The sequence below is a fragment of the Xiphophorus maculatus genome, chromosome 1 (assembly GCF_002775205.1).
Source record: "Xiphophorus maculatus strain JP 163 A chromosome 1, X_maculatus-5.0-male, whole genome shotgun sequence".
Lineage (NCBI taxonomy): Eukaryota > Metazoa > Chordata > Actinopteri > Cyprinodontiformes > Poeciliidae > Xiphophorus > Xiphophorus maculatus.
The window spans coordinates 28,191,478-28,333,535 of NC_036443.1; the positions used below are offsets into that span (position 1 = coordinate 28,191,478).

The window sequence follows — 142,058 nt, forward strand, 5'->3', positions numbered from 1 at the left end:
TGTTGTTATATTAATTTCAATGACTGAAAGTGAGAAATGTGCAAAAAGATCCAGAAGATTGCCAGAATTTGGCGGTCTAGAGTTGCAGAACAGGGATAATGTTATGTTTCGGATACTGGAAGAGATATTAATGCACAAAATGTCCTCCCAAGGCAAATATAATGATGGCAAATGCTCTAGTCTGAATTTGAGTTCATCATGTCAGGATTTATATGCACAGGAAGTCAGGAGATTTTTTAAAGTATTGTAGCTTGGAGACTTAACAAACCGGCAACCTGGTGGGATTTCAAAGTTTTATGGAGAATCCAGGCTTAGAATTTATCTCAGAGAGAAATATCCAATTGAGACAAAAACTTTTATTTGAAACTGAAAAATTATGAGTGTGTTTAGGCAGATTGGTCCATTTCTGGTTCTGTTCTGAACAACACTGCAGTTTTGTTGCTTTCCAAGTTCTGATTCTGATTGTGCAAGCTTCACTTTTCTTCATGTTATCAGTTTTTTAAATAGAGTCTCTAAATGTGCTACAACATTGTAGCAATCAAGATATTATTCCTAATACAATGTCTGTCACACCACTCAGTGTATAAATCTTCTCACACCATTAAAAAAAATAAAAACATTTTAAGCTAATGCAATTCATAAGATGAATGGAAGTGGAGAGAAAATACTTAGTGTCGAAGAGAAAATAAGGTGTCTACTACTAATAGTTATCAAAAGAAAACATTTACTAGTTGATTTATGCTCACAAACAACATTGCAGTTGCCTTCTTGGTCCAGCAGTTGACTATGCTTGAGCTTTGGTTGTAGCATTGCCATGAGGTTTATTGTATCCTCGTCCCTCAGGTTTTAAATTATTCCTTCACTTTAATCCAAGATTTCAGTTGTTTTATAGTCTCGGATTAAAAGTGTTTCCAGCAGAAATATAATTTTTGGAAATTAGGAGAAATTCCTCTTCATTTTTTCGACTGCGCTCCGACATGTTTCCAGTATTGATGATTGCTGCAGTAAATCATTCCATGTATTTTTTTGTGTATCAACAATGTGATTTTGTGTATCCATTGGAATTTCTTTTTGTTGTTTGTTAAGAAAATAATGTATGACATGATTAATGTAAAAGATTTCCAGAAAGTGAGGCTTCAAACAACATTTCGTCATACAGGCTTTTCCTTTTAGTGGGCATGACACAAAAGGCCAGGCTAGATTACTAATTTGTATTTTTCAAGATTTTTATGCTTTTATATCTAAAATATGAGAATATTTGTCTTTTAAGATCCTTTGTGGTGCTGAAACCAAGTGTATAACAGAAAGAAAGATAGAAAAGAACAGCCATTAGTGCTAACATAGTTCATTACTGAAAAACATTATCTCCCAAGAAGCAAAGAGCAACCCACAGCAGTGGACCACAGACTTGTGGAGAAGATTATAACCCCAAAGCTTGCACTCCTTCCGGGGTTTTCTGTTTGCATTAATACCACCCACTTCCAACTATTCCTACAGGAATTACTGTAAAAAAAAGGGTCTCTGGTTCAGATCTGCCTCTGGCGTGCCTGACTGTTTCGGTGTTTAACCAGATTTTAGAAGGAGACAAAGGAAAAATGAGACGGCCAGGTTTTGGCAGCTTTTGTGGTCCATTTCTGGAAACACCAGGCTTTTACGGTCCATTAGAGAACAGTGAGCTATTAAAGGAATAGGGAGAGAATTGGTTGTTGTAAAAATGGGCATTGTGCAAGCAAAATGGTCTTGAAGAACATGATAGATCTCAATTATCAGGTGATATCTGTCATTCTGAAGAACACCTCACAGTACCTTATGGTTTCAAGCAAGCAAAATGGAAGAAAATAACACAACACTTTTCAGTCTGAACAGCTCAGGCTGGTGTGAGTTTTGTGCGTCCAGAAACACTGACAAAAATCTGTTACTCATGAATTTACCATGTGTCTGTAATTCACAGAATGAGTCAAGCTGAATTGCAAATCCCTGATTCAGAGACAGATTGATCAAATCTGTTTTACATAATGCTTCCTTCAATACTGTATGCAGACAAGAACTACAAATAGACGCAAGTAATAAAGTAATAAAGGTCTCTCAGGAGAACATGTTGCCACTCAACATATGTTTGTTCTATAAACACACGTCTGATACAATCTCAACCATTTCTTAGCTTCTAGATTCACAGTTTTTCTTTTAATTTAACAGCGGCGGTTAACATTATCTCGCCCCTCAGCTCATATGGATGCTCTTCAAATTCTCCTGTGGATGGAATTGTGGGAAAAGCGGTTCAGTCATGAAGCAGAGACTCACAGGCCGGTGACTCACCAGGCAATCTGGAGAACATGCCCTGTGGCTTAGCTGTGATAACGCTGGCACCGAAAGAGGCCAGACCTCAGCCGATCTGGTGGGGAGAACAGCCTTCATCTCTCCTTCAGTGAGAGAGAGAAAAAGAGACTCCGTCGCCCCCTCCTGAGGATGCATCAGAGCCGCGGCGGAGCAGAGAAAAGAGTTTAGAAATCGTTTCTGCGTCTGTGAAGAGACAAAAGCACAATCACTTTAAAGACAAAGTGAGAGATCAAGCTGGCCTCAGGGGGTTAAGTGTGATTTAATCCGGTTGGGGGGGAAGGCTGAAATAAACTCCATCACATCCACTCTATAGCGGTGGGTTGTAGGTGTATGAATGACCTCTGCCACACAAAAGCAGGGAGTGTGAGAAGTGTGAAAAATGAAAGAATTTACATAGTTTTATTTCTGGAGTTTATATTTTTCCAACTGCAAACATTGGCTGATATCATAATCTGTATTTGCAAAGAAAATAATAACAACATGGTGATAATCCCATGGATTGCATGCACTGATAAAATAAGCTGGTTTGTGAAAACACATGGAAATTTAGAAAAGTTTGGATTTTATGTGATAGATTAATACAAAGCAAAAAGGACAGAATTAAACATAAAATCAAAAAAGTGGTGCATGCATTTGTATTCAACAAGGAACACTGTTCAACCTAAAAGTGTTTTCTCAATCAAACGATCAAGTTTATTTGTGCAGCACATTTTATCAACAAGGAAGTTCAAAGTCCGTTCCATCATAAAAACCCAAAAATAAAAAGTCACAAAAACAGAGTTACCAACTGAGAAATCTGTAACAAACATTACATTTTGTTAAGTGCCATCATCAAAATCATCAATACACATCAAATATGTTGGTAAATCTTTCAAGTACTACAGTTCAGTGTACTCAAAGTACTCAAACATTTAAGTTGAGGAGGCATTTTTCTATTATTATTGTGGGAAATTGATTTTTAGAAATAATTAGCCAACTCACTAAAACGTGTTCCTGTAGAGAACTTAATTTTTTTTATGTTAAGTTCTACCAACAAACACCAGAAACATTTTTGTTTGTGTTTGGTGAAGACGTTGTCTGAAGCTGGTGAGGAACAATCCTCATCCACGTTAGAAGACAAAACCTCAAACCTCATGAGCTGAGGAAGAAGCCAGTCCTCAAAATCACATCGTAATTTGTACAGTTTGACACAAAAACTCATGTGAAGTTGACTCATGGTACCACAACTTAAGTGTTTGGTCGTAATGAACATCAAAGATTTTTGGGGAAAAGGGAAAGTTGTAACACCGACCATCACAATTGTTAATTATGGGTTTGAGACAATCATAATGGGCATTTTATTGATGAATAGACTGGTACAATAGTTAAAAACTACATTTGATAAGAAAACAACATTACTTGGAAATGCTGAAGCAACATCTCAAGCGGTCAGGAAGTTAAAATTAGTCCACAAATACATCTTTCAAATGAAAAACGTGATAAGCATACTGCCGGAATAAATCCGATTCAAAACTGTGGGTGGAGCTGAAAACGAGCACTAAAAAAATTAAACAGGTGAACTAACTATTTGTTACAAGTAATCAAATTAAATTCACCCAAGTAAATATATTAAGTCTAATAAGTTGTCATGTTAAACAAACTTACATTATTTCATTATATGTAATAAATCAGGGTTTTTTTATTATTATTATTGTTAGTTCCATCCTGTTTTTTCAGTGTGTGTGTGAGAGAGAAAGAAAGATGGCCTGGAAAAAACAAAATCAGTTACACATGTTTTACCAGGAGGACGTGCCAAACCTCCAGAAAACTATTATAAGAAATTTCTAGAATGATACTCAAAACATTTTGCCTTCTCCTTTACTATTATGCACTACTTTGTGTTGGTCTAGCACAAGAATCTTTATTACAAAATATTCATATTTGTGGTTTTAATGTTAGAAAATATGAAAAAGTTGTGCTGGTATTTGTTCCCATCAGGTTTTTCCACATTGAACAATTTATAGATGAACAGATGGTAGTTTTATGTCTTTCTGTCTTCTTCAGATTCACATTTAGCAGCAAGAATTCGCTCTCAGTAAAAAAATTCAAATGAAGCAGAGAAGAGCTCAGTGAACAACATCTGGCTTCATGGGTGGAAGCTCCTGCTGGCTGTAATCAGTATGGCAAACAAAAGCTGACAGTGCAGGTGCCTAATAACCACTCAGTCGACACACCCACTCCCCCATTTTAGAAGCTAAGACCTTCCTCCTAAACCCAAACTGGCATTGCAGCATTGACAGTCTAACCTGCCTCCCCCTAAATTACTGTAATTGATTCAATTAGTGTGTACATTGGGCCAGGAGTTTCTTCTTAAAACGATCATGCACAGTATAAATGCTCTCTTCCTTCTGTATTTTCTCTTACCTCTAAAGAAGAAAAAGCGTTAAAATATTGAGTTACTTTTTCTCAGCTCAACACCTAAAAAATTAAACAGGCTACTCAGGGGGTATGGTAAATATAGTTTCCTTGTAGCATACAGAAAATAGTTACATCAGTGAATTATCTAACACTCCGAGGAACATCATTATTTATAATTCCCAGGCTGCAGCGGGTAACAGATGTTTATGCACACTGCAGGGGGATGAAACCGTTAACTCTCTATGCCTACTGTATCTGTCAGTGACCGTGTTTAATGATTCATAAATGTCATATTTCCTGCTTCAGATGGTGAGAAAGACTTGAAAGGATGTTTTCAGTGCCACTTGTTAGCCTGTTTGGAGAATCTGCCGACATTCAGAGAGCGCTGCAAAAAGTATTTTAAGATCTTGATCATGTTATATCCTGCAATGACTTGAAGGAAAAATCCATATTTTTAAATTAGCTGCTCATAACTATTGAATAATCTTTGTCACTGTAGACATGAATTGCTTTTAAATGTACAAATATTTTCAGACTAATAACACACTTTTAGATTTCTTTGATTGAGTATACTTTTTTGTTTTTTGTTTCATTTGTATTATTAGTTTTCACCATAAAGAAATGATAGCTTGTCCTGTTGTTCTTTCTAATATGAGAAGTTTTTATGTGAAGTTTTTATGTGGTGCCTAAATCAGGAACACAGTTTCTCAAACTCATTCTCAACTCAACCTATTTGCACATCATCAAGTCACAGTCCTTGCATTTACCGGTACATGCACTATTTTATTTTTTTCTGATTGCATCCATAAACAGAAGCAATTTGAATAATTTTGCTGCCTGCAAAAGGTCAGGAATCTTAATATTTCCGTGTAGTTTAACTTCTTACCCTCAACTTCCAGTCTTCAGTAAAAATAATAACTCCTGCATGTAAATCTGCCAATAACTTTAAATAAATTAACAAAGTCCATAAAATTCTATCTATCTATCTATCTATCTATCTATCTATCTATCTATCTATCTATCTATCTATCTATCTATCTATCTATCTATCTATCTATCTATCTATCTATCTATCTATCTATCTATCTATCTATCTATCTATCTATCTATCTATCTATCTATCTATCTATCTATCTATCTATCTATCTATCTATCTATCTATCTATCTATCTATCTATCTATCTATCTATCTATCTATCTATCTATCTATCTATCCATCCATCCATCCATCCATCCATCCATCCATCCATCCATCAATCATAGATTAATTTACTACATTGGTGGTGAAAACTGGTTTTGAGTGGGAAGTATTCTTTTTAATTTTCTTTTTAATTTATGAAAAGGTTGGATAGGAAAAGACTAAAAGTGTAATAGTTTAAAAGCATTGTTATATATTTCTTGTATACATAAATGAGTGAACTCTGTGCACTCTTTACCAGTGCACCCTGGTAAAGAGAACACGCCAGTGTGTGTTCTGGTAAAGAGGAAGCTGAGCCACAATGGCGAGTTCTCGACTTACCAGATCATCTTCATTCTGACCCTCAGCTGTGAGCTGAAATTTGCTTTTTTGCATGGCTTGTTTGGGTCAAGTTGAGAACGTTGTAATCTCAGGCGTTTGACATCCTGGTGTCCTCCCTTTGTAAGTTTACCAGTTGCATCCAAATGTGAGGAGAAACCAGGAAAAACCAAAACACATTGGAGGGAAATCCAGTTGAATTTCCAAAAGATAGTTTACAGTGTCACTGGGGAGAGGTGGGTCTGAGTTTCTTACCTAGATTGGTTACCCCAGCAACCTGATCTAATCTGGTTGCACTATGTTAAATAACTGAGCTTTGAGTTGGCCTTGGTGAGAAAGTTTCTAGCATTTTTTCTCAGTGAGGCTTGGCCTTTGTGCTGACCTGTTGATGCATTCATTCATCATCCATTTGACTGAAAAAGCAAACAGTCTGATGGTTTCTGGCAATAAACACAAAATCTGCATCAGCTGATATGGACTCAAAGATTTATTGTTATTTTAAGTGTTAATTTTCAATAAACAGTATCTGAGCAAGTTTCACAGATCAAAACTTTTACAAAAATCAGTTTTTTAAAATATTTGTTAAAACTCTTACCATGTCTTGACAGTAAGAGACAGATAATCCTTGGTAAGACAAATCTCCTCCACCTTCGTCTAGTGCTACTTTTGCTATATGAAGAAATGCAGCTGCTAGTTAAAAAGAACCAATCAGAGCCAGGAGGAGTGTCTTAGCGCTGTCAGTCATACTTGTGTACATGCTGCTTGATGTGGTAGTGGCTGAGAAACAACTTACTGTTACAGGAAGCTACTAGTGAGGGTACATAGGCTTCTTTAACAGTTGTAAGACCCTCCTCCTGGCTGTGATTGGTTGTTTCTAGAAAGCACTGGGAGTACTGGGAAAGGGCAGAAGAGCTTGATTTATTCACAGATTGTCTGTCTCATGCTTTACTGCCACAACATAGTGACAGTTTCAACAAATAAGTAAAAAAAAAAAAAACATTTTATGAAAGATACATACCTCAGCTATAATTATTTATTGGTATTTGAATACCAATGAATAATATTCAGCTATACTGATTCATTGATTCATCAAGGAATCAATGCCATTCATTGACGATGAACTTAAAGTATTCATCATCAATAAATGAGGAGTCTGAGCAAACTCCACAATAGGTGTACTTTGAGAAGAATTGTCAGAGTAACCAATTCTATTCTCTCTTTAGGTCTGTGAGCTTGAGATTGCGCTGATGGGAGGTTGAGCACAGGGATGTGACAGTAAAGATGACCCTGCTGGCGGGTGATGGTTCTGACTACGACTACAGTGCCCTAAGCTGTGCCTCTGATACTTCCCTCAATCAACCTCCACAACAAGAAGCAGAGGCACGGAAGGGAGCCTTCTACAAAAGGGCCCAGCTTGCCCTGGAGCGCACCACCGTCCCTGACAACACCGCTTTGTCTGGCGCCCGGAAGATCCACGCCATCATTAATGTGGGTGGCCTGCGCTACCAGATGCCTTGGACCACTTTAGAGGATTTCCCTCTGTCCCGCCTGGGCCAGCTGCACCTCTGCAGCAGCTTTGACGAGATTATGCGCATCTGTGATGACTACGACGTTGCACACAATGAGTTCTTCTTTGACCGCAGCCCCTGTGCCTTCAGGACCATCCTGACTTTCTTGAGGGCGGGTAAGCTGCGCTCCCTCAGGGAGATGTGCGCTCTCTCGTTCAGAGAGGAGCTCCTCTACTGGGGCGTCCCAGAGGAGAGCCTGGAGTGGTGCTGTCGCCGCCGCATGCTGCAGCGTGTGGAGGAGTTTGAAGCCATGGAGAGAGCAGAAGAAGAGGATGAACTTTTGGAGGACCTGTTGGATTCGGAGAACGGACACAGGGAGCGCACGGCTGAGACCAGAATCAACTGGTGCATGAACAAACTGAGAGACATGGTGGAGAGGCCTCACTCCGGCCTGCCAGGGAAGATCTTTGCTTGTTTGTCAGTGTTGTTTGTTACCATCACAGCCATCAACCTCTCCATCAGTACCATGCCAGCTATGAGAGAAGAGGAAGAGGCGGTGAGTAAAAGAGCATTTCACATATGAAAGCAGTTTTATTTAAACAAATACAACAAAGATGCAGGAACAAAACAACATGTCGCCTGCTTTATGGGCATGAATGTCATTTTATTTTTGGGCTTTTATGAATGCATGTGAGCAATTCTGGTTACAGAATAATTGTAATTTGCAGAGTAAACATAAGTGGAAATGCTATGTAAACAGTCTTAACCCACTTCAAAATAAAAGGACAATCATAAACAGTTCTTCACAGTCAATAACCAAAATTTCAACACAGATGTCAAACTTACTTCAACTGAAAGTTTACAAAACAGCACTATAGAATTTATCCAGAAAATATATATATATTTAGGGGAGGCTAAATATTTTTAACGTGCAAAACAAAAAATTAGCTTAACTATAGGCCTTAGTGGAAGTGTGTCCACCACTGAAAACAGGTTTTGCTACAATCATTAATAATGGTATTCCAGCAGCTTTTCCTGGATTATTACTGATCATTATTGGCAATTTTTTTTTATCTTTTGTGAGCAACAGTTTTATTGCTTACAAGAAAAATCTAATTTGAACTCAGCCAATTCTGATAGTAAGAGTGGTCTGGTATCCAGCCCTAGTTATTAAAAAAGTCCTCAGTAAGTATTCATGGTGAAGAATATTTAGATAAAACAACAAACAATTTTAACAGTAAGGAATGTGAAAAAAATAAAGATATTCTTAATGCTTTTCTCTTCATATTGCTTAACATTTATCTTTATGAGGAGAAACGTTGTATCTAATCTATCCAAATAAAACTTATATTTCCAAGCGGCCTTGTCATTCCCTTTAAATAAAAAACACAGAAAAACCCAGCAATGAAACTTTTCTGGTGGTTTACCTGTTATTCCTACAAACATGTAGCAAGTTGCAGGAATAACATCAGTGCTTTTCACATGTCAACATTTTCCCCGCCTTCGTCTCCTGAGAAAACTTCACAAGCTCCTCTTCCTCAGCCTTAACTTTTAGAAAATAAAAAGATGTTTCTGGAAAGAATGTGATCCCAAAGGCAGCAAGTGTTGCTCTCGTGTGTTTTTCTGCATTAATGCTACTACCATGGAAGTGTAAATAAACTTTGCTGGAGGCATTGTCAGTCCCAGATGTTTAGGCCAGGAATCTCTGGAAACATTTGTGATTTTAACTCTGCATTATAGAGACTCACAATGTTTCCCAAAACTTAGTCTGGATGGTTCTGTTGGGTTTTTGATGCAGTGCTGGTGTATGGATTACAGATCAGTAGATCAAACCAGAGATCTCAGAGGATTGCTCCAAAACCCGTTTCTGAAATTCTTCATCATTCCTCAAAGGTTTAGTGAGGTTTTTCACAAAATGTTAAAAGTTTTTATTTAAGGAATTTTTTTAAGAACATTTTGATGATTTAAAAATACGTTCTCAGGAAGTTATCCAGATATTTTACCTTCCGCTTTTAAAAATCTTTACCTTTCCTCAATCCTGTTTTGTGCTAAATTATTGAAAAATCAATTGCAGGTCTAAAGTGCAATTTTCCTTTATTTTTTTTATGTGCATATAAAAAAAGTATTAAATTGGCATTAAGTTAATTTTCTAAAATTAAATCAGTAAAACAAAAATGTATTAAATTAGTATTAAGTTTCAAAAATAAAAGAAGTTTTAAAATGGACAAGTTTTTCTTTTTTATTATTTTTAATTCTGTCTCCATTTATTTTAAGTAATAACTATTTATTCTACAGTAGGCATGCAAATATGTTGCTTTATGGGATATTCAATAGATTCAACCTAATCACAGCTAGTTATGGCATGTTTCACTGCCGTCAAATAAAAAAAAGAAGAAACAGAAAAGAGAGACTGCTGGAAGAGCAGCGGCACCTAAGAGTTGTTGTTTTCCACAAGACATCACAGGCTGTATTATTATTATTACGTTATACTTCACTCACAGCTTTAATTAAAAACCTTAGCCTTCACTTTCACATAAAAGGAAAGTTGATTTTTAGCTATTCACACACAGAAAATGACAGAAGTTTTATAAATAAATTCTAAATTTGAGTTTTTACCACAACATCTCGGTGACTGTAGATTATATTTCCATCTGCTAACAGGAATATTTAAAAATGATGCAAAAGAAGTTTCTTTTAGGCTCAAAATGTTGAACTTTTTAGCAGAAAATGATGAAATGTTATGATGTTAAAATCTTCTATATTACACATTTCTAAACCAAGCCAAATCCCTGTTGATGAAAATTAATAAAAAGAGTTCTTGGGATGTAATTGAGTTCAAACATTTAGTTTGAGCCAACAGGCCTCCCTTGTACTCGCACCTCATTTTTCTTAATATGTCTCTGCGAGACTGCTTAATTAAAAGTGGCAACAATCTGATTGTAACAGACTGCTTCTGGTTCCTGTCTGCCAGAGAAAGTTTTCAGTGAGTTTACTCAACATTTCCTGCAATTCTGCAGTATTTCCATTATGATATCATGATATAAGCATTCCAAGTCTGTGGTATATTTACAACTTTAACCTTTCTGTTCCCTTCAAATGTCTCAAAACAGTTTCAACTCAGCATGGACAAACCCCTGTATTGTGTTTACCTAGTTAATTTGGAAGTTTAGGCAAATTATGAAGTATTTCATGTCTAAAACACAATTATAAAAATCCAGCTATTGGAAATAAGATCTCTTTTAGTCCTTCATTAAGGTCCCAGTGGAACCAAGGGGTATTTCAAGGACTGGACTCATTTCTGTAAATGTTTCTCTTGGCAAAGCAGTTGAAATGAAGCCATATTGGAAGGGGAAGGTTACTGCACAAACATTTATTTTTGGGTCATAGACATTTTTAAAGGTGTTCCACTGATGTCACTTCCCACACTTGATTGGGTCATTCTCAAGATTTCTTTAAGTGAAGTCTTAGGCTACATTCAGACTGCAGACTGAAGCGACCCAAATCCGGTTTCTTGTGAAATCTGGTGGGGGTTAGGGTTTCTTGCGCGGTCGTCACACTTATACTACTTGTATGTGATCTCTTGTGTGAACGGCAAACGACCTGAAAGTGTCCCGCATAGCAGTAGTGGGCGCGATAACATAACCCATCTATGTTTTTTACCAAGGGTTTTGCCAACCGCCATAAAAAGAAGACGTGTGCAGTGTTTGCGGAAGTAAATGTGGATGCTAATGGTGAAGCTTATCTTACAATTTGTAAGTTGTTGTCGGACCCGTGTTTTTCTTCACGGTCGCGGGTGTCAGGGCGCAGAATAGTGACGTTTATCGAGTATCAATGACGTTCAGGTCGGCTGAATGCGACCTGGCAGTACAGACTCAGGTCACATCTGAAAAGATCAGATACGTATCGGATATCAAAGTTGCCTGGGTCGTATTCGAAAAAATCAGATCTGTGTTTTTCAGACTGTCATGAAAAATCAAATACTGTTCGCTTAGGGGGAGGAACATCGGAATTGGGTCACTTTTGGCTACAGTGCGAACTGAGCCTTACTTGCATTTTTGAAACGATAATGGTGCGTCCAATTTACACTAGGAAGTTGGATTTTCTGGTTCCGAATCAGAGAAGTTGACTAGAACTGGAATGATGCCTGAAGTCAGATTACTAACTCGGAAAGTCAGCAATCTGACAGAAATCTGTTCTGTAGTGCGAACAGGTTTGTATTAAAGAGCAGCACAGCAACAGCAATGACTTGTATAAAGAGTCTGTTGTGACACAATCATGAAGAAGGGGATATACATATTTTAAGGAAAGGCTATAAGTTAATACAAAATATATGAAAATAGGGGAAAAACATACCAAACTAAATAAATCAACAAGAAAAGCAATACAGCTGCATCCTGTTCTGGTTAGTTTCATGCTGATGTGGCTCCCTCTAGTGACTGTAACATGCTGATGGCCACAGTGAGATTTATTTTGTCTTTTTTTTACAGGGCACATGTTCCAAGATGTGCTACAACATCTTCATAGTGGAGACCGTATGTGTGGCCTGGTTCTCCTTGGAGTTCACCCTGCGCTTCATTCAGGACCGCAGCAAGCTGACCTTCTTCAGAAAGCCTCTGAACCTGATTGACGTGGTGGCCATCCTGCCCTACTACATCACGCTGCTGGTGGACGGTTCGTCCAACGGGGAGAAGCGCCTCGGCTCCGGCAGCAGCTACTTGGACAAAGTGGGCTTGGTGCTACGCGTCCTCAGAGCGCTGCGCATCCTCTACGTGATGCGGCTGGCTCGCCATTCGCTGGGCCTGCAGACTCTTGGCCTGACGGCGAGGCGCTGCACACGGGAGTTTGGACTGCTCCTCCTTTTCCTGTGTGTGGCGATTGCTTTGTATTCACCCCTTCTGTACCTGATTGAGAATGAAATGGCTGCCACACAGGAGTTCACAAGCATCCCCGCGACCTATTGGTGGGCTGTGATCACTATGACAACTGTTGGTTATGGGGACATGGTGCCAAGGAGCATCCCTGGCCAGGTGGTAGCTCTCAGCAGCATTCTGAGTGGCATTCTCCTGATGGCGTTCCCCGTCACCTCCATCTTTCATACCTTCTCCAGATCATATGTGGAGCTGAAGCAGGAGCAGCAGAGGATCCTGCAGAGGAGGACACACTTCCTACTGCGTAGCCGCATGGCCGGCCTGGGCAGCAATCTTTCCTTAGAAAGTGACCTCCTCTTTCCCATAGGGCCACCTGAAACCACAGAAATGAACAACTGAGACTGCAGTAGATGAGGACAACATGTGGTTGTCTAATTACAAGAGCAGGGCAGAGTGGAAAGAAGATTAATATCATGCATTGGACTTTTTTGCTTTTATCACATTGCAACAACAAACTTAAATAGCAGCATGTAACTTTTATAAAGAATATGTTTTTTTTACATATTTTTTAAAACTGTCACCATGTCGTGACAGTGTAATATGAAAAAGATAATCTGTGAAAAGATTGATCTTATCCATCTCCATGAGCTAGCACTGCTGTCTAAACAAATGCACTGCTCCCAACCAAAAACAACCAATGAGAGCCAAGAGGAGGGTCTTAGCCTGTCAATCATACTCATGTACTCGCTTCTCACTGAAAAACAACTTACCGTTTATCTGCCGTCATCGGTGGCCATGCCTGAGCATCCTAAACAGGCTATGCTAGCTGCAGTAGGGAAAGGAACGGGAGGGAGGATGAGCATCACCGCACCAGATTGTGATTGACAGCACTAAGTCCCACCTCCTGGCTTTGATTGGTTGTTTCTAGTTAGCACTGAGAGCACAGGACGAAGGCAAAGGAGCTCGATTTTCTTTCACATATTTTCTGTCTCATGAGACAACATAATGACAGTTTCAATAAATATGTAAGAAAAAGAAAAGAGAAAGTTACATATTTCTGCGTGAAGTGTATTAAAAGTTGGATTTTCAGTGGTAGACCAACAAAATGTAGTGCATATTTCTGATATGGAAGAAAAATATCCATATTTTATTTCATTTCTCTACCTAAAAACATGTGAAAGGTGTGGCATTAATTTGTATTTAGCCTTGTTTGTTCTGATACCCCTAAATGAACTCCAATGCAACTAAATATTTTCAGTTTAAATAACTCCACTTCACAACAAATGATTGACACTCCAGAAATCCATACATATATTGTAATTTAATCAATTTTAATAGCAAAAATTAATCATGTGAGTCAGTTAAGGGACAAACTATGAACAAAAATGCAAAATCATTTAACAGAGGGAAAAGTTGATACATTCTAGTCTATAATTTCACACCTTTTGATAGAAACAGCTGAGTCATTCACAGCATCTCAATGAGATCAGGTTGCAGGTTTATGTTTGGCCCAGGAAATTTGTACAAGCTTTAATTTTTATAACAGTGCCTGTTTTTTTTTAGACTTCTTTAAATCTTAACCTTAAGGTAATGCAGTCTTCTTTCTAACACTTTTAGTTTCACTTCAGCAGTCGGGAGGAGTCCAAACTAAATGTCTGAACCACAACAAACCTCCTTCAAAATGCTGAGTTATGAATTTCCAATCATGTGTGCATGATGTGACAGTTTTTCCAATCTAAGTGTATAAATGTGGTAGACATATCTGGACATATGTCAGAAAAGCAGGCAGTCAAACCAGTCCTAATTTTTCTTTTTACAACTGCACAATTCAAACTTAAATCAATTTCTCACAATATAATTATTGAGACAGACTAAGATTTAAATACAAATATTCCAAACTGATTCGAGTTATATAGGAAATGCAATTTCAGTTTGTAACAACAATTGGTAAAAAGTTAGACTCTAAAATTGTGTAATTTAATCTCAGCTTAAACACATTTATTCTGCCTCAGACATTTTGGGATATCAGAGTAAAAGGCCTTCAATTCAAAAGAGTGCCACAATTATCAGATTTGTACTTGCAAAAGGTGTTGAAAATATTTTATTGTGTGTGTTCCACTTCACAATTACATGCTACTTTGTGTTGGTCTATCTTGCAAAATTTCAATAAAATACACAGAAGTTTGTAGCTGTAAATTTAGAAAGGCGCTGTTGGTGGATTATGTGGAGACAAAGCAAAACTCAAAAGCAACTAATGCTTTTCCTTTAGGAAAATCAGGTTATTGTGTAGCATGAAGCGCCTGGCAAGAAGTAAAAACATCAAACTATCTGACACATTTCAGTTTAACAGCTGAAGCTTTTGCAAAGCATTGAAAATAAGTCAAAGCCATTGTATTCATTTAAAAAAAATAGATACAAAGACTTTGCTCAAGATCAAGCCGAATAACAAACAATTAGCTGCATGTGTCTAATTATGCAACTAATTCTGCTGTTAGTCACATTTTTCATCTAGTTTACTAAAAGCAATAGGAGGTTTTTGAATGAATGGTCCATCCATCTCTCCCCACACACACAACCAAATACACACCAACTCTCCTGATAATGTGTATTCTTCTGATTTGATTAGATATATTTTTGAGAAAACTAAGAATTAATTTTTAAAAAAGAAAAAAAAAAAAAATTCAAAACGTCTTTTTTGTTTGTTTTGATCCATCACACCCTACAGGTCATGTCAAATCTTAAAATTAGAAAAATGAAAAAAATATATATTCACATTTTGCATTGCAGAATGTTAACTAGGTTGTAATTAAAAAGACACAAGAGCAAAAGACAGAAAAATATAGATGCCCATGTCGTGTAATTAACACACAAACAGGCTGCTTCTCAACTCATTAAAAGTTTATCAATATAGATATCATTCTCTAAAAATAAAAAAACTATAAAAAATTATGAAATGTCATAAAAGTACTCAGTAAAGTTCTGTTGGAAATGTTTCTCCATGTGGTGTGGACGGCGTCTTGAAGGTTTTTTACAAAATCTGAATCTGCAGCTTGTTTTCATCCAGGGGTGTCCAAAGTGTGGTCTGGGGTCCATTTGTGGCCCTTGGACTGATTTTATTTGACCCCCCAACTCCAGTTCAAAAAAGATATAATTTTGTTTATTAAACTTTTATTTATAAAATTATTATTGACATTGTTTTCTTGAAATGGAAAATATTAAGTCTACAAAACATTCATCTTTTTACAACCAAACCTTTCTAAAAAGCAGAACCACGTTTATCCACAGATTTGACTGAAAGCCGAGTTTCCTGCATCCGGTTCATTTACTAAACTCAGCTTAAAATGGTGAGTGTTTTGAAAGAAAATGGTCAAAATTTTGTTTTTATAGCTGAGAACAAATTTGCTCAAATGAGCACAAAAGAAATTGGAAAAGGATTTAAAATTTTTGTAAATTGAAAGTTTTTGCAAACAAGCAATCCTTTTCAAGTTTTGTATCTACAAACAGAAACAAAAAAATATTTTTCTTCTTCTTTCTTTCTTGACCTTTGAGAACTTTTGACTTAATGATTTTGACCCACATGACAAAATGTTTGGAGACCCCTGCTTTAGTCAAATCTGTTTTTTTCCCTTCCAAGGAATATCACAACGGAATATGTGGCTAGTCCAGGATTGGTTGTGCACATAAAAAATAATTATGAAGGACACAAAAAGTGGGTAAGAACAAAAGCTCTTTCAAAAACGCAATGCATTTCAGTAAAATGAATTATGCTACAGCAATATGAAGTCCATGTAAAGGGTAAGAGTTCAAGCCAGACTCTTAGTTATCAGTGTTAAAATCTTAAAATACACTATGGTGTAACATAAAGAGCATTGGTAATGTTTTTTTAGGCAACCAATTATTTTTTCTGATTTTAAAATCTAATGGATTTGAGAATTCATGGCGCAGATTGTCTCAGTGTAACTCAGCAGAAGCTGCTGTGTGTTTATCATAAATCCTAAAGCTGTGACAGATTTACTGTCCAAGCTAAAACAGTTAAACACTTAATCCGCTGAGTGTTTCCTGAGTGACTGTGAAAACTCTCAAAGTTTATTATACTCTGCTCTCCAGCACAGTCAGCATCTACATATTAATTATGGTGTGGTAATTGTCCTTCGTCCTCTCAGCGATGCTTCGTATCCAACGTCTGAAGATGATTGTCTCTAAAATTACTGCTGTGGCTGTGAATAGCTGTTTGTAAATGAGTTCCCCCATGGATGTGGATTATGCAGGGGTTTTGTCTTTTTGTGTATAATGCTGTCTGATTGCTTCTCATTCTGACACATTTGCAGATCTGAGCTGGAATCCAAAGTCTGGGTGTCCAGGATGTGCCTGTGTTTGGATATAAAACAAGTAGTCAGGAAAAGTGTAATGTCTGCTCAATTTTTAAAACTCATTAAAGAATAACAAACAACAAGTGATAAGGGGATTTTTGATGGCTGATATTTCTTCACCTAAGAGAATCATGCATGAAAAACATGGAAACATCACATCTAGGAAAACCGAAACATTGCTGCAGCAGTTTATAGAATTTTATTTCTTTTTAAATAGATTTTCAAGAAATCAGTTAACTCTAAGTTATAAATGTCAAACTCAGAGTTTGACAATAGCTGTGATACAGGATAGGCAAAGTAGAATAAACAATGTGTGAAGTCACAAAGCTTAGTATCAGTTCCAATACACATTTGTTCAAAATTTACTGAAAATTACTTCTTTTAAAGAAGAAAACAGGACAAACAATACAATCACTCCCAAATCCTGACATTATGAAAGCATACAGAATATATGATCAAATGGATTTTATTTTGTTTGTTTAAAACGTACACACTTTGGAGTAATAAGAATATTGATACATAGCAGTTTTAAAAATCCACAAAAATGTTTTATACATTTTGACAAATTTACGTCTATTACTATCCACATAAATATTTGGCGCTAACAATCTGTGATTGTTTAAAGGTTTTATCCGTTTATTCCATTCAGATGATGCGTTCTCCCATTTGAACAGTAGAGGGCAGTCTTGTTCTAAATAATTCCTTTTGAACAAAGCAAAGATAATAAATGTCATTTTTCGGTAATTGTGAGACTTTTTAGTCCATACCAGTCTTTATTTTTTGCTTTCCGGTAGATGACACGGAATTGAAGAATGGCTTTAGAATTTCTTTTATAAATAATTCAATGGTAATTGTTGTGTTTAGTCTTGAAAATGCAGACACTGGGTGAATCACGGTCTGACATCAGGCGCAGGTTGGGACCTGCAGCCTCAGGTTAGGAGGCGCTCATCAGAGACACCATTCAGCCAAATCACAGAAAACCTGCGCGTAATTCCTCTCTGACCAATCAGAGCCTGAGAATCCACACCAGGCCCCGCCCCTAGCCCCGCCCCTGCACATCCCAGTGTTTTGATCCCGGTTTGTTTCTGTGTTGTTGCTGCAGAGGATCACAGCGTTGCTCGGCTTTTTCCACGGATCTCTGTGGGCCACGCTTGTCCACCCTCTTGTTTTCTGTCTGTTTAAGTTAGAAATAAAAAATCAAAATAAAAAAAAAATGTCTCCTCAGCTCCGGAGGGTTTCCCCATCATGACCTCACCGGGCCGCCGCCGCTCCTCTTCACCGGGATTCCTCATCGCTCCTCAGTGAGCCTGGCTTCATTTTGGCACCTCCTCGCTCCGCTTCAGTCCGCTGATTTTTTTATTATAATTATTTGTTATTTCTGGATCTGTGAGCTCGAAGTGTCGCTGAACAGATCATTGATGTTTTGACGACACAAATTTGTACCTCCAGAAGAGAGAAGAGACTAAATCTCCAGGGTGAGTAGCAAAAACTTGTTTTTCTTTTTTCACAGACTTCAGACAGAAGTTCATGAAAAATGAATGAGATCTCAGATGCATCAGTACCAGCTTTGTGTCATGAATCTTATCTTATCTGCACACTGTTGCGGTGTTTTCCTTGTTCTAACAGTCAGTTGTTGAAGCAATGCCAGCTGCTCCATCATTTCTGGTCCTTAGGAAATACGTTGCATACTTTTCATACCTCCATGCTGCACATTATGAGGCAATCACACCACACCTTACTGGATTCCAGCAGCGGCGACAATTAATTAACTTTAATAAAACTTCATTCACAGACTAGAACAGTATTCCAATATGAAAACTATAAGAGAATAATATGGAGAACTTAATTAATTTGGCAATTTCAGAGGCGGATTTAGTTGGACCTAAATTAGAGGACAGGTGTGGAATCCATTCTTAGTTTCATTTTTCACTGGTCTTATTTAACCTTGACTTGTACTTGTTGTTGCTATTTCACAGGTTTGTTTAACAAATACACTCTTTTCAAAATGTTTTTTTTTCTAGCCATGTGTTTCATAAACAGTTTTTACATTTCATCTGAAGCTGTGAATAAAAGTAGTTTCTGGAAATATATGAAACATGACAACAGCTGTTGTCATTTCCTTGGAAGTAACAGCATTTCACTATTCCAACTAGAGTTTATTCCTATAGTTTACCATCTGAATTTCATATGTTGTGTGCATTATTTTTTTAAGGCATCAACTATTATTTTTCTTGAAGTTTATGTAAGTAAAGTTTTGGTTTACCAGAATGGAAAAACTTACCTAAATTAAATTTTCTATGAAGAAACCTCACATTTCAGACCCCCCAAAGCTAAAATTGTACAGTTCTTAATTTCACTTCATTTGTTTATGTGATATGTGAAATTCAGTAGTTGTTAATTTTTGAAATAGCAGGTCTTACAAATATGTTTTGGACCTTACAGTGCATTAAATAAATTGGAGTCAATTTCCAGTTTGAGCTTCTAAACAGAAACATGTCTGTTGTAATTGTGAAATTAAATAAGAGACGCACCAAGAAGTAATTCTGCTATATTCCTTTTAAAACGACTTTGATAAGTAACCTGCCAATCAAACTAAAAACTAAACTAAAAAAAGCGATTTTTTTTTTATTTTATTGATCTGTTATTGTATCATGTGAAGGGTTATTAAATCAAACTAACAAAACTGTGTTGATGCTGTGACTGAGGAAAGAAGACTCAAAGCTAGCTATTTTCAGTTTCAGGTGTTTTAACATGAAGTCAGCAGGATCTATTTAAAAGGAAACTGTAATTTTCTGTGACGGGTGTGTCTGCTGTTCATTTAGGCTGTAAGAGAGAGAGAGAGACAGAGAGAGCTGTTCAGCAGATAACAGGAAGGCTGAATGGAGGAAAGCATAGAGGCTTTGTGTTTTTCCTTTAAGCTTGTAGCTTTTGTCTTCCTTGTCAACTGTGCTTCGTTTAGTCATTCACTGAAAATTGATCAATCAGATTTTTTCATCTCAAGCAGAATTTTTCTAGAATTATTGGTCATTATAAAAATATAACTGTATTTTCAAACCCATAATACGCACTGCTGGGGCTCCTTAAATATGATTAAAAAGTGTATTTCAAAAAGAAGTGATATGTATTAGTCAGATTTCTCCCTAACATGCATGTATTTAAATGCTAGAATGGCCTAAATCTCACATTTTTGCTGTTTTAAAACCTGAATTTCAGCAACGCCTGAAAATTCACTGGTCATTTTTCATCAAACATTTTGTTTAACAGAAGAACTTTGATCAGAATCAGTTTTCTATATTTGTAAGCAGTCACTAAATTATTTTTTATAAACTGTAAAAAAAATAAGGTATGAAAATGTTCAGGGTTGAGATCGTAATGGGGTTGAATAAAGACAATTCTATGCTGTTGTGTAAGTTTAGTTTTGTTTTATATCATATATTTTTAGATCTTATTAATCTAATTCTTAAGGAGCAAACAGAATAAGATAAAATTTAAAAAATGACATATAGGGAGATTTCTAAAATATGTGTTTCTTCTGCTGACATATATTCACTAGTCCTTTTTTAAAACAGGAGTATCAAACAAATTTTCATTTTGAGCCATATAAAGATAATGAATGTTATCAAGGGCCAGTTTTGCTGGAATGTATTGATAAAACCCATTAAGAAACTGTTGAAATATTAATGAATAGCTGCCTCTGCATTCAGCAAATTCATAACATTAAATATTGAACATCTTTTGACATTTATCACACCCTCCAGGATTTTGTGATTGTTTGTGCGATTGTTTTTTGTGATTTCTTTTTTCAATCAAAATTCTGCTCCTGCTTTAGAAATATTTAAAAATGTTTTTTACTAATTTTGCAGAAAATTTGTAATGAACTCACAATTATGCATTAGCGAGAAAAAAAAAAGCAAAAAGACTGGAGGCACTGATGTAATTCTGCAGTATACAGACAAAAATGCTTTGAATTGATTGATAATATTATATTTTATGACAACTTTTAACTTGAAGGTTCTATTTATGCGTCCTTCTAGAGTTTATAGAGTTTAGAGGGCCACATAAAAAGCTATGGTGGGCTGGATTTGGCCCCCAGGCCTCAAGTTTGACAGAGCTCGTGCGATCGAGTGTGACTGTAGTTTAGATTAACTCGATCTGACGTATTTTCAGGGGCCCGTGCGGCGGCCCACCTTTACCTCAAGGTTAGGACGGCCTCTGGAGATGCTGACTGTTCAAGCCATGGTTTCCGTTCCCACAACCCCACACACTTTAACCGACACGCTTCAGGATTAGCGTCTCCCACTCAGCATGGCTCAAATGTCCAAATATTGACTGTCTGTGGTGAAACTAATAATAGAAAAGACTGAATGTGCCAGAGAGAGCCTCAAACCAACCGGACCACAGCATTTTTGCCTGATCTTGAATAATAATTCAGTCAATTCCTCCTCCTGCTTACAGTATACACATCAGGCCTGAATCGATGCCAGACCACTGATCCAGGATCTGCCTTCATTACTGAAGATAATTCAAACGGGTTCAGCGTCTAGACAAGTTGTTCCTCTCAGACTCTTAAGTAGTGGCCTCCCTGTTCATGGACGACGTCAAACTGTCTGCATTTTTGCCATCCTGACATTGAAATATAACGCCTGGCATACACACATACACACACACACTCAAAGCCTGCTGTGCCACTATATCAGCGTGTTGCCACAGCTTTTTGATCTGCCTTAAACCTAAATATTGCACATAAACCCCCAGCTTGTTTTTTTCCCTCGCACTGTAATCCGTTCTGAAATCTGAAACCGTTTTTCCAGAGACTTGTGATGAAGCGCCATTAGATGACTCTTCATGGAAATAAAAATGCTAATACTCATGATCATCAGGAGTGCATATGACTAATCCTCCAGATTCTGCCAGAAGGGATTTTTGCTCTATTTTGTTTTCGTTTTTTAGATATTTTCCTCAAAGAATTAAAATGTTATGCAAGCAATAAAAAAAATGACACAAAAAAACACTGATTTCCCTTGTTTTTAGCATTACAGAAACGGATGCTTCTGCAAACACTGACTCAACAGACCATCCCTAATTATTTCTCACTGCTGCTATGTTGTTTTTTTTTCTAAATTGCTAATTGATGCCAGTTTAAGGACCTTCCTGCAGTGTTAGTGGTGCAGCCAGCTGATGCTGAGCGAGAAGCAGCTTGAAAAGGTCCGTTGCATTTCCTCAACTGTCAGACTTCGACTCCGCAGAGGGGACCTAATGCTCCCTGGAATCCCATGAATGCGTCCCAGAGAAAGCCAAAGATGTTTGTGTCAGCTCCAATGAGATTGCTGGAAAGTGCCTCTTGAGGTTCAAATTCCTGCTAATTGGCAGCATGGCCAGGCACAGGCGCCTTTGTTCGCTAATACAGGAGGTTTCTGTGTGTGTCAAGCTGATACACTGAGCCTGGCATCAATGAACTGTTTGTTTTTTTTTTTTGGGGGGGGGGGGGCTTCTGAGCTTGCTGCTCCAGGAGCATCGATATCGGCTTTAGGACAGGTCACTTCCACTTTTTTAAAACTACCTTTGAACGGCTTTTCTCAGGGATTGCAAAGGAAGGATTCAGGGTGCTCCACAACTCTAGATTGCATGGATAAAGGGAATCTTTTGAGTCAAATTCAATAAGCTGCTTTTAACCGCAATGAAGCAAAAGTGTGCAGGGAAGTCAAAGAGACTGCAGTCAAGCTTGCAGCTTGATGACTTCATTTAATTTTGCGGGTGTCCCATTTCCCTTTAGGACCAGTGCAGATGCACTGACACTGAGCTGTGAAGATGTAATTTAAATTTTTATGATATCATAAAGAATACACTCATGGTAAAAAGATATTGCACGCTCTTCAATTGCAGGGTTTTAGAAATGATTTAGTCTTCTACAGTTATTTCAATTTAACATGAAGTGTGGAAAAATACAGATTTATCATCATTATATATTAAATGAGGACAAAAAGGATGGCCTTTCTGCACCCAGTAGATTTAGGAGAATAAGTAGCAGCTAATTAAATAAAATAGAATAATATACTTTATCTTCCCTAGTGGGGAAATTCAAATCTCACAGTAGCAAGTTGAGGTAAGTGAGAGCATGCATATTAACGGAAAAGTAAAAAAAATCTAAAAATAAAAACAGCAAATTTACACAGTAAGATATGACTGTGCAGGTATTATAAAATATGTGTTTGTCCGGATCCAATATGGACAAATCGGTCCAATATAAGTATTGAATTGTATCTAAAGTCTCAGATAAAAGGACACTGATAGACTCACTCCACATCAGCATTTCATTGGTTGATAATAAATGACTCAATTGTTCTCACATCTATTGTTAATGTTTTCTGAGTAATATCACTTCATCAAGCCACATCCAACACTTCACACTACAAAATAAGTAATAAAAGTATCGACAATATCGCACCACTAATTGTTGTCCTGCCAGGTCCTTTCACATGAGCAATCAATCTTTGCAGCTCCTCCAGAGTTAACATGGAGCTGACAGTAGTTTTTGGCTACTTCTCTGCTTAATGTTGTCTTTGCCTAGTCTGCCTACCAACAGACATCTCAGATTTCAGTTTTATGAAATAAAAAAATGCTTATTTTTGTTCCATTTTACAGTTATGTAGAACGATGTGTTGATTCATCCCAGAAAGCTCCAGTAAAACACACTGAGTTTCTAATTTAACACAACTACCCTGCAAAAACACAAAATCTTACCAGTTATTTTTAGTCCAGTTTCCAGTACAAATATTTTAATACACGTTAAATAAAACAGAAATAGCTTACAATGAACATTTCATCAATATATTTATTGTTTTATGTCAATAATTCCTTAATGATGATGGAAAAAAGTTCTATTTCCAATGATAGATTACTTCCCTAGTAAGATATCTTTCTCGTGTTACTTGTAAGATAGTTTTGTCTTATTTTAAATGTGCTAAGATATTTACACTAGAAACTAAATAAGAATACTTGGTCCAATTTTGTGTGTTTTTGCAGTCTAAACTTGTTTAGTTTCATCCTTTTGTAAAAACTAGAACGGGTTTCCACACGATGTTCTGGCAAAGTCAGCTATTTCGGGTTTAGTGTGATGAATGCTTTGGCAAGGCACTGTAAAGTTTGGCCTGAATTGGGTCATCTATGCAGTGAAGGCGGGTTTTAAAATGAGTCGACGAGTTTTCAACAATAATATGAGACTGGAAAAGTCAAACAGAAAACTTGTACATCTGGTTATTGTTGCTAACGGCGATTCAACAGGCCACTGTAGTTAGCCTGTCACGCTTGGTCTTCAGTTTTGTCTTTGTCTTTGCTTAGTAAATAAGGGCTGTTTGGATTCTGTTGTATTTTTGAATGCTTGTTTGTCTGTGGTGGACACCAGATTATTACGCCCTAATAAAAAAGACGTTAGGAATCTAAATATGCGGGCTCTTTCTTTTTACGATAACTGTAAATATAATCCACTGGAACAGAAACAAAAACAGCAGCTTACAAATTACAGGAAATGTGAATGGGTCTTTACTGTAGCAGCAGCTGTAGAAATTGGAGCTTGCCTTTTGTTTTACTAAAAATACATGATCCTGGTTTGGTTTCAGAGCTCAAAAGAAAGCCGCGGTGTGATTCCAGCACCGATCTCCTTCATTTCCCTGCTGACTCGGTGTAAAGGCACTCTGAACGGGGGAATGTCAGTAACGGATCATGTATCCAAAAATGGGACATGAGATTTGCGATTGCGCCCTGCTGACTCAGGCTTTTGAATTTTTTATGTTGCAGACACGAAACGTCTGTCGCTCTGGCCCAGATTTGGTGCTAATTAGTGTCCGGCTTGGTACGCGGGCATATGGTTGAGCATGGGAATGCTGCTGCCACCTGTTCTCACATCGCTCCCGTCCTGTTGCTCTGTTTCTCTGTTTGAAATTGAAGCCCCAGTCGCCTAGTTAGGCTCTTTTTTACTTCTTTGTTGCTTCGTGAGCTCTTTGCTCTACTTTTCAGTAGTGATGCTCCAATCTGATATTAATATCTGTATTGGCTTTGATATTGAAAAAAGCTTCTAGATCAGGTATTGGTCACAATGTGCCCGATCCAGATCAATGCACATTTAATTATATATTTAACAATATATTTAGAATTCTTAATTGCACTTTCTGAACCATTTGAAAAGAAGGTTTTTCGCAATATATTTTTACTAGGTGTGCACCAATTTCAGTTTTCTGGCCAATCTTTAAAGATCCCAGATCGTGACGATTCCAATTTTGGCTAATGCTGATTTTTTTTTTTTTTTTTTGTCTGAAATGTTGCTAAATATAGCAAGAAGGTTGCTGAGTTGGCAACAGTAAGATGGCTATTGTTAACTGCAAACAAGCAGACATGACCGTGGGTCAGTCTGTCAGTCAAACCTCTCTCACTGCAGAGCCTAAGAGGACAGTTGTTGATTTTTAGAGTTTTGCAGAACCAGATAAGATCTACTTCACATGTATCAGTTGATCTCCTAAAATTAAAGAAATTGAGACTGATTTATCGGTGCACCCCTAAGTTTTACATGTTTGGCTGAGGTAGTCAACCTATTGCTTTTGTCAGTTTCAGTTTCTTTATTATTTATTTGAAATTGGCTGACTGAACAAATTAAAGGTGTGTTCTTTTTACACGTTTGGCCAGGTTTGTGAAGCTGTTGGTGCATTTAAGTGTGCTGTACTTGTGCAGAGTTATCAAATATTTTATTTTGTAACCAGGTTGCTGTGTATTGCAGACTTCTGCCCAAGTCCCTCTTGAAAATGAGATCTAGATCTCAACAGGGTTTACCTGGTTAAATAAAGGAAATAAAAAGTAATAATAATAAATACATTGTTTGTGTTTAAAAAAAGAAACGCTTTACGTAAAGTCATCACTGTTTTTTCTGTATTGAACCGGTATCGGCTGATACTAAACCTCAGATATCTGTATCTGTATTCTAAAGTTAAAAAAGTAAATCAGTGCATCCCTACTTCTCAGCGGCCTTGTTAACAGAGAGTTTCTGAATTTCACTCTGTTTGACAAAGATTTAGAGACGGTTTCCGCCCCAAAGATGACCGCTGCATAATAAAGGCGGCTGAATAGTCTGGATGCATAGTCCATTCACTCTGAAATATTCCTCCAAGCTCTCAATCTCTTGACCATTTGAATGGAGCACCAGATAGTGTAGATGCAGACAAACAGAGGATGGCTTGTATCCTCCCAGGATCCCCTGGCCACTTCCTGTCCCTCTGCTCTGGGAACGGGCCAGGGTGACACAGGCCACCCATCTCCCGCTCAATCCACCCACTGTTGCCTCAGTGGAAAAGCGATCCCTCTCGCCCCCTTATTCCCGTCGCTCCGCGCGCATCTTCTTGTGACAGGAAAAGAGTCTTTGGCTTTTAGAAAAGATGCCTCTGTGTGTGCAGCTTTGTGTAGGCGCAGCTGTGCGTTTAAAACGTGCCGGTCTCCATCCTCTGAGAATCACCGCAGTGTACATGGGATGGAGAGAAGGTTTTAGTGGAAATTGGGGATTCTTTTAGACTGAGCCTCCGGTCCAAATAAATCTATTTATTCCATCAATATCAGATGGGACAGAAGATGTGTCATTCCCTCTGACAGTACAGTGTAAAAATACTAAATCTTACCACATATTTTTTGTCCAGTTTCTAGTGCAAATATCTTTGTATACTAGAAATAAGACAAAATAAACTTACAAGTAACTTTTCAGCAAGAAGTATGAGCTTGTTTTCAGTCAATAATTCATTAATATTCATGGGAAAATTACTAGTTTCAGTGACAGAATATTTCACTTAGAACATATCTAGTACTTTTTCATCACTGTTAAAGAATTATTTAATTAAAAACAGCTCCTATATTCTTCTGAAAAGTTACTTGTAAGTTAGTTTTGTCTTTCAAGTGTACTATGACATTTGCGCTAAAAACTAAACCAAAAAGATTATGTATTTTTGCACTGTGGGCCCAAATCTTTTAATTTTTCCAGATTTTTTTGTTTTATGTTACCAAAAACTTTAGTTTGTGTTGCTTTTTTGAAATCAAATGTCTTCTCTTCTTTTTGCATTAGAGTGGCTTTGTGCAACGTAAAGTTTGACATCAGCAAACCACAGCATGTCTGTGTGTCAGTCCTTTTCTGGCAGCTGAAACGTTTTCAGGAAGTGGCGGCTCTGTCCTCTCTTCAGGCCGTGACCCCTGGTATCTCATCCATCCGTGCTGATGTCAGACTCCGATGAGATACAGAGCAGAGGCGTGGCCACCAACTCTCAGCTCTGCACTGATTGCCTCGCAGTCGGCGTCTGGTTCAGTGCTCCGCTGCCCCACCGACCTGCATTTGAATATTGAAATCAGGGCGCCCTGTGAACAAAGGGGTGGTTTAAATGAGATGGAGGAAATTACTGCAGTGTCGGGGGGCCTCGCCCTCCAATCTGCTATGGAAATGTCACGACAGGAAGCAGTTATGTTTTGATGATGAAGCGTGACATGGACATATTTCGTGTCTGCTTGGTTTATTTGTCTATCTCCAAGGAAGGAGGGTTTTTTGTGATCTTTTGTTTCACTTTCAGTTTAGAAACATAATATTGATCTCTAATTGCCATTAATCTTCCTTTCCCTTTGTGATGCAGTTGGAAGCACTAATGCTTTATAGAAATAAGGTGGAGGGGTTTTTAATTCTGCACTATGTTTGCATGTTCTCCCTGTACATGCATAGGTTTTCGCTGGGTACTCCGGTTTTCTCCCACAGTCCAAAAACATGACTGGTGTCTTATTGGTTTCTTTAAATTCTTCTTAGGTAAGAGTGTGTGTTGTGTATGGTTGTTTGTCCTGTGTGCCTCTATGTGTTTTCACACCTAAAACTAGACCAAAAATACTTAGTAAGACTTTGTGCTTTTGCACTGTAGGCCCAAATATTTTCATTTATCCAGTTTTTCTTATGTTTTCATTATTGGCATGGTCATTTAAAAAAGGTTAAACATTTCATTGTTGAGCAAATTGTGAAAAATAGTCATTTATCCAGAGTTTCAGTCCATTAGACTTGGTTTGATTGGGGACCAAAATTGCAACATTTGTTACATTTTCAGCTGGTGTGGTTCGCTTCACAAACCAAACTATTTGAGAAACTTGTTCCCTTCCTTGCCTGTGGTGGTGCTACACCAAGAACCACCAAAGGAAACAAAACAAAAACAAAAGATGTAGAATGCAACTTTCTTCTTCACAAAATGTAAGCAAGAATGGAATGGCATCAGATGTTAGCGTTTATAGGATTTCTCTTTATTCTTTGTTAAATTAACACCACAAACCATTTCTCTGCTTTGTTACTTAAATATGCCATGAAAATCAACTTGACCTGACTTGACTAACACTCCAGTACTTTATCTAGACCAGAGGTATGCAACGGCAGTCCTTAAGAGCTACTGTTCTGCAACTTTTAGACGCATCCCTTCAACAAACTTGAATGAAAAGGCTACATTCCATTCTTGGCAGGTCAGCATGTTCTGTAAAAACCTGGTGATTAACCCTTAATGTGATTCAGGTGTATTGGAGCAGGGATGCACCTAAAAGTTGCAGAATAGTGGAACTTGCCAGAACTGTATGATGGAAACTTTCTTTCTTGTTTTAAACCAAAAGAAGCCCAACTGAAGACGGGGCTCCTCATTACTTGAGGTGTTTTCGAAGACACAGAATGGGAGTAAGAACTGATGAGCAGGCACAATGCGACACCCTCCACACACCCTTTAATTCAATATTGACAATAAACAACGTGAGCTAGAATGTTTTCACAGCAGTTTGAACAACCACAGAGCGTGTGCCACGGCAGCGCCCGAGCAGGATGCCAACCTGGACGGACGGTTGTCTATACCTGCTTCCCCAAACGCATTTCTGCTCCGGGCTGTGGGAGCAGGAGTGAGGTTTAAACTCGCCTCATTCTCAGCCCTGCATTCCAGAGCCGTGACTGGGCCCAGCAACACCAGCGAGCCTCGGACTGCCTCAAGAACACCTGGTTCATTTTACATGCAGATGAAGTTATGTTTAGCGTATCTATATATGTATAGGTCTGTCTGCGTATTTTATGTAAAGTCCCTGGGGACGGAGGGTGTTGTATTTCAGCGCTGTCGGGATTCCTCATCCTGCATGGCAGTGCCAATGAGAAGCTAAACGGTACAAGTGCTGGAAAAGCTTTAACTCACTGAAGTGTGAGGCATATTCCAGTCTCCGTGGAATCGAGCGAATCAAATGCAGCCTCTTTGAAATGTGAAGAGAAGGGGTGAATTTAAGGCTTTGCTTGTACAGCACTCCAGTTCACTGCGAGGAAGCAACAACACACAGCCCTGTGCGATGCTGGAAGAGATCTAAAGTGCCTTTTTGATCTAGCCTGTGCCAGTTTTTTGGACCTTTTCATTTCCCTGATGCTTGAGCGTCTTTTCCCCCAGCTCATGTGATATACTGCTGACACTTGAACGGATGAAAGCCTGTTTCTTTTCCATTTTGTCTGAAAAAAAGGGATTGGAGGAAAAAAATAAGGGAAAGAGTGTAAGGATGGAGATAGACTATGAGGGACTAATCTAAGGGGTGAGGGGTCGTGGAAGGAATGGACTCAAAGCTCTTGAGGATTATCTTCTACTTCTTCTCCCTCCCCCATTTCGGAGGCTCATAACTGGAGCTGATGATTTCACGTGCTCCTAATGATCACAGATCAGGATTCGGGGAAGAAGGGATAAAAAGGTTAGGCAGGGACTCCATGCCAAAAGTAACACAACTTCAATGCTTGTCTGCAGGAATACTCACATAGTACTGCTGAGATCCCAATGCAGTACTAGGATTAGTACATGCTTCATATGTTTCTTGTCCTGAATCCAAAGTTCAGAAGATTTCATGAGTGACAGGAAAATTACACACACAATCTTACCAAGTAATTTTGCCCTAGTTTCTAGTGAAAATGTCTTAGTACACTAGAAATAAGACAAAACTAACTCACAAGTATATTTTAGCAAGATATTTTAACTAGGTTTAAGTCAGTAATTCCTTAATATTGATGAAAACGTAACTGTTCCATTGGCACATTATTTCACTTGTAATATGAGAAAAATATCTTGCTATAAGCGAAATAACATGCCAATGGAATAAATTACTTTTTTGTGCTTTAAAAGCAGGGTAACACTTCAGAAAACATCAGAGAGTGGAAATTCTTAAATGCAAAGGAAATCTGAGTACAAATCTCCTTCTGTTGTCTGTCACAAGAATAAACCAAAGTCTGTTCTGGATGGAAGGAGAGATGGGGCTTCAAACTATATTTTTTCACAAACACAAAAAAATCCCTTTGTTGCATATAGAGATTTAACAAATCTGTGATCATTAAAGCATGATTCTCCTTTTCATGCTTGCCTCAGTCTTGTTTGTTCCTAAAGCCAGACAAAATATGAAAAATACTATTACTATTATCCAACTTTCAAATTATTTTTAAGTGGTCTCACTGGTCTATGTAAGATGATCAAATGCAGTAAAGTTGGAAACCATTGAATTATAAGCTTCAGCATGACCAGCCTTGCATCAACATTTCGTTTTCTTAGACACCACAGGGGGCGTTCATCGATCAGGTTGGACCAGCAGAAAAGCAACAGAAAACTCATCTGGGGGGCAGAAATCATGTTTTCTTGTGGTAGTTCGGTTGTACTCCCTACTCCTGCTAGTCAGCAACGCAACTTATTGTTTTCAGCTTTTTCTACTTCTCATTAAAGACAAATTGTTGGAGTTCAGCTTCATGTTTTGACTCTTCTGTAAAAATAAAGAAGATTTATTGATTTTACCAACTGCATTTCATCAGGAATGAAATACCATAATACTATGTCTTTCAACTGATTTCCTCAATTCAGTTTTTGAATGAAAACCCACTGCTGTTGTGATGTAATTGATCTAATTTACCTCCCAACCTCTGACAAGTGCCAATTTCCAGATGACATGCGAACAGGAGCTCAACCATGACACATAAACGGTAGACATAAACCAACCTCGCTTGTATGTCTCATCTGTTGCTCGACCAGTTATCACCCAGCCTTGAAATCTGCTTCAGGGAATCTGGGATTGTTCTGGATAAGGGCGGTTACCTGTTTAACTGAAGTGGTGATGTAATCCTTAAAAACCCTAATTTTGAGGTGTTAAAAGCAGAAACATGAAGAGTGACGTTTTGAGCATGTTGACCTACTCAGCATAATGGAATGGGTGGGAAAGATAAAGAAAACAAAGTGTATCCCAGAAGCCTTTTGAAGCCGTTGGAATAATTTTTGTTTGGAGCTGATGCAGGTGGACATTTTCTGCAATTTTGTACTTTTGAGTTTTGTCAATAACTATTTTGTGTCGTATTAAATGGAAAATTTTAGATAAACCACAACGTAATCTTATTTTATAGGTCCTTCATTCACTTTTGTTTTAAAATCATAGTAAGTTGGGCCACAAACATCACTTTGGTACATCTATTGATTAACCTTGATTAAATATTTTTTGGCCGCCACTATTTTCCAAGTAAGTTCTTGTTTTTATTGTTGGGAGCAGATTAAAAGCAATTTCTCTCAATTATACATCTTTACTTAAGGCAGACATCTTAAACTCTTCAATAATTTGTTATTTTCCACATTGTTTCATTGAAATATAGCATTTCTTGGATCATTTGATTACAGTACAATAATTTTGTATTTTTAAAAAAGGTCTCACAGCCTCTCGATACTTTCAACGTGCCGATTTTGGCTAAATGTTTGGTCACATGCTCAGCAGAAAGCGACACCACCCTTCATCTGAAATGGCCCAGATATTTTCTTTCTGAGCCTCAATCCCAAAATAATTTGATACATGTCACACTCAGATTAGGAGCAGGGGATGACAGAAAATCTGTGAACCTGCAGTGGATGCCAGAAGCATTTATTTGGATGAGAACAAAAAAAACTCCCAGTTAGCCCTGGGTTTAGGATACCGCATCCAGCTACTTGGCTTGTCAAATTATTTTAATGCTTGCTTCACTGTGGCGTTTGGCAAACAAAAGGTGATTAAGAAAAATCTCTGGATCACTTTTGTTTGCTGGTTATCGCTGCATAGAAATATACTGTGCACACAAGCTTCCACACAGTGAAAGGGATAGGAGCTCAAAGACCCTGATCCTGTTGTAGAAGCCAAAGATCCTCAGGCTCCGTAAAGTAAATGAGTAAACATGATGTGACTCCCTTTGACCTATCAGAAAATATTTGCAGGTGATTTCACCTTGCCTCCGTTTCTCTGTCCATTCCCCCTCCGTCTCTGTTCCTGTATGCCTCTAGGAAGTGTCAAACGTCCCACATATTTCACAAAGCCTCAACTAATCTTGCCTTTTTCTTCATCAGATCGGTATGCAGTGCTCTCTGAGAGTTTTGGCCCAGAAAGTGTGGAGGGGTGTGTGGGGGCGTGTGTGTGTGTGTGTGTGTGGCTATCTTACATCTGTGCAATTTGTTGGTTTGTGGAATGCTTGGAATCACCTCCATGGCAACAGCGGGACCGTGCGAGTGCGTGTGTGTGCCGCAGCAAATATTGACTTCACCTCCTCCCCATCTTTGTGCTGCCAGTGTTCAGCCTTTACACACTTCATCCAGGATCCAGTCCTGGAACTGGGGGGAGGTGTTTACCTGTAGTCCTCCAAACATGGAGGAACTTTCTGATTCTTCTTCCATTATTTGCTTTTTGCTGTGTTACATCATCTTCATAACATTCTGATACTCAGTGTTAGAAAAAATTTACTTAACAGAGTTGTTGATTCAGATTGTAGCATTTTTATTGCCCTGTATTTTAGGGTGTTTTCACTCCTGACAGTCCAGTAGACTCAACATTTATTACATTTTCAGCTGGTGCGGTTTGCTTTTACACTTTCAAACAATTCAAGTGAATTTATAATTAATTTATAATTTATAAGCATCAGAGTTTGACTGCGCATTCACGCCTCCCCAAATGAACCGGACTTTCAAGACAAATTGAGTTTGATTCAAGCAGACTAAACATGACAAGAAGATTATCAAACAAATGTTGGTATTAAATGAAGAGGAAATAAATAAAAACAAGAGTTATTAAATGATTGCAATCAAAACTAACTCTGCCCTATCTTAAGAACCTATTAAACTTTAGAACCAGTTTCTCCAGCAACAACAGCCCTGAAGTGTTACTGGTAATCTGTCTTCTACGTCGCAGAGAAGGAATTTGAGTCCCATTCTTAGTTTCACTATTATTTCAATTCAATGAATGGTTTTCAGGCATGAATGGCTTGTTGAAGGCCACACCACATCATCTCGGTTGAATTTCTACCCAAATTATACCAAAACTTTAATTTTGTCTTTTCGTAGCTATTCATGGGTGGACTTACTGGTAAGATTGAAATCACTGAACCACACCAGATCCTTAAGGATTTTCTGGTAGACAGCAGAACGTATTTGTAAATCAATTACAGCAAGTTCTCTAGATCTTGAAGGATTAGAGTAGTAAATAAGTAAAGCTTATTTATAAAATGTTCAGACATAAAAGTCACAAAGTGTTGCACATCACATATATAAAAACATAGAAGTCTGGGAGAACAAAATAGTTTTTTGTTTAAAAAAAACAAAAGCAGCAAAATGAAGCTGTAAGACTAAAATGATCCTACAGTTTTGGAGGCACTGACTGAAAGGCCCTTAATTTTTAACTAAGAACAACCAGGAGATTCTGCGGTTGCAAAATGTTTGGTTAAAAACTGACACAAATAAGATTTACCTAAAAGTCTGACTGAGGCCCTTAATTTTTAACTAAGAACAACCAGAAGATTCTGCGGTTGCAAAATGTTTGGTTAAAAACTGACACAAATAAGATTTACCTAAAAGTCTGACTGTTGCATTCAGAATAGCTCGTAGACATAAGAAATTATAATTAGGAGTTGAGTGTAACTCTTTGATTTTACACTGGGCAAAAGGAGGAAACTTTCTGACTGGTTTTAAGATGCAGTTGCCTGGCAGCTAATAACTCAAAGTCTCTCTTTTATTTGGGTTTAAAACCAGAAAATTACTGGAAAGAAATCCACTAATCTGAGATAAACATTGTACAAAGGTGAACAGCTTAACCACCTGGTGTGGTTTAAAATTAAGATACAATTGGATGTCAGGATAAATGTGATAAGAAATATCATTAAAAAATTAGTAATGTTAGCAAATTGAGGAATGTAAAAAGAAATTCATAATGGGCCCAGAACCAACCCCTGTGGAACTCCACAGATTAGAGGAGCAGAGGCTCAGGTCTGTCTTGTTGCAGAATTTCTTGTCAGTTGCATGAGAAGATAACCAGCCCAATGCAGAGGCAGAAATACCAACAATACTGAACATTTTACATCAGCATCTATAAATGGTTCCTTCTGATATTTATTAAAGAAGTCTCATTGGAATGCTGCTTTAGAAAGACAGACTGAAAAAGCGATCAGAGATCCGTAACTGAGTCAGCCAGAATCTGTGATGAGTTTCTACAACTTCATCGAGTATTTTACTCAGAAAATCCAGCTTGGAGATGGCACTGAAGTTGCAAATCACACCAGCATCAAAATTATGTTTCTTCAAACTCTTCAAAAAACAGGAGTTGAGTTCTTGTGTCCTATTTCAAGTCTTAAGCAAGAGTCTTAATTCTTAAGGTCAGACAGTAATCATGTGGAAATCAAGTGAAATTAAGCCAGTTAATTAAAATAATCAGAATTAATGCATAGTTTGAGTTGACATAGGACTTTGTTGGTTTAAATAAAAATTCCTTTAATAGAAAAAATCCTCAAGTGATTGATTTTCTACCACAGAGTAAAAGCAGAAGGGATTCTCTTCCACAGGACTCTATGAATCCAAATAGGAACTGTGGAAAGGTGGTGCTCTTGTGAAAACTCAACTAAACATCTTTTTGTTTGCCATTGTTAAGAAACCAGGTGAAAAGCCCTGTGTTTGCTTAGAACCAGGAACTAACCCACCCAAACAGTTGTTCATGCTTCAGATCATTACATGCGTATGCTGAGGCTTGCGGCAGCTGCTGCTGTTCGCCACAGTTGGACTGGTCTTCCCTGTCTTGCCTTTTCAGCATCCGTGTTGCTTAATGGGCCACAGATGGAATTTCATTGCTGCGTTTGGTGAACACGATTAGGGAATAGATGTTGGTAATCTGGACAGAACTAGCAGGGTTGGATTATGGTAAAATTGGCGGCAAGTGACGCAGGAGCCAAAGCCTTTCCGCTCCCTCCTCCCCTTGTAATAATCACATAGGGGGCATTAAGATGACAGAAGACATCCATCAGGCTGCCTTCAGACTCGCACGGATGTTTTCCACACAGGGCAAACTCTCTGTACATGAATGCAGACTCTCTGATCCCTTGTACATGTTCTCTGACAAATCACATTTATCACCAATACTACAACCGATTTTAAATAAGTACAGTGTGTCTCCCAATATGTTCTCCACTACATGGGAACAATGTGTTATGCATGCGCAATCTTAAACGCCCGATGTCTGCTGATGCAAATGCAATAAAAACACGATCGTATCTTCCTGTGGTCTGGCAGCTGCTGTTCGCTGAGCTCACTTATGTGGACTTGGTTGACATCCATCTGGCTCTGATGTGCTCTATGTGACATGTCCAGAGTAGTGGTCACATTAAGAATCAGGTCGTTTTGCTTTTAGCCGGCGCTCTGGACTAAAATGACCCCCTTTAAACTGCTCCAGCCACTAATGTCAGGATCTGTTGAATTCATGAAAGACTGCAAGACATCTCAGACTATGAAACTTGAGTATTTATTAGGTTGCAAAAGCCTGAATATATTACCAGAGATAAGTGCTATCCAATTGCATAAGAAATCAGTGCCTTAAAGGCATCTATAGTCTTCTCAAACTCATATATTTGATGGTGCTCCTGTTTCAGTACACACAATTTGTGTCAAATTCCAGTTTTAAAGCCTTGCAAAGTGCCATTTTAAACATCTCTTAACTTTTACCACCTGATGTGATGATTGCAGCTGTGGTTTTGCACACCACCAGCATGAGACGGAAACATATCTACAGCGGAGTACTACCTTTGGAATACCAAAATATATATATATATTTGTTATGATATACTAAATCAGTACAGTAGCCCTGCAGTATTCAGTGGAGGTTATGGACCACAGCTATCCACGAATACTTGAGACACCGTCTTAAAACACTTATAACAGCCTATTTTAATAGTTCAAACACAAAATATATTTTAATATGCATTATTATGCACAGTGGAAACCACCTTAGCACTGCTGCAGAAGCTGCTATTGTCTTGTATAGAATATATTCAAAAATAGTACAAATTAATTGTTTACATTTTCTAACAAGTAAGAATCCAATTGTAGCCCAATTATACTGGTCTGAAGTAGGTAAGAGACCCTGAGTTCATTAAACCCATTAAATTACAAATAATAACACTCTCGTGTTTAACCCTTTGCTAAGTTTCACTTTAGAGTAATAATACACCAGTACTTTTCTATTCTTTTCACCCAATAATATAGCTTTGAGCAAAAATAATATTCTCCAAATACTATTCTACAAGAAATCAAACACACACCTGTAAGAGATTTTGAACATTTAATGAACATAATAATAAATTCACAGAAATGGTAAATGTTTCAGTCTTTTGGTTTCACAAAACCTATGTTAATTAATGTGGGCCCACACTTCAATGTTCACCTAAGCCGGCAATAATTAACTAAAATATAATTCCCAAAAAAAAACCGTTGCAGGCCTGATGTGATGACGAAGCGTGGAATTTGGTACCTTGCTCCAAAGGAAAATCTTGAACCTTCTTGGAATTTCACCTGTCCTTAGTCCCAGTTGGCAAGATGTCTTCAGCTCCTTCACCAGTCCCTCGGTCCACAGGATTCAGGAAACAGCAGGAAAATCCAGCACAGCCACAAAACTCTCAGAGTAAGCTCATCTCCCTGCACTAAGCTCAACTCTGGAACGCTCCCACGACGGAAACTTTAGTTAAGTGTTCTGTTAGCTGAGTTAGCTCACAGTACTCAATGTCCATTAGCACTCAATGTGCTAATGAATGCTAATGCGTTAGCGAGCATTACATATGACTTTCCACCTACTGTACAGTGAATTCCGGTCTGAAATTATCACAGTAGCTGCAAACAGCAGTATAGAGTCAATATCTATTAACAGACTGTCGAGTTGAAAGCCTAAATATCTGCTAAAACACTCGTTTATTAATAACTCCGCCACGTTTTTTCAGCGCGGTTCACCTCTTTCGTTCTCATTTCTTCTTTTACTTCCTGTCTCTCCTTGACCCCCAGCCAACCACGGACCAGTGAAGTTGCTTTGTTCTACCCCACTTCCTCTTACAAACATAAGCCCTTCAAAATAAAATATGGTGAAGATAACTTTCCTATAAAACGGTTTTAAATACATTTCTTTTTGTCAACACTTATTTATAACAATATTAACATATTTAAGCACACATGCTTAACACATTCTAACTTATTATTCCTTCCATGAACTTAACTCAATACAAAATGCCCTTATTTTGGACTGGGTTACACAATAACTGGGAAATTTGCTTTAAGCAAATTGTTAGACACTTGATCATTACATGCATTACATGTCAAGTCATAAGCAATAACTTATCAATGTACAGGAAAGCATTTTGTTTCAACGCTGTATTTAAATAACGCTCCAGCACCATCTTACTGCATCATTGTAAACTGCAACATTCAAAATGATCTCCAGCTAAGTCAGGCTGCAATAGAGTTTTGGAAACTTTTGCTACACATGAAAAACCCTGCAACCAAATAATACAATTACCGAATCTCACGTACATTGTTGAGACGCTTAACTCACCTCAATATGTTGGATGCTTGAAACTTAAAGAAACTGACAACATGCTTTCTAATTATGCAGAGTCTACGTTTACACAAGACCGCAGTCTGGTATTTTCAAATGTTGCTTGGGTAAACGTTACATGTTTGAATCAGTTGTAGTTGTCATGCCAGGCCACCGTACAGCGCTGTGATTTTAGCATCTCTTCACTGCAAAAGCATAAAGTCTTACCAAGTAATTTTGGTCTAATTTCTAGTGCAAAGGACCAGCATTGAAATAAGACTAAACTAACTTAGAAGTAACTTTTCAGCAAGTAATAAGAACTTGTTTTAAGTCAGTAATTCTTTAAAATTTATGAAAAAGTTCTAGTTCCTTTGGCAAATTTTTTAAAAGTTATAACGACATTTTTCCGATGTCTTGAAATAAAAAAGTTTTTCTCTTAGACCAAGCCTCAAGAAGTGTCACTCTGATGACTGGAGATGTGTAAATGTAAATATTACAGTTTTATTGAAAACTGTAATAAATAATTGTACTTAATATGTATTTAGAGGGCTTGAAATTTCATCTCAGATTATCAAATATGTTCTTATAAATAATAAGAAAAAAATTAATGAATTTCCACACTTTTGATGCCAGTAAGCATATACTATTCAGAACAAGAGTGCATCAAAGACCAGACCTTCATTTTGTCATGTTTTTCACTAAAATACAGTTTTAAATGCAGTTTTAAATGTAAAATTACCCCTTTTCCGTACTGCATTATAGTCTGCAAACATCTCATTAAAACTGCATACACAACACCCTGAAGAAAGAAAATCCTTAATATGTTGTTTTTAACTGTTCTCAGGTTCATAATCCTCCACAAAAGATGAAAAGATTTTCTAAGGGGTCTAAATCACAATTTACTTCATAACAAAAGCTGTCCTGTGTGAAAATAGTCCTTTGTCACAATCTTGTTCGCTTATTCATAATCCTGTTAACGACTGAAGGACACCCGATCCTCTTCTTATATTTCAATAATAAGGTACTATTCAGAAACTGTGATTGTTTTCACATGAAAACACCGATAAGCAGCATGCCATGTAGAGAAACAGCCCTGGCAGCAACGTTAAAAGACTATTCCCATTTCCCAACAGCTCAAGAGACATGAAGGATTTGGAATTCATTGCCAGTTCTTCTGCATAATTAAGCTAATCGTAACCCTTCCACCCTCCCATCCAGCTACATCCCCTAGAAATGCCCATGGGATTTTCATGCTGCTGCTTTTTTACAGTAACTCAGTCCTGTGAGCTCAGAATTTACCTCTTATTATCATTAACTCTGTAGATAATAATACCTCTCTAGATACTTTGGTCTATGACATGAACCTAGACTGCTGATTTTTATTTTTTTCTTATTCCCTCCCCGCCGTCCAGACATATTTCCATTCAGCCAGCAAGCCACAGGCCCGTTTCTGTGCAGCCTGCTGAGAGCCGACAAAAGATGGCTTTGTTGGAAACGGAGAGCGAAGAAAGACCAAAGACTCACTTAATGCTCTGTTCATGTTTTACTTGATCTGGTCCTTGCATGGAGTCTTGGCCTTTTGGGTAAAGCAAGTGATTCTCTACTCTTTTTATTTCTTTTTTCACATCAGATTTGGTTTTTTCTGTTTTAATCCCGAAGGTATATCCACCAGCACATCTCCATTTGTCTTCACCTTCTAACACTCGGCCCGCATAATGTGACTTTAAGCACCATTTGAGGACTATTAAGGTGACAACCCCTCGAGTGAAAGCTGTGCCTGTGAGGAATGGCCGTGGCTTTCTAATAATTGACAGCTCCAGAGGAGAGGAGAGAAGTGGTTCACCCGCTCTGCTATGCATCGGACGGCTTATTAAGCATGCAATGATTCTGCTTGGGGAGAGTGCAAAAACACACAAAGAGCAGCTCTCTGAACCACCCGATATCTTTGTGTCTGCTCTCTTAATGTTAACCTGTTAACCCTCACCCCTCTTTTTTTGCAGACATGCCCAAAGGGGATATGAATATCTACTGTCCTGCCTCATCAACTCCTCAACCTTTCCTTGTCATGTTCCCCCCTCACTGCAGTCAACCCAAACACCTCTGTTGCTTTCGTTTCTTTCGTTGCTTTTCTGCTCATATGCAGTTCTTTACCAAACCATTTGTAGTCCTGTGTGTGTGTGTGTTTTTTGTTTGTTTGTTTGTTTGTCTTTTCTCTTTTGTTAATATATTACAAGAAGCCACAATATATTTCACTGGAGTTGTGTGCACAAAGAAGTTCATAGATGTGAAATGAAAAGAGAAGATGGAGTTAATGCTGCATTCCAGTTACCTCTGAAGTCAAAACTCGGAGTTCAGTTTGACGACACACTAATAGCATTCTGGTTGACAAAGTCGGAGAAGTTGGGATTTCAATATGGCGCCATGTTGAAATGATAAGTTGGCCTTACAAGTTGTAACTAGGGGTAGTGTGAGTTTCTCCCAATTTATGAGTGGGAAATTGGAGGACTGCTGAGGGTGTTCCAGTTGATTTTTCCAATGAGGAAGTTGGAATTTCCCAGTTCTGACTACAAATGAAATACACCACAATGCTTGGCTAACATGGAGGGAAACCTTAGAAGTTGCAAAAGACTTGAAAGTGGAGCACAGGTTCACCATCCGGCTATACAATCACCTTAAACATAGAGCCAAACTACAACTGAATCAAAGATCATGACATTTTTAAACTGAAGTTAAATGATAATCTCTATCTGTTCTAAATAAGCATGAGATATTCTACAAAGCTGGTAGAGAGAAAAAGATAAGAGGTGGTTCTTCAAAGTGTTAACTCAGGGGGGTTGAAAACAAATGTACAACACACTTCTTTGAACAAAAATGTTGAAAATCATGCATCTTTATTCGTCCCACTTCCCAGTTATCCCCCACTTTGTTTTACACTCTATGCACTTACACATTGCATCACTTTACCTTATATTACCCATGCTGTCATTTCCTCAGCAGACCATTATAAAAAAGGAGTTGCAGTTATGAGTAACCATTCGCGACTGAAAAGAAGCAGTGACAGATTCATCTGTTTTGCTTTGCCTTTTATAGCCAGATATTTTCCACCATATGTCATAGGTCCGTCGCCCTGAGTGATTTAATCTCAGCCAGACAGAGTAATGTTGTTTCTCTCATTTAGATGCAGAACCTTTGCTTGTAAACTCATGAGTCCGAAGACACCATTTGTGTATCGGAAAATGCATTTCTCCATAAGCAACAAGAGCTGTGCAGCAGATGTGAGCAGAAAGCTGGGCTGCTTGACATGACACACATTAACCTTTATCTTCATCAGCTTATCAGGACTCTCCAACACCCTCCACAGTCACAATACATTTATTTTCTTTAAATTAGCACTAACAAGTAGAACCCCCAAGGCTATCTCTATTTAAATAGAAGTCAATGCATTCCCTAAATTAGCCTATGCTTACTGCATTGTTTTCATTGTAATGAGAAAAGCTTTAAAAATGGGCAAAAAAAGCAATACAGTCCAAATCTACTGAATCCAGAACACCTACAAAGGCCATTAGTGATTCATCATCCATTAGCAACTGAAGAGCTGCTATTAAGAAAAAGGCATAATGTTTCAAGTGTTTTTTTTTTTTGTCTAATTGGTAATTCACTGTTAAGTTAAATACAGGTCATCTTACAATTAGGTCTCCTTCTCTTCTGAGCTTTAGGGAGCGTGTAGCTTGGTGAATTCTGGTCATAGCGAGAAAAAAAACAACACACATTAAAATGAGAAGGAGTTTATAAGATGAAAACAAAGAAGTCGATGCCACTGAATGCTTCAGAAGCTCAGAGGCATTGCCGAAAACACAAGACATCCAGACTCTGATAAAAGGTTCTGAGATAACATTTCTCTGATTTTGCTTCAAAACTCCTGTTGACAGAGCAAAATAAAATGGAAATATCTTTATTTTTGTTTTTATTTATTTTGTCTACATAGCTAAATCTGGTGAAAACTAATCTTACTATGTCAGTTTAAACGCAAAAAGTAAACTTGTCATCTCTTGTATATGTTTAGCTTTCAAATATAATAGTGAAAATGTTGGAAATGTGACTTTTTTTAGCTTCCCATCAAATAACATCTTGAACATATATTTTGAAACTGAGGCATAATTAGCCAATTTGATGACAAAAAACACCTTTCAACCATATTTAGACATGAATTGACATCATACAACCACCCATTGTCTTCCAAATTCAGTTCGGAGTAACAAGTCTACTAATCCTGGGTAATCCCTAGACATTCCCAGGGCATGAGCAAAATATTGTTCATTCAACATGCTCTGCTGGATGATCTTTGCAATTTCCATCCAGGAGTTTTTATCCATTTGACAATTTTTGTGGGTATTTTGCAAAATAAATCTTACAAATGTACGGTATTCCCCTCCATGTCAGATAAACGCTCCTCAAAAATATTTGTGTCGCCAGAGTGGATACAAAAACAGGACAGTGGAAGCGGACTGGTTGAAACAACATATAAATATCATACAACACACTGCTTAGAGTTCTGTGGAAGACAGTTCAACAAAGTGTTGAGAAGGGGACACCCTGTAGGCATATTGTTTGGCACGTATCTTTGAACAAAACGGCACAATTTTTGTTACACAACTTTGTGAATGAGGACCGATTTCAGTGCTTCAGAAGCATGGGCGAGCCTTAAGGCTGAGTCGCACCACTCTGCAGAGGAAGCTAATTGTAGCTGCTTCTATCCAGGATCTCACTTTTTGGGGTCACAATCCTAGTCGAGGGTTGGAGCATAGAAGTACTGATGAATCAAAAGCTTTACGTTTTGGCTCTTCTTTTTCCTTATTATGGCACTCTTGAGAATTGTCCATGTTACTGCAGAGGCTCAACCCATACATCAACGCTTTACTCTTCTGTCATTCATAAACAAGACACCAAGATACTTGAAATCCTTCACTTAGGATCTCAGGACTTAAGGTGTAGATTTCCTCTAATGCAGGATGTCTTTATGTGAACATCTTTTAACAATTTCACCTTTTTAGTCTTTTTGGGTATATATGTTGTTTTAGGGAATCCCTGAGTCAAGTAAGAAGAAAATGAACGTAGCAACAGTTCCTTTGACTGCACATCTATGTATATGCGACTTTCAGAGATCTGCGCTTGCAGTTAGTTGTCTATGGCAAATATTGTCTGTGTGTTTGCTCTGCTGGTTGGAGTGGAACGAGGGGGATTTCATATTTGTCTTGAAACAGAGCAGAGTGGCAGCTGCTCTTCAGTCTGTGGGGAAAGTTTTATGATAGTGTTGTGTGTGTGTGTGTGGGGGGGGGGGGGTTGCTTGGAGGTGTGTGTGTCTTTGTGAATAAAATGGGAGATTCCAGACCCTCTCTCAAGTCTGTGTCTGACTTTGTGGTGGTCAGAAGACCTTAAATGGATTATATGAACAGTCCGACAAGAAAGCTAGACTGTTTGATGCCAAATTATGTGTAATTTTCACTTTACAGTACATTTTATAGCTGTTTATAGCCTTCTCACTGAGTCTTTCATGCTCTGCAGGTCTTGGCCATGGGGGGATCCAAGAGTAAGCCCAAAGACGTTGCCCAGCGAAACCGCAGCCTCGACAGTAACATCAGCTCAGGGGGAGGGACTGGCAGTCTCCACCACAATTCGGCTCAACAGTCAGCGACACCCAACCGCAGCACAATTGTGGACACGGATCCACAATTAGTGACCAATAATGCCGGACTCGTTCTGTTTGGAGGTGTGGACAATAACAGAATAACTCCAACAGGTGAGATGTCTTAGACTTCGGTATTTTACACCATCATTTAGCACTTAATTAAAGCCCAATTATCTGTTTTTTGCATAAGGTGTGACGGCATTTGTGGCCTTGTACGACTACGAGTCTCGAACAGAGACAGATCTGTCTTTCAAGAAGGGGGAGCGTCTCCAGATACTAAATAACACGTAAGAAACACAAATAAAACATTAACAATACATTATGACCTTACTGCATTCTTACTCATTTTCCCTTTTAAATCCCTGCACAAAGCTTTCAATTATATTAGATTAAAATATTTCCCATGCTATTTTCATAAAATTTCAGACTATCTAGTCTAGTGCCTTGGCACACCTTTGCAATGACATAGTGATTGTGAAATGATACATGAAATATCGTTTATTATTCCTAAGAGCTGGGCATTCAGCAAGACCTTTTTATTTACTGAGTGAAGTGCTAAAGGGGAGGGTCATGCTTGTTTTTTCACTTGTGAATTATCAATAGAGGTGCAGTGAACCATATACAGTGTACACAATCCTGTTCACCCAATAAATTGCTGACCTAGAAGGCAGAAGCTTTGAACAATAGTGGATTATAGCTGCATCTGGCTCCTTGAACCAAAACTGAAACTGGATAATCGAGTTTGAGTTCACAGAATAACTCTTAATTATTAGATTAGTTAGCAAGGTTTTAAAGAAAAAAAATTATGCTCAACTATCTAGCTTTCTAGTTAGATTTCTTATTACTACTTACAAGTCCTGAAATTTGAGTTTGCAAACGTTTGGAATCTGTAAAAGTTTGGAAAGCCTTCAGGAGGCATCCAGAAGCTTTATTTTTAAAAAATAATAATAATAATAATAAAAATAATACTTCTGCATTTTCTCCTTCAGTCCTGATTATTCAGTAGGGAAAGTGTTTGATACTTCACACTGATCTGTGATTGTAGCCTTGCTGCTCCTAACTTGCTCTAATTTTTTCCACTTTTTTCCTCTTCATGTTTTTTTTTCTCATTTTTGCATCATGAACCATTATTTGTTTGTAGGAGGAAGATAAACTGCAGGTTTGTTAAGCTTTTTGAATTTACACTGAACATCTGACCTCGTTCGTTTTTCACATAGACCACATCCTGTGTAATACCACTTCATCACATAACTCTGTCCTTGGCCCAGAAACTCTTGTTACAGTAATCCAGGGGAGCTGATGCAAAGCCTTGCAGCACTATCACTGCTGTAGGTCAGCTAGAGGTAATGAGAGTGAACCTTGTTTTGCCCCAAATTCTCTAAGTAAAGATATTGCTGCAAAGCTGCAGCAACCCAGTCTCTGACAAATCATACAGCAACTGCATCCTCCTCTATTTCATACCCACATGAATGCATGACTGTATGATTTTATGGCTTCAAACTAGTGTTTGTTTTTAATTTAACAGTAGAGCGACCACGGCTTATGTTTATCAAGCTTCTCTAGGGCCAAGAGCTCAACCATGTCTAAATGTAGCTTCATTTGAGTTTACCAGTGTGACCAAAAATGACAGTGTTGCTTTGATTCATGCTTTTAGAGACTCGATAAACCTAAAATGGATCTTTGTGTATCTGATGTGTGATGAGCCTTGGTTTAAGTCTTATCATTTTATCTGTGCAGGGAAGGGGACTGGTGGCTGGCGAACTCCCTGACCACCGGAAAGAGCGGTTATATCCCCAGCAATTATGTGGCTCCATCTGACTCCATCCAGGCAGAAGAGTAAACCCCTTCATTTATTTTTTTCTACATGTTCTGTTTTATCTGTGTCTTACCAAGAGCGATGATGATCCACTCCCTAATTCTAAAAGGCTTTCTCTCTTGGAGCCTTATGTTATTTTGAAATTACTTTTTGAAGAAAAGGTCTGAGATTTTGAGAAGTTAAAACATTGTTATTGGTTAGCTTAGCATAGCTTGGACTGCTACATCAAATAGCTTGATGCTCTTGAAAACTGATGGAATCTTGCTACCCATACCTGTTAAATCAACTATGAATATACAAGCAACAGCTTGGCAAAGAGCTAAATTATTTCCAGAATGTGTTTACAGTAGACTTCTGGTATTCCACCATTAAAACCTTGGTGGTTAATTGTTTTTTTTTTTGTGCCCATACTAAAATGCCTTGCAGTACTGTGACACTGCTGGTTTATTCAAAGGCAGTGCAAAATATTACCATAAATGTGTGTTTTTATAATTCTCCACCTCATACTTGGAGTGTTTGTGACTCCTACAGCATATAAAAATAATGAGCGCATGATTTTTAGGGGACTGTAAAACTCTAAAAAGTTCCCAGCACTTTATAAAAAACATTGTTTTTTATTATTATTATTTTTATTCTTCATATAATAGATGTATTGTGGTAGAATTATTACACCTTTAACATGCTAGCTACCGTTAGCTCAATCTGCAGTTATAAGCCATTTCTCTCTGCTGCTCTGCTTTGATGCAAAGATGTTTTTGGACATTCCTGTGTTGACTCTTCAGCTTTATCTTGCCAAAATAATTATTCCAAATTTCTTAACTTAAACTTTGTGTGGTTGCTTAGCATTTTCTGAATTTGCATGCCTACCTGCTCGATCTTACAGCATGATGCATGAGCTAATCTTCAGCTGTAACTACCTCCTTTCTCACTTTTCCCTTCTGCTCCACCAGTGATCTCAAACTGACACTAGATTCCAGGTAAGCAGCTTTTACCGGAGAAAGAAATATCAAATGAATATCAGGGTTTCCAATTCATAAGTGCAGATTTATGCGGGTAGAACAGACTTTATTTTCTCTGCTGCCTTTTGTCTCTTTACTCATACTCTCCATTCCACTTCACTTTTTCCCCAAACTGATTGCTTTTTAACACTTTGAAATCAATCAAATGAGTAATCTCTTCAAAACAAATTTGTTGCTTTGTTACGTTAAAATGAAGTAAAGCATCAAACCTTAGAAAAAAAACAAATAAATTACTAACTAATGGATTAAATATGTGAAAAAATAAGAAACTTGTCACTTTTCCAATGCTTGTGGAAAGGCAACATGTTTGGCATCTACTTTCAAGCTTAATTTAAGAGAGAGAAAATAAACTTTTGTAGTCTACTAGATGCATTCATAAATTGACGCTCTAATTCCCACATATGTTCTGCTCCCTGATGTTTTGGATTTCTGTTTGTCTTTTTTATTTGTACTTTCTAGATGGTTCTTTGCCAAAATCACACGCCGTGATTCAGAAAGGATGCTGCTAGCTTTAGAAAACAGAAGAGGGACTTTCGTGGTGAGAGAGAGTGAGACCACCAAAGGTCAGTGCTTCACCTTTCCCATTCAGTCTGTTGAGTTACGGCTGCAAAATTAAAACAGTGATTTAAATTCCCAGAGATTCCTACTACCTAACTTAAATTGCGTTTTGTGCTCTTAGATTGTAAATATATAGTCTTTTCACAAAACTAAGTTAAATTTTAGTTTAAAAAATAAATAAATACTAAGGCAAAAACACTAAAATAGACTGCCACCAATTAAAATGAAATGTATGAAGTCAAATATTTAAGGTTATGAAAACATAACATTTTAAAATCAATCTGATTTTATATCAGAAGCACTATATGAAAAACTGCATTATATTTGCTTTTAAGTAGCAGATGGGTGCTAATTAATTGAACTGGCTCACTAGAAAACCAAACATTTAGCTGTTTTGGAATATTCAGGTATTGATTAACACAATGCCAAGGTGGAAAAACACCAGTGATCTTAAAAAAACTTCTGTGAAGAGTTGTCAAGACAAAATATTCAAAACGTTTAGCAAAATTATTGACTCTTGGCAAACTTTGCAGAGAGGCTCCACTCTCAAAATCTCTTCTTTCTAAATATGAACAGTTTGGGATTGTAAAGTTTCATCTGAACAGCAAATTAAGACATTTAGTTTCCCTTTGGGATAAATTTGTTATATTTGACTAGAACTGAACTGAATAAAAAATATTAAAGATAATTATTTCTCTCGTTGTGTGTATTTTAGAAAGATAATAGTTTATCAGAGTCTTTTATTAGTGAGGCCTTTGCTTATCAAATACCAGATATGGTGAGGACAATAAAGAGCCAGTGGCCATGATTATCTCCCTTCCTACTAAATATTTGGAAGTAAAAATAAACAGCTTGTGGACCTGTGGAGCAGGATTTGTTCTCAGGTACTGATTAACAAAACCAGGTACAAATTCCTTTAATGCAGAGTTTTAGTGGACATGTGCCCTCTTCCACATGTTTAGTCTGATAAAAAATTAACATTAAAAAATGTATAAACATTTAATTTAGTTCATTTATTAACACTAGTTCCTATATATTACCACCACTATAAATATGTCGAGATTCAGAGGGACATTTACAGTATAACGAGCATTTGGAAAGACAAAAAGAACATACTTTGTTTGTCTTTATAATTCAGTAAATGGCTACAAGACAGTAGGTATTTCTCCAAACGTGTCCATGTCTGCAATCAAAACAATAAATAAAAGTCTTAGACAAAGATGGCTGGTAGGAACTAACATGTGTCTTGCCACCATTCAAAGTGAGGAGGAAGGAATAGGAGCAAAGAAGCGTTTTGTGATAACATCACATAAATAAACACTTGTCAGACTTTTAACTGTAACTATGTGCTTTAATTAGATTACGCCTGTCTGTAGCAAACTCCCAACATTGTATGTAAAAACAAATGTAAAAAAATATGGATAAGCACCCCTTAAGAATGGTGGAGAATGTGTTATGCTGTGGGCTTGTCATCATTCATTTTTTAAAAATTTTAATAGATTTAAAATAAAAATCTGGTTGCCTTTGTGAGAAATGTAAAAGAAAAAAAGGATCAAATATGACCTAATCAAGAGAAAAATGGTTCACAAGTCACAAACAACCTTCTTCCATCAACGTATCAACAGCATGACATACCCAAATGTTTTGGAAAATAAATAATATTGCAATTTTCTTCTCTAAATAAAGGTTTTTATATTAGGGGTGGAAATTCTGTTGCTACAATAAAAGATTAATGTCTTTTATAGCATTTTGTACATCAATACTGAAGTTGTCAATAAGTGTGGAGGACTGTCTACTTACAAAATGTTCAGATTTCAACGTGATTCTCAGTTTGAACTCTGTGCAGTTTGAACAAAGAGGAAATAAAGGAAACTTTAAGCAACGAGGCATGTTCCCCCGCTGTTCACTGCACTCCCTGCTGCGTTCTTGTAAAAGTGTTTGTACAGAAGAAAACCCATCAGGTGGCAGGGGAAAGGTTGGATGTGACGCTCCTGTAAAGTAACGGGGCTCCTGATAGGCAGATGCTGCGCCCATAGATACAGGCACTGAGATGAGATCAGGTTGAACTTAAATTATGTGGGTGTAAAAGGGATTAAAATCATCAACCTTCTTTTAACCTTTGCTATAATCAGCTGTTTCAGTCCTCAGCAGTCCATGGTTTGGGGAGAGAAAATGAGACAGAAGGAAGGAGGCTGATTAGAATCAATAGGGAAGAACTGGCTGGATGAGGGAAAAACACAGAATTTAGGTCAGTGTGGAGCTGAAGCTAAGAATTGTACAACCATAAGCCACATCACCCAGTTCAAACATAGAGGAAGTGGGGGAAGTGGCCTTGGGCTGCTCGCTGTTTCACTTTTAGATGTGTGCGCTACAACTGCTCCCTCTGGTGGTAAAATCAAAACATTGCACGATGTGAAATTTTGGGCACTTTTAGTGCTGTCAGTTGATTAAAAAATTCAGATTAATCACACTCAAATGCTGTGATTAATCACGAATAATCCTTATGCCTAACTTTGTGAGCAGCAAGTTTTGAAAAAAAAAAAAAGAAAATGTTTTATTGACAATAAATGTTGTCTCAAACAATAAATTCTCAGTTCTGAGTTTCTCAGTTTTTCTCAGATTCTCAGTTTTTCAGGTCTTTATATTCCAAATATTTCAGCTGCCTGAAACATTCGGTTCCTCCTCCGGAATATGGGAAATAATTATTCCTTCAAAAGCTCATTAACGGTGTTTATTCCTCTCATCATGGGTGACAAATCCTGTGGATTTGGAAACAGTTGCTCATATTTGCCAAAGTTACATGGAGGGACCAAATATTTCATCTGTCTGAAATAGTCTGTCCCCATTCCGTACCATGTTTATTTTTTAAATATTATTATTTTTTTATTTTTTATTTTAGAGTTTTGTTGTGGTTGTTTTTGTAACAACAGCTGTCGATTTACACTGAAAGTTACAACCTTGACAGAATGATGTGAGTCGCTTTATGGATAAATCCATCAGAAGCGCAGTGAAAATTGTCGGATTCACCTCGATGGCTGCAGAATGTCCTCCTGACACAGGGGGAACAGAATTTCATACAACATCGCGTAATTTGGTCATGTGAAATTTTGAGCTCATACATGTAGACGTGCTTCATTAAATTTTCACGGACATTTTTCACCTTTTGTGGTCTTTCGTGTGTGTCTAGCCCTAGATAATCCTCCGCGGTACAGTCGCTTTTAGGTTACGCATAAAAATTTTCAGACTAATCTTACGCGTTAACATTAACTTACCTATTTTTTTTATTTCCAGGTGCTTACTGTCTGTCAGTGTTGGACTGTGACAACACCAGAGGGCTCAACGTGAAACACTACAAGATTAGGAAGCTGGACAGCGGGGGCTTCTACATCACATCCCGCACACCTTTCGCCACACTGCAGCAGCTCGTCAATCATTACCGCAGTGAGTTCAGGGAGAAGGTTTCCCACTCAGTCTGTTATCAACTAAAACAGTTTATTATTAAAAAAAAAAAACGCTGTGTCCTCCTCAGAGCATGCCGATGGGCTGTGTCACACTCTGACGGACGTTTGTCCCGTACTGAAGCCTCAGACTCAGGGCTTATCCAAGGATGCCTGGGAGATCCCGAGAGAGTCGCTTCGCCTGGAGGTCAAGATGGGACAGGGCTGCTTCGGAGAGGTCTGGAGAGGTAGGTCATACAATATATTTCCTGTTTTTTTATAATAAAAATAGCTGCTTCTCTTTATTCCACTGGCACCTTTTTATAAAGATTTAGCAACCTGACATCTGCTGTAAACATAAATTAATCTTTCTTTCATCATTACTGCATAATCACAATCTGACACTGGAAATGTATAAAATTCAATCTTTAATTTGAGAACATTTACTATTATTATGTATTGTTAATACTACCATTATTAGTGGAACAGAATAGGAACAGTCTTTATTGTCTCGCAAAGGGGAAATTCAGGTGTAACAGCAGCAACAACATTCACACAAAAAGTTCTTGAAGTATTAAAAACAGCATATAAAACAATAAGATTGTAAGGAGAGAAGAGGAGTGGGGAGCGAATAAACCCCTGAGGAGCACCGGTCCTGATTGTTCTTGCTTGTTACTAAATGCTACTGAAATTTAAGTGAAAATGAAACATTATTATAGGTGCAAAACATTTTTAAAAAGTAAAAAATAAAACCCACAGCATCACAAATTTACATGAAGGCTAAAATAGCAATGATTCAACTAGTTTGAATAAAACCAAACTGAGCTTTGATCAAATTAAACTTATTAAATATAAAGGTTGCACAGTAATTTATTTCCCTTAAATATTGAATAATTTACCAAAATTTGAATAATAAATCTGGAAACCCTAGAGAAGGATGGAAATTTTGCGCAAAAATGATTTCAACCTCTATGAAGATCATTTTTATTAAAGCCTGCTCTTGACAATAAGGACATTTTTTGCCCTCCTGTTATCTTTCTAACACCTTGATAGGACATTTTGCAACTCATGGCTGAAAGTATGAAGGAAGTCCTGAGTTGTTACAGATGTGTCACTGATGGTGGATCTGCTTTTCATCAGGAACATGGAACGGCACCACACAGGTGGCGATCAAGACGCTGAAGCCCGGCACCATGTCCCCCGAGGCGTTCCTGCAGGAAGCTCAGGTCATGAAGAAACTGAGACACGAGAAGCTGGTTCAGCTGTACGCTGTGGTTTCTGAGGAGCCCATCTACATCGTAACAGAGTTCATGGACCAAGGTCAGCATGCTAACATTTTAGACCGTATAACTAAATTTCTCCCTGAAATTTCCTTAGTTGTTTAAAGGTTTGCTGCGTTTAACAAACTCCTCTACAAACAGGCAGCTTATTGGAGTTTCTGAAGGGACAGTATAGTACGATGCTCCGCCTCCCTCAGCTGGTGGACTTTGCCTCTCAGGTCAGAATATTTTCTTACCATTAGCTTGAGTTGCTATACCTGTTTGTTTTTTTTTTTTTTTGTTGATGTTTTTTGTAATAAACCCTAAATGTTGCCACCTTTCATCAGATTGCTTCAGGGATGGCCTACGTAGAGAGGATGAACTACGTTCATAGAGACCTCCGAGCCGCTAACATCCTGGTTGGAGATAATCTGGTTTGCAAAGTGGCTGATTTTGGTTTGGCTCGCCTGATTGAGGATAACGAATATACAGCCAGGCAAGGTGAGTAGTAAAGGTCCTTAGCCTCATAACTGGTGGTACCACCTTTAGAAGCAACTGCCATCTGTAATAACTACCAGTGAGTCTTTCACATTGCTGTGAAGGAATTTTGACCCACTTTTCTCTAGAGAGTTACAGGGTTTTCTAGCATGAACATCCTAACATCTCAATCAGATTTAAAGGGAACCTATCATGCAAATGTTATAATTTCCATGTTTTTCCTCTTCAATTTGAGTTGCTACTGCTTCTAAAAACAGCCTAAGCGCTTAAAAAAAACATCCAGCAGTTTTTCAGGAATAAGTCAATGTTTTTTGATGTCTTAAAAATGAGCTGTTTCAAAAACCTTATGAATATAACTTCACAAATATGCCCCTCACTTAGCTAGCGTTTATCATTTAGAAGCCCCTTGCTGCATTTTTGTTGGTTGTGCAGAAGGCACCACTTTTGCTTTTCAAAGACGTAAGCTTTCATAATTATGCATCTGTTTGCAGCCATTTTCACATGCGAGTGTAAGCGCATGTGAAAATGTACGCTTAAACATTTTCACATACGCTTACACATTGGCCAACAGCAGGTTTTTCTGGAATTTGAAGTGAGAAGAGGCCCTAAAACAACCTTTTGTCAGTGATGATCAAAATGTTTGTTGGCAAACATGAGACAGGCCTTTGTTTTTATTTTGCTTTGGGGGTTTTTGGTCATTAACGGTTTAATGACCAAAAAACCTGGGCCATTTTGTCCAGTTTCATTCTTATTGTCTCATTGTTCAATATTAACCTGAATTGAGGGAAGTGAAACTTGCAGAACTATAGATGTTGATCTTTGTTCTTTGGTGACTTCTTTCAAAACATGAATGCATCCACATTTTCTCTATATGTGGATGGATTCATATCTATTTACAGACTGATAGATGTCAATAACTTTGTTTCCCATCTGTATGCATATTTCTTCCATGGTGTGAGGCCTTTTGGCATCTTTTAGCCAAGTTGATTTTGTTATACAGGTTCTGTTTGAGTGATGTTTTCATTCTACAGGTTCATGCTGGTGTATAACTCATAAAATTGAAATTAGCTTTCCAAAAAAAATGTGGTTGATCATGACGAAAGCATGCTTTAACAGAGGGAGTGATTATTTTTCCACTTAGGGCTGATGTGGATAGCACTAACATTTGTAATCTGTTTTATATTTACTCTAAAATTAAGTTTTTTGATGTTCCAAAATCTTTAACACTATACATATTCCCACTACTCTGTAGCTTTGAATTGCTTTTAGACACTTAAAGTCAAGTTGCAATCTGAATACCGTCTAAGCACAACGTATGCAGTGACTCATGCACTATGAGGTGAAACTGATTATTAGTCAGGTTCATCTAGATTCCAACGCTCACTTACGGGCAGAAACCGCAGGAAGTTACTGACAGGAGGAGATAACTGGAGCCAAACACAAATGTCTGGCAGAAACTTACTGTAAATAATGGCTTGACTCACCCAGGGTGAGGAACTTATTTTGTGTTACACAATCATTTATTTTTTCAACCCATGAATACAGCCTAAAACTATAACATAAAAAATCTGACAATAGTGATTGCTTTAAAATGTTTGTAAAATTTCCAATTGTTCTTTTTTTCTACTAGAAGCTCCATATAAAAACTACTTATCTCAGAAAAGTTTAAAAACATGTATTTTTCACGCTATTTTTATGCTTTCTTTACAAAAATAAAATAAAAATCAATCACAAAATTTCTTTTTGTACGTCTCTAAACAGTTAAAGTGATTTGATGACATGATGAGGGTGCTACCCAGACAACCTTGAATAGAACATATTAGAAATTTAGAAATTCAGCAGCATTGATGTACGTAGGTTCACACATAAAACACAGACAAAAAGTATACATAAAAAACAAGAGAAAAGATTTGAGTTTGGACTCTGAACTTCCTGTAGAAGAGTCTATTGGTTCTTAATTTTCTGTCTCTGTGTCCCAATCTTCAGATAAGAATTAGAAAGTAGAAAGAAAAATATTTTCTTTAATATATCACACAATCCTTACTAAGTTTAGCTGTTTAATCCAATTTCAGACACCAAAATTCCCTCAATTTCAAGTTATATAAAATACGTTTGCAGTGCACCTGCTGCATGTCCTCGCTCGGTTTGAATTACTCGTAGTCTGTTTCTAGATTCGTTTGACTGGAATGGTGACTGGTGAAGATGGAGCGGCAGATATATGCTCAGCCAGAATGAAATGGCCGTTGTTCTGACGTAAACTCTGATTGCTGCCTGCAGCTATGCTGAAAGCTGTGGGTGGTGATACAACTGGTTTCTCTTTAAGACAAGCAGCTGGGTCACATGTAAACATCCCGAGGCTCAGAAGTTACAGAAACTAGCAAAGAAGAACATAGAAACTATTTCATGTTGTTGCTTCCCAGTGTTTTTTACTCTTCCAATCCTCTCCTGGAACAGCATTCCTTAAAAATCATGAACAGCTTATCACAAATCATCTGTAGCTGACGTTTGATATTTTTAAAACTTAGCTATATGTATCGCTAACTGCTACGGCAAGTCAGAATCTTCAACTCTTGTTGACCTCATTTATTATTCATCTCTAATTCCATATAGTTGTAGATCAGATTTTGAAAGGCAGCTTCGTACGAGTCATTGATTTCCTGACATGCTAACCAGCCTGTTTTCCTGCAGGCGCCAAGTTTCCCATCAAGTGGACGGCTCCTGAGGCGGCACTCTACGGACGATTCACCATTAAATCTGACGTCTGGTCATTTGGGATCCTGCTGGTTGAACTGGCGACCAAAGGTCGCGTGCCCTACCCAGGCAAGGCTCTTTTTCTCAGACCTCGTTTCATGACTTTAATACTTTAGGCCTGTTCTCATCAAGTATGACAAACAGTCAGGTTAAAGAGAAAGTACACCGTCTTTCAACTATAAGTAGAAATATTCTGTTCTTTACCAAGTTCGAATAAATTTACAACAACACAACAGATTTCACCAGATACTAATGAGAATTTTTTTAATTGTGGTGTTTCTAATGCTCGAATGTGTGTGCGTAGCGGAGAGGGGAATTGTTAATCATTTCAGATCCAAAGCTTAAAAAGTTTCACATGTTTGCTTTAGACTTCCCATTTGCTCATTTGAAAAGAATTTGCTAAAAGGAAAAGGATTTAGCTCACTACTTCTTTGACATTGCTTATTTATTTTTGCCAAGTTTGACAAATGTAATAAAAGCAGATCTAGCTGCAGTAAAAGTCACTTTACAGATGACTTTTACTGCAGATGTGTTATTGTTAAAATAGAATACACTTTATTGATCCATAAGGTAAAGTTGCTTATTTGTTGACAAGTTAATTCATCCAAAGTATAAATTATGTAAAATTTATAAAAGAAAACAAAAGAAAGAAACTAAAAGACTTGTGCGTTACCTAACATTTTCCCTAGTAAGATTTGATTTTGTCCTGTTCACTTTATTAAAAAGTAAAAACCCTTCAAGGCCAGGTTCAAATCAGTCTAGGACCGGACAAAATCCGTCAAGGGTCCTCAAATGGCCCTTGAGTCGCAATTTGGGCTCCACTTTTATACTTAAAAGTGTAGTAGAGAAAGTGGGTGTACTTTCTTTTTTTTCACTGTGCAGAATGATGAACTTTTAAGGTGTGGTTTGTCGTCCCAGGCATGGTGAACAGAGAGGTTCTGGATCAGGTGGAGCGCGGATACAGGATGCCGTGTCCGTCTGAATGTCCTGCTTCTCTCCATGAACTGATGCTGAACTGCTGGAGGAAGGAAGCCGAGGAGAGGCCCACCTTCGAGTACCTGCAGGGCTTCCTGGAGGATTACTTCACCTCCACTGAGCCTCAGTACCAGCCTGGGGATAACCTGTAACCAGGCTGTTTGGATATGCAAAAATGGACCGGCGCATGGACATGCATGTGTGGGAATAAAGGGGCAGAGATCAGCATAAATCTGGGTACAATCACTGACTGATTTTGTTTTTTTTCTCAAAGTCATTAACTTTTTTCATACATTTTTATCCAGAGAATCTAAAAAAATATTGCAAAAATAATTGTTTAATTGCTTTCTCTGATTTTTATGGAACATGATCAGTGAGTCAAATTTGGGAAGTATTGTTCTGCTGATACGTTTTTCAGTCAGACAAACATTTTTACCACATTTTCTTTCAGATCCAATTTGAAACAAGCTCAGACTGTCTTCCTTTTATTGAGCCTATAATAATTTCTTATGATGTTGTTGATCTGGTTTATTTTGAACTTGTTTCACCCTGATCAACTGGAAATGTGTCATGGCTGCCATTGGGGTTCATACAGCTGTTTGTGGTCAGAAAAGGTCAACTCAGGATGGGGGGAAAACAAAATTAATCTGCTGCAAAGATTTTTGTGCCAATGAAAATCTATTTTCTACTCTATTTTTGTTCTATTTTTGGTACTTTTCTTATAACAAAAAAACTACATTGTTGCTCTGAAAGGGTGATCCACTGTTCCTTCTGTGTATAGATTTTAATGTGCAGAGTTTTCACATTTATTTTAAGTCTCCTTTCATTTTAAGATTTGTTCTTTATTCAGCACTGCTACGTCTTTTTCTTCTTAGTGCCATCTTGAGCACAATTTTACACTGGAGATTTTTTTTTTGTTTCTTTGTTTTTGTTTTAGTTTATTATTTTTGGGGGGGCGAAGGGGACAAATGAGCAACAGGAGTGTGTTCACTGTGGTAATGCCTCTCTATCACCTGCAGGGGGCAGACCATAGTGGATTCCTGTTCACTCACACTAAGCATGTACAGAAAATAAAAATTGGCATTTTAAAACTTAATTGTAAATATCTTTGATGCTAATAATTTGTATATATCAACTTTTCTTATTTATTCATTTTAAATTAACCCAATTTTAAAATTTTTATTTCAGCACATGTGCATACGTCTTCTTGTTTATGGAATTTTTATGGGATAAATAACATGAAACGCATATAAAAATTTCATTACAAGTATTTTGGATCATATTTCAGTGAAACTGACCTGAATATTTTTTAATGACTGATTGAAGAGGTGAGTTTGTGACTCATTTAAACATCAGTACTATAGATTTTTGAAGAAACTGAGTGCTGCTGACCTTCCTCTCCATCTTGTCGCCTGTTCAGCATGCTGACTAACAATAAATTGTTTGAAATTGCTTCCAATTTGTGCTCCCACTTAATGTTTATTTGCAAAGCAAAAAATGCACGTTTGTATGTACTGTTTGTGTCTTCTGTGGGGTTTTTTAGGTCTCCTTCCTGCCTGTGCAGATATTGTTTTTAAAAATCTGCAGGTTTCCTACATATGCCGTATTCTTTTTCTACCATATTCTGCTAGTATTTTCACATAAACAACTCTTTGTGAAATTCTACCCTATACTGTTGAAAACCGAAAAGTAAATTTGAATAAAATTTGTACATTGGCAGAACTGTTGTTCTTTTCTCTTGTTTATTTTAGAGCTAAAACTTATTTTAACTGAGGTTAGGCATAATTATGAAGATCACAGCTGGGGAACCTCTAAGAACACTGACTTTTTTAAAATTATTTGTTTTTCTTCATTGAACTATTTCTTTATTGCTTTGCTGGTTACATGTTTTAGATCGTTATGCCAGTGATCGATGCAGTGACAGCTCATTTTTTGCTTTTTGTTTTTTTAAATGGAGGTCACCACCTGCTTATTTAAAGTTCATGTTGAAATTTAAAAAAATAGCATCACACATCCTCCACCATACCTATCTGTGGCCAGAAGATTTTCTTTTCTCACACACAGATATATATATATAATGTTTTAAACCAGAACTACCTGTTGAAGAAAATCTTGATCTCACGCTCATCTGAGCAAAACCATTTGAAGTCAAAGTAGTGCTTCGCAAACACTGTACAGATATTCTTGTGATAGTAGGACTGAAATATGTTTTTTCCGAACAACCAGTTGTCTTGTTGTTACAATCAAGTGGTTGCTATGGAAACATGGCTGCAGGCTGGGCACTTATTTTAACTTTGTTTTGGGTGGGAGTTTTAGTCACAGTATTTTCTTTGGTCTTTAACTAAAAAGAATCCTTGAAAAGTAAATATTTGTCTTCTACATGTTGCAGTTCTTATTTTATAATACCCTTGATTACATGTAGAACTGAATGCACACGTCAGCTTTAGCCTGAACCAGAACAGGTTGAACTGAACAGCATAGAACAAACAAGTGGGGGGAAAAAATCTCAGTATAACGTACAACCTCGTCCATGCATGACGTGAAAACAGGCATTAAGCCAGGAAATGCAGCTTCAACCTCTCCCACACACCAGTCCTGCATGTTCGGTCTGAACAAAGAAGTTAACAATGGTAAGCATGAACACAGAAACTGACATCCATCAACATCCAAACCGTAATAAAAGAAACTAAAACAAACACTGTGTGCTTTAAACTCAAAGTATGGCTACATGTCAACAGTAAGTCAAACCATACACAAACAAACCAATGACAGATGAGCGCTGTTTCAGAAGTCCTGCTTTTGTGAGCTTATATATAGCCTAAAATATTAAAAAAAACACATAATAATCATACCATACATAGCTGCTAGCTGCTTAAATTAACAGCTTTAAGTTTATAAATCTAAGCTTATAAAGTAAATATTATCACCTGTGAATCTGACAACAGCTTCATTTGTGTTTTTTTTTTATTATTACACATCTTATCAATAGTTATACAGAATAAACATGGCAAGAGGTCTAGTTTGTAAAGGAACATTTTTGCAGCTGGTAAAGGTAAACCACAATGTACAATTAGTTTTAACTTCCTGTTTGAGTTGACATGCTTTTATCTTGAAGGGACAACTTCCTGTTTAACTGTTAGCACTAAGGCACCTTAATGCCAATCAAAAGACAGAAAATAAGTTTGATCGGAGTTTATAAAATGCATCTTGTCATTAGTACCCCTTCGATAGAGGTACAAGGTATGTTTATGATATAAATAAGTACATGTCTTAAATATTGTGTGTTTTAAACTATGCATTTGTTTAATTATATGCCCAAACTAAAGTTAATTTACGTTGTAAATGTTATTTTAAGTTAAGTTAACATTCTTCATCCTTCATTCCTACAATTTATATGATGCACACTGGTTTCTGATCGACGTAAGCGCTTTCTGAACAAATAAGGCACGAGGATAACTAAAACGTTAGACTGTTAGCCTGATGTGTAGCATGCTAGCTACGACAGATACATCACTATGGCAACGTATGTGCTCCTGCTTTGATTTCCGGAAAGTTCCAGTTTAATCCTCTATCTTAGTTTTGTGAAACAGCCCTGTGGTGTCTTCTGGTTATTAAATAAAGACATCAAAAACAAATGTAGAATCTTAAACTATTTCAGCCACATGTCCAAAGAGTCTATAAGAAAGACAAATAAATATTCAAGAATAAGAGTTTTGTTATGTTTGCATGGCAGCAGAATGACATGTAAAATATAAATGATCAAATGTTTTTACTATAAACAGAATTTTCCCATTTTGTTAGGATTTTGATTCAATTGGGATGTATAGAGATAAATTTTAATCTGTGAAAACACCCAAAATCATTAAAATACCTGGCAGATTTAAATAAAATATTATCAATCAACCATGAAGTTTGCTTCTAAAAGGAAATGAGACAAATGATGATGAACTTTGTAAAATGACTATCAATTTTTAAATGAATATCTGATTTATTTTTAAAAAGACATGTTCTTACACTGTATTTCTTTTTTTCGTATACTAAAATGTCCCGTTGATAATAACTTCCATTAGTAGTTCATATTGGTCTCATCTGGCTGAAGATTATAATTTCCATTTTATTCATGTAAAGAAAACCTTTAATCCTCTTTCAATTCTAATGTTTCTATTTATTAAAATTATGTATATCTATATGTATATGTATAGATATTTGGTTCTCATTATATTATGTTATTTTATTGAGTCAACAACTTGATTCATAAATATGTCTAGAATAAATAATATAAATACAAATACATTAATATAGAAAGTGACGTTTTAATCCCTATCTGTATCTCAAGTGCACTACTACAGAGAAAATGTCAAAAATACTTTTTGTGTGTTTTCACAAACAGACTAAAGGTTTTGTGAATCTTTATTTTGATTCACAAAATTGAGAAGTCGAATCCGGTTCAGGTTGAGCTGTCCATTCAATTTTAAATTTTAAATGATCAGATAGACTTCAGAGTCCTTAAAACACAGTGATATGACACCTTAATTTAATCCAGGGTTGGAAGTTAGGAATTGGACTTCTTAATCAACAGTACTTATAATACACATTGTCTTTTTTTGTTTTAAGATTACTGCTTTCCCAGCCAGATCACTCATATGTTTGAATGTCATCATGTTATTTTAAAATGCTGAAGGATAAGACTTTATTTGGATGTAAAAAAAAAAGGCTTGAAATGGAGTTGGTTTCATAATTTTTAAAAAATGTTTTCAGTTTTTCTCTTTCTTGCTTTAGAAGCCATTCATGGAAGATTTCTTACATTTACTGGTTTTCTTAAATAGAAGACTTTTCAATCTAATTTGAAAAATGAACTGAGTTCAATTCAGTGTTTCATAATTAGGATTAATTGAAATGTATAGCTTGAATTTAAATTACTTTTTTTTGTAAAGTGCCTCGAGATTTTTGTGAATTTTCCCTATTTAAATAAACATAGTTTTTATCTGTGATATTGCACTTAGGACAGGTTTTTAACTATAAAGAATATAGAAATTAATGCGGTAGCGAAAAATATTTATTATTACTTATTTTTACTTCCTACCCAATCCCTTTCAACAACTCCCTGCCGCTAGCTCGTGACGTGTACTCGCCTGCGGTGCCAGAAAGTCCCGGAAGTTGGTGCTTTTTCATTTGCAGCGAGGGGCGCGAGCTGAGGTGCGCTCTGTTCTGTTTACCTGAGCCTATCAGGGGAGGTCGGAGCGAGAGAAAATCAAACAAACATGGGAACCGGGATATAGCTTCACAAAAGCTCGCTTCAGCCCAGGTAATTAAATTAAAGTATGCTAATCGCATTTTACATGTTGTGTGCCGGTTTCTTTTGGTTACTTTATTTTACTATGGTGTTCATTGCTACTTAATATTCCTTGAGTCGTTTTATTGAGCCACCACGGTTACAGAGCGTTTGTGTCCACTTCGTAATTTGTGAATTTATTAACTTGTTATATTAATTACAAGTTTACATAAACACGAAAGTGTTGTTTGAATGTTCTTTCAAAATCTGGCAGCTCTTACTGGGTAACATGCTGAGACTGCAGCCTGCTTTGATACTACGGACACCTTTTACTCATCAGCTTCATATCGTTGTGAGCCCAAACATGTCAAAGCGTGAATTTAAAATAGCTCAAAAGAAACACAACTTGATGACTTCAGAAACTGACATCTCTTTTTTTCTTTTTCCTCATCTCTCTCTCATCTTTCCTGTTAAAATCTCTTCCTCTGTGTTTTCTGTGAGGAGGGGGGTTGATTGAGCAACACTCATGCAATAAGGTGGGCCAAGCCCCCTGCAGCTCAACCCACTTGCTGTGGGGGAAATGATGTCAGTTCACATTGAATTTCTTGTAGTTTCTGTCAAAATCTTGTTTATTTCTGCCTTAACAAACTTATTCCTTTAACACAAGTAAAATGATAGTGATTACTTGCATAATTATGTGTCAAACAGTCAACACAGTCACCCACAGCTCTATATTTAATGCAGCAGTGTTTCAACATGCGAAGCGTTTGTGGTTTTCTGCATCTGCATGTTTCAAACCTTTTTCAAACAACAAACGGCAGGTCGAGTATAAATACACCACCCTTCTTGGGAATATTGTGTTATTTTTAGGCTTTGACGGCCTGTCTTGTCTTCACAGACCACTTCATGCTTAATTAAGGAAGCTGTCTCCCTTTGTAGCTTGTTGCAACACTGATGTAAAAGAGAAATGTTTTCTGATCAAAGACGGCCCATTTGGTTGCTGTTCTCAGTACTGTCCACATAGTAGCTGTTCAGGTATTGTGCTTCATTGTTTGTATGTACAGTCATCCTGGCACGTTTGCTTTAAAGCTGTTTCATTTTCTCTTTTTAGCGTGCAGTCTCTTGATTGTTAAAACGGCGTGCAGGGAGGCTTACAAAAGAACATACTAACAGTCTATTTTCATTTCAGATTAATCACTTTTAATTCTGACGAACTGGAAGGAAGTGCATTTTTTAAGCTATGCCATAAGTGAAACATGCTTTGTCATAATCTTTACTTCAAGGAAATGTCTCCAGACAATAGTTAACAAGAATGCAGTGAATAATTTGGCATTCGGTGTTGCTTTCCCTGAACTTTCTTTCAAATTCTCTGTTATGTTATTGTAACAGACTGTATTTCATCTGCAGGGCTGCGGCAGAAATGTGACTGTCAGTTTAACATATTTTAACGAGGAAGTGGTAATTTTGCGTTTGTTACAGGAAATGTCAACCAACTGAATTTTACATTTCAAGTGTTCATGTGCTGTGTTTCATGCTACCATATGGAAAATGCAAAGCATTGCAAATGTGGGCAAGACGGTCTTAAACGATTCTTTTCTTGCTATGAATGTTGCTGCTAAGTTTTACACATACCGCATAAATAGCATACCGCAGGTGCTTGCTCTAGTTCCTTAAGCAGCCCACCTTTAGCTTTGACCTTCTGCGATCTCTCTAATTCTTATCTTTGCCAAGTTTTGTCAGGTACCACTAAAGTGAAGTAAAATTATCTTATCTAAGAGAGTTTTATCAGCTGTTTTACTCTACAAGGTCGTGAGAAAAGTTCCACAGGAACTTTGTGGTTAGCAGTGTTGCCCTACTTCAGGGATCTAGGTTCAAAACTGTGCTGTGGCATTTCTGTTTGCGTTTTCTCTGGGTACTCTGACTTCCTCCCACAACCCACAGACAGGTATTTTGGGTTAACTGGTAAATTTAAGCTTGTTTTGCATGGAAAGACGATTTTATTGACACCCTGTTAACAATCTAAAAATTCGGGATGTAACGATTGGAGATTTCTGGCCAAATCCAGATCTGCCCATTTAAATTTTAGCCGATACTGATTTTTATTTTTGTCTGTCTGAAAAAAAGTCCCATTTTAACTGTCCACAGTTAAAGGGGACTGTGGCTGATTCTTTTTTTTTAATTTTTTTTTTTTAGATAAGATCAGCTCTTTATGTAAATATTGCCAATCTCCCAAAATGAAGGAAATCGGTGCTGATTTATTGGTCTGCCCCTAAAAAAATTTCAGAAGATAAAAAGGAGGGAAAGTCACATTAAACAGCTCTGGTTTTAGTCAGTTTACCTGCGTCATAATTATTGATACCCTTATAATCTGCTTAAAGTTTATCGTTATGAACAATTGAACATTTTGAAAGTTGATCAGTGTTTTTAGAGACATCTAATATCTGACTTCCTGTTTCCTCAGGACCATAGAGAAACATTGACGTGTCCAATTTGACCCCCTCATTCCACTGGACAGGTATGTGGGATACACTAAAGCTCTCTTTTGGGTCCTTTTTTTTACTACGCCCTCATAGTTTAATAACATCTTCATCACCTTTTATTCAGTTAATTATCATCTGCACCACTGTGTTTTATTCCTTAACAATTTTTATCGGTTTAGAAATATTTCAAAATTGACAAGGTTGGTGTAAAAAATGCACTTAAGATTGTTTCTCATGTGATTATAGTAATGCATGTATCATTACTATAAGTATGATAACAACAACAAAACAAATCCATAGTCTGTTGGTCCAAATCTCTGCGACAAGATTCTCAGCTTTAACAGCTCTCCCATATTAATATCTATGCACTACCTCTTCATTTTAGAAATCATTTTAAAACTCTTAACTTTAATTTTCAGGATCATGAATAGTTAGGCTTTAACTAAAGCCTTCATATACCAGTATCTGATATTAAAATTGACATTACAGCCGATAACCAATATTTAACAATAATCTTCATATTTTATTTCTTTCCCTACCCTTTCGTGAAAAAATGAATACACCACTGACGTTGCTTCTCTGCTTCAGTTAAACACACCTCATGACCAACCGTTCCCCTCTTTAACATTGATTATATCATCCCAGTTTCACTTACAGGACGAATACCGATAATATTTAGCTAACACTAAGATCGACTGATACTGATGTTTATGCTGGTACATCCCGCATCTATAGTTCCTTTTTTTGTCATCTTAATAATATTTCTATTTTCCTGCTCTCTTTGTGAACTTCTTCGTGGTTTCTATCTGTGCTAGAAATATAAATAAACTTACTAAATATGATGTGACATAGAGGCCTACTTCTTTTAGCCACTGGCCACTCTGTTGGACTGTGGCCCAAATTTATCTTACCACCGTCCACAGGAGGGAAGAGAAGGAGGCAAAAAAATGTACAAAGCCTGCTGTTACAAAAATGCAGTAGAGTGACATCTTGCAGTTGCCAAGTCTCCATAATAACTTTTAGGATGCTGCCTACATGCCAACCAGTTTTTTGGAAGCTACACCCTAAAACAAACCTTTTGTCCTACGTTCACGAGTTGTTACGTATTGCTAGGCCTTTAAGATGAGACTAACGTTGAGTTTTTCAACAAAAGACACTGTAACTGGTTTTAGACTTAAAAAAGAAATGTATTTTTGGAAAAGCTCCTTGTTTCCATTGTTTAAGTACGTCATGTTAAAAAGTCGGACAATAGCAACACAGTCGGCAACAAGTTCTTTTTCACTATTTATAAAATGCATATTCATATTATTCCTTGTGATGGCCTGATGAACGTTGAAGCAGATATAAATAATAGATTTTACTGGAGAATCTGGTCCTGTATCGACATCAGAGCCATGCCATGCAGGCTAAAAATTGTCTGATTCTAGTCATTGCCTAATTTACTGGTGCACCTATAATTGGTGAGATTCTTAAAAGATTCATAAAATAACTGATTTGTTTTGCAGAGATCAAAGTCAGTACATCTGTACTGAGATGTACTGACTCTATATTATGATACAGGGTTTCTATTGTGTTAATTTGTCTAGAAATTAGGAACCAGTTGTGTTCAGCTACTTCTTTTCTAGAAAACAGCACAGATTGGGAAGAGAAAGCAATGTTGCAGCTGTTATTGAAAGGTTATCTTAACTGAAAGCTTCTAACTTGATGCAGAAGAAAAGCCCGCATCATTTTGCTGTCCCGTAACTCAGACTACATCTTTAAGAGGATTAAAATTGTATTCATTTTATCAATGCTGCTTAATCATAGTGCCTACAGTGTTCTGGGTGACACTGTAGGCACCCAGAACACTGGGTACCTACAGTGACCTCTGCAGGAAATGATCTTAAATCTGTTTCATTAACTGTCTACATCATAAATTGTTCATCTGGCTCTGATCAAGTGGGTTGATTTTTGCCTTGGATAATATTCCACTACGATTAAATCAGCTGAGTAGATTTAGTCTACATCTTATTTCAGTGATTAAAACAATTGTAATCAGGATACTGTCCCACTACTGGTTAAATTGTAAAAGGGATTTTTTAAAAATGAACATTGTGTGTTTTTTTTTCTTAAGATTTGTTTGCTGCAAATTAGATTTTTGGGATCACAATGGTCATCACTGATAAACATATGCTTTGGTGTTTTCTGAAACAGTGTAAAGTAAATACAAAATGAGAACACAGAACTAAATAAAGTGGGACGTTGTGTGAAATGGTTTTTGCTCCATTAGGTACTTCTGTTTTTAGATAAACAAATTTTAGTGCCAGACAAAGCTTATCTGAGTAAATATAAAATGTGGTTTCAAATATGAGTTTCCTATTTCAAAGAAAAAAGTTCTTCAAACCAATTTAGCTCTGTTTCTCCCCTCTAAATTTTTAAATTGTTTAAACTATTTCACAAGCTGCAAAAAGACCTAGTCAATGCTAAACCTGTAAATTCAAGGAACCACTCAAATGTAACCCAACTGATGACTAAAGTAGGTGAAAGGCTCTGAAAAAGTACACCATCATGGCTCGATAGAAAGAAAGTGAAGAACAGATGAGAAACAAAGTCATTGCCGTTTAGCAGTGTGGAAAGGATGACGAAGCCGTTGACTGTGGGACTTCAGTGAGCAACCATTTTTATACACATGAAAACTTGAAACTCTTTGTGAAACCCCCCAGGTGTGACTGGCCCACTAAAACCTCTCCAAAAGTGCATCAGTGACTAATTCAGGAGGTCTCGGAGGAACATAAAAGATAATTTAAAGCTAATTTAGCAAAGTTAGTTGTTGGGTAAATTCTAGTGACAGGAAATCTCTAGTTGTAATCGATTCGCTTCTTTCCTGTCCAAATATCCACCAGGTTTTCTTCTGAAATCTTGTAGTTTCACTGCTACTGCCACCAATGTTGGTTTTTGCATTGACATCATCGCTTGTACCTCTACTGACATTACTGTGCTGCAGCAACAAGTTGTTTCATTTGTCGTATCAGACTCTCACCAGTTTTACATGTTTATGTCCTATTTAAGGCCTCGTAGTCACACAGTGTTTGCAGGGCTAAAATCCCTGCTGGTCTCAATTGTCTCAGTTAAGGTCAGAGTTTGTGATTCAGCAAGAAGAAAGGGAACAAAAATAACCTCCATGTGTGAGTTCCAAGGCTAAAACCACTTCTAAACAAAAAGAACACAAACACCCTATTAGCCTTTTCCAAAAAAAAAGAACACCTTGATGAGGCCAAAGAGTTTAAGGAAAATATTCTGTTCATTGACAGAACAAGGAGAAACTTTACGGAATTAGTGCATCGTGTTACATGGGACATAAAATCAACCATTTGAGTGAAATACCATCATGTCTAGAGTCAGACATTGTGGTGTTAGTGTGATGGTCTGGAGCTGCTTTTCTGAACATGGTGATTTGAAGCGATTAATGAAAATATTAATCATCTCTAGCGGAGAAATCCTGAAGGAAAATGTCTGACCATTGTTTTGTGACCTCAAGCAGACTTGGATTGGGTTTGGACAATAATTCAAAGCAAGCTGGCAAGTCCACCCCTAATTGACCAAAAGAAAATTAAATGTAGGTATTGGAGTAGACGTAAATGTGATTAAGATGCAGCATCATAATCATACATAGAAAAATCCTCCACTGGGGCTGAATGACAACAATTCTGCAGAGACGTATGGACCAAAACTCTTCCACAGTTATTTTAAACACTTAGTGGCAGCTGTAGTTGACAGTAGCACAATGAGTTACTAGGTTTATCCATCCATCCATCCATCCAGTTTCTAACACCCTAGTCCCTCGTGGGGTCGGGAGGGGTGCTGGTGCCTATCTCCAGCTAACGTTTCAGCGGGGTTTACCCTGGACAGGTCGCCAGTCTGCCCAGGGTTACTAGGTTTATAGGGAAGTTACTTCATAGGGCTAGGTTGCTTTGACATTATAATTAGTTTGTTCAAAAACAAATAATAAATCAAAAACAGGAGAAGTTTGTAAGGAGGTATGTTTTATAGGACTTTAGGTAGAGATGCATCAGTCAAAACTACTGTGATCTTTGATATATATATCAGATATTTTTTTAATAGGTAGGGGATCAATTCTTCTGAAACTTTGAGGCCTGCTTTCTCACTAATCTTGTTTGCAGAGTTCCAGCATTCAGTGACCTTTTCTTCTCCATGTATTTTTAGTTTTTGTTTGTGTTTGTTATAATTATAAAGCCTATAATCCACACATGATAGTTATTCCTGGTTTTGTTGTGGCCAGTCACATTTATTAATATCTTCTGTCATTTCTCTACAAACACAAAAACCATCATGCACTTTTTCTGAGCTGAGTAATAGCTTTGTCTCATAAAGGGAAATAATCTTCAAACCAAGCTACTTTATCAAAGAACCTGCGAAAAACTGTTTTGTTTGTGTGTTAAAGTCTTATGAATCAAATCAATGATCAGTGAAAATCAGAATTGGCGGATCAGACCTCCAAAGAATAATGGAAATCTGTATCAGCCAGAAATAGCCTCATATGTGCATGTTTAAAAATAATTTTAAACATGAACATTTGCACACCCCTGTTAATAAAAATGAAACTAAAACAAGTTTAGGCCTGTTAAGACACATGGAAAAATGTTTATGTAACTAACTCATGCACACTGATTCTGACACGTCCTCAAGCTGTGTGTGAGAATGACACATAAGACGTAGGCAGGTTGTTCATTTGCAAAGTCATAAATAAAAGACACATGACCAGCCAGAGAAACGGCAGAGGGGAAGTTTTTATGTGACTCAGACGACCAGGTTGCTTCTAGCCATCAGCGTTTAAACGTTTGGACTATAATTAAGGGACCATGTAGCGGGAACTTCCCATTACACAGCAGGTAGAAAATCCTAATGTCTGGATCACCTTTATGGGTGCAAACAACAAAGAGTTGGACTCTGATTACTTACAGTAAACGTTTTCTCACAGCAGATTGTTTTTTCTTTCCTTGTGGCAGGTGATAATTCCATGATATTACTTCCTTCCACAGTTCAGCTTAAACTCCAGCGACTGAACAGATCTCAATTTCCTGATCCCAGCCATGGCAAACAAGGAACCTGTGAATCCCTCTCATGCCACATTTGACCTCTTTGTCCAAGCCAAGACTTGTCAGGAAGTAAAGAAGCACTTCACAGAGCTCTGCAGACAACTGCAACTTGATCCCAAGGATTACAGTAACTTCTACACGAAGCTGAAGGAAAGGCTGAACTACTGGAAGGCCAAAGCTGTGTGGACCAAGTTAGACAAAAGAGCCTCTCAAGAAGTTTACGAGCAAGGAAAAGCCTGCGCCCAGAACAAGGTGCAGTACTATTACACTTCTTGTTCTTTCCATTACAAATTTAGGAGCTGATTTTAACAGCAATGTTGGTATCTGCAGTGGTTAATGTTTTTCTTTTCATGTTCCAAGGAAGCTGTAAATCAGTTTTAACTTGATACTGATATCTGCCATGTGTATTTATCTGCTGCTGAACAGGCACAATATCTTTCAGAGTAAAAATGTTATTAAAGGTTTTCCATGCTTTCCTTCAGAGCAGTCATTAACACGATGGAATTGTACCTCAATTTTGTACAAAAACTTTAAGGTTTGAACAAAATTAAACTCCCCATTTGTTTATTAAACTCCCCAATATGATTTCCCATAGTGGGGATAAAGCCACAAGAGGAAGTATAGATAAATCAGTCTAATAATCAGTAAAAAATTAGCTTGAATGATGAATTATTTTCTTTGAATAAACAATTTATGTCACAAATATAAAGAAACTGAGAGATTATGTTTTTAATTAAGAAATACTGACCACCAATAGAGAAATTACACTTCAGCTAAGGATTACAAGAGAAAAACAAGATTTATGTTAATTAAGAAAAATAATTTTAATCACAGCAGATCATGCATATTAATGATTTACTAAAGTAAAAAGAGATATTCAAGGAAAGATAAAAACTAATAATTTTAATGTTATTTAACAAATTAGTTGTTACAGGATGATGGGGAGGTTATGAACGAGAAGTTGAGCATTTAAATGTTTAATATGTAATTTATTTTAAGAGTTACTGATCCCTTATCACTGTAAAGACGGAGGCTTTGCAGATTTATTTCAACTTGAAATACCGAACATTTAAAAAAATAAAGAAGATAAACAGCATTAATCTTTATGGAGAATACAAAAACAGAATTAAAACAAGGTTATTGTCCAACTCTTATCTTTTAACCTGGAACTAGGTTAGATATGACTGATTTTATTTTGAAGAATATTGACCTGGAAACATAGCTGACGTGCAGAAAAAAGGAAACAAAAAATAGATTCATACCCTTAACTTTTTTTTTTCTTATTAAAACCCAATCTGGAGAAGTTGATTTGACCTCCTTCAGACCCACTTTGGTAAAGATTTATTTGGTTCTCTTTTCTGTCTGAGTCTAAGAACTCCAACAATGAAACATTAATAAACAGTCTGATGTGTAACGACTGCAAAATGTAATGTTTTAGTTGTTGACTTTGTATTTTTCTGATGTATAGCACTTTGAAATGCCTTGCTGCTGAAAGGTGCTATACAAATAAAATTTGATTTGATTTGAACAACAGACTGACAGTCAGAGCTCAGTGGGAGGATTCATCACAAGGTCGAATAGCACCAGAAATAATAATAAACCATCTTTTTTAGACTCAGGCAACCAAAAACTTAAATAATATGCTACTGTTTAATAACTGAAAGTTTTGTAACACTGAATTTCAAATGTATAATTATTCTAATAAATAAGGAAACCTAACTTATCAAAGTTTAACACGTTAATGTTTAAAATTAGGATTTACTTAAGATGTTGGCACATTCACATTACATCTAGACGACTTTTAGATAACGTCAGACATTCAGACCAGCTTCTTTAAGATCATAAAACATTTGTATTTTTAAGTGCCAGGGTAAAAGGTTAACTGTACTAAACCCACAAGTTCAGTGAGGACATTTTTAAAATGAGGTGAAAGGTCAAATAGACCTGCATGTTCGCTACAAAATATGTTTTTCCCCAATTCCTTTTTATGTTGTCACTTCATGTTTCTGAATGTTTTGTTTTTTTTCTGTTCTTTCTCTCAGTGTCTGGTGTTGGGCGCGGGACCATGTGGGCTCAGGACGGCCATCGAACTGTCCCTGCTGGGAGCTCAGGTTGTGGTTCTGGAGAAGAGGGAGGAGTTCACCAGGAACAACGTTCTCCACCTGTGGCCCTTCACCATCTATGACATCCGAGAGCTCGGAGCCAAAAAGTTCTATGGCAAATTCTGCTCTGGTTCTCTGGATCACATCAGTGAGAAACTTTGACAGAATTATGAATACGATTGGTTGTTTGAACTGAAAATTAGTTTGGTGAAGTAAGAAGTCGCACTGCAAAATCACAAAGTCTTACTAAGTATTTTTGTCTAGTTTCTAATGCAACTGTCTTAGTACACTATGAATAGTTTTCAGGAAGATATAGGAGCTTATTTCAAGTAAATAATTTCTCAATATTGATATAAATGTACTCGCACAACTAACAAGGTAACACGTTTTAACAAGGTAAAAATGTCTTGCTATAAGTGAAATAATCTGCCAGTGGAACTAGCATTTTTTTAAGCAAAATTAAGCTTCTATATCTTGGTGAAAGGCTACTTGTGAGTTAGTTTTGTCTTATTTCAAGTGTACTAAGATATTTGCATTGGAAACTACTTCAAAAATGCTTGGTAAGATTTTGTGTTTTTGCAGTGCGCTCATGCAAACTTCTAGTTAAACATGAACTTTTTTGTTTTATTTTCAGGCATCCGTCAGCTGCAGCTCATCCTGCTGAAAGTGTGTCTCATCCTCGGGGTGGAGGTCCACACCGGAGTGGAGTACAAGGGTCTTATTGAGCCCTCTGTTGAAAAAGGTACCTCATTCAGCAGCTTTACGTATGTAACAGTGATGTGTTTACAAAAGATCAAAGAATCAGATGTAGTTGAAGTAAATACAGCTGATATCTGATGTTTCTGTATAGGTTGGATGGCCAAACTACAGCCTCCGTCTCATCCTGCTGCAGCCTTCGAGTTTGATGTTTTTATCTCTGCAGGGGGAGGCAAGTTCGTCCCTGAGGGTACGGAAAAAAAAAAGTCATCACTTTATTTCACATTGTTCTAGTTTAAACAGGACACTTTCTTTGTGAATGACTATTACCTTAAAACACAAAAGTGCACTAGTATTATTTTTAAAATAAGTAAATTCACATCGATCCTTTTTTCTTTCTTTCTTTTTTTCTGTCTGTCAGGTTTTAAGCACAAGGAGCTGAGAGGACAACTGGCTATTGGCATCACAGCCAATTTTGTCAACAGGAACACGGCTGCTGAGATCCAAGTACCAGAGATCAGCGGAGTGGCCCGGATATACAACCAGAAGTTCTTCCAAGACCTGCTCAACGAGACAGGTATCATTCCAATTAAAATGTGTGCTTATGGTTGTTTAGAGAACTAGTTATTAAGAGATGTGACTGTTGCACATGGTGTTTACATCCTGTGGAACAGTCACACAGTTTTATGCTGCCTCGCAAGTAACTCCTGCAGCACAAAACACAATAAATAAAGGTCAAACTAGTTAAAAATATATGTTAACTTTTTTTTTTTTTTTTTTTAAATGGGCTGCAACATTTAGGTGAAAGTTAGAAATCAGCAGGGTTTCCTAATTGTTTTGCTATGTGGCCAGACTAAGTACTTACAGCACTAAAAGATAATTACGTATGTTATGCATTAAAACCCCATGAAGCACATTTTCAATTTGTGGCATAAGTATTTAATTTTGACGTTTCAAGAGTAAATGTTAACATTAAAGCTGTGGTAGTTTTATATATTTTTTTAAGGTGTCATTATGTCCTGAAGAGACAAGTAATCTGAAAAAGTCAACCTCCTCTGAATCAGAGTATTCCTCAGAGGAATCCTCTGAGGAATCTTTGTGGTCCTACGGCCATCTGCAGAAATGCATCCATCAGAAACAATCAATCAGAGCCAGGAGAAATGTCTTAGCACTGTTAATCACGCTCGTGTACACACTGCTCACACCCTGCGTACAACTTCAAGATTGCCGGATTGCTGCAGCTATGGTAATGGCAGAGAAACAACTTAATGTTGCCGTAAAACTTTCTATCCGCCGTCATCGGTTGCCATGGTAACAAGCCCGCACATTTATGGCAGACTCTGCCTTGGAGGGAGGAGCTGTAGCATAGCAGAGAGCAACAGAGAAGGTGTGAGCAGCGCGTACACGAGCATGAACAGTGCTAAAGCCCTTCTCTTGGCTTCAATTGGTTGGTTTTTTTTATAGTTAGTGACAGCTTTAACATGCCTGTAAAAAAACATAAAACTTACCTACTTTAGCTTTTATAGTGTATTTTTTGTAGTCTACTTGTTCAACTAGTAATATCTGCTGAGTTATGTTTTTCCTGTTAGAATATAAAACTTTTTAAATTAGGTCAACTATATAAAACCTGACCAAAACAAAAAGCCTGCATTTTATAACTTCCTAGCCACATAGTAGGTATAATAAAGAATTATTTGCAATCAATGCTCTGTGTAAATACAGATTAGGAGATTTGCTAATCCTCCTTTTTTCAGGGTCTTCTATTGAACTTTAATCTTTCAGTGCATCCTGCTATTTGCTCTACTGTCTAGAATTAGTTTAACAAGCACAAAACTGTAAGTAGACTAGCCGCTGCAATTGGAAAACTATAAATCTTTCTGATTTGTTATGTCTTCACTGGCATTTTGTTCCTCTAAACCCACTTTTCTCCCTCCTCGTTCTTCTTTTCCAGATATTGATTTAGAGAATATTGTGTACTACAAAGACGACACCCACTACTTTGTCATGACAGCCAAGAGGAAGAGCTTGCTGAAGAGGGGGGTCATTAAACAGGTGAGAACAACACATCCATTACCAAGAAAAAAGTGTGTCTTCTTGGCTGCAGCTCTGGCCTAGAAAGAAAACATTCGAATCAGATAAACACAACAGCTGTGCTTAGGTTTCTGAGTGAACAGAAGCTGTTAATCAGATCTTTCTTCCTGCAGAATGCTCAAGGCTAACACAGTAAACAAAGTAGAAAGAATGTCACTGTTCATGTCATGAATCATCAGATACAATCTTTCACTTTCTGTCATTAGGACTACAGTGATGCAGATCAGCTGCTGGCACCTGCAAACGTAGATCACGTGGCGTTGTGTCTTTATGCTCATGATGCGGCATACTTCTCCACTGGAGGCCAGCTGCCGGACCTGCAGTTTGCTCTGAATCCGGCCGGTCAACCTGACGTGGCCATGTTCGACTTCACCTGCATGCACCGCGCCGAGCACGCCTCGCTGGTCCGAGAAAGGAGGGGCAAGAAGCTCCTAATAGCTCTTGTTGGAGACTGTCTGATGGAGGTAATGGACTGCACTTAAGAGTCGTTCGTCTTGGTTCTTTGGGAACCAGTCTGATAACAAAAATGTAGGGCGGCTGCATTGTTAATCGGTGAGCCTATGAATCTGTTTATTTTTAGACACTCAAATGACAATAGAAATGGCATTAAGCTTTCATTTTGCAGAGTCACACTGAAAATAATGCAGAAGTTTGAGAATCTAATTTACAGCTTATTGTTAGACAATAACACAGCTGTTTTCTTTAATTAAATCTGTGATGAGTTATGAAAAATATTCCCCATTCTTAATGCCATACATAAAAAATATTTTGAGTTATATGTATTTTTGATTTATGTTCTTTCTTTTGCAAATTAGATTTCATTCACTACTAACTAAAAAAAACATCTCTATAATAATAAAAAGTATAATTTAGTTTCAGTTCTAGAGGTAATATATTAAAAGCCAACAGTAAATGAATGGATTCCAACATTATATTTATTTATGCATCAAATAATATATATTTCACCTTCTTTAGATTTTGACTAAACAGCATCAAAAAACATGTTTTACATCCAGTGTTAACATTTACCAACCAAAGAAGCAAGTCTTTCATTTTGATCCAGTTAATGGATAGAAAAACACAAACTGCAGCTTTTTCTGTGAAAAATATGGAATATTTAATATAATAGAAGGTCCTACTTGTGTATTCTTGACTTAAAGTCGCTCATTTACTTTTCACTGTCTTCACTCTGCAGCCGTTTTGGCCTTTAGGAACAGGCATCGCCCGAGGGTTCATGGCTTCGTTTGACACAGCATGGACGGTGAGGAGCTGGGGGATGGGGGTCCAACACATGACTGTCATTGCTGAGAGGTAGGTGAATCTGATTAAAGCCAAATACTGCAAGAGATTTACACATTTAAACTACTTATCATCATACTTGTATGTGTTCATGCTGCTTTTCTACCCCGGCTAACAATTTAGTTAAAAAAATCTGTGTGGAGATTAATGATACAAATGGCACTTCCTTGGGTGACTGGAGTCAGAAAGAAGCATATTACAAATGGGAATGTTTTTCAAGAGCAGTATTTGTGTTTATGGGAGAATGATTGCTGTGTCATGTAGTCACAGTTGTATAGTAAACTAAAAAAATATGTAATAGTTCTTATTGCTACTTTATAGTACCACAAAATGTTGTGATAAAACCTTTAAATCCGTATATCCCACCCCTATTAAGCAACCATTTTCTCAATGCAACATAATAGTGAAGAGTTGTAAGATGATTAAGACAATGTTGTTTTGTTGTGTTATTGTGCAGAATGTGTAGCATCTATTGAAAAGTAATTCAACTAAATTCAGTTCAGTTTATGTATATATACCAGAATCAATACAATCAAATACAAAGCCAGTGAATGTATTGTAATTTTGGTGTTTTTGCTTTGACTTTAATTATTCTGCTTTAATTTCTTTAAAAATAATCCAGAGAAAGTATGTACCAGCTGCTCTCCCAGACCACAACCGAAAACACCAGCAAGAAGTACCCTCTGTACAGCATCGACCCAAAAACACGCTACCAGAGAATCAACCTGTCCGCCATTCATACTCGCCAGGTTAGCATGCTTATCTGTTGTTTGCTCAACTGAGACTGAGGTCAGAGTCTCTCCAGCTATCACGGATAATTTAGAAAGACTACTGTTGAAAGAAAATCTTAGAGGCAGCAGTACATTTACATTAAGTAGCTCAAAATGACCAAAATGCATTTAATTTCTGAAAAAATTACGTGTTTAGAAGCAGTTTGTGAACTTTTACATTACTTAAAATATGATTTCTGGCATTTTCCACCACTTTATTCAGGTGCAGCAACTATATGATGAGAAAAGCCATTCGTTAAAGCTGAAGGAAAATCGGGCTCACAAGCGTCAAGGTAAGTTTCTACAAATTTGATCACAATGACACCAGTTAGTAGTTCCTCTTTAAATAAGTCCAGCCTTATTTTTTGTAGATGACAAATGTCATGTTTACTGATCTACTGGGACTGATTGCAATGTTTTGCTTCCTCAGATACATTGAGTGGTTTTAACGAGTTGTTGAGATGGTGCCAGAACAATACCAGAGGGTATGACAATGTGAATATTAAGGATTTCAGCCAGTCCTGGAAGTCCGGCCTCGCATTGTGCGCTCTTATCCACCACTTCAAACCTCATCTGATGTGAGTTGCAATCTTTGTGGGAGTGATTGAGTTGTTATGATCCAAGCATGGCCATTCCTCCACCAAATTCTCTGATAATCAGTCCAAGATGTCAGTTGCTCAGTATCTAAAATGCAAAGATAGTCTGAATTAAGTCAGATGGTTTTGCATTTTATTTTGCAGCAAAATTGACTAAATTGCTGAAAAAGGATCCAAAAAAACTGCTGATTAAGCACTACACAAAATGAACTGCATGAAAAGTAATTTCTGCTAAAAAATGTGTAATAATATCTAAATGTCATCTGTGGAAATGTATGATCATAGGTTTTAAGTGGATGGATGTTCCTTTAATTTTAATTTCCTAAGTATAAAATGTTTATTTACCAAAAATTATTTCATTGTTTTGACTGTCCAAACATCTGATGATGTAAATGATCTTTCTCTCTTTCGCCCAAAGTGACATTTCCTCCCTGGATGAGGCGAACAGAGTTCACAACAACCAGCTGGCGTTCAGTGTGATCAATAAGGAGCTGGGAATCCCTCCGGTCATGTCTCCCAGTAGTCAGATCGACAAGCTGTCCATGGTTGTCTACCTCACCCAAATCAAAGATGCTGTCACTTTGCCACCAAAAGGTAAATAATTTAACTCAGGTATTTTTATGTTCTAGAAATTTAAATCTGAAAATTATCTCAGTTTCAACTGAGACCATGGAGGCACATTTTTATAAATTAGAAAATCATTATCCCTGTTTCCTTCCAGTAGCAAATTTAAAATGAAATTTTAAAATGTTGTGATGTGTGAGTTAGGTGTATTTCCATTTGCTGGTTTGAAGCAAATCAATCAGGCTGCATAATTTCTGCAGACGTTGACTCTAGGTATGGTTGTAAATTCCAATTTAATGATTCTTAAAACTCCACAAACCTGTCCGTATTATTTTTACTATTTTCTCTATTGTCTGTTCAATGAGAGTAGGAATACATTTGAAAATTTAATTAAATTTCTCCGTGCGTTTTAGTGATACAAATTACACTTCTTTTTGTGACTTGTGTCTTAACAAAGCATATTACAAATTGATATGTTTTCAGTTTGTGGGGCTAAAGGAGACGTATTAAATAGTTCTTACTGCCAACTTTATCATTATCACAATCGTACCACAAAATATCATGACATGTAATAAGTAATCTTTATGAAGGCCGTAAATGCTCCTCTTCATGTAAAGGCCGTAAAACTAGTTTTCATTCGCTGTGAGTTGATAAGTCAAGTCGAATTATTGAAATAAATTAACTTATTCAGATTTATTGAGGTGCAGCTGTGCTTCTGAAGACAGTTGCTTAGACACCACGCTGCATTTGCATCACCTTAATGAGTCAGGTGTTTTTCCTACAAAATGTATTCAGTGGCACTGTCTCTTTAAGACCAGGGTACCCATAATTCACTGGGCTTAAGTGGCTTGTGCCGTGCTCAGAGCCAGCCTGTACTGGTTGTGTTGCTCTCCTCCACTGATCCAGCCCAGCAGCGGACAGAGCGAGGGAGCCAGCAGTGGACTTTTCAGGCTCTGGGGTGGGGGGCAGCCTCTCTTCCAGGGCAGATATTCCCTCCACTGTCAGCAGCAGAGGTATTTTCACACCAGGATGGTAATGCAGCGTAGACCCAATCGACTAGTGGCGGCGAATGAGCTGAAGTGGGCGTGATAGACGCTCTCATCTGCTTTGCTGCTCTGCTCGGGATCGGCTGAGCGATGCGCAGGCAGGAGGGAGCAGTCGGTCTCCAATAACCTCATCTGAATGAGAGGAGAGGGGGAGCATCGGTGATACTGGGGATGAAGAGTTTTGGTTTGGTTTGGTTTGACAAGTTGAAATCTGCTGCTGTGACGGCACAGAAATTAGAAGCAATAATCAAATAGGATGCAGCTTACCTTTTTAAAGCTTTAAAAGAGAAAATACAGCATCAGAATGTATCAAGTAAAATTGTAAATGGGGAAATGGTGAGTATTCAGGTGAAATCTGCATCAATTTGTTTCTTCTTTTCTTTCTTTCTGACATTTCTTTCCTTTTCTGTTGCTGACAGAACCTGCAGGGCCCCTGCCACCGACCACATCTCAGAGTCTCTCTAGGACACAGTCAGCTGTCTTTTTCCTGAGCAAGCTGAAGCACCTCTCACTGCAAAAACAAAAGGTAAGCCCACTGACTTAGGGATTAACAGCCTGCAGAAATATCTGATTAGGATGTTTTCAGACACTCTTACTTGCTGGTCTGAAGAAACAGATGTGTAGTCTCCTCCTTGGTTGGTTGATATTTTGTGACTTTTAAGGTTCATAATATTGCTTTTTGAGGTCCTTGGTTGCGATTCTCTGTTTTTGTTGCAGGAAAGACAGGCGACTCTGAAACGAGGTGCACAAGCTGAGAAAACCATGGAAGATGAGAAAACTGTGAGTTTTATTTGGTTCTTCACTTTAACTTTCAGTGTTTAGTAAAGCCAAAAGAAACTACTTTTACTGTCTTTCTCTACTTTTATTTACTCATTCTTCCGTTTGACCTTCCTCAGACATCAGTGCTACCTGCGTCTCCTGAAGTGAATACAGTTCCTGCTGCTGCTGCAGCCGCCGCCTCTCCACCACCGGAACCAGAACCAGCTGAGATTCTGACGACCGACAACGAGCAGTGCTACTTCTGTGGGAAAATGGTGTACGCGGTGGAGCGCATCAGTGCTGAGGGGAGGTTCTTCCATCGGAGCTGCTTCACCTGCCACAGCTGTGGCATCACCCTCAGATTAGGAGGATACGCCTTCGACAAGAACAGCGGTGAGTTAAGCATTGTTTGCGTCTGAAATGGTTTCAATCACAAAAAATACTTTAGCTTTATTTCATATGTCAAATAAATCAGTCGTATCTCTTTTGTAAATCTCATTAAGACGAGTCCATATGAAGTGTTTATGCAGATAGAAAAGCAACCTGTGCTCATACTTGAAGCTTCAAGTCCCCACCCACCACTCAAAGTGCAGGTTTGCTCATGCACTCTGGTCGATTTTTTTTTTAAACTATGATTACGATTAAAGGCAGTGAATACATCCATATCCTGCAGAGTTGTTGAATGCAGGATTGAGTGGTGATTAAACATTTTCTACTTGCACTTAAGAGCCAGAGATGAAAGATGCAAAGAGCTGTCAGCCCTAGTTTGTCAGAGCAGATGGAGCTGGAAAGTGGATGGGTAATTGTTTCTTTGTGTTTAAATATAACATTTTTCTCAGTACTGCAGTCTTTAAAGTCTCTTTAAATCTACACCAGGATCACTCCTAGGAGAGCTTGCTTTTTAATGATTTGTAGCAAATACCTAGTGGACATAGTTAGTTTAGCATTCCTTACCATTTTTTAAATTAATTTTGCAGTGAATTATTTTACATTTTATTTCTATCTGCTATTTCAGTCTATTTTGTCACTGTGGTTTTTCCACACAACTTTTTACAGTTATGCTACTGCCATGAAAATGCCTCTGCAAGACAAAAACACTCGCTGGATTTTTCAGAGGTTTCTGAACCTCAATAACAGCATAAAATAATCCAGTTGAAAAGACTTTTGCTTTTATTTCAACAGAGCACTTTATTATTGTGACCTTGTCAAACTGTGGTATTGATATTGTGATATTTAAAGATTGTAGCTGAAAATTTAAAGTTTTTCTAGGGCCCTTGTAAATGGATATTATGATCTCATTGAGCTGCTGAATCACTCGTTATTTCTTCTCTTTTTCTTTTCCTCATTTAGATTAAAAATTAAGCATCAAAAAAACTCTTAAGCTAATAGCAACTAAGATGGCAAAGGGGGCTTGGATTATTGTAGTTATATAGTGTTGAGATGGAACAAAACAAATGAGGAATTGGGAACCACAGACTTGTTTAACCCTGAATGGAGTTATCTGACACTTTATTCGTGGGTCAGTATCAATCTAAGCCCCATTTGGTTGAGAAATGCTTGATTTTTAAATCCTACATGTGTTCAGGGTTTCCACCTGCTTGATTTGTGATTTATAAGCTCAGAGAGGATCTCATCTTTGTGGGTTTGTACCAAATGTTTTGTTTAAGAGGCTTTTGACTGCCTGACAGGTTGATTTTCATTTAAAATGCTGTCTAAAAAATTCACAGCCTCCTTCGGTCTCACAGCAACCAGTACAGCTGAACGTTGGCACAATATTTCTTTTATGAGGCAGAGATTTGCATATTAAAAACAGCAGCGTGCCATCAATCATAATGGGGAGCCCACTGTGACCCGGGCAATTTTGGAATATGACTTTTAAAGCCCAGAGGTGGGCAGAGTAACTAAGAGTAGCACTACTTCAACATATTTTTACTCAAGTAAAAGAAAATATATTTTTTAAAAAGTCTACTCGTGCTGAGTAAGTGATCAAATTATAAATCATTTAATATTTAAAAATTCCCTAATCAGGTGGACCTAAATATAAAGTAAAGTGGGAATTTTGGTATTTTAGGGACCAGAATTCATATTAATTCATTTAAGTAAAAGAAATGACAAAATCAGACAAAATAAAATTTTTTACAAATTGATTTTTTTAATATAAAGTTTATGAAACTTTGACAAAAACTGCAGGTGCGTGGTGAAATTTTGGTTAGACAAGTTTATTCTGCTTTAAGTGGGTAGAGAAAACAGAAATTTGAATCAAGTAAGAGTAGCAATATTTCATAAAATTACTGAAGTAAAAAGTACAGCATAGTAAAAATACTACTAAAAGTACATTCTTTCAAAAAAGTCACTCTGGTAAATGTGATTTAAACTACTATGATAACTATGATAAGGAATAACATTTTTTATTTGCAGTGCTGATATTTTTACAAAAGGAAAACATGTGAACACATCTTTACCTCTTCTCTTCCCACAGGGAGATTTTACTGCGAGATGCACTCTGAAGATTTGTTGCTTACTGATGGTGTGGAAGCATCCTGTGAGGTGGGTCACTGACCAAACAGACGGGAGGGATTCCTCTCGGTTTATTGTCAGTGCAGTGGTTTGTATATTTCACTCATAACTTTGTTTATTTAGGACATCAACGAAGATGAAGAGAACGGACTTTCCAGTGAGAGCTATACGCTGTCTCCATCTTGTTCCCTCAAACAAGATAGTGTCTCCTCTACTCATTCAGATGACCAAGAAGAACCGGATCAGATTATTCATCATTCCAAAGGAGACTCCCAAGAACCACAGAACCCGAGCACTTTTCCAGATCCTGCAGCTAAATCTGAGATATTGGAGCCCACTCAAGATGAGGCGGTGACTTCTCCCGTTCCAAAGCCACGCCTGTCCCGTCAGACGACCCCCACATGCGAGCCCTCGCCACCAGTGGCGAAACCTCGCAAAGTCGTCTTGACTCCGCAGTCACCTTTTCTTGAAGCGGCTCCAGAGGAGACCTCTAAAGTAGGACCAGATGTCTCTTTCAAACCACTGCGAAAGCTTCAGCTGTCCGTCGAGGAGCGGAACGAGCTGGGGAATCTGCAGAGCTTCAGCGCAGACTCGGACTCCGAAACCCAAGGCGGGTCGTCTTCCTGCTCGTCTTCCTCCGCAAACGCAGGTGGGCCTCCTAAACAAGAGGGCCAGGATGGACAAGAAGAAGAGGGCTACTGGAGCGGGAGCACAGCTAGTCTCATCCGTGAGAAGAAGAACCGTCACTGCTTCAAGAGAAAAGAGATGCCGAGCGGGCAGAACCGAGTCCGGTCCAAGTTTTCACCCTGGAATCTGTCCTCGCCGAGGATCAGCAGAGACTGCCGACTCACAGTCCATCCAGGTAGAGTCGGTATGTGGATCCCTGATCTTCTGTTACGGGGGAAAACATACTTTACGCAATATTCAGTGAGAACATTGTTTTTAACATCTTTTAACCGTTATGGCTCCTTTGAAATACTTGGAAAATCTCAAACACTCTGCTAAAGTCTTCCAAAACTTTGTACTCTTTGACAGCTTATTTCTTCTTCATACGTCAACCTAGAAACTTAATTCAACTTTTGAACAAGTCACAACATGATGAGCTATCTTCAAATGATTCAGCATTTTGATATCCCTTATCATTTTTTTTCTAAAATCACAAGTTAAGTTTTATGGCCATTTTAATTTTTACAATGTAATCTAATTGATGGGGTTCTTCAACTGCCACAGTGCAAAAAATAGCACTTTCTCAAGTTTTGTTTTTTCACCATCAAAATGGTGCTGTCTGTACATATTTCACTCTATGGAAATAATTATTACATCTAAACATAGCTATGGGCGTCTGCGTTGAGGAAATATAAACCTCTTTGCAATGGGTCTTAGTTTTTCTTTCAAACAGTTGTGGAGTTCAGGCACCGCTTCATATTTGTCTCTATTTTCGATCTGTCTGTCTTCTGGTCTTTCTGTCTTCAACTTTGTCCAGCTTTGTCTCTCTTCAGCATCTTCCAATCTGTTCTTTCAGCAAACTAACATTCTCACAGATGTTTAGCAAGAAACAGCATTTTTTTTTCTAATTTATCTAAATTTTTACTCTTTTTCTTACAACAGAGACAACCTTCCAACACGTTCATAGCACATCAGAGGATGGTGTTGATGATGATGATGACGACGATGATGATGATGACTATATGTTTGATGAACAGGAAGACTTACTTGACATGAAGGTAAAGGTGTGAAGATTTTGTATTTATAATAGGAAATACACTTTATGTTATTCATGTGTTGAATGTTGTCTCTCTCCCTGCAGTTGGAGCCATCTGACCCAGTTCAGGCAAAAAAGTTTGAGTTGAAGAGGATGAAGACGCTGCAGAGGCGAGCCAAGATGAGTATAATGGATCGCTTCTGCAAAGCTCAGGTTAGAACGAAAGTCAAATATCATTAACATATCCTAATGTACTTAGACCTGGTGTTGAAATGCATCCTGGGTAATCTGAGCAACTCTTCTCTACATTTTGTAGATCTAGCAGGTTTTTGTGTCAATTTCGTTTCATCAACTTGTTGTTTATTTAATGGAACCTAGTAGAACTGAACCTTTCCTTCAAAATCTGCATGGTGCAGGACATTTTTAGGTTCATCTTAATAAATTAAAATATCTTCCAATTCAAAAATTGAAAGTCATATAGATTTGTTACTTATAGACTAATAAGTTTCAATGCTTACTTATGTTTTTTTTTATTAGCTTTAATTATTTCCATGAATTTTGTCAACCTTTTGGGATTTTGCCGCAAAGGAGTGGAAAAGATTAAATACTGGTTTTCTGCAGCTGCTCCGTTATAAATGTAAATAAATAGCCTTTATAATATCTTTGAATGCTGTAAATGAAACGGCTGTGGCTGGTTAACGACTAAAAGCCCTCTCTACGCTGGTTTTACTTTGTCGCCGGTGTTGTTTACATAAAGTCTGTTTGTTGTTTTCTCTAACCTCACTGAACCTGAAAAAACATTAAAGATGAGGTCTGCTAATGTAAAATAAAATATTACTTATTTTCCAGTCAATCCAGCGTCGACTGGAGGAGATTGAAGTCTCCTACAAGGACCTGGAAGAGAAAGGTGTAAAGCTGGAGAGAAGCCTGCGTAGACAACCCAGTAAGTCTTTTATTTGTTTTTTAAACTAATATTTATTGCAGTTTGTTGTTGTTGTGCAGTTTTTAATTTGTTGAATTTCTGCTTTAACACAAAGTCTTCAATCAATTCTCTACTTGTCTGTGTTATGGCTATTATACACCCATTGCCTTTAGACAGAATCAATATTATATTTTGATAAATGCTTGTTTTATTTTGTCAAGGTTATTTGTTTTTACTTCTGTGCAAGTTTAATTTTCCCAATTAAATTCCAATAATGTCTGAATCAAGTGATGCTGCTGTAAGGGGAAAAATATATATTTTTTCCTTCAAAGCTGGTGGTAAAATCCATCCTGAATTTGGTTGTTAATTGCAATTTAATTTCCCTTTGGGATCGGGAAAGTAGTTTTGAATTTAAATTTGATTGAGTGTCTGTGCATTCATTCCTAAGGTTGTTAGCATGTAACTAAACCCACATTAAAGTCAGCTGTGAACACAGTCAGTTTCTTACATTGGAATAACAAAAAAGCAGCTTTACTCCATTTGCATATTTAGAAGGAAAATGTTTCTATTATATTTTTGTAAGTCAGCTGAATGTATGATGCAACATGTGACCCATTTCAAATGGTTCTCTGATACTTTTAATTTTAAAAAAAGCCCAAATGATTCACAATCTATTTGTTTTCGCCCTCGTCCAGACGACAACGGTTCCTCTGAAACGATTGAAGAATGGATCCAGCTGGTCCATGAAAAGAACGCCTTGGTCTCGGAGGAGTCGGACCTCATGGTGGAGTAAGTCGCAGTGTATCAGGAAACGAGCGCAGCCATGGAGTTAATAACAGCAGACCTTTGAGCAGCCGGTGGTCACTGTTTGCTCTCTCCATGGCAGCACTGCGCCTTCATGTTGCCCGTTTAATGACCTGCAGCATCAGCAGGATGTGCTGCAGACACGGCTGAGCTGTAGTTTGTTTTTCCCCTCAGGTCCCGACAGCTGGAACTGGAGGACAAGCGCAGGACGTTGGAGCTGGAGTACAGGAAGTTAATGGAGATTGAGGGTGGGTGGTTCCGCCTGCAGAAACTCTGACCTCGCTCTGAATGCCATGAAAAGATACAAAAACTCGACTTATAAACATCCAACACATTTACTTTGCATGTCGCTGCAGTGCTTTGTTTGTGTGCTGTTTTTCTCCATTCTAAACATCTTGTATTAAAGCACAGTCAGTAAAAAATATCTAATACTGTTGTTTTTTGCATGATGGACTTAAATTCGTCATCAGCACATTTCTTTATTCAAATAGCTACTTCTTTACAGAAGAGAAATTACCATCTGAAAGAAATGAAAGCAGAGCAAAGCATCTTCTCTAAATCTGTGATAGGTTTTAAAGGCAGTCCCTCCAGATTTTTTGTGATTCCACATTCACAGAAATTTGCACAAAATCCACAGATCCTCACATTTTTAATGTTTATGTAAAATTAAAGATTCAAGGATGTTTTTGTTTTGTTTTGTTTTTTTGTCATACCATTTTGCAATTGCTTGCAGTTTGAACTCAGATCTCAGATCAAGAAGTCTAACAAATAATGGAGTACCATATATAAATTTTCTGCAATGTCCAAACCATTTCGTTTAAGTAATTACTTACTCCCACCTGCAGGTGGCAGTATTCGATCACACTACTTCCTCAGCCTTTAATATGATGAGTAATAAAAATCAAGATATTTAAATTCTTAGAATAAAAATATTTTTCTTTTTTCCTAATTTTTTTTCTTCTATATGTAGGTTTTAAAAGGGATTTAATGAGTTAAAAATATTTCTAAAGTAGCACCACAAAAAATTATGATTTCAAAAACAAATTTTGAAATCCTGGATGGATTGATTGTACATTTAACATTGAAGTATGTTTTTTCAGTAGAGATGCACCGATCCAATATTAATGTCTGTATAGGTGTATAGGGGTGAAAGACTAATCGAACCATCGACCATATTAAGAAAAAAATCTAGATAAGCATCATGGACAAAGTGGATCGGTGCATCCTTATATTTTTAGCATAGAAAAATATCACTTGTTTACAAGTAATTGTGTTTTTTATGTGTGTTGTTATTTTTTTTCCTTTTCAACAGAGAAGACACCAGAACAAGAGGAAGAAGAAAACCAGATCTTTCAGCAGATCCTTGAGGTGGTGGAGATGATGGACTCTCTAGTGACATTTTTGGATGAGAAGCGGCAGAAAGAAATGAGCGAAAACGAAGAAGCTCTCTCCATCAAAGAGGCCAAAAGACACTCCAAGGCAGGAGCTCAAGTTCAGTGGGCTTAAACGTTTTGCACACACACACAGACACACACAGGCCAGATGAACCTGCACAGACTCCAGGTGACGCTTTTTTTATGCGAGACTCAAACTTGGAACCTGAACAGTTAAATTTTGCAAAGCCAAAGATGAGATGACATCATTGTTGGAGGCAGCAGACTGCCAGCGATTCCCTCAGAGGAAGAAAAGCTCGAGGTTGTGTGGATATCCTGGTGTTCACAAGTCCTGGCAACAAACTTTATTTGAAAACTGATGTTTACACGTCTGTTAAGCAATCACCCGGAGACTACCTGCTTTAGTGTCATAAACCTGAAGTTGAGATAAATCAGAGATTAGAAACCTGCAGAAGGACCTTCAGATAAACACAAGAGGGATTCTGTTTCTGCAGACATGTTGGTTTATTGTTTATAAATGATTTTAACTGTATGTTTAATTACCACAAAACTCTCATCCAGGATATCTAGATTCTGTTTTATATGTTTGCATACATGATATACACGAGTGGGACCTACAGTAACAGAATGAGGGATTCAAAGTTTATGAGATTCTTTTTATATTCAGTTTGTTTTCATCTGTTACTGTTGATGAATTTTGTAGCATTTTCAGCTTTCCGCCGTGTTCTGTCTTCACAGCATGCTGGTTTGATAATCTCAGGGCTCGGCCGTTGAGTTGTGCAGGGTCACATGTGGTTTGTTTGGGTGTAAACTGGAGAGGAAAACCATCCAGAATGAGACCAGTTGGTTGGACTTTAATGCCTTCATTCATCATTTGCAAATGAAAGAAATTGAGACTGGAACGGCTCAGTTAATAGAAGCCTTACGCCATATTTATCAACCTGCTGCCATTCTGTGCCATTTGAACCCCTTCACAGTATATCAAATAAAAATATCATACTTTGAGTCTTTGTTTTTAATACTTTCTTCCCACGCAGTAGGTGTCATGCTTTAGAGATTCTGGCTCAATAGCTTCTGATTTGTGAGCTGGTTTTAATCTTAATAATTTTAAAATAAACAGAAATGTGATGCTGAATATTTTCATTTATCTGTGATTCATCTTGTACTTTCTAGATTTTTTCTAGATAAATTAGGTTTATTTGCAAAATGCAATGTACAGAAAACAAATCAAGCAAGAGCATATTGAATAGCTTTAATACAACTAATATTACCATAATGTTTCTGTAAATTCAACAGAAAGAAATGACCTCAGAATTATTCAGGCCATTCATGACTAGTGTCTTTATAGGGCTGGAGCAATTATCATGATTAATTGATTATTAAAGTAATCAATTAATCATTTTATTGGACTCAATAAAAGGCTGTTTGTGGAAAGAAAAACATATTCAGATTAGTAATTAAGCCAAAATTGACTAAAAATTATATAGATTTAGCATTTAAGATTAAAAATTGGTTCTAAGGATGTATCAATTTGTAACTTAGTACCAATATCAATACAAGTTTTTTTCCCACTAAAGATTTTAAACTTTTGGGGAGAAAAAGGAAAAACTCTACCCTGAAACAGATGGAAACAAGATAAAAATAAATATCAGTTGTTCATATCAGTCCAGTTTTATTTATTGGACCGATACCAATATGTTAAAAAAATACTAATCGGCCAATACCGATGTTAGTCCCGATATATTTTGCACCCATAATTGGTTCCAGCTGCTCGTCTTTTAATAACTTTTTAAAACTGACCTCTATATGTATAATATGCAAAAAAGGCTCCAAAATTCACTAAAACACCCTTTAGGTTTGAGTCTGGAAATTTGCATTTTTAATTAATGACAGATGTTTAGGAATGTTGCTTTATTATGAAGATTATCTCTCAAAATCTAAATAATTGTACTGTTATTAGTGAAAGAAATTGTTGCACCTTTGCTGTATTTTCACAACAACTATTAATAGGATGAGACATTTACAATATTTTTTAAATCCTCTTTTCCACTCAGCCTTTTTATTTTCTTGTTTTTTTTTTCCAGATTAAAGCATCTGTTTGCATTGTATGCGTTTGAAATGTAAATGATTCATTCTGTAAGAAACAATGAGCTGAATCCTTTCCTGTGAACGATTGACCCGGCTCTGCAAGATCCTTCATCGTTACGTCAGCTGGAAAAAGATCCAACCCTCTGCCTGCAACTCTAAACAGGATTAAATGCTATTAGAAAAGAGCTAAATAATGATTAATGCCTATTTTAAAAATGTATACAATGAAGAATCTTTTCTTACTCAAGTCTTGAATTAATTTTTCTACACAACTAATGTTGAGTTTTATCTGGGTAAAAAGAGGAAACTGTTCCAAATTAATTAAAATATCCAACATGTAGGCAGCATAAACTACAAGAGTTTTTAATTTTACCTCTGAAATAACTTACTGTTAATTCAACAAAAGCACATTTCCTGACTAACTGCGATTATTTCTGGCACCTCCAGGCCGTTTGGCCCTTCTAAATAAAAGTGCATAATTGCAGAGCACCCACTTGCTTCTAAATAAAAATGATTGTATAACCTCATATTATTTTAACAAGCCAATGTTTGTTTTCAACAGATGTCAAGCTAGCAGTGTGTGCAGCTGCCACATGCTCTCTACTCTCCTGTCTTTAATCCAGGTTATATGAGCATGGATTAAATTAACACCCAGATGAACACAAAGTAGTTTAATTAACCAACCTCCTGGTTCCTTCATGTCAACAGTCAAGCATGCAGCAAGGATGAAAAATGTTAAAATCTCTCGCAGTCGTTTTATCATTTCAGGAACAATTTAAATTATATAAGGCCTTTGATCCATTTAGCGTAATCCTGGTGAGCATTAATTTAGTCACCGGGAATCTAAAGAGCTGCAGGTGGTTTACATCACAGAAGTGACATAATGAAAGGTGAGTCTTAGATAACGGCTGGTGGGGATTAAAGTGCTGTTGGTAGGACGGCGCTGCTCCAATCAGACATTTAAAAAACAAAACAGTGGCAAATTATACTCAGAAAATTAAATGTATGATATTTCCATTTGTTCTTAAATAAGGACTACGGAAGAAAAACACAACAGGAAATCTACAACAGAATGTCAATAGTTTGTTTTCAACTTGGCGACTAATAAATGGTACATTATCTCAAATAAAACTAATAAGTCACATTTCTGTTGAACCAGGAGTAATAGTGTTTAATTCAAAATGTTTCACATATCATTTGTTGATGTTTGATATTTTTAGCACTTTTGCATCATGAATTAAAAAATCTTTGGAGTATTTTTTTTAAGGATTTAACATTTTCAGCTAGATTTTCTCACGAGGTTATAGAGTAAAGAGCTGTGATTTAAACGTCAACTGGACCGGAGGAACCGACACCGCTCAGTTTGTCCAGGAACACATTTAGAATTAAACATCAGAAAACCAAGATCAATTCCTGATATTGTTATTTAGCTGGGAAATTTTCTGTCAGTGTTACCCACTGAGTAAATGGCAAAATGAAATTGATGTGAGGCAAAACACAACATTTTCACAGGAGATTTTTTTTATGCATTTTTATAAAAAAAAAAACATGCATGTTTTGTTTTCTTACTTACCTGTAGTTTATAGACTATTTTAAGCTGAAAATCTTATGTAAGCTCCTGTCCTGATGACATGATGGCTCCTCTTTTCATAGTAAAAAAAAAATCACTTGAAGCACCTAAAATAGCAGATGACCACAATAACCTCTTGAGCCAGTATCCATGGCAACATAGAGGCGATAATCAGTTTGTTCAAATTCTGTCTCTGTTTGCGTCAGATGGATTCACCTCAGGTAGCCGAGTCCATCAGAATCCCTTCGTTCGTTTGTTTGTTTTTGACACCAGGAGCTTTTTCATGAACAGAAAATGAACAAAGAAAACAATAACATAATATCAGAATATGCAGGATATAATTACAGACGTTTGGGGGATTTTATAGATCCAAGTTTTCTTTTCCAGTCTAACACAGGAGTCTGCAACCTGAACCAAATGTGCTTGATAACAATGACTAAAATTGAAAAAAATAAATAAATAAATTTAAATATAGATATAACAACAAATGCAGGATTTTAACAGTATTTCTTCTTTTTTACTGCAATATATGCACTTAATGTCCACAAAAAATGACCCTAAGGCATTAGTAACGTCCTTTTAGATCTGCTTTTTCTTGTTTTTGCATTTTCTGTCTCAGAAATACTCATCCTTTCTTATTTTTCTTTGTTTTAAATCCAGAAAAAAGAAACATAGTGCCACCACTATGTTGTGGCTGTAAGTTTTTGTTTTGCACTTTCTTTCTCAGAAAAAATAGAATATTGATCCTATTTTTATGTTTTCTTTATTTTAAATCCTGAAAAACAAAACATAGTGGTGGTTCCTTAAAAAATTACAGCAAATTTCCTAAAGTGGACATTTGTCTAAATTTATAAGAGGACATTTTTTAAAACGTTATGTGACATTTTAAATGTCACATAATGTTCATAACAGCTCTAAATTAGTTTTATTTGGTTTTCCTGAGAACAAAGTGGCTCTTAAAGGTTGCAGATCCCTGGTCTAAAAGAAATCTGCTGGGTCCGCTGTGAATAATCTCAGTTTCCAATAAAGAGATTAGAAATAACCTCTTAATTGTTCCCAGTCTGAACATTTATGAGTCTGATAAATGCTCAGACTGTTCTCAGTCTGAGCATTTATCAGGTCACTGCTGATTTATTTCCATCTAGCTGCAGCGTTACCTCATGTCTTATATGGAAAACGTAAGAGCAGATTTATGTTATTGCTTCTGAATTTCAGAATTTTATATAAACTTTATTGTTTTATCATGTGGTAAAATTAAAACCAGAAGAGAGCACAGTTTGTATTTACCACTAACCATAGCAGCACATCTACATGTACCCAGGATCTCTCTTCTCAGATGCATTATTTAATTTAAGCTCAATAAAGACTTATTGTATTTTGCTCAGACAGTGCTAATGTTTACCAGCTGTAATTATGTGACCAGAGGGGGCCATCTGCATGGTCTGCACAACATGTCCTCTGTCCCCGCTGCACGCCTGTTCGTACAGCAAGTGACAAGAGCGCCTGATGCAGATTAAAACATAAGCCTGTTAAAGGTTACCCTGAAGTCGAGTGGTGTGCAGCATACCGCAATAATCCAAAGCCCTGCAGCTAAAGGACGCCTGCTGACCTAAATTTACATTTTCATTATCTGTGAAAGTGATGTCAAACCCAGAGTTTGAGAAGGAACTGTTTGTACCCATATAATAATGGATCTGATTCCTCTAGGACGGTAAAATTAAAAAGTAGAATCCAAAAAATTACTCAAAAATTCTACCACAGAACCAGAGGTGGACAGAGTACCCAGAAATTGTACTCAAGTAAGAGTAGCACTGCTTAAACATATGTATAATTTAAGTATTTATAATTTTACTTTTATACTCAAGTAAAAGTACAAATTGCCATCCAAGAAATACTCAAGAAAGAGTAAAAAAGTATTTGGTAAAAGGACTACTCAAGTCCTGAGTAACTAATCAAATTATCATCATTTAATATTTAAATATTACATCATCAGATGGATCAAAATATAAAGTAAAGTGGAAATTTTGGTACTGAAGGACCAAAATAACAATAATTCACATAAGTAACCAAAAAAATTACCAAATGAAGCAACCAAATTAGTTTTTTTTCAATATAAAACTTATGAAACTTTAACAAAAACTGCAGGTGTGTGTCTGTGTCTGGTGAATTTTTGACTAAAACATATTTGCTCCCCAACGCAACGTTTACACCTGAGGATGGCTGCTAACAGATGTGCAATTATACAACAATACATCTTTGAAAAGCAATAGTAGAACCTCCTGCACAACCAACAAGAATGCAGCAAGCAGTTTCTGGATTGCAAGTCAAGGACAAAACACTTGTTTTTACTGAAGTCACTGTACGGTGCATGCAGCAGTAAAACCAGCTGATGAAACGTGCTGGAGCTCTGCTTGGGTTGCTAGGTAACAGGCAGGGCTTGGCTGTAACTTAACAATCAGGAAGTTTTTGAAATGGCTCATAGTTCTGCTTTTGAATGTATACAATTTTAGCTCACCTCTCTCGCGCCCTACAGCTTCACCCATTCAGAAAACTTTGTTGTGAATACTAAGGCTAGTTCTCTAAGGCTAGTTAGCATAGCCTCCGATGGGAGCGGAAAAACAGTTTTCCTGTAATGATGAGTTGTTTCTCCCTTTATACCACATTCAGCAGGTTCATGAGGTTGATTGAAAGCACTAAGCCCCGCCTCCTGGCTCTGATTGGTTGTTTTTGGTTGAAAGGTGCAGTTCTTCAATAGCAGCCCAGAGAGAGGATGGAGGATCTCGATCTTTTTACAGATTATCTGTCACATATTTTACTGTCATGTGGTGTAAAATGTAAAAAAAAAGAACGTTTTTTTTACCGCATCTTTAAATATTAAAACGTACCTGACCAATGTCGCTTTATACTCTATTTAATAATTAAGCTATTTGTGTAAAATTCCCAACTCTTCAAAAATATCGTGACGTTTACTATTATTATTTTTATTCTCCATTTGCTGCAGGGCTGTTCCGCTGCTGCAGGCAGATGAATGATGCGGCTGCAGGTGATCCGCTCCCAGTCTGAATGAGAAGCCCCGCCCCTTCCGGGTTCTGTCCACTGGGACGCAATAATCCCCAACGTGACAACGGCTATTTGAGCGCTGCTGCACTCGGTAATCTGTCCAGACCCGCTGAGTTTTTGGTAGGAGATTCACAGCTGTTTACCGTGCAGAGCATCTCGGTGAGTCTCAGCTGTTTGATGCCTCATTTGTATTATGCGAACAGCTTGTTTAGATTGATAATTGACAATATCTTCTATTAATTGTTGTGCTTTTTTGCCTTTTTTCTATTATGGGTTCAAACCTGAGCTGAATGTCTGATGATTCGTTTATGTCGCAGAGATTTTTTTTTTTTTTTTCCGCGGATGCTGCAGCAGCCTCTTCGGCTCCTCTGTTGGTGCGTGAATGCATCATCCAGTCTCAGATAGCAGAGAGTATTTTCTCTCTTCTGTCACGACAGAATGACAGCAACAGAAATTAAACAGGGGGATAAATTATCTCTTTTTAAAACCGCAACTTGTTGCGTGTTTTTGACTTTTAGAAATCACTTTTGTTTCCCTGGTTTTGTTGGTTTTGCTGCAGCGTCTGCAGTCATGTAAGGAAATGAAAACAGAATCTGCTCTAAAACTCATTAATTTCAACGTTAAAGTTTAATACATTTAACTGAACTTATGGAGACACTCCATAAGAAGAAACTATTTTTCATTAATAGATTCTGGAGCCGGGTTTTGGAGCATCTCACTCAGTGTAAGGTTGATCCAAACGCCCTCTGTTTCTTTGTATGCCATCTTTGCCTTTATAAACAGGTAGTACCATTATAAAATATAAATCTGTGCAGTGCAACCAGTTATTTAGATCATTTCCCTCACAGGCTGTTTTATTTATTTTTTGTTTGTTTTCATTTTGTTCTATTAGTGTCAGTATAAGCAGTGGGTTTTTTGTCAGTAATATGTTAAATATATATATTCTCCTTTCAATATCGTCACCTTCCTAAAATAATAGTCTAAGTATTTTTTTGTTGAAAGGGATTTATTTTATTTTTTATTTAATTTTTTGTTTGCCTAAATTAAGGAAGAGGTGGCGTTTTTGTTTGTTTGTTTCTTATTAAACCAAAACACTTCTGGCAAAATATATATATATATATATATATTTATTTGTTTATTTATTTCAGGCAGACAATAAAAAGTAAAAACAAAATAAAACAAATAATAAAACAAATCATGCCAACTGACATGCAATTTTACACGACTTGTTCAAACAGAAACAGGTAGAAGGTACAATATCTTATGATTTTCTGCCCCTCCAAAATGACTTAGGTTATTAATTTTAGGGCGGTGATGATATGTTTCATTAGGCCTTACGATATTTCCGGGTGTCACCTGTGAGACGGTCAGGTCTCCAGATCAGGAGTTTCTAATCCCTTATATAAGAGGAAAGAGGACAAGAAACCAAAGTGGGTAACCTGCTCATTAAAAGTTCTCCTAATCCTTCTTGGAACCTCCAGTTTGAATGGCTTCTCCCCGAACTCGGTTTTAATCCTTCCAGGTCTTGATCTGGTTATTTCCTCAGGATCTGATTATAATCTCATCATTCGGTTTTACTTTATTCCCTTTGTGAAGTTGATGCACAGATGTGAGCTGAATAAACTGGCTTCTGATCAGATTATTGGGCGAACCTTTAGTCTGCTGCTGTCAGACAGTCTGAGCTGTGCTGCAGACGCATCAACCTTCATAACTGCTTCGTCATGCCTGCAGTAATCCCACATGACTGTCTGGACGTATGATTATTATATCACGGTGGATGAGTCGGCGCGCTGAGCAGGCGTCGCCTCCCAGGCAGCACTTTGACATCCGTGGAGCTTCGGTGTGCGCTGACCTCTCGGCTTGTGTCTCCTGTTTCCCTCTGAAAGAAATCCCAGCTGCAGACATGGGGCGCCAGGAGGGCGACTACGCGTGGAAGAAGAACACGGAAAACATCCAGGAGATTTTTGAATTCATAGAAGAGTTGGGATCGTAAGTACTTCGCTCATCTGTCTGTCACTTGTTGTTTGAAATGTTCCGCACAGCTGGAGGTGGAGCAGATTAGTGGTTTGATTGGATTGACCTAAGGAGGCCTGCTTCGTTAATGTTTTAGTTTCCTGATGGAGTCTGTCTGATGAGGCAGAGACAAAGTTCATTCACTAAAACTCGGACCTGTCTATTAGCATTTTTCTTAAAAAATTAGTAAAAAAAAAAACACGGATATGTGTTCAAACAATCTTTCTTTTCATAAAGAAAATTTAAAGCTTCAAATGTCTCATATTAGCAAAAATTAGGGGCAATATTTACATTTTCATTCATGAATAAAACAGAAAATGCAGCTTGAGCATGAAAAATAAATTTACAACTCATGAAAAAATTAAGTGACCATTTTAAATGATCCGTTTATCTGATTTCACTCTTTAAATGAACTACTGACAACACGTCTCTGAAATCCCAAGCAAAAATTTAGCATTAATTTCCAGAACATGAGAAAGAGTCACAATAACAAAAAAGATGCTTTCTGACCTCAAATAATGTCAAGAAAACGAGTCCATATTCATTTAGGAGCAATAATGCTAATGTTTTAACTCAGGAAGAGTTCAGAAATCAACACATTTGGTGGAATAACCAGGAAGTTTTCAATGGGTTTTCAGTGCAGTGGTCTCTCCATTTTTTCCAGATAATATTTTAGATATTTTTTTCCGTATGTTCCACATGTTACCTGAACAAAAGTGCCTATTTTTTTTTTTTACTTTTTGTGAAATTCTCATCTCCATAAATGATCCTAAATGTGAAAAACTGACCTTTAAAAAAATATTTATGTAAATGTGAACATATTAGATGCTCCTGACACGAACAGTGGTTTTCTAATCAGTGTGTGGTGATAGGAAATATAAATTCAATATATATATATGTACATATACGTATATATATGAAATAAGACACTAAAATATAAAGCATTAGTTGTAATTCCTCCTGCTGATGTCATTAATCTGTAACTTGTTACTCCACTCTGTGCAGACGGTTCTTAATCTCATCTGCTGGCCTGATTTCTTTCCCATCAGAGGTGATAATCAGCAAGTTGAGCATCTTAAAAAACAACAGATATAAAAAAAATCTGATGTGCTGCCAAACTGAAAACGCAGTCTTGTAGAGAACGCTGTCGAGGGATTTTGAGCTGCGAGGATCAGCAGTGATTAGTCTGTGTTTTCCCTGGAGGGAATAGTGTGTGGCTCAGTTAGTCAAAAGCAATTACGTTTATTTCCCTGGACAGTTTGAAAAACAGGCTCAGGGTTTTGGTTATGTGGGCGAAGATTTATGGAAACCATAACGTGCTAAACGTTTTTTCATTGGTTTGCTAACAAGAGGCACCAAAATCGTCTCTTTGTAAGTTCACTTTCATTCGAGTGGTTGACCCACTTTCAAGAGAAACGTAGCTTCCTTCACTATGTTGTCATGAAAATCCATCAGAATTTAAAAAGAAATAAAGCACATTCTTAATGGACTAAGCTTAATTAACAATAGATAATTTTATTTTGACAGTTTGCTGAGAAAAAAAGATAAATTGTTTAAATTGTAGTACACACTTAAATTATTAATATAAAATTTATTAGTTGCAAATGATGGAGCAGTCAAAAAGAAAATGTTTGGCATGAATAAATAAACAGAAAATTACAGCAAACTTTTTTTATATATAGATGTGGTGATAAGTAAACAAAACATAACATCAGTTTTATAATAAATTGTATCGTCAGCATCCTGAAGTAATGGCCCAAGCCATTTTATTTATTAATTTTTTTGCCTAAAGTTATATATTTTGCCTAAATCATCTTTTGGCAAAATAAATTACTCTGGGAAGATGATGACATCAAAATGCACCAAAAACTTGTGGACAAAAAAAAATTAAAAAATACGGTTTGCTTATCATTGTGAGATTTGACTATCCTGAGTCTCTGTTTTCTTTTTGTTTTATTTACAAAAATGTTGTATAGGCTGTAAAAATGTTTAAGTGTATCAAGATGCTTCTGACTTTGCTTTTTGGGTGTTATTTGTGAATAAAAATAAATATGACATACATTTGTTCGACTAAAAAATATCAAACCCTGCTATTGTACTGAAGGAAGTGTGGACTCTCTTGAGAGCCAGCTTGATGAAGATGTTCTTATTTATTTTGTCTCTAATAGTGCCTGAATATTTCTAGCTTTACCACTTGGTAATAAAAAACAAACCGGGTCATAAAACTACAAGCAACTTCAGCCCAGATCAGCTGTGGCCTTTTATTTTTTTCGTCTATATGAAAAGTGTGTCACCTCCTGGGCAGATGGCGGCTTTATGATATCCTGTCTGCCTGAAAACCTTGACACCTGTCCGTGACCCGGTCCGCTCAGCGTCTGCTCCTTAAGACGCCCCGCCGCCGCACATGCTCACCGTCTGACCTTTGGAGCCCTCAGCTGGCCACGGTTTCCGTTGCGTCAGGGATAAACGCTCTAATCCACCTGGAGGAACAACTATTCCCAGACTGCAGCTGAAGATAGCATGGGAACAGAACACAATAACAGGCTTCTGGCATGCGAATAGTTAAGCTGCAGAGTTGATCAGATCTTAATCTTGTGATAACTCTATTTTTTATTAGCTCCGAGAAACTCAAATCTGGACATTTTTATTCCAAGAAGAGGCATTAAGGAGAATAAATGAAACATTTCCTGTCTTTGTAACACAAAAAACATACAAATAAATTGGTTATTCAATCAAATATCTTGAAACTACGAGATTTGGTTAATTTAAAAATTGTATTAGTTATTTTTACATTATTGCCAATTAATTTACAAAAGTTTTTTTTGTATTTTGTCTTTTGAAACTAAAACTGTGTGAACTACTTTAAAGCAAATGTGCATTTCAGTGAATTATGGAGTAAAATTCTGGAATAGTTTGGAAAAGGACTTGAAAAAATTCTCTACTTTAAATGAATCCAAAATACTTTTTAGGAAAAAAAGTATATATTGTTTCCAATTTATATTCGTGATTTAATGTATACAGCAAAAAAACCCCATTTATTTTAAATTATTAAAAAATGTTTTTCTTCTTCCTGCTCTCTTTTCACTCATCTAGAGTAAATTTAATAACAGAAAGAGTTTGTATATGATGAAATTTGTTAAATTGAGTGAATAAACCTATTGATTGATTATTGATATGTTAAACTGTAAATAACTGCTGCAGTGTTTTACAAAGCTTATCACATTTTGTCATGTTTACCACCACAACCAACCACAAATTAAAAAAAATATATACTTTTTTTCATTTCTCAAATATGCACTGCATTTAGTTGGTCTGTCACAAAAAATCTAGGTTAAATTTTGTAAGGAACTAAAGATTTAGTTGCCTGGTTAAAGTGTTTTTTTTATCTCCAAAAGTAAAAATAATTTTCTACTGACTCATCCGAAGCTGCTGATGCATTAAATTATCACAACCTACAAATGAATGTGTTTGATTAACTTTCAAAATGTGAAAAAGCTCCTAGCAGACGAACAGGAAAGCAGGTTAATGATTATGTGACTATGTCATAAAGGAATAACTCATTTCCTCCAGCGCTGATTGTCTTAAAGTCATTTGTGTGTCATCAACAGAGGCGCGTTCTCTGAGGTCTACATGGTGAGAGAGCGGAAGACCGGGAAGACGTTCGCCATGAAGTGTGTGAAGAAGAAAAAGAAGAGGGACATCAACCTGGAGAACGAGATTGCTGTGCTGAGAAAGTAATTACTGTTTGATTAACCGTTCCTCAGCTGGAAGAGAGTTAAAAATGTCTCATAAAATCCTGTTTGTGTTTTTTCAAACAGAATCCAACATGAGAATGTTGTAGGGATGGAAGATCTCTACGAAAGTCGGACGCATTACTACATCATCATGCATCTGTGAGTTTTCCGTTTTGCGTGAGAATCCAATCAGAGCCGCTAATGATGAGGATGGTTGAATTTTACCGGTGTGGATTTTCTGTTTCAGGGTTTCGGGCGGTGAGCTGTTCGACCGTATTCTGGACCGCGGCGTTTATTCAGAGAAGGACGCCAGCAGGGTGATCCAGCAGGTTCTGGAAGCCGTCAGCTTCCTGCATCAAAACGGCATCGTGCATCGAGACCTCAAGGTGAAAAATCACAGTCATATTTTATTCCCCTTTTAATACAATAAACCAGAGTTGGGCTGTAACTTTTTGTTTGTTTTTTTTATTTACTTTTATGAGGTTTTTTTTCCTATGCTGTACTTTTTACTTTTATTTGAGTAACTTTATCATAAAGTATTTCTACTCTTACTTGAGTAAAGTTTCTGGATTTTCTACCCACTGAATGAAAAACAAACTTATTTAACCAAAGATTCACCTCACACCTGAAGTTTTTATTGAAGAAAGTGTTTTGGAAACATTTTCTTTTGCCTGATTTTGTTATATTTTCTTACTTATATGAATTATTGATATATTGGTCCTTAAAATACCACAATTTCCACTTTACTTTATATTTTGGTCCACCTGATGATGCAATTTTTAAATATTAAATGATTGATAATTTGACTTTTTACCAAATACTTGTTGATTAGTCGATTAATCATCAGAATTATCATAAATAAATATCATAAATAATCATTCGTTGCAGCTCTAATCAGCCTTATAGCTACTTTAGGATGTTGGGATGAACTGATTTTGTGTGTTGGTTCCCTCACAGCCAGAGAACATCCTCTATTACAGCCAGGACGAAGACTCCAAGATTATGATCAGTGACTTCGGCCTGTCAAAGATGGCCGAAAACGGCATCATGTCCACAGCGTGCGGCACCCCAGGTTACGTAGGTAAGGAAACGCTCTATAGAAAATGATCAGATACTAGAAATGTGACACAATATAAATTATTTCAACCTTTTCTTCTCTCTCTCAGCTCCTGAAGTTTTAGCACAGAAGCCCTACAGCAAGGCAGTCGACTGCTGGTCCATTGGAGTAATCACATACATCCTGTAAGCATCAATTCAAAATCGATTTTCACATTAAAGGCTGCTTGATGCATCTGGGATCTATTTTTCTAAATACTAAAAGTATTGATTGATTGATGAAGAATGCCTTTAGGAGGCAAGAATATGCAAATACAACAAACATATGTTAATAGTAGGTGAACTATAGCACCCCCTAGTGGAAATATACCTTCATACAGCCAATATGCGGATTTAAATGGTAAACGTAGGAACACTGATCAACATATTTGATATGTATTGATCAGAGCTGAGTAGCAACTAATTACATTTACTCAATTACATTTAATTTAGTAACTGTTTTGAAAAAAAAATTACTTTTAGGAGTATTTTTTTACTATTAAGTATTGTTACTGTTACTTGAGTTACATTTCTGGATTCTCCACCGTCTGAATGAAAAACAAACATGTTTTAACCAAAAATTCACCTGAAGCAAACGCACATCTGAAGTTTTTGACAAAGTTTCAGAAGTTTTTTATTGAAAGAAACTAATTTGGAAATTTTATTATTTGCCAGATTTTGTTATTTTCTTTGTTACTTACATGAATCATTGTCATTAAAATACAAAAACTTCCACTTAACTTTATATTTTGGTCCATCTGGTTATGTAATTTTTAAATGTTAAATGAGTAGACTTTTCACTAAATACTTTTTTTACTCTTGAGTAATTTCCTAGATGGATACTTTTTACTTTTACTCGAGTAAAAATACATTGAAGTAGTGCTACTCCTACTTGTGTATAGTTTTTGAGTATTGCTTGTTTCACAAATTGATGACTTTCTATGATGTATAACACTTTTAATCTATTTGTTGCTGAAAGATGATATACAAATAAACTTAAATTAAATTGAAAACATTCAGTTAAATAACTAAATGCCCATGTTTCATTGCAGACTCTGTGGTTATCCTCCTTTTTATGAAGAAAGTGAGACAAGACTCTTTTCCAAGATCATGAAGGCTCAGTATGAGTTTGACTCACCATTTTGGGATAACATATCTGAATCTGGTAATTACTTTCCCTTTTCATGCACACAACTCTCTCATTATAGTGTTTTGTTGTTGTTTTTCCAATAAAGTAAGTGTCCCATTTTCCTCTGCAGCCAAGGATTTCATCCGTAATATGATGCAGAAGAACCCCAGCATGCGCTACACCACAGAGCAAGCTCTCAGACACCCCTGGTGAGTTGCACTCACCTGTTTCAGGTAATGGCCTAATCTCCATCTTGGAATAAATCTAAGCTTTCCATTGCGTTGTCCGTTCTCCAGGATAATCGGAAAGACGGCTCGGAGCCAAGACATCTACTACTCCGTCAGCTCTCAGATCCAGAAGAACTTCGCCCAGTCCAAGTGGAAGGTCAGTTTGCTCTCATTTCCTGGATTTAATGTGATGTAACCTGAAGTTGCAGTTTGGAGTCCATTAATCAGGTGTGCACCTAAATCCTTCCCGATTAAGGTTGGTTAAATAAGATGGGCTTATGGAAAAGTCACTAACTGACGATGAGGTACCAAACCAAATCGGATTGGTCCCCAATAGAAATTAGCTTAAAACATCTGCCAAGTTTATTTGTGTTGCACATTTCAGTTCATCATTAAAACATCACCAACTACAACATTTTAATTTGTCAAAATTAAGAAAATACACATTAAATATGTAGATTATTGTTCTCTAAACAGGTTGCAAAATAGTGGGGGGGTTTTTTACATTAGTTGAATATTGACAAAGTTTTGCGTACATTCGTAATAGAAACGCAGCTAATGTTCCGCTAACGTAGAAAATCTTTTCAATTTCTTTTTTTCCATTAAATAAGAAATGCAAGTAAAGTCACATGTCATTAAAAACATGTCATGAGCCTCCAACTGCTACTTCCTGTTGTCTTCTTCTTCCTGGTTTGTTGATCATACGACTCATGTAATGTGAAAAAAGTGTTTTCATTGCAAAATAAACCAATTTTGAAACAGTCAAAAAAAAAAGAATACGTCATAAAGCAAATTTATTTCCTAAATGTCAAATTATATAGTCAGTGTACGTAGCTAGCGTAACAACTTTAAGGGAGGAGTAAATTCACGCCAAAAAATTAGGACATTTCAGAGTTTTAAATGCAGAATATTTACTAGAAAAAAACTTAGAAATGTTGAGATTAATCTCATAAATTTTCAAAAAAATTAATGGAATTTTGAGTTTCATAAGTTTAACATTTGCTAGAAAAAAATGTACATTTTCCAAAAGTTAAAAATTTTCAGATTTTGAAACTCCAAGAATAAAAAATCCATATTTTTTTCCTAAAAACTTATGAGATTAATCTTAGAAATTTGAGTATTTCTCCAGACACTTTTCCACTTTTCAAGCTCAGATTTATTTTTGCTTTTTCTAGAAAATATCTATTAACCTAATTTTTTTTTCCAATCTTTTTTGACTTTTCAAATTCAGTATTTTTATCTTGCTTTGTGGATTTAAAAAACAACAACAAAAAACAATGCATTTTAATTACATAGTTAATGGAAATTGGGGTGATGTGCTCCTGTCTTTCTGGCTTTAATGAAAAACCAGGAAGCTTGACGCCTGTTTTTCCTTGTTCTCCATACAGCAAGCCTTCAACGCCGCTGTAGCCATCAATCACATGAAGAAGCTGCAGCTGGCGCACACAGAGCTGGCCCTGCGGCAGGCCAGCGTCCCAGACATCAAAGTGATCGATGTGTCTTCGCCAACAAAGAGTCGCAAACATCCGGATCCGGAAAAACCAGAGGCCAAGAAAGAAGACATCAACGGCAACATAAGCGAGACGCAGCTCATGTCTCTGCCCCCGAGCCACGTCGATCTGAAGAACCACTTCCACCCACTGAAGGCCAGTCAGAGCCAGAACGCCGCGCAGCACGCGCCCACCATGGCCGAGCAGGGGAAGCACGTGTACCACTCAGAGCCCGCCAACCTGAACGGGTAGGTGTCAGAATCCACTCATGAATCTGGACTGTGTGACAGAGCAGGAGTACATTTATGCCAAAAAAAATCTCAGAAATATTCTAGAAAAACTTGGAAATTTCTTACTTTGAAAAGTTGAATATTTGCTACAAGAAACTCTGAAATTTTAGATTAATATCAGAAATTTACTAGGAAAAAAATTTCTAAGTTTGAAAAGTCAAACATTTGCTAGAAAAATTTCATGAAAAACAATTGGAAATTTCCGAGCTGCAAAGGCTTGAATTTGGTAGAAAAAACTCTGAAACTTTTTGATTCTGACCCTGTAACCCTCTGACCTTTTTAATGCATGTTAGTTGTTTCAAGAAGAGCTTGAAAAGTCAAAAATTTGTGTTGAACATTCTCGACTTTTGAAATGTCCATGTTTTTTCTAAAAATATTAACACCAACATTTCAGAGTTTCTCCTAGGAAATTTTAAACTTTTCAAAAGCCAAAATGTTTCTTATTTTTTCTGGAATATTTCTGAGATTCATCTCAAAATTTCTGAGTTGTTTTTGGCAGAAATTTACTCTTTTTTTTTTAAATTTTATCTGCATTGGTCTTAAATACATCTGATGTGCGATAACGTTTCTCTCTGCTTTCTTTTTTTTAGATATGCTAAAAACCGGAATGGGAAGACTGTACAGACCGGAGTTTGCTCTATCATGTGAAAGCTGGATGAAGTTTTAATGGGTTAAAACTTTTTTTGGTAAGTAGAAAATCAAATGCAATATAAATTATGTTGCACTCTTTCACATTTTGCCACTTTATATAATATAATATATTTTGTTAGTATTTTATGTGAAGAGTCCACACAAAGGCTATACTTAGCTGCTGGAAGCTTAGCCTCCACCCAAATTTAAAATCTCGGATCTCATTTGCGTTTTCTGCACCTTTGTAAATATATTTGAATTTTATTGGCTGGATCCAATTTCTGTGGGTTGTAAGTTCAAGTACAATTTGAGCTCTTGAAATCCTGTCAGCTGCTCCCAGTTCTAAAAACAATGCATTGTTGCCATGGTTACACTTCATAATGGCTGTCTGAAAGTTAAAAAAAGTAAAAGCAAAAACTCTTTCAGCTGCACAGCATCCAAAACCAAATGGAAAAATCACCCATTTTTTTGAAAACCAAAAGAAGACAAACAACACAGAGCAGAGTGAGCTGGTCTGTGATGATTTATTACATAAAATCCTGATAAAATACACAAATTTGAGGTTATAAAGTGACAAAATGTGCATGAATACTCATGCATCTCAGTTCCAGCTCATAGGAAAGATGAAACTCTTGTGTTTCTGCCCTCTGCAGGTCAGTGCTGCTGTTTTGACTCGGTGTGACGCCGTCTTGTGTCAGCAGCTCCTCTCTGCTCAGAGTCAGAGGAGGTTGACCCCCAGTGGACCCGACCGGTCCGCACCATCAGTCTGTGGGGCTTCTTGTCGGAAAGAGTGCCAATAAAAACTCAAAACACTCACATTAAACCTCCAAACATTTATCTAAGACACACATCTCCACATTGCAGACGTTGGGTTTCAAAGGACAGGATGGTGGATTGGAAAAGAGAGTTCATGATCTTTTTACGGAAAGTCGACTTGATACCTTTCATGTTTGTTTGCAGCTTTTTTTCAAAGGATCATTTGAGATCTGAAAAGCACAGACAGGAAGGAGACGATAACCTTCACCCACTTTTGTAAATAAATAAAAACCCACATTGTAAATAAATCATTTCAAAGAAGTGCTCACAGCTTCTAGTAAGCAACACTGATGTAAATTTACTTCTTCATTCTTCCTGTAAATGTTTTTCTTTGCCTGCTCAAGTGAATAAATCACAGTAATTATGAATGTTGCAAGTATGATTAAAAATTGCCAATGCATAGCTCTTGCATGCCATCAGTGATTTAATACCTAAATGTTTATTAATTGCTTAGTAAAAACACACTTTGTAATGTGATTTGTTTTTTTTTCTTCAGTTTGGTGCAGTTTTATTGATCTTGTTTGCAGTGTATTCTGAAGAAATCTGGTTGGCTCAGAAATAAAAACTAAACGTGAAATTTATGTAATTCATCTACTTGAACTCATGAGTCAATAAAATATTCATTTACCAAAAATGTTTCTCAAGTTTTCTGTTGCTTTTAATAGAGATATTTTTCAAAAATAACTATATAAATAAAAATATTTATATTAATAAAAATAAATAATAAAAAGAATTTAAAAATGTACATAGAAAAGATCAAATGAAATGTCTAAAATAGGTTAATTCTGAGCTGTGGAAATTATTTTCAGCATTTTTACTGACTAAAGTAAGGACTGATTAAAGCGCTTAGAAAAATTTACTACATATAATTTGACCTAGGTATAATAAAAATTGTAAAATAGGCCAAAACATTATAGAAAATCTAGCAGTGAAGATTTCACCAACTCTTAATAAAATGAATAGAGAGGAGTGTTTGTTATATTGGGTATAAAAAGAGAGTCAGCAAGAATATTTTTAAAATGGGTAAAAAATAAAACTGGCTTAAAAAATACCTGAACTTTTTTTTATTAGAGCATTTATATATGACTGACTGATCAAAACTGTAAATAAACTTTTTTTCTTACTGTAGTTTTCTATTTTCAAAAACTCTTCAGCCATATTCAAACATTTTCACCTTTGACCTGATTTAGTGTCTCCAATTAAACTAACCTGAAAGCCAATTAGCAGGCAACACTTCATTAGATCAGATTACATTTAAGCACCCAACACAGTTAGGATTAACAAGAGAGTGTATTTAGAGCGGCAGGTTTCAAAACACGTGAATTACACTCAGCATAAAACACATTTTCAGAAGCTACAACAACAAAAAATCCCTAATTCAGTGTATGTAAGTTTAACCAACTATATTTTATACATTGTTCCTCTTGTCTGCATTTGGTCTATATCTAAAAAAAACTCTTGGATTAAAAACAAATCACCCTTTCATTTTTGAAATGCTGCAAATAAACATTCTAGTCAGGTTGTTAGTAATAATTTTTATTTAAAGCAGAATAAACAGGACATCCTACCCTTTTTCATCCAAACCCTCACTGAAAAGCCTCCTCACATCTGGACCCGTTTCCTCACCTCACCTAAAAGACCGGCTTGGTGAAGTCCAGTGGGAAGACAGACTGTCCATTCAAGCGCAGAAACGCAGCAAATTGGGGCAAAGGTCTCCAAACAGGCTCAACCTTTTCCCGGCAGCTGCCAACTCAAATGCCCAGAATCCAAAGTCACTTTGTATAGAGGAACATTTTGGACAACGTAATCACAGAGAGATTACCACAGCGTCTTTGGAAAGCCTCGTGTTTATTTAGCAAAAACAAACCAAAATGTGCAACATTACCAATACTCACATCAGGGTAACCATGGAAAAACATAAAAGAGATAAACTGGTGAAAGGTTATCCTTACATAGAAACAAAGTCCCAAATTTAAGTAGGAAATCAGGGAACTTTAATGGCTTTTGGTGTATAATTTCCTTCCTGATGGATGCTCGTACACTGTAAAAGCACAAAATCTTACAGGGTTTCTCAAAGAAAACCAGTTTTTGAGTTGAAAAACGTTTAAAGTTGGCAGGAAATTTGAAAATATCACTAGGTAATTATGTGTTACTCAAAGAATTATCAACAATACCTAAACACCAACTACAAGGTCTTTAAAAAAAAGGCAAACATTAAAATAAATAAATAAACAATTCTTAGTCTGGTGGGAGTATAAGTTATACATTCTAGTATAACTAAGATAGTTAGTTATACTAGACCAAAAATACTTTTTAAGTTTTTGTGTTTTTGCAATCTACTACAGTGGTCCAGAAGTGCAAACCTTTAAAAACAACAAATTGAAAAACATAGTAACTGAAAAATACAACGACATAAACAAAACAGCAGAGGTAAATCTCAGTGGGAAACCTGACACATCATTGATTGGACGATATAATTTGTCATTTTAGAATTGGAAATTATTCTTCTTTTAGTTTTATTCTTTTTGTTTAGTTAGATAGATAGACCATATCAAAGTTGTAATTGGGGTATTATTTGTTCTGGATAGTTTTTTGTTTGCTTTTGATGATGTAGTGAGCATGGTGGACAGCTTGTGAATCGCTGATGAGGCAGTAGAGTCATTGCCTTTAAGATGATCTGAACGAAACAATATGGCAGTAAGAGTTTGCCCTGGAATTATTCGCCTCTGTTGTTGTGTCCTGCCTTGCCTGAAGGTGTTGGCAAGGCCCTTCTAATGTTGGTCCCCGACAGCAACAGCACGCAAAGAAAGCGAATGCACACATAAAGTTCTGTGCTTTTGCTTTCGACCATATCCTTAACAAATTTTGGAATGCTGCAAATGGGAAAGTATCCAACATGCTTCCCTAGAGATAGCAGATATACTCCTGCTTGGGTTTGAAGCAAGACATCCTGATCCCATGGTTTCATATTTAAAATCTGATGCATTCAGGAAAGCAGTAAAGGTAAAAATCCAAGAGACTGCTACTATGGAGAGTAAATGCAGCCAGGTGAATGGATGTTGATGCTAATCCAAGAGTTACGCTGAGTTCATAGGCTAAACAAATCCGAGATTGCTACTGTGAAAACTAAATGCAACCAGGTGCATGGACATTTACTCTAATCCAGGAGTTCATAGGCTAGTCTCAATGTCTATACACTTTGGATATTGATGGATATGAGATGTAATGGAAAATTTTATAATGTGCTCCTCAAACCTCTTCTGCTTTAGGTATTTCTGCATGGTCTTATCATGAGATTGGTCGAGCTACTCTCAAGACTTATGCAGTGTCATATAACAGCAGGGGAGAGCTCCTTGATCCTTCAGACTATCTAAGTGTTACTTCCCCAACATGGAACTTATCTGCCTCTTTAGCATGAAAGAACAACCCCCTATCCTTAACAATAGACAAATGGCAAAACCATCTGTGTTGGGCTCCACAGAATTCTGGTACATCACAATCAGGGATTCACACCTATAGTCCAATCAAGTCTCTCTTCTCTGACCAGAATCTATAAAAGGAAGTCAGATCCACTGTTAGTCAGAGCAACTCTTGACAGACTCCTTTGACTCTGTATTTCTGTTCTCACCTTGCAAGGTTTTAATAAATTTTTCCAGATTCTTGTTAAAGTAATTTTTTCCACAGCAGGGATAGGAGCTACACTACTCTGTAGTGCTGTTTGATCCCTACATCTAGAAAGCTTCTTATTCCTTAACATTACAGGGGTAAAAGAAATGCAAGGAATGGTACAATCACTTCCTCTAAGCAATGCATAGTTTCAGTCTTCTTTCTATTCATGGTAATAAATGGACAGCCATCATGCAAAATTGTGTTTTTTGTATTTTTTGATGAGTTTAAGTGACTGTGTGTACTACTGGAAAGATACAGATTGAATTTTCTTTCAAGGTGACGTTATTGTTCTCTATCCTAATCTTTTAAAAAGTTCTTTTTGTATGTTCTTTCCACCTTGTTGACATTGTCAATCGATATGACAACTTTGACCACAGAATTTGTTTTTATTTACACTCTTGCATGAAACTTGCTATTTTGACGCGGTTATTCCCCAGCAATTGTAGAAGTTCTATTCAAAATCTGACAGAGAGCGCAATCATTGGAATAATTGAAGAAGACTGCATGTAGAGTCGAGTTGTAAATCCAAGAGAGTTGCAAGAAAGACAATTACCTCAGTATATGCTGTGTCTGCTCTACCACTGACCCATAAGTCACCTAGAAATTTAAATATTTAATTTATCAGATATTTTCTGACTGGATCACTGAAAAGACAAAAGATAGACATTCGCCATCAATGTGGCTTAAAATCCAACTGGACTAAAAGCTACCATGTGAAGCGTGCATCATCTGTTGTACAGATGTTGATTCAGCCCTAATGTGTGTTCTGTGTCCGTTTCACTGAGTCTGCATGACACATGGCCCTGTGTGACAAAGAGCAGACTCGTTTCCCAACTGTCGCGTGCAGCAAGATCTGGGTCGAAGGGCATGGAGTTTGAGGCAAAGATTGCATGCGCACGTGAACACCCCCACACACGAACACCCCAGTCTCTTACCGAGTCAGATGGGTTGCAGGAGTGCAGGAGTCAGAGCAGCACAGGACTGCATGATTCAAAGGATTGTGTAGCTACTTATCTGGCCATGGAACTTATCTGTCAGTGTTCAATAAGGGGTATTCCTTGTATAACCAAGCAATCTTTGTCAGTCAATACGTGGGAGGGACTTTTCTCAGCCACACATACTTTGATTGGACATTGTTCAAGCTCACCTGAGGAGGACTATGTGCATAGTTACAACTCACCCAATGCAAATCAACCACACATGTTATTCAGTTTGTATCAATATTGATGGATATGCCAAAACCCAATTGTCAGAGATTGTCCACACACCAACCTGTTTACTGTATCTGCTTTGGTAAATGTGATGTCACATGCTCGGCATCATGCACAAGGAGTGTTTCACTTCTTGCTCTACAACTGCATGCCCTTTGACACAAACAAGTGTGAATCGCTTAAAAAAATGACTGCAGTACTCATGAATATTCATCAAGTCTGAGGGAGTTGACGTGGCTCTTCTCGCCCTTAAATTGCAGGATTTTCTCTTGCCTTTCCACCATCAAGATTGAGCCAAACACTTTGGGACAATCAAGACTTTGGTACGTGCGTCAAGGTGAGTTGTTGCTTCTAAAACACGGTGAACATTTTCAGGACTATTTTCTCAGACAAAACAGGTTTGTACATTGTTTTTCTTGATTTTTTTTCAGCAGGGTCATCAAATCCAAATATGGAAAGCATAAGTGACATCATCCCTTTCGCCAAGGATCTGCTGAGCCAGAAGCCTACCCGCAGCATGTTGAAGATCTACATGCTCGGCTCCACTCTGGCTGTCCTTGGAATGGTTGGTGGAATGGTGGAAATGATTTTCCTGCCCTTTGAGGAGGATCGCACCACAGAGGAAGAACTGGAGCAACTTCTCATTGAAAACAAGAAAAAGAAAGATGTCCCAACAGCTGATACTACCTCTGTTCGTATTGAAGCTGAAGACATGATGGCAGTCGTAAAGTCTGAGGTGAAGGTCAAACATCCGGGAACTGCTTTGCAGAGAAGCTCAGCCAACCGTTTGCACGCATCTTAGGGAAACCCTTCATACCCAGAAATGGACTCTGAAGACAGGGTTGTTGATGGCAGTAGTGATAAACCCTATCACCACATTAAACTGATCCCTTTTTCTGCAGTATTTATTTCTTATGTGGCTAAAAATGTAGTTTGCCCTTGTTGTTGACGAAACAAAATACGGTGAACTGTTTGACTGAAAAACTGCAGGATACAGTAATGTTCGGCTGCTGGGCAGCAGATTCTAATAAATGACTTGTACTGGATGTTCAAGGAAGAATTTTTACATGTTTTGTATAGTAATAAACAGCTTTTCTTTTGCAAGCAAAATTCTACATGTGACTTTTATAACTATGTGGGCTAATTCAAATAAATTCATCATAAAATGTAAGCAAAATATAAAATCATTTGTAAAATTCAAATTTAAAGCAAAAACAACTGTTCATAGTCTCATAAACTGGAAAGTTTCACAAATCAATAATGTTTTTTGTCCTGACTTAAATAAGTGAACAGAATTTGCACATCTCAGGATTTGGAGATTTGTTCACAGGAGCGTAGATACACAATGTATAATAATTTAGAGTGTTATTTTACCCCAAAACTGTTCTGTGATATAAAATTAGACATCAATTATTCTACAAACATGAAAGCAGCACATTAATTTGAGAACTATTGTGATGATCCATCTTCCCGGTGATGGCCTGAATCAATTGTTTTAAACACACATAAAGATACTATGATGTAAACAAAATCTCTATTTAAATTTTAAATAAATAAAACAATAATAAAACGGATGGTGTTAAAATAGTGCAAAAATCAGACTTAGGATTTGTTTTTCATGGTAACAGATGTGTCGTTTAACAAATTACCACTAGATGGCAGTGTTAAGTAAAACTGCAGGTTTATTCAACTTCCGCCCAAGTAGCGGAAACGACGTCATTAAACCGCACTATGTTTACTATCGGTAGCTACGCGCCAGTCGAATGAGTAAAATACGTTTACACGTTTATTTAGGTAAGGAAAGAAAGTTGAAGTGAGTGCAGATGGGGGATTCCTCGGCAGCATCGGGGACGTCGCTGAATTCAAGCGGGGTAAGAGTCGCTCTCTTCGGTCACGCAACAGAATGTAACGGTGTTTAAGCTAGGTAGTGTTAGCTCGCAGTCAAACAGCAGGTATATTTCTTCAATGTCTTACATATTGAGAAGGATTAGTTACTGAAAGTCATAAATATATTTACAAATTACTGCGCTGTGTATCTACATATGTTTTGATAAACATGTAGCTAACTAAAGATGAAGTCTTTATTCAGGCTCTGTTTCCTCTGTGCTCTGTCAGCGGGGAGCTAAAGCAGCCTCCAGCCCCGCAGAGAACTACCAGCTGGCCCGGCGGCGGACCCTGCAGGTTGTTGTCAGCGCCCTGCTTACCGAGAGCGGCTTCGAGAGCGCCGAGAAGGCCGCCGTGGAGACGCTGACGGAGATGATGCAGAGCTGTACGTATGATTCATTTAACTGGAAGATTTAAAATACTCTAAAGATCGTAAAACTTCAATGCGAAAACTTGAAATGGTGTCCGTCCATAAAATAATCATCAAAATAGAGCACTTAAAAAAGAGATGTTTGAGAACCTGTCTTTTACTTCTCATTAGGAAGTAAAGAATAATCTTCTTGGGCAATATTGCCAAAACTGTTATCACGACATATGAAAAATATATTTATGTATAAAAATATACAAAATCACACAATGCTTTTTGTGCATCAAAGAAAATACAAAATATATCTAAATATAAATGTAAACTACTTTTGATCAGCTACTACGTGTAAATAAAAATACTTAAATAGAAAAATGAGACAAACTGCTGTGGTTCAACAGAACTTTATTTTACGAAATGTTGAAAAGTGTTTTCCACTCACGTATCTTTAAGAACTCAAACATTAAGTGCAAAATTAAGAATCTTTGTTTTAATATAAAAGGAAATATTAATTTTAAAATGCTCAACAACAAAATACGTCAAATAGAAAAACCCTGGAAAAAGTAAAAGCTTGTGCTCGCTTCCTATTGATCAGGAATTTTGTTCATTTTTATTTCTACCATCTAACATCTCCATAAGAGTAATGACTGCCAAAGCCTGTCAAATGACTAGTTATGTTTGTTGACAGTACTTAAATCCGTTCTCCACTGAAATTTATTTAAATAAAAAAAGCTTTTTGTGGTGAATTTTTCTCATGTAATTAAAAAAATGAATACATTTTCTTATTTAAAACATAATTTTTTTTAAACATTTAATTAAAAAGCAGGATATGATTTAAGAAATGGCAATTCTGTATCCACTTTTCTGTACAAACACAAACCCTTAGATAAGGAAGAAAAATCAAAACTGGTGGTCCAAATTGTTTTATCATTGAATATTATTACATCCCTTTTGTTGTGTAAAGAAAAGATAAAATATTTGTCTTTTTGTTCCTCCAAGACATAACTGAAATCGGTCGATGTGCTAAAACGTACTGTGAACACACAGCCAGGAGCGTCCCGACGTTGTCGGACGCCGTGGTGACCCTCATTGAAATGGGTGAGATCAGAAATCCACAAACCGATGGCATGCTTTTCCTTTTGCTGCCGACAGACTCAAATGTGATGAAATTCAAACTGTTTGTAGGTTTCAACGTCGACACGCTGCCTGTGTACGCCAAGCGATCTCAGAGGATGGTCATAACCGCCCGTAAGGAAGTTTTCTGCCTCTCATTTATGTTCCCTGTGTGCTTTCCAAACTTCTAACTTTTTTTATTTTTATTTTTGAATTTCAGCTCCAGTGACGAACGCGCCGGTGACTCCTAAATCTCTGTCTGCTGGACAAAAGCGGACGCATCCGTCTCACATTCCCGGCCACTTCCCGGAGTTCCCCGACCCTCACACCTACATCAAAACACCCGTGAGCCAGAAACCAGTTTTAGAAAACAAATCCTTGAAAATCAAATGAGCTTACTGGTTTCTCTGAAGGTAACTGCTGATTACATTTGAACTTTTACGTCCTTCAGACATTTCGAGAGCCTGTGTCGGACTACCAGGTAGTGAGAGAAAAAGCTGCCACCCAGAGGAGAGACGTGGAACGAGCACTGACCCGTTTCATGGCCAAAACCGGAGAAACCCAAAGCCTCTTCAAAGATGACATCTCTGCCTTTCCCTGTGAGTGATGTCATTGTAACACTGGTCATTTTATAGTGTAAACTTCCACAGTATCTGTAGTAGAGACGACCCTAGAACTCACCTCCTTTCTTCATACCTTGTTTGTTGAAATTAATTGTTTCTCAATAAGGTTTTAAGTAGAAAAAGGAACATTTTAAATCAATTCAGCTGTTTTTCTGTATCAGATTGGTATTTACTGATACTAAACCTAAGATATAAGTATCAGAAGTGAAATAAATGTATCAGTGCATCACTAATATGTATATAACTGATTTCAGTGATCGCTGCCCGGCCGAGCACCATCCCGTACCTCAATGCCCTCCTTCCTTCAGAGCTGGAACTGCAGACTCTGGAGGAGACGGACTCGTCAGAGCAGGACGACCAGACAGACAGCGAGAACGCAGCAGGGAATGTTATCACTGTAAGTCTTCACAGCTGGAGTCTAACACCATTTTTCTATGATTTTAGTACTTGGATGTACTTTCTTCAGAAAATGTAGTTTTTCTTACTAATCTTACCAATATTAATCTTGTCTTTCTGAACTCACACAATCTGGAAATTACCCACAGATTAGAGCTGGGTAGTATGGCTTAAAATACAATTTCAAATTTTTATCATGTCAGATATTATTTGATTTTTATTTCTTATTTTTGCTCGCTTTCTTTTCTAAAAAAGAAGAAAATATATTTAATAAGTGGTGTTTATTTCAGTCATCCCTTCTGTGAGTTGTATGACTGAAAATTTTTAATTACAAGAATATAATCATAATATTATTAAGATTAATAATAAAAAGACGCAATTTTACCAGGAGAAACATCTTAAAATTCAGAGAGAGAAAAGTTCTTTAAATAAAAAACCATGCTTGTCCTGGGCATCCTGACATCACTGTGAGCTATGGAAACCAAAAGAATGCGTTGGTGGGAAAAGAAATCCAGATGTTCCAAAAGTTAAATCTTGAAAAACAAAAATTTGATTAGTTGATAAAATATATAAAAAATATTATAATAGTATTATTGATATTTTTTTGACAGAATAATCAATTTCATTTATGATTTTGGTTATATGGTTTTTAATTCCATTTATTTTATTTTGGATATTTAAAATATCTTGCAGTTCCAGCGTCAAGTGTCAAACTTAAAGTTTATTGCTCTTTTATTTACTCTCACTTGTAAATTGTCTCAAAACCATATGAACGCTTATTGCTTTCCTTTTTTGTCCTTCACTGTTCTATAACAATTTTTTTAGTGGCTTATTTTATTAGTTTGATACGGGAGCAGACATATTTTAACGTAAAACTTTCTTTGCGTCTCAGGATGATCCGAGCGCCGACAAAGAGAACTCCGTGCTGCCCCCTGGTGGCGTCGTTCCATCAACCAAGGCCAGCGAAGACAACGTGATCGACAACCCGTATCTCCGGCCCGTCAAGAAACCCAAAGTGAGGAGGAAGAAATGACCTCGCTCTAATGATGAACTCTTGTTTGCTTCTTTTGTTGCGGCTCCGCGGTGAAGACGTTTTCTCTTCTCAGAGACGAAACTTTAAAAACCTGCTGTGAGAGCAGGTAGCAGCCGCTCACTGTTTTTTTATGTTTTCTGTACACACCAACTTCATATTGGGATTTGTATGCAACAAATGTTCCATGTCACCTCCTCCCACGTTTTGTACAAATGCAAAAAGCAAGTTTGTTTTTTTATTAACTCTTACAGTATCTCCTAGGTGAGGATTTCTGCAGCTTCAGGCGATTCATCGCGGCCTCCATGTTGTGATGTGATTTCATGGCTCAGCTGTAGAGTTAAAAGTACAAACTCAGATAGGCCAGTTTGCCCCTGTGCCTAACGAACCCATAGTCGGTGGGTATCTGAGGGGAGGAAAGAAAAACAGAAGCTGGCTTTCAGTTGCTGCGTGTATAATTTATACATCAACCTTTGTTGTTTTTGTTTCTTCATTCATAATGTTGGATTGTCTTTTAAATACAATGACTTGGCAAAGTAGTGGAGCTTTTTTTTTTCCTTCAAAGTTTGTTTTGTAAAACCTCAAATCTCTTTGGATTTTATTTAGATCCAAACATAAAGTAACACATTTGCAAAGTGGGATCAAAATGATACTTTGTTTTTTAAATATTTTAAAAATAATGTGCAGTTTAGGGCTGCAACTACTGAATATTCTGACAATAAACAGGATTTAAAAAAATGGCACATTCTGCTGATTTACACTTAAGCCATTTTATACAATATTAGAAATACAAAAAAGATGGCAATAAACAAATTAAATTTTTAAAGAAGAAAAATATTTTATTGCCTAAAATGCATTGACAGCATTTATTTAGTGTTTGCTTGATCATTTGAAGCAAAGGACGCATCTGCAGCTAAAAAAATACTTGTAAAATAAAAAATAATCAGTACAGTCTTGATTAATTTTTGGATTAAGTTATTAATAATTAGGGGAAGGTGCTTTAAAGGAGATGTTTTTAAGGAGAATTTGATTTGGTTGCATTGAATTTTATTTACAGGTGTCAGCATAAACGAGGCTGAAACATCCCATTCACACTTTTCAGGAAATCAAATATGTTTCATTTCCTTCCTGATCTAAAATATTTGACACTTTGTGTTGAACTATTACATAAAAGCCCAAACAAAAAGCAGTGAGGTTTGTGGTGTTAATGTGAAAAAGTTCAAGAGGTATAGGTATATATTTAGATTTTTGGTGTTACTCACCGTCACTTTGACAGCCTTCTTGTTCAGCTGCAGCAGTTTGGACCAGTCTGGTTTCCCAAAGCACATGGGCCAGATCACCTTCCTGTTCTTTTTTGTGATGTGTTCGTACATCCCAGGGCTGAGTCAGGAAGAAACGACCGTTAGCTCAGTTCAACTCTGCGGCGTATTTATGGATCGTCTCTCACCCAGGGCTGTTGTAGGAGGTGTTTTTCGGCATTTTGAATTTATATTCATAAGAACCGAATGGAGCTGTGCCGTGGAAAGGAACTCTGGATTTGCTCTGATCTCTCTGGTACTGCTGAGGTGATGGAGTCAACTGGAAAAATGAATCAAAAATGAATTTAAGGATTATGGATCAATTCATAAATCTGAATTAAATCAAGGTCAAGGGTCAAACGTGACAAGATTGGTCAATATTTTAAAGGTGCAGTATTCTGGGATATTATCTGTAACCCAATTCTGATCGCCACTGCATCAAGCAGTGTAACTTGAATCGGTATTACACAAGATAAAAGACATAAAGAACAGAAACCCATAAGGTAATCTCAGTTCATCAGTGAAAACGCACACATGTTCTCTATTAAACTGAGTCAACCTCCATTTGATTTAGTGAGGGAAAAAATCCAGCTCACTGTGCCAAAGATAAGAAAACCCATCGAACTCTGAGCTTCAACAAACTTTATCAGGTTGTGTTTGTGCAGGGCGCCCATCAGTGCTGCTTGAGAAATAAAATAGTTCAGTGTGAAGGATGTTGGTCTTGAGATCCGAGTAAACTGAGGAAAGATACGCTGCTGAGAAGGTGAAGCGTCTTTTTTTTTTCCAGCAGAAGAATTCAACAGATCGCTTTATACACGTGAGTCGTTTGAACGATGCAGGGAGGAGTTCTGAAACAACCTCATCTTCCCTTATCAAAATGAAAAATATATACCTCAGAATCAGAGAAAAATCCTCTGAAGTGTTAGTTTGCACATTAAAACAATACAATGAACAGTGCAAAGAAATATTACACCAATTAGAAGAATCTTCTAGATCAAAATCACATCATTTATTAAAACATCACTGTGACTTACTGCTTAATTCAAGTTTTAATTTATTATAAAATGATTGATTCCATATTAATTTGCCACCCAGACAGAATCAGTCTTGCTTTAATAAATTTTGTTTGTAGAGCAGGTAAAAAAGCAATTATACCTTTAATCTTTTGCTATATCACTGAAAAAAATAACAATGTTTTTGGCACTTGAACACCAGTCTTCCAGCACCACAAAGAAAGGTTGCAGCTTATTCTTTTTTTTAAATTAAATAATAGCTGTATTTTATAACGGAGTTAACAACCGCCTCGACATGTAGTATAAACAATACCTTAGAAGGTGGAAAACGAATGTCAGTCCGGGCAGAGAGAGTATATCCCTTGTAACTCTCAGGTCTGGTTTCCAGATTGTAAACAATGGAGCCAAACTGTAAAGAGAAAAAAAAACAGCGGTTCTCTTAAAATTCAACATATTGTAGTCTCAAATCCATATCTCCTATCTCCATTGATTTATTTATTTTATAACATCTTTCACATTTACAAAAGATTCACAGATTTACTCATTAGGGTTTTATCATCTGTACAAACCACAAAAAATGTGTAATTTAATAATAAACAAAGCGGGGTATGAGCTAATTTCCGTTTTTTCTTTCCAGTACTTTTAGATTAGGCTATCCTTTAAATAAAAAAGTACAACATAAAATGGGCACTGTATCTTAGATTTTTTTTTTTTAAAAAAAGGGGGGGAATAATTTGTGATCAACGTATTCACCTCATCGTTGGAATAGCAGCCCGGTCCGAGATGAGGCGGCTTCCGAGCTTCTTCTCTTTTCAGCTGGTTTCCTAATCGGTCGAGTGGAAAGTAGCGGGGGTAAATTCTCCTGTCCTGTGAGCTTCCGAATCTAACGCGACGAGAACCCGGTTTTGGCATTTTAGAGGCAAACTGTCAACAGGGCGAGTAAAACTGGCTTAAATGTTTAGGGCCGTTACTATAGTAACAGGGACGTCGCCATAGTTACACAACGCCCGATGTTGTGTAAAGTTCTGGAAGTGTTTTAACGTTCAAATGTAGCAAACGGCTATGCTGCGAGTCCAGACAGCAGTAACTTATTTCCGTTAGGAAACCTCAAAGTTTTGAGATTATCAGAAATTTTCTAAAAATAAATAAATAAATTAATAAAATAAAACTTCCAAGTCAAAAACTTCCTATAAAAAACTAGAATTTTCTAGAACAATCACAAAATGTCTGAGCAGCAAAAGTTGAAAACTTTGCGAGAAAAAAAGCGCAAATGTTGAGATTAATTTCCAAAAAATATTTGTAAAAAAATATTTTTTCTGATTTTCATAAGTCTAAAATTTGCAGCCTTTGAAGCTCAAAATTTCACGTTTTTTCTAGGAAATTTCCAAAAATTAATTTAAAAAGCAATTTTTTCTTGCAAATATTTGACAAGTTTTTTCACAAGCTTTTTACTTCTGGAGTCAGAATTTCTTCCTTTTTCTCTGTTTTATCTTTTCTATCCACCATGGTCCTAATATGCACATTAACAATAGCTCTAAAACAAAATACACACATACACATTATGTAATACTATAAATTATTACATTACACACACACGCACACACATACATATATTCAAACATTTTACAACTGTTTATTCCATTTATTTTTATTCACAATTTTAATTCAAATTCCAAAATACTTTATTGATTCCAAGGGGAAATTAAATTTTCTTGTAAAGCATTAATTCAATATTCTTTCAAGAGTTATTGTAGATGTTAAATTAGAGGCAATTTACAGTACATGTAGTAGCATTTGCACATCAAAAGTTTTGATAAATATCCAATGAGGCACAAAATGGATTAGCTAATAACCATTAGGCTTGCAAGGCAAAGTACGGTAAACGGAGTAATTTTATTTTTTACAAATAAATTACAGTCTAAGCGAACATCGTATAACAGTGATAAACTAATGTGGCCGAACCCTGACAAGTGGAAAATAGATATTTTACACAGCCACCTTTGTTTTCTTTTACTAGTAATGCTAGTATATGATTTAAAAAAGCAAGATTTGAGGTCTGTAATGTTCCAGCCAGCATTCAGCGAACACATGCATTTTGGCAATAAAGGCATTTTCAGGTTAGAGTGCAAACTGCTTGTTTCAGGCACACTTTTCTTTAGCACATAGACATTAAATCAAATTTTATAACTTATAGATTTTGGGACATTAAAATATGGTGGAAAAAAAGGAATGTGTTTTACTCTCAAAACGTCTGCCAGGGAATTGCTAAAGAAAACTGAACAAAAGCATCTGTGTCTATAGAGGTCCAGACGTAGAAGCAACATGGCAGCTTCATTAGGGACTGATAGACACTGGAGGGCATCTTTGGTTGAACGCTTTAATCGGACTGAGGGACTGAGATCGATGGACCTTTGGGGTCGTCAAACCGGTCCATTGTGTTTAGCTGCATGATCATATGCAAGCCGTACACAAAAATTAGCAGCATGAGCAGTGAGGTGATGAGGCCCATCCAAATCCCAGCCGTAAAGAAACTGGCGCAGTCGCTGGCGTAAGAAAAGTTTGTTCCATTGGCCAACCCGAAACCCTGAATCTGCACCGGAAAAAAACCCACAAAAAATTATTAAATTATATATTTTTAAAAATCATAATTTCCTTAAACTAATCATTAAAATAAGCACTTGGCATTCATGCGAGGTTAGAACAGTATTTTCAGTATTTTTCAAAGTGGGAGCGCTAGAGGGCGCTGTGGGGCATCAGAAAGTTAAATAAAAATATGTAACAAATTGGATCCCATACGTTTTTTAATCTTATAAATTTTGCTTTCTGTTATTCAATCATTTTTAAATATAAAACATAATTAAAAATAATTTATTTACATTTTTGTTTCTGATTGGCTGACAGTGAAATTAAACAAACAGTTTTGCTCCTCAAGCAAGACATTAAAAAGTTTATGACAAAAAAATAAAAAAAATTGGAGGAGATTTGGTGGAATAAAGTAAAATATTAATGGGACTAATACAAAACAGTACATACTTCCTTAAGATCAAACATTTGATCAAATTTTCCGCCACAGAACTCATGGCCAATTAAAATCAGAAGGTGTGAGGCAGCATTTATGCTAAATGAATGTAAAAATTACTGAATAGTTAATAATAATAAAAAATAAAAACATTCTAAAAGTTTATGTTTCCTTACATATTTTTTAACATTATGTGGAAAACAGCTATTACCTGGAAGTCAACAAAATCCAGCTTCCACTGAGTGGAGTTTACAGGGGCTAGCAGGGCGTCTCCGACCGACTGGCAGTGGAAAGAATACTCTGCAGGCGCGTAGATCCCGTGACTCCCAACAAAAGACGCGGTCTGACCAGATGAACGCACCTGCATCTGAACAGAGTCCAGGGTGAACCAGTTTCGAGCAGAAACTGGATAGAACCGCTGACTCATTGTAAACCTGCCAATTAGCAGGAGAAGAAAAGAAAGTTACTCGAAAATGTATTGAGAAATGATGAATTGATTTCAACAAATGAAAACAGTATCAAGATTATCTTTGTATAGAAATCTGAAAAGTTTATAGTTTCAGAAACTATGGGGAAATATCAGTCATTTTAATTGATGCATTTATTTATTCACCTGGTATGGATCAATATTAAAAAAGCTTTCTTGCATTTTCACAGAGAAAAGTTACAAAACATTTTCTAAAAAAAAAATTCTTACCAAGTTTCTGGCATTTAGCAAACAGAAATAAATTTGGTAATTCTAACTAAGGTAAAAGAAGAAAAGTTCAGTCTGATTTAACTACAGACACTGAGAAAAAATATTTTGTGTCTTTTTTAGTGCGTGTAAATATCTGACTTAAACTGTATAATAACTATAAAAAACTTTAATAATAAAAACTCCTACAATGTCTCATTATTATTGTTTTGTATTTTGTTTGTATAAATAAAATATTATTGGACTGTATTGGATGAAGCACTGTAGTTTGAAAAACAAAAAACAACTAAAAAAGGTACAGCAGTTAAAAGACAAAATATAGTTTTACAATATATTATGTCTACTAATCTAATCAGGTTTAAACTCTATATTAAATACATGCAGCCTTATTTTTCCATACAGCTTTAAAAAGTTATTTTTAGACGGTTACTTTCTAAATACTTTCCATATTTCAGACTTTAGAAAAGTCAACCGATGACTGTCGTTCAAAACATTACTCAAATAAGATTAAAGTTTTTAGCGTGCAGCTTGTTGTCTTACCTCAGAGTGTAGTTCACAAAGGTGAGCACAAGCCTACAGATGGGGGAAAAGCAATTAAATAACTTTATAATCTATAATATAAAACCAATCATCTTTAAACTGAAAACCGCTGTCTTACTCTGAAGTAGTGTTGCTACACATGGATCCATTCGTTGTTGCGTTTTCTATAGGAAGGTCGATACGGTCCTGAGGGCTTGGGGGCGTGACGGAGAGACTCTGAGCCCACAGCATAATGCAGGGAAGTCCGGCCGTATTATTAAATATTATAGGCTCTTTAACATCAGCTGCAGAGGCTTGTAACAAGGTCCGGCCCACTTGCTGGTTTAATGAAGATGAAATTGAAATCGCCTAAAAATTTGAACAAAGTTCAGTGAGTAACTTGTACAAAAAAATCCAGAGCATGTCCAAACTTTAACCATTTATGTTTCTGACAACTGAGAGATCTTACTTGTGATGGCTGCAGCCCTGTGTACACTGCAGTGTACGAAACATCTTTGGCCTTCAGGGAACTCAGAACTTTCCCTATAATCTCATCTGGTGACAAAAAAAATTTGTTATATCCATTATGCTGAAATCAATCCCTAATTCTGTACTTAAACAGATAACCAGTATTTTAAACATACCATTGTTGGAGAGGACTTCCTTGCAAGATTTGAGTGAGCTGCAATACAATAAAGAATTGGTAAATCTGCTCACATTTTACAAATGTGAGCAAATCTATCAATGTCCTGCTGATGTTGAAAAAACACAATTTTGAAATTAAATTTAAATAAGCTTGTTCATACAATAAGTCATTAAAAATTATACAACAGTGGATGTAAAAGTTTTATGAAATGTATCCATGTTTCAGCAATCATGATCTATCAGAAGGAATGTCTGCGTTTTATTCAGGCACTGGGGAGACAGGCAATAAGCAATAAATCAACTAATCGCATGACAAATTAAAATAAGCTCAATAATTTCCATTTGCATGATTTATCATTTATCTCTTTTTACCAAAAACTGGATGACAAATGTCTTCAACTTGCCCTTCTTTTAAAGGACAATTTTGTTTACGAAGTCTTCATAATTCATTTTATTTGTCATTTCTGTTGTTTTAGTTTATTTATTTTCAATATTCAAAACGTCATAAACAGTTCCAGTCATAAACATTCATCAGAATTTAATGCCAACTGATCTTTGAGAATGTGTTCTTGCATTATTATACCATTACTTGAAAATGGCCTCAAAACAACAATATTGTCATTTATCGTAATAACTTCTTTAACGGTTTATCGTCTAGAAAAATTATTGTGACAGATTTTAATTTGTGGCATTTTGGGGAAATTGTAGTCAGATTTCACAGAAGAGCTGTGGATTCAACACACTCAAAAGACAACCTTATATGAACCATCACTTCCTGTCTTCTTCTTCATCGTTTCCCTTACATCTAATTCCGATACGGCTAAAAAAACCACCTCATCCTACTACAAAACTTTTTTTATTGAAAAACTTCAGTTTTCTCTAAACTGAAGTTTCTATTAAGAGAATTTATTTTCACAATTTCAATTTGCGCATTTTTATGGTTAATAGGAACGCAGCTGGTGATTACAAATGGAAATTCACAGAAAAACAAAAGAATCTCACTCGCAACCGTAAGGCAGATTGATGATCAGTAAATTGCTGATCGATGTGTTGAGGCTCAGGTGAGACAGAGTGTCTGGATCGACCAGCAGGGGGGCAGCGCCGAGTTTCTGCTGGAGCAGGGTGGGGATGGCAGACTCTCCTGTCCACTCCAGAGCAGGAAAATTCACTGATGAGGAAGCGGACTGGAGTGCAGCCTGTCAAAAAGTGATTGGAAAGAGTTTTAATATTATGCAGGTTAGTTACCAGCTCATAATTAGTGCCCAAAATAAACCCACCTCAAGGTTCCTAAAGACACTTTCCTGCTTGTTTCCAAACACTCCACCAAACAGGGTGAAGTCATCTTTGCTTAACTAAACATATAAATAAACATATTTAGTTAAAAACAAGCAACAAAATGATCAAAATGAGTTAAGTAAGAATCAACACAATAACCAAAGTGCAAAAAGCCCAGAACAATGAAAGCAGGAACCGTGCAAAGGGAAGTACAGTAAAAGCTCAGAGTCACGCCAGAATGAGAAGTCTGTTCCAGAGTCTCCTGATTCAGTAAGACTGGCGCTTTTTGTTTAACATTTACTGCAGAGAAGGAGGCTGGGTTTTAATTTACCCACTTGTTGATTTGTACAAAAAAGGTTCTGTGTGCCATGGGATGTCTCAAAACGCCAGGAAGTCCAATAATAATACCCTCTTTGATAACTGATGGTTTAAAATAACAATTATATATATACAAAATATACATGACATTTGTGCTTTTTTATTACAAATTATCTCCATTGTTTGTCTTTAAGTACTAACAGAAATAAAAATGATATTTAGTGAATGCCAATCTGTCTTAATAGGGGAAGGATGTTAGCCTCAGCTAACTTGTGTTAGCAAAAGCTAACTAATGTGTGCGATGCTCTGACCTTGTCCTGCAGGAACAGGATCACAGTGTTGGAGCCAGAGCCAAACACAGGCGTGAGGTAGGCGGCCAGCTCCTCCATGGATGTTATGTGTCCGGCCGGTGGAGAGGTCAAAGATGGCAAACTGACAATGACAACAACAGAAGCTAAATGCTAATTTTTCAACTTAGTTGCTAAAACATTAAGAACAGTCATCACAGCAATTTACAGGTTTATCCATGAGTCAATACATTTTCAATTAAAGTATTTTCATGAGTCTGTTAGACGTGTCTGCTGTCACAAAATAAATAAATTAATTTACTTATTTGCAGCGTCTATTTGTGATCAAATCACATGAGAGATGATTAAGCTAACACCTGAAATGTCCTTTTTATTTCTTATTCCAGATTTTAGCTTTGAGGAATTCAGATGATAATTTAAACAAATACACAATGTAATTTCTTAATTTTGTTTGGTTCATTAATAACCAGTACCTATATGCTAAATAAGCCACTGATTTGATACACGAGCACCCAAAAATAAAATCAGGTTTTAGTTTTTAACAATAATGTTTAGCAACATTAATGCAAAGCCTTTTTGTATCAAGGCAGATTATTCTTTATTACTGTTTTTAATTGTATAAATGTCATTTTACTCTTTAAAAAAAAGGTAACACTCAGGCTAAATAAAGGGATTGCAAAATGCAAGTACATTACGTCTATATTACTTACTAAAATCACATATAATTCAACAAAGGTCATAAGCTGAATGTTTCATGGCAATTTCTAAAAAATATACGTATAAAAGTGAACTTCTTTGTACATTTTGGTCACAGTATTTGAAAGGCTTTAATGATCCAAAATTGTATATTTTTAACCTAAACTCAACATCATAGCATCAATTAAAAGCTAGTTTAGTGTTCTCTCAGACGAAACAGTTTGCTTTGAAATGCAACTCTTTAGAAAATGTTGCTAACATTCCTAATAATGCCAGCTAATCAGCTCGATTATTGAGCCTCTTGTCATGTCATTGACCCACAATCACACAAAACACAATTTGCAGCTTTCAGAAAAATATGTGTATATTTTTACATCGGAAATTTAAGTTTTATTATTAGTTATGCTGGACATTTGTTTATGAAAATAAATACAACACTCTATATTTAATAACGCCCACAGATGCATTGTCGAATAAACTCTTTATAGTTTCTTTAAAAAAAACAAAAAAACAACTAAGAATACAGAAAAAAATCCATCTTTTCTTCAGGTTTGTGTTGTTTTAGAAATTCTAGACATTAAAAAGCTACGTAGCTACTTGTGTTAGCTTTAGCATGCAAGACCAGACTTCAAACGAGTCTTGCTACGTAAATTTAAAAACGAAAAAGAAAATTCAATACCTTTTGGTAGACCACATAAGAAGTGGCACTTGTGCCGTGCTGCTCCCTGAAGCTAAAAAGGCGGCGAAAAAGAATATAAAAGCCATTATTGATCCTTTACTGAAGTTCCTGGGTTCCGCCATTTTCGTTCTTCTTTCCGCACTGCCGCGCGTCACGTGACTCTAACCAGCTGACAGTCATGTGAGCAGATCCAAAGAAAGAACTTCCTGCTTCTTTCATTCAACCGGAGCAGCTCAACACTCACTCCCAGTGCAGCGGAAGGCTGCAGCCCTTACCATTTTGTTCTGTTTTAGTTGAAATTAAAGCTTAAGGAAGGTTTTAATTTACACAACCTGGTATCGCTGAACATATTAGCTCTCTTCCCGCCTGCTTTAATGTTAAAAATACATCATAATGTTGCAATCTGTAATAAAACACCTGCTATTGTTCTTAATAACGCTTGAAAATGGGTTTAAAGTGCGCTGACTAAAAAGTGAGGGTTCACCTGGCAGCTGTCCATGGTGCTGACACTACCTAAAATCATGACAATTTACCACCACAGCTTTTATATGCCTAGATGTTCACACATAGCGATATAAAATTCTGAAAACAAATACTACGAAGAAAGTAACTGCATATACAAGTAAAACTATATAATGCCTTTTGTTATATTTATAAAGCCCAACGTGTTTTCAGTCTGAAAAACCAACTCCCATCCACCCAGCTGTGGCGGCGGAGGGATACCACTGCGTGCATCCACGCAGGCAACGCTGGACCTACAACTGGGAAGGAAGGATGGAAAATACTCAGAAACAAGCTTTGCTCCCAGGATAAACTGGTAAAATCTGAACAGAAATGTTGAACTAAACTTTAGGTGTGAAGAAGGCAACTCAAAGTGGGGTTTCACTCTGGCCCCATTGTGTTGTTAGGTGGGAAGAAGCATAGGCATAGAAGGGTAGACGCCGCATAAGCATCCGGATTGTGCATCAACGTCGCCGCCATATTGGGGGTGTCATTTATAGGGAGATTTACCCAAAAAGATTATAGAAAGGATTTTACATGGAACTGTTTGTAATAATGAATGAAGAAAATAATATTAATAGTAATGATAACAAATCTAATTATTTTATATACAAAAAATTTGGAGAGAAGATGTGGAAAAATGTTTAAATATTACACATTTTACATACGATTTCTATGATCGTTGTAGAATTATTTTATTATATTTAACATCAGATTTAAAAAGTCAGAATATATAACTTGATAAAAAAAAATTCTACCACAGAACCAGAGGTGAACAGAGTAACCAGAAATTATACTCAAGTAAGAGTAAAAGTAGCCATCCAAGAAATACTCAAGAAAGAGTCAAAAAGTATTTGGTAAAAAGTCTATTCAAGTACTCAGTAACTGATGCAATTATCAGTCATTTAATATTTAAAATTGCATAATCAAACCAACCAAAATATAAATTTACGTGGAAATTTTGGTAGTTTAATGACAATAATTCATATAAGTAAAAAAAAAATCAAATCAGGCAAAGTAACAATTTTCCAAATAATTTTCTTTGAAACTTTATCAAAAACCTGCAAGTGTGTGTTTGATGAATTTTTATAAAACATTTTTGTTCTGGGTAGAGAATCCTGAAATTTGACTTGGTTAAGAGTACTAATAAAGTTACTCAAGCAAAAGTACAAAGTACAGCATAGTAAAAAAAATACTTTTTCAAAAATGTTACTCAAGTAAATGTAACTAGTTTTCTATCCAACTCTATAGAACTAGTTGCCAACTAAAATCAGAAGGTATGAGGCAACATTTATGTGAAATGAATGTAATAATTATTGAACAGTAAATAAAAGCAATAAGAAAAACATACAATTCAATGTTTCTTTATATATTTTGTAGCCTTGTCTAATCAGCATTTGGACTATACAAAACATATATTGTACAGAACGTAATTCAGCAAAATCATTTGAAACGTAAATGTTGCTTTCCAAGGCGAATACTCCACTCACAATATGGCGGACGCGCTGACGCATCGTCTGTGCTTCGCTACGTCTATGGGAGGATGGGAGAGAGAGGAGGATGCGCACTATTTCCCGGCGCGCAGTGACATTGTTCTCTATCGCTCCACGGACAGGGCCATCTTTGGTCGTCTCCGCCGGTGACAGTGTGGGCTGTATTCCCCATTGATCATTAATGCCCAATGATTAATAAATAACACGTTCCGCTGAAGAGCCTTTTCAAGCAGCCACGCCTGAGAGAAAACACAGGAATTTTATTTCTCAGCTTTTTTTTGTGGACCCACTGGCATTATTTCCTTCAGCACCCCTTCATTTCCCCAGGCTGAAAAAAAGAGGGCGAGACGGGAGAGGCGGTGATACAACATGGATGAGGAATATGATGTGATCGTTTTGGGCACCGGACTCACAGTGAGTAGAGACAAATAAAAACAGAGTTTGTGAACTTTTTAAATGATTTCCCCCCCTCCACACACAGAGACAGAGATAAGGCCTGCTATCGTCTCTGGAGCGAAAGCCTCAGCTGCAATTGTGCGCTGTGACATCAGATAATTGTGTTTGGATTTGCGCATTAGAAATATCGCTAAATTAAACTACAATTGAGCTTCTCGTCTGTCGCCAAGAAGCCCGCAGATCTCAGAGTCAGCTGGGTGGTTTTTAAATATTTTTTTATTGTTGTTTCGGCTGCAGACTGTGCTCAGTGTTGTGTTACGCCCTGTAGCATCTTTTAGGCGTAACCCTTCAGTGTGTCATGGTTCTCTTTGCATAGACAGGCCTCCATCCTGGGGTTGGCGCAGGCCTGATGGCACAGCTTTTTATTCACGGCTTTACTTTTCCTAAACACGCACTGCGACAGAAACACACCGGCCATCAAGATGTTTCATTTTCACCATGTTTGCAGCTATAGCAGCAAATATTTAGGTAGGTTATTATTGTGTCACACGCCTCTCTAACAGCTGTTTATATAATAGTAATACATTTAATAAAGAAAATAACAAATATTTAAAAAACAATTCAATAAGATGTGATTAGACTTAATTCACTTAATAAACACGGTATCTAAAACATAATTTAACAAGTTATTATTAATATTATTACAACTTTCTCTGGATCATGATGACCTTCAAATCCAATTTAATGTGTTTGTAACTCATTAGTTCAAAAATGTTCAAATAGTTATTTATTGATAGTGATGGTTCTGCTGTAGCAGTCTGTATTACAGTGAATTTGAAGAAGGCTCTGACTGAAGACACTGTTTTTTCCAATATGGTCAGAGTTGTCCATCGTTTCATTTATTTTATGTAAAATCCTTTAAACTTAAGTAAAAAATATGTCTTTCCTTAATTATTTCTAACATATATAAAGACCCAATATATCTTGTTACCTTGTTGGGTTTTTAAAATTTACTTACTAGTTATACAAAGCATGTATCTATCACATAGATACATGCTTTGATTTTTGATCAATTTGAAAATGATCAAATTGATTTCATGATTTTATGAAAAATCCTCTAACCTTAAGTAAAAAATACCCATTTATTAAATCATTTAAAGCATAAATAATTCAACTACCCATTATATCTTCCCTGTAATAACTCCATGGTCAGTTACATTTTTTAGTTATTGACTAGTTATTTTAATAATAATAATAATAATAATAATAATAATAATAATAATAATAATAATAATACTTATTTCCCTATTTACTTATTAATATATATGTTGCTTCTATGTAAAATTTTCAACTTTTTGACAATTTTGAGGTTGGAAATGATCAAAATTGACATAATTTTATTGAGTTTAAAGATGGACGGACGGATATTTTCTAAAGATTTATTTATATATATTTATTATTACCAGACTGCAAGTAGCTCCTAGCCGAACTTCATTTGCAGCCGTTTTTCTAATTGCACCCACCAAAATTATTACAAACTTTGGAGAGTCAAAGAAGAGGGGTGAAGTTTAACGATTAGATTATTAGTTATTGGTCAACAAAAATGTAGGGCAGTCATGAAACACAGTAGAAATGTGTAAAGTAGCAATAAAATAATTAAATGTACATACAACAACTCCTTTTATAAACTTGTCCTGTGCCAGCAGGGTGACTAAACAATTACAAAGTCATTTTATACTTTGGATCGACTCTGATCACATTTACAGTAGATTAAGAGCAGAATATAGAAATTTCTTGTGGTGTGTTTGAAATATTTCGTGGTTAGTGTGAGGCGTCCCATGACAGTCAGCTCCTTTTTGGATGTAAACATTTAGACTGAAACACACAAAATAATGTAGGGGTGAAATTATTAGTTATGGTTATCGTCATTGTTTTTGCACGTTTGAAGATAAATTCTATGATTTATTTTTGATATTGAACATCAAAATGCATTTTTTTATAGAAGCAGTTGTGTTCTGGTTGTGATGGTGCACTTTCTTTAAACCTGTTAGCTATGGTTAGTTGATTTCCGGTTGTTTGTTTTCTGAGTGTTTTCTGGGTGTTTAAATGTTTCATGCAGGAATGCATTCTGTCTGGGATCATGTCTGTGAATGGGAAAAAGGTTCTGCACATGGACAGGAACCCTTACTACGGTGGGGAAAGCTCTTCCATTACACCGCTGGAAGAGGTACGGGGGACAACAAATCATATTTAAAGAATTATTTGATCATATTTTTGTTAATTCCTAAGAGTTGAATGAATTTGCTTTTTCTCTTTCGTGTCCTGCAGCTTTACAAGCGCTTTACTCTCCCTGATAGCCCACCGGAGTCAATGGGCAGAGGAAGGGACTGGAACGTTGATCTCATCCCCAAGTTCCTCATGGCCAATGGTCAGTATCAGCTTAAATGTACTGCATTCAACTTTTCCACATTTTGTCACGTCACAGCCACAAACTTTATAGTTCTTATTGGGATTTCCAACAGAAAGAAGCACAATAATGGTTACGTGAACGTTCATATATTTGAACGGTCCAGTCAAAGTCCAGACCGAAATCCAATTAAGAATGTGAAATTTGATGTGCACAGATGTTCTCCATCCAATTTGTCTGACAGCAAATTATTGTGATATTAAATGGAAATATGTTTAAAGTTGGTAAGGGCACATCCGAAAATACTTCCAACTGTAACTGCAATGAAAAATTGTTCATGAATGTCACATTAATATGTTTTCCTGGACAATAAATTGTCCCAGAAGTTAATAAATTAAACAATAATGTTGTTATTTTGGGGCTATTTTCATGTAATATGATGGTAATGGCATAATAATGCAAGAAGAGATTCTCAAACATCAATAAAATTTCAATTCTAATGAACACTTAACACTGGAACTGAAAAACATTTTAAATATCCAAAATAAACAAAACAACTCAAACAACAAATATAAATATAAAGTGTCTGTAAACAAAATCATCCTTCAAAAAATGGGTTAGTTAAGACCAAAGCACCAGACTGAAGACTTTTATCACCGAGTTTTTGGTAGAAAGAGAAAAACGATAAATCATGCTATTGGAAATTATTGAGCTCGTTTTACTTTATCATATGATTAATTGATTTATTGCTTATTGCGACAGGCCTGTTCATGTCACAGTTTTCAGCTCTTTGATCCATTTGAAAACCATTCTTCACTTACTTCCTATTTCAAAATCATGCGGTGTTTTGTGTTGGTCGTTCTGCTTAAAATCTCATTAAATACGGTGAGGTTTCCTGTTATCCAAGGGATTATATACATTTCAAAGTCATTGCAGAACCTTAGATATCATAAACATAAGATAAAATAAGTTGAAGTAGCTCAAAAGCAACATTTCAGGAAGATATTGGAATTAGATTTGAGTAAATAATTAATTAAAAATTAATTTTAAAAAAGTACTGTTTCCACTAGAAGACTATTGTACTGAAAACAAGACATTTTTCTCATGTTATAAGTGAAATAATCTACCAGTGGAACTAACGTTTTAATCAATATTAAGGAATTATTGCTGAAAAGTTACTTGTGTGCTAATTTTCTTTTATTTCAAGTGTACTGAGATATTTGGAGTTGAAAGTAAGCCAAAAATATTTGGTAAAATTTTGTGTTTTTGCAGTGAAAGATTCAAAGAACGAGTGTGTGTATTTTAGGTCAGCTTGTGAAGATGCTGCTATACACAGAAGTGACTCGGTACCTGGACTTTAAAGTGGTGGAGGGAAGCTTCGTCTACAAAGGAGGAAAAATCTACAAGGTGCCGTCAACCGAGACGGAGGCACTTGCTTCCAGTAAGACTCACAAAACTCCTCGGATACAAATACACAAAGAGCTGCGCTCATGTTTAATAGTTCCTTGTTAAATTTTGAGATGAATCGTCTTATTTTAACGTCTAGATCTGATGGGAATGTTTGAGAAGAGAAGGTTTCGGAAGTTTTTGGTCTTTGTGGCCAATTTCGACGAGAACGACCCCAAGACCTTTGAGGGGGTTGACCCTAAAACCACCACCATGAGGGACGTCTACAAGAAGTTTGACCTGGGCCAGGACGTCATCGACTTTACTGGACACGCCCTGGCCCTCTACCGGACAGATGAGTAAGAGTTGGAAAAAAGAAATTTGAGACAAAAGTACAAATATTTCAGGAATTTAATGTAAAGATTTACTTGATTGTCTTATATCTGCATCCAGCTATCTTGACGTTCCCTGTTTGGAGACGATCAATCGTATCAAACTGTACAGCGAATCTCTGGCGCGTTATGGAAAGAGCCCCTACCTCTACCCGCTGTACGGTCTGGGGGAACTGCCGCAGGGATTTGCCAGGTTTTTAAATCATTTCTCATTAATTAGTCAAAATTTCTGTACAGAGGAGAAAAAGCTTGTTCATCTTTTATTGCATTTGCATAATTTCACTTTTTACATTGGTTTAAAATCAAGCCTTTAGTTTGAGTACATTTATTCGGGAAAGAAACACTGCTATGTAAAGAAGTTATTTTTAACAAATCACCAGTTGCACAGTTATTGTTCCCCTCCTTGCCTGTGGTGGCGCTGCACCAAGAATTACTGAAGGAAACGACATAAAAGCCTCAGAAGGAGAAACTGAACATAACTTCCTCTTTCACGAAATGTAAACAAAACTGGAGTAGCGATTTTACTGGTTGGAGGATTTCTCTTTTGTCGCTGGTAAAAAGACTATGAGCCATTTCTCCAGCTAGCGATACGCTTGCACGTTTGTTTTTGGTGTATTTACCCAGAATGCCGTGTGCTTTAGTCCACTTCCTGCTTTTGGAGCGATCTCCGGTTCTCTTGGCGTTTACAAACGCATTCAAACTGCGCCAACTGAACCGAGACCAATGTTTTTAGGCAAACTAGAGTTCACATTTTTGGTCCCAATCAGAGGTCGATTGCTCATTCACACCTCCCCAAATGAACCGGACTTTTCAGGCAAACGGACCGGAGTTTGACTAAAGCAGATTAAACAAGGCTGGTGGGAGTACAGAGATTGAAGCTTTTGGCTACAAATATTCTAGAAAAAATAATTAATGTGCGGAAAGTACTCAAGATCCATTGTTAGATATAACAGAGGCTATTTGATACAATGGGACTTTTTTTTTTTTATTTCAGCAGTTCTGAAAACTTTGTTCTCACAACTTTGTTCTTACTGAAAATACTGAAAATAGCTTCTTTAACTCATTAGTTATTCAAAATATTTGGCCAATCAACACAGAAATGGTTACCTAGAAAAATAATCAGATTTCATGTCTGAGCTACTTAGTCCTTTTCAATCCTATAGAAAACCAATGAAATATAATTTTGTTGGAAACAGTTAACTTAACTTTTTCTTTATAAATGAATGTACCCAGATCGAAGGATGCGTGAAATTATGCTTCTGCAGTAACATAGGAATTGTTTTAATTTATGTCTGTAAACAACAATAAAAGTGGGAAATATATATATATATATATATATATATATATATATATAAAACAAAACTCCATTTAATCTGATTTAATTCGTCTGTTAGGCTGAGCGCAATCTACGGAGGAACCTACATGCTGAACAAGCCTGTAGATGAGATCGTAATGGATGGTGGCAAAGTGATTGGAGTGAAGTCAGAAGGCGAGGTATGACAGCTGTGATATGTTATTATTTATGTAATAATAATAAGTGTCTTTAAACATGCTGGACGAATTTCTCTCCTGCTGCAGGTGGCTCGGTGCAAGCAGCTCATCTGTGACCCCAGCTACATCCCGGACCGCGTTCGTAAGGCGGGCCAGGTGATCCGTGTCATCTGCATCCTGAGCCATCCAATCAAGAACACCAACGACGCCAACTCCTGCCAGATCATCATCCCTCAGAATCAGGTCAACCGCAACTCTGGTGAGCATTTTTCAGCTGCAGGACCTGATTACGTTTACATATTTAGCAGAAACCGATTCTTTGATGTCATCTTAAAAATATAGCTAAAACTCTGTAATGTTGCATTATGTAATAATGTAAGAAAGTCAAGTTTTAAAATGTATTAAAACATCAGTAAAACCGCATTATGTAATAATAGACGCAAAATGTGATGAAACGCATTTTGGATTGTTTTGCCTTGAGCAACATGTAGATTAATACCAAGGGTTCTGTCTGAGTTTGAAAAGGCGACTCAATGACCAAAAGTTTGGCATTTATTGACCAAAGTTTCAATTTTTCATTATACAGATCTTTATTAGCAGATCAGTATAAAAACCTCAGAAGAAGAACTAGCATAAACACAGTTTGTGATCGTTTATTACATTATCATTTCCAAAAAAGAGCTACCTACACATTTTGTAATAATTGGTGGAAAATATAGTAATGTTACATATGTGACAAAGTATTGCATAATGCGTACAAGAATTTTTTTATATTTTGCATAAAAACATTGTATCACATTTTAAGTCTGATTTTATTACATTTATACATATTGTGGCATTACAAGATCTCTGTCATGCATTTGGTTTATCTCTTAATTTGCTGCCTAGTATTAAACAGACCTGATAGTTAACTCCGAACATGTAATTTTCTTTATCAGCAGATCTGCTCGACAACTTGACACATTAATTTGCTCTCCTGTCACAATTTAGCTACTTAGCTAACAGCATTACTAATACATTATGTTTCAAACATGAAACAGACTTGAACTTATTTCAAGCTATACTCAATGTAATCAGCCAAAATGGAGCCACCTTGTTAAAAAAGTCTGAGTTTGGGATAATATGTGAATCTTTAAGTGGACAAATGACCTAAAGCAGTTCTAAAGGATTCTGATTGACTTTTTTTTTTTTTTTTAAATGACCAGACATCTACGTCTGCATGATCTCTTACGCTCACAACGTGGCGGCCCAGGGGAAGTACATAGCCATCGTCAGCACCACAGTGGAGACCAGCGAACCCGAGGCTGAGATCGAACCGGCCTTGGAGCTCCTGGAGCCCATCGATCAAAAGTCAGTGACGTCTGTCGACACTTTGTGCTTTTATGCTTTAACAGCCTGGCATCTGTAGAAAATTTTATGATAATATTTACTCTTTCTTTTTCCTCAGGTTTGTGGCTATTAGTGACCTTTATGAGCCCACAGACGACGGCACTGAGAGCCAGGTAAGGTTATTTCCCTCTTATATGTTGTTTGTGGTTAATATGCTAATTAAACAAAAGCTTTTTGTTGTGAAATCTTCAACATTCATGTGTTTATGTTCAAACTGTTGCATTTCTTTCATGTCTTAGTGAATATTCTCTTTGGGGATTCTAATGAGGATGTATTCTGTAAATTTCACATTTTGCACATTTTTGTACTTCCATTTGGGTTTCTATGGCTTCTAAAAACAGCCTAAGTGCTAAGTTAATGTTTTTTGGTGTCTGGAAAATGATCTGTTTCAAAAACCTTTGGAATGTAACGTCACAAATCAGCAAGCACTGCCCGTTACCTAGCAACCTCAACGGAACCCAACCCGTGACCTAGCAACCCAAGCAGATTTTCAGTCAGTTGGTTTTACCACTATATGCACTGTACAATGGCTACTGGAAAAGACAAGTGTTCTGTTGCTGGCTTATCATTCAGAAGCTACTTGTTGCATTCTTGTTGGTTGTGCTGTAAGCTCTACTAATGCTTTTCCATGTATAATTGTGCGTCTCATTATCGAAAAATGGTTTTGCGCAATAAATTAGATAAACATGTTTTGTATATCGCGCAGACCTCTTCAATGAAGCACAATAGGTCACTTTTAAACTAAAAGGGATCAGATATTTTGCATTGCAGACTTCTGCAACAGCATAATGTATTTCCACTGCTAGCTGAGCAGTGTGCTGGAGTTTCCCCTTTTTTTCTAATATTTTATCATGCAAATGATTTCAAAAGCAAAAGTAAAAATGCAAAACAAAACTGCTTGTTAGACACAGGATTTTGTCAAAACTGCTTTCAGCTCCAAACATAGCTGCTGCCTCAGTCTCAGCAGCTATGTTAGCACAGTGCTAAGCTAGTGCTGCGTTAGCACCAGGTCATTTGCTTAAGCTGCTTAAGCATTGTTTCTTAATGTTTTTGATGTGTTAGTGTGTCTACAAACACTCTTTATGCAGGTCTAAATGTGAACAAATAAAGCATGGTTTTGTAAAATATCAAGTAGTAATATATATATATATATATATATAATGTGTTATTGGGCAATGTGATTTTCTTTTTAACCATCATGTTTTCCTTCATAGGGCTCATTTATTAATTTTTTCAGTACATATAAATATTAAATTCTATCCAGTGTATTAGTATCCCCAACTAATCAAATTATTATTAGCTCAAATAAAGAGAAAATAGGCCTGGATGTCCTGGGCTGATTAAAGTACTTGTTAATAAATCAATAACAATATATATCGTTATAGACATGTGATCAAGTAAAATTAACTAGTTACTACCCAACTCTGTATATAAACATAATTAAACAACAAATAAATTTAAGATTTAAAAGATTTAAGGGATAATTTTTTTTTCTCATCTTCTCTCCAAGTTTCTGAGGCCCCCACAGTGGGCACTGCCCGTTACCTAGCAACCCCAGCAAAGCCCAGGCCGTTACCTAGCAACCCAACTGAAGTAAATGCAACTAGTTACTGCCCAACTCTAGCAATGACTACTTTGTAGAAACAGATTTTTTTGTGTTATATGAGATCTATGCACCGTATCTTGCTGCTTTGTCACTTTCTACCTTAAAAAGTACAATAGTTTTATTTGAAATTTAAAAGAAATGCTGTCAGAAATTTGTAAAGAAAAAAATAAAAATCACAACCATTTTTGAAAATCAGAGATAAAATGATAGATAAATTGTCGTCGATTCTCACTGTTTTCTTCCAGGTCTTCGCCTCGAGGTCCTACGATGCCACGACTCACTTCGAGACCACTTGCAACGACATCAAGGACATCTACAAGCGCATGACTGGGACCGACTTTGACTTTGAGAACATGAAGCGCAAACAGAACGACGTGTTTGGGGAGGACGAGCAGTGAGGGCGGTCTGAGGGATTCCTGGGGGCAGAAAAAAGAAGCGAAGGCGGAAAAGGAGCCGAGAGACGGCGTCTGCCTCCATTTCTTTTCTCTTCCTCCCTCCCTCCACTCTCAATGAAATTCGCTCACAAACAAAAACACATACATGCTTTTCAAACACTCCCTTCCTCTGACACAGAAAAGCAGGGTTGAGTAGGTCTTTCTTTCAGTTGTGAAATATACAGTATAGTCATAACTTTAGCTTCGTCATTAGGGGTGAGTTTTTGACTTGTTGCAGATTTTCAGAACATTTCAGACTGTTTTTGTCCGTCATTCTCATATCAGGCTTTAGCTGTTTGGCAGGTCTGAGCTTGACGTAAAATCCTCTCACAGGGTCACCTCCAGTTGGCATGCATGCGTCTTTTACACAGTAGTTATTGTACATAGACTGGATCAACTCAGCGGTTTAAAGACCCGACCGCTCCCATCAACCCTGCTTTCACTCCCCGTCTTTTACTTGCGTGACTTAAAAACAGACGCCGCTCCTTTGTTGGCGAAAACTTAAATGTGATCCAAACAGGCATATAAATGGGCTGCTCTGTCAACTGGTAGTGCTCACTTTTGCAACGCTGTTGTGTTCTCAGTGCAAGCAGGAAAGTTAATCAGTGGCTATACCTGTCACCCTCCAACACCTCTACATAAAAAAATTAAAAAAAAACAAAAAAACACTTTTCTTTGTCTCAGTTATGTAACAACAGTTTTGAAACTGAATAGTTTACTTTCTAACTTGTTAAATTATTAAAGAGTTTATTTCTATATAATGGGTGCACATTTCACTGGCTGAAGTTATGAAGTTTACAGAGCAGTGGTAGAAACTGTGGTCTTCAAGTTGAACTTAAAAACAAAGGGAATTCGTGGAAAACAAAGACCAGACGTTGGTTGGTGAGTCTTTTTCGGGGGAATGGCCTTCGAAGAAGTGAAAGAGGAATAGATTGGAATGTGGCATGGAGGAAAGACTGAATGTTGGGAATGTTGTCGGGTTTCTTCGCAGGGTCTTAAAGATGAAGACTGAAATTTCAGCTCTAGGTGGAACCACCCCGTCTTATCTCGGTTGTTTGACCCCTTGTGTTTGACTTCGTTCCCTTTCTAGATGTGAGGTGGAAGGAGGACTTTGTAGCGTAGATGCAGTCACACGTGCGGCCCATTCTGAACGAACCGAGTTGCTTTTGTTTAGCCTTACCGTCCCGTCTGTCTGCGATGCATGGACTCCTTCAGAAAAATCGACTGCTTTGTTTTAACTCAGAACATTGTTGCAGGTTAGTCTTGTGCCAAAATTGGTCTTTTCTGTTATTGGCGACGATTAAAGTTCACATCAGCAGAGAGTGCAGAGTTGGAGGACAATTGTTTTGTTTCATACCAGTTTAAGGGTTTTATCATACAACTAAAACAGACACAGGAAACAGACAGATTGCTGCTGTCATTTGCTACAAAAGCGGCTTCATCTCAATTTACCACCCACCACCTAATCTCATGTCTGTGTTTTATCCTTACAGTCTATTTATTTAAATTCTTCTTGCTGACGTCAAATGCTGACTCATTTCAAAATTGTCTTGTTGCTCTAATTTGTTTGTTTATTTGCTGTGTCATATGTTATGTTTACCTTATTAAGTGATCATTCCATGATTTAATGTTACATCTATAGCGTTTCTCTGACATGTTTTGGTGGAAGGAAAACTCAACCTTAGCCTTGAATTCACACTGTGCACCGTTTGGCTTCATGTGTGAATCGTTACCTGAAGAAAACTGGAATATTGTTTACCTGTTGTTCCCTCTTTCTCTCCTCATCATCCTCTCCTTTTTTATTTACCGAGAACAGAAGCCTTGTGTGGTGTTGCTGTTTTTATTTTCATCCAGTATGGCCTTTGAAAACCACTATCAACAACATCCCTCGAAAATTGACAAAAGAAATAGTCCAGGCTGAGTAGTAGAAAACTTACTGTCCTTGTTTGATCACTAGTATGTGAACAATACCTAACGTCTTGTGTAACAAATAAAACCAATTAAACTATGAAATGAAATGATAGAAAAATAAAAAGCACATGGCAAACCTGGAAAAACTGCCTCAAATGTCTTTTTCATTTTCTGGGAATAATATAATTTCACATACATACAGAGTGATGCTTTTTTAAAAATTACATATGATTTAGACAAAGTAATACTACGGCGTATTAGGACCATTGTAGATAAAAAATGGAGTCTATTTCTGACTAACCCCCCTCCCCCAAAAAATTTTAAGAGTAAACTCAGAAACTTTTCCTAAAAAAACAAGGAAATTTCTATTGAAAAGTGGAAAAATTGCTAGAAAAAAAAAAAAATTTGAGGGGTTAATCTCAGAAATTTTCTTGAAAAAAAAAAGATCAGAATTTCAAAAATCTAAAGATTTTCAACTTGGAAATTTTTAGAGTTGCAAAAGTGGAAATTTCTGAGTTTTTTTTTTCTAGCGCATTTTTGACTTTTTTTTTTTTTAATTTCTGAGATTTTTCTCAAAATTTCTGGACTGCTAGCAAATTTCCAACTTTACAAACTCAGACATTTTCTTTTGTTTTCTAGAAAATTTCTGAAACTTTTTTAGCAAATTTTTGACTTAAAACTCGTTTTTTGTTTCACAAAAATATCTCAGATTAATCTAAAAAATTTGAGTTTTTTCTGGCAAATTTTCAACTTTTCAAACTCTATTAGCTAGAAAATGTTTTAGCAGAAATGTACTTCATTTTTTTCTGTCTCCAATAGACCTATTGTGCCATTGTAAAAGAACGACATATAAGATCATTCCAATAAATAACTTTCAAAGCGGCAGCATAAATAGATGATCTGTTGTTGCCATGCGACTAGAAGCACATCGAGTCTCTGTGACAGACACAAAACGAATCCAGGGAGAGGTAAAGAGCCTCTGTTCAGTTCTGTATTTGAGTAACTGTAGATTTTAACTATTATTTTCCTAACTTCTTCTTTCTGCCTCCAAGCTGCACCACCCAGTTCTTCCTGTTTCACAACCGCCTCTGTGTCTGTCGTTCTTATCCAGCAGACTCTCAGTCAGCTTCGTCCTTTGTGTGGGTCCTGGTACCTGAGCCGTGCTGTGGGCAAGCAACAGGTGGAGCTGAGTTGGATATGTAGCCCAACTCAGCTTGGGTTACATATTGTTCACCACGTAACTCTCGTAGGAGTGACCCAGCAGTCTCTCGATCTCCACCTTGGGAACCACCCAGCATTTGCCCAGGTGGCGTTTTTGCACCGAGTCTTTCACCGTCTTGTCCTGTAAAGTCACGTCCATCTGCTGCGCTGCCCACCTCAACATTCCCCTCGCTTGAACCCTGTCTTTGTTTTTGGGGTGATGATCGGTCGTCACAGTTACAGTCATGTCAGAGTGCTGAAACTGGCCTGCAGGCAGATAAAGAGGAGCAATAATTAACTATAACTACATTTCCTCGCCATAAAATTATAATCCAGGGTTTTAAGTAACAGTGAATTTAACAGAGGGTTTCTGCAAAGTCTTAAAAAGCCATAACTTTAATAAATTTTATTTTTAGACCTATTAAAATCTTACAAATGCTCAGAATTTCAATGCTTTTGTCCTCAAAAAATGTGCCAGTGGCGTATATGTTCTGGGATTTGTTCTAGCAAACTGGTTGACAAAAGACAAGTCAAATAAAAAAGTCCTTGTTAATTTACTCTCTATCAGTTTCTTCATCATGTTAAGTAAGTTTTTATTTTTCATAACTCACACAGGTTTTTGCAGTGGAGTATTAGGGCCAGGCAAAGAAAAATAAAATAAATAAGTACAATTATCAGAATAAAGTCCGAACATTATGACTTTAGTCTAGTAATACTACAATTTTATTCTCGTAAAATTATGATGTTATTCTCATATTATTACAACTTTATTCTCATTATTCCGACTTTATTTTTTCAATGCTACAACTTTATTCTTGTATTACTACTGCAACTTTATGCAGGCAATCTGCATAAAGTTTGAACAAAATCTAAATATTATGACTTTATTCTTATGTTATTACGACTTTATTCTTGTAACATTATGACTTTATTCTCATGTTATTATGACTTTATTTAGGTAGTGATAGGACTTTATTCTCATATTTGTCTGTTTTTAATTAACCTGGCCCAAATTTCATTCATAAGACATTTTTCTCTTGTTGTAAGTGAAATATTCTACCAGTGGAACAGGTTCTGACCTAAAATACTTGGTAAGATTTTGTGTTTTTGTAGTGAAAATTAGTTGGTTAATCCTGGATGTGTTCCTGACCAGATATTCTTCACCAAGAAGCAATAAGGTTACTAAAACCAAAGACTCTGCAACTCAACACACTTGATACAAGGTACGATTTTAAGATCTCCTACTTTAAGACAAAAACGTCCGACAGCTTACCCAGAAGGCCTTGGGTCGACCTTGACAGCCCTCTTCCATCTGTGATGTAAAAGCCCAGGTGAGCCATCTGCAGGTAGTTGGGGTGTTTGTAGTGATGGAACAGCACCAGGAAGTGCACACCTTTCGCCAGCTCGATCCAGCAGCTCTGATGGTTGTCCACAGTCACAGTCACGCCCTGCCTGGTCACAGATCCCTGCTGATTGGTGGGGAGGATCTCCCGTCCTTCTCCATCCACTACCACCCCATCCAGCGTCAAGGTGATCATGATGTCAGCCGAACTGCCAGCTGGTAGTGAGATGGTGAGCCGGTCGAAGTACGTTCGAGAACGGCCTTCTGCTCCAGGCTTTGGGGGAGCCCCCATCAGGTGACCGTCCACAATGATACCTGGAAGAGCAAGGTATCACTCTGTTAAAATATGCTTACGTGGTTTAATGAAAAATCTGCAGAATCTACAAATTTTACTCGATTAATCGTTAGAATAATCAAATGTTAGCAATTAAATCGAATGCTTACCTCGCTCTGGATCCTCCAGAAGTCTGAGAACGTCATTGGCTCTGCCGTCCACAGTGAAACACAGATCCTGGTGCAACTTTGGAAGTTGGACCACAAAATGAGGATCTCCATCCACTACAACAGAGAATCCAGCAGCTAAATAAAGCCAGACATCACAACTTTGTGATTTAAAATAATAAATGAATCCTGACCTGATGAGGAGAAGAGCCTCACAGAGTTGAGTCTGGATTGAGGTTCTAAAAGGACAAGACATTCAGCTAAAGGACAGTCCTCCTCACTCCCAAGCACTGAAACCAATGACAGGACTAGACATGTATTGCAGAGAACAACACTACTACGAATTACACTCCCCTTCGAAATACTCACCAAATGAATCACTGCTGTCATCCCCTGAGAAAACACGGGAACAATTTTAACGTAAAACATCAGATGCTTATTTTGTTTTACCGAATCAAAGAAAAACTGACTTACAGGTGTCGTAGCTGATATCGTAGTCATAATTATATGTTGCATCATAATCTGGCAAAGAGAAGGAGTCATTAAAATTTTTTTAAAAATCACTTTTATTGCTTATGTGAAGAGATTTTGTTTTAATGAAGAGTTGTTACCCTTACCTGTAACAAGATTCAGATCTATTCAAAAGGAAAACAGCAAAAATGTGTTAAATTCTCAATCCCAAGCAGGTTTTCCAAATTAGAAATAGGTTTATAAAACCTGAGTGAAGTTGGCTTCCCCTCCTCCTTCAAATTAAACATATTGATTTGCATTGTGTTTGTGCCGCTCTCATTTTAAAG

General features: G+C 36.8%; 10 protein-coding genes and 1 long non-coding RNA gene across 20 annotated transcripts in view; 7 read left to right on the forward strand and 4 right to left on the reverse strand.

Annotated features, from left to right (window-relative positions):
* Positions 1–13,147, forward strand: part of kcng1 (potassium voltage-gated channel modifier subfamily G member 1) — a 16,091-nt gene extending 2,944 nt beyond the window's left edge. Inside the window, exons 2-3 of the mRNA XM_005811110.2 lie at positions 7,474–8,314; positions 12,246–13,147. Of these exons, the coding sequence (XP_005811167.1) occupies positions 7,532–8,314; positions 12,246–13,025 (1,563 nt within the window). The 5' untranslated portion in view covers positions 7,474–7,531 and the 3' untranslated portion in view covers positions 13,026–13,147. The remainder of the gene's footprint in view (positions 1–7,473; positions 8,315–12,245) is intronic.
* A 4,925-nt stretch (positions 13,148–18,072) lies between these two features.
* LOC102227197 (proto-oncogene tyrosine-protein kinase Src) lies at positions 18,073–57,406 on the forward strand. 4 transcript variants are annotated; one of them, XM_023338642.1, is made up of 14 exons: positions 18,073–18,471; positions 43,430–43,664; positions 43,744–43,840; positions 44,695–44,712; positions 45,291–45,389; positions 46,320–46,346; positions 46,848–46,951; positions 50,238–50,387; positions 50,476–50,631; positions 51,524–51,703; positions 51,805–51,881; positions 51,990–52,143; positions 54,829–54,960; positions 55,810–57,406. In XM_023338642.1, exons 2-14 carry the CDS (start codon positions 43,439–43,441, stop codon positions 56,016–56,018), a joined length of 1,629 nt encoding a protein of 542 aa, XP_023194410.1. In that variant the 5' UTR covers positions 18,073–18,471; positions 43,430–43,438; the 3' UTR covers positions 56,019–57,406. The 4 variants fall into 4 exon arrangements, with proteins under 4 accessions (XP_023194410.1, XP_023194419.1, XP_023194413.1 ...); XM_023338651.1 differs by lacking the exon at positions 46,320–46,346; XM_023338645.1 differs by lacking the exon at positions 44,695–44,712.
* A 3,632-nt stretch (positions 57,407–61,038) lies between these two features.
* Positions 61,039–86,981, forward strand: LOC102232140 (F-actin-monooxygenase mical1-like). 3 transcript variants are annotated; one of them, XM_023338061.1, is made up of 25 exons: positions 61,039–61,171; positions 63,600–63,653; positions 68,658–68,966; positions 70,757–70,964; positions 71,451–71,558; positions 71,667–71,762; positions 71,934–72,089; positions 73,464–73,564; positions 73,810–74,067; positions 74,799–74,914; positions 75,525–75,651; positions 75,896–75,965; positions 76,103–76,250; positions 76,687–76,862; positions 78,298–78,404; positions 78,596–78,658; positions 78,775–79,030; positions 81,117–81,184; positions 81,278–82,025; positions 82,763–82,878; positions 82,962–83,069; positions 83,706–83,799; positions 84,474–84,567; positions 84,757–84,830; positions 85,895–86,981. In XM_023338061.1, exons 3-25 carry the CDS (start codon positions 68,709–68,711, stop codon positions 86,086–86,088), a joined length of 3,744 nt encoding a protein of 1,247 aa, XP_023193829.1. In that variant the 5' UTR covers positions 61,039–61,171; positions 63,600–63,653; positions 68,658–68,708; the 3' UTR covers positions 86,089–86,981. The 3 variants fall into 3 exon arrangements, with proteins under 3 accessions (XP_023193829.1, XP_023193842.1, XP_005811166.1); XM_023338074.1 differs by having other exon boundaries at positions 81,278–82,016; XM_005811109.2 differs by lacking the exons at positions 61,039–61,171; positions 63,600–63,653 and adding an exon at positions 68,414–68,507 and having other exon boundaries at positions 68,625–68,966.
* A 5,703-nt stretch (positions 86,982–92,684) lies between these two features.
* Positions 92,685–104,486, forward strand: LOC102226944 (calcium/calmodulin-dependent protein kinase type 1D-like). The gene is made up of 13 exons (XM_005811091.2): positions 92,685–92,853; positions 94,581–94,683; positions 98,316–98,441; positions 98,526–98,600; positions 98,689–98,827; positions 99,399–99,522; positions 99,608–99,683; positions 100,589–100,701; positions 100,796–100,874; positions 100,962–101,049; positions 102,281–102,630; positions 103,263–103,358; positions 103,956–104,486. The coding sequence occupies exons 2-12, from the start codon at positions 94,598–94,600 to the stop codon at positions 103,318–103,320; spliced, it is 1,314 nt and encodes a 437-aa protein (XP_005811148.1). The 5' UTR covers positions 92,685–92,853; positions 94,581–94,597; the 3' UTR covers positions 103,321–103,358; positions 103,956–104,486.
* On the reverse strand, positions 103,955–105,849 carry LOC111609516. Its single transcript, XR_002753162.1, has 2 exons — positions 105,687–105,849; positions 103,955–104,288 (listed from the first exon to the last, which is right to left on the reverse strand). It is a non-coding gene; the product is annotated as an uncharacterized LOC111609516 (long non-coding RNA).
* A 3,316-nt stretch (positions 105,850–109,165) lies between these two features.
* LOC106700016 (G0/G1 switch protein 2-like) lies at positions 109,166–110,094 on the forward strand. 3 transcript variants are annotated; one of them, XM_023338314.1, is made up of 2 exons: positions 109,166–109,335; positions 109,433–110,094. In XM_023338314.1, exon 2 carries the CDS (start codon positions 109,450–109,452, stop codon positions 109,798–109,800), a length of 351 nt encoding a protein of 116 aa, XP_023194082.1. In that variant the 5' UTR covers positions 109,166–109,335; positions 109,433–109,449; the 3' UTR covers positions 109,801–110,094. The 3 variants fall into 3 exon arrangements, with proteins under 3 accessions (XP_023194082.1, XP_014328821.1, XP_014328822.1); XM_014473335.2 differs by having other exon boundaries at positions 109,166–109,321; positions 109,430–110,094; XM_014473336.2 differs by having other exon boundaries at positions 109,169–109,335; positions 109,430–110,094.
* A 602-nt stretch (positions 110,095–110,696) lies between these two features.
* taf8 (TATA-box binding protein associated factor 8) lies at positions 110,697–114,947 on the forward strand. Its single transcript, XM_005811090.3, has 8 exons — positions 110,697–110,869; positions 111,114–111,267; positions 112,246–112,344; positions 112,432–112,494; positions 112,580–112,704; positions 112,811–112,958; positions 113,237–113,379; positions 114,271–114,947. The coding sequence occupies exons 1-8, from the start codon at positions 110,822–110,824 to the stop codon at positions 114,409–114,411; spliced, it is 921 nt and encodes a 306-aa protein (XP_005811147.1). The 5' UTR covers positions 110,697–110,821; the 3' UTR covers positions 114,412–114,947.
* On the reverse strand, positions 114,636–117,690 carry pifo (primary cilia formation). Its single transcript, XM_005811108.3, has 5 exons — positions 117,473–117,690; positions 117,033–117,128; positions 115,856–115,986; positions 115,671–115,788; positions 114,636–114,814 (listed from the first exon to the last, which is right to left on the reverse strand). Exons 1-5 carry the CDS (start codon positions 117,629–117,631, stop codon positions 114,749–114,751), a joined length of 570 nt encoding a protein of 189 aa, XP_005811165.1. The 5' UTR covers positions 117,632–117,690; the 3' UTR covers positions 114,636–114,748.
* A 667-nt stretch (positions 117,691–118,357) lies between these two features.
* Positions 118,358–125,037, reverse strand: LOC102231626 (V-type proton ATPase subunit S1-like). The gene is made up of 10 exons (XM_014473332.2): positions 124,873–125,037; positions 123,501–123,621; positions 122,874–122,948; positions 122,599–122,792; positions 121,596–121,633; positions 121,421–121,506; positions 121,091–121,320; positions 120,973–121,005; positions 119,950–120,172; positions 118,358–119,309 (listed from the first exon to the last, which is right to left on the reverse strand). The coding sequence occupies exons 1-10, from the start codon at positions 124,992–124,994 to the stop codon at positions 119,097–119,099; spliced, it is 1,335 nt and encodes a 444-aa protein (XP_014328818.1). The 5' UTR covers positions 124,995–125,037; the 3' UTR covers positions 118,358–119,096.
* A 1,921-nt stretch (positions 125,038–126,958) lies between these two features.
* LOC102225655 (rab GDP dissociation inhibitor alpha) lies at positions 126,959–138,129 on the forward strand. The gene is made up of 11 exons (XM_005811088.2): positions 126,959–127,280; positions 129,382–129,489; positions 129,591–129,690; positions 130,976–131,110; positions 131,216–131,414; positions 131,509–131,640; positions 132,842–132,941; positions 133,026–133,197; positions 134,144–134,288; positions 134,386–134,440; positions 136,179–138,129. Exons 1-11 carry the CDS (start codon positions 127,236–127,238, stop codon positions 136,329–136,331), a joined length of 1,344 nt encoding a protein of 447 aa, XP_005811145.1. The 5' UTR covers positions 126,959–127,235; the 3' UTR covers positions 136,332–138,129.
* Positions 138,130–139,021: 892 nt separating this feature from the next.
* itih6 (inter-alpha-trypsin inhibitor heavy chain family member 6) overlaps positions 139,022–142,058 on the reverse strand; it is a 14,176-nt gene continuing 11,139 nt past the window's right edge. For 2 of the 3 annotated variants that reach the window (XM_023338083.1, XM_023338096.1), the window contains 7 exons: positions 141,879–141,896; positions 141,736–141,783; positions 141,631–141,654; positions 141,456–141,551; positions 141,265–141,378; positions 140,752–141,135; positions 139,022–139,745 (listed from right to left, as the gene is read on the reverse strand). In XM_023338083.1, the coding sequence (XP_023193851.1) occupies positions 139,498–139,745; positions 140,752–141,135; positions 141,265–141,378; positions 141,456–141,551; positions 141,631–141,654; positions 141,736–141,783; positions 141,879–141,896 (932 nt within the window). In that variant the 3' untranslated portion in view covers positions 139,022–139,497. The remainder of the gene's footprint in view (positions 139,746–140,751; positions 141,136–141,264; positions 141,379–141,455; positions 141,552–141,630; positions 141,655–141,735; positions 141,784–141,878; positions 141,897–142,058) is intronic. The other variant, XM_023338087.1, reaches the window with a different exon arrangement.

Bases quoted from the DNA above. Each gene is read 5' to 3' on its own strand.
- LOC102227197 (XM_023338642.1), top strand. From the start codon at position 43,439: ATGGGGGGATCCAAGAGTAAGCCCAAAGACGTTGCCCAGCGAAACCGC. The intron at 45,390-46,319 runs GTAAACCCCTTC...CTGCTCCACCAG, and splicing joins GACTCCATCCAGGCAGAAGA to TGATCTCAAACTGACACTAG. The intron at 46,347-46,847 runs GTAAGCAGCTTT...TGTACTTTCTAG, and splicing joins AAACTGACACTAGATTCCAG to ATGGTTCTTTGCCAAAATCA.
- LOC102232140 (XM_023338061.1), top strand. From the start codon at position 68,709: ATGGCAAACAAGGAACCTGTGAATCCCTCTCATGCCACATTTGACCTC. The intron at 75,966-76,102 runs GTAAGTTTCTAC...TTGCTTCCTCAG, and splicing joins TCGGGCTCACAAGCGTCAAG to ATACATTGAGTGGTTTTAAC. The intron at 83,800-84,473 runs GTAAGTCTTTTA...GCCCTCGTCCAG, and splicing joins AAGCCTGCGTAGACAACCCA to ACGACAACGGTTCCTCTGAA.
- LOC102226944 (XM_005811091.2), top strand. From the start codon at position 94,598: ATGGGGCGCCAGGAGGGCGACTACGCGTGGAAGAAGAACACGGAAAAC. The intron at 98,601-98,688 runs GTGAGTTTTCCG...TTTCTGTTTCAG, and splicing joins TACTACATCATCATGCATCT to GGTTTCGGGCGGTGAGCTGT. The intron at 100,702-100,795 runs GTAATTACTTTC...TTTCCTCTGCAG, and splicing joins GGATAACATATCTGAATCTG to CCAAGGATTTCATCCGTAAT.
- LOC106700016 (XM_023338314.1), top strand. From the start codon at position 109,450: ATGGAAAGCATAAGTGACATCATCCCTTTCGCCAAGGATCTGCTGAGC.
- taf8 (XM_005811090.3), top strand. From the start codon at position 110,822: ATGGGGGATTCCTCGGCAGCATCGGGGACGTCGCTGAATTCAAGCGGG. The intron at 112,705-112,810 runs GTGAGCCAGAAA...TACGTCCTTCAG, and splicing joins ACACCTACATCAAAACACCC to ACATTTCGAGAGCCTGTGTC. The intron at 112,959-113,236 runs GTGAGTGATGTC...AACTGATTTCAG, and splicing joins TGACATCTCTGCCTTTCCCT to TGATCGCTGCCCGGCCGAGC.
- pifo (XM_005811108.3), bottom strand. From the start codon at position 117,631: ATGCCAAAACCGGGTTCTCGTCGCGTTAGATTCGGAAGCTCACAGGAC. The intron at 117,129-117,472 runs GTGAATACGTTG...TTCTCTTTACAG, and splicing joins GCTGCTATTCCAACGATGAG to TTTGGCTCCATTGTTTACAA. The intron at 114,815-115,670 runs GTGAGTAACACC...TCCTCCCCTCAG, and splicing joins AGAAGGCTGTCAAAGTGACG to ATACCCACCGACTATGGGTT.
- LOC102231626 (XM_014473332.2), bottom strand. From the start codon at position 124,994: ATGGCGGAACCCAGGAACTTCAGTAAAGGATCAATAATGGCTTTTATA. The intron at 122,949-123,500 runs GTCAGAGCATCG...TTATATGTTTAG, and splicing joins TCCTGTTCCTGCAGGACAAG to TTAAGCAAAGATGACTTCAC. The intron at 119,310-119,949 runs GTAATAGCTGTT...TTTCCGGTGCAG, and splicing joins TGGATTTTGTTGACTTCCAG to ATTCAGGGTTTCGGGTTGGC.
- LOC102225655 (XM_005811088.2), top strand. From the start codon at position 127,236: ATGGATGAGGAATATGATGTGATCGTTTTGGGCACCGGACTCACA. The intron at 131,641-132,841 runs GTTTTTAAATCA...TTCGTCTGTTAG, and splicing joins CTGCCGCAGGGATTTGCCAG to GCTGAGCGCAATCTACGGAG. The intron at 132,942-133,025 runs GTATGACAGCTG...CTCCTGCTGCAG, and splicing joins GAGTGAAGTCAGAAGGCGAG to GTGGCTCGGTGCAAGCAGCT.